This window comes from Amblyomma maculatum, chromosome 3, assembly GCF_055883805.1.
Source record: "Amblyomma maculatum isolate TAMU_Amacu chromosome 3, ASM5588380v1, whole genome shotgun sequence".
Classification (NCBI taxonomy): Eukaryota; Metazoa; Arthropoda; class Arachnida; order Ixodida; family Ixodidae; genus Amblyomma; species Amblyomma maculatum.
Window position 1 is genome coordinate 71,842,289 of NC_139346.1, and position 144,179 is coordinate 71,986,467.

General features: G+C 46.9%; 1 long non-coding RNA gene across 2 annotated transcripts; it reads left to right on the forward strand.

Annotated features, from left to right (window-relative positions):
* Positions 1-46,691: 46,691 nt before the first annotated feature.
* LOC146194965 (uncharacterized) lies at positions 46,692-109,013 on the forward strand. 2 transcript variants are annotated; one of them, XR_014705510.1, is made up of 6 exons: positions 46,692-46,752; positions 46,881-46,943; positions 69,799-69,866; positions 86,015-86,197; positions 95,063-95,199; positions 108,812-109,013. It is a non-coding gene; the product is annotated as an uncharacterized LOC146194965 (long non-coding RNA). The 2 variants fall into 2 exon arrangements; XR_014705511.1 differs by having other exon boundaries at positions 95,063-95,187.
* The last annotated feature ends 35,166 nt before the right edge of the window (positions 109,014-144,179 follow it).

The window sequence follows — 144,179 nt, forward strand, 5'->3', positions numbered from 1 at the left end:
AGGGGACTCATGTTTCAGAATGATGTGCAAACATCCACCTGATATAACGAATGAAAGAATGTGGAATGCTTTCTTTCCTATTTCAACGTTCAAGTACAAATATAATCCTTTTTTGTCCAAAAACCATTGATCCATAACACAAAGCCCGCATACACCATCTCCGCCTGCGGATGGAAAGCTCGTTTTTTTGGCCATCGTCGTATGTTCAGGCAACCACCAGCATGCCCTATCTTGCGCACGTGTCAGCACACTGTCGACGGAATGCGAGACAAAGCAATTACGCTCGAGTGGCTTCCGGTAACGAGACACGATGAAGCAGATTGGTGATGGAGGGGGCAGAGGTTAAGTTTCCCCTCGCTGTCAGGCAGCGCGTTTTGTATAGACACAGTGAGTGAGTGTTCCAACATTGTCATTCGAAACAGGCGTAGTGTGGTGCAAACTATGGAAACGATGTTATTAACTAGAAAAAAAGATGCTGATGCTTCTTCTGTTTGATATGTTAGCTACTGTGTAAGTCGACATGACTTTGTGCGCACTTTTGGTGCCTTATCTTGTTTGAATCACATTGCTTACATTTAAAAGCTTAAAAAGAAATTGATTAATTAGTTTCCGCATCTATTTCTTATGCCTTTCATTTTAACATTTTATTAACCGATAGGAAGTCGAACCATTTGATAAGATGGTCTCGTTTTATTTTTTATGGGGTTTTACAATGTCATAGAGCGAATCACGGTATGAGACCGTCGTAGTGGATGGCTTCGTTAATTTCGACCACTTGGGATTCTTTCACGTGCACTGACATCGCACAGCACGTGGACACCTTACCTTCCACTTCCATCGAAAAACAGGCGCCACGGCCGGGATTAAACCGGGTGTACTCGGCAACAGCAATCTAGCTCCATAACCACTGTTCCACCACAGAGGATTTTTTGTTAAATATGTGGGCATACAACAATGAGCATGATATACCCCAGATGCCCATACTATGTGTCACAACTGTTTAAAAGGAACAACAAAATCAGTCACATGGTCAACATAGCTGTAGATATTTATATGCCTTTTACTTCAAAATTATTAGCGAACTACACAAGAATAATAGGTCCACATCGAGCCTAAAAACGCGATATTACACTAGTACTTGGACCATTTACGGTGCTTAAGCATCGTGCACTATTTGAAACCAACCACGTGCTTTAATGTTATATTACATATTGTCATGTTACCAGAAGCAAACATGGCGGTTTCGTGCGTGAGTTTCACTGCAAAATGTCCACAGTATTTATATATGCAATAAAATTGCTTTCATGGGCACGATACCTTTCTAATAAGTTTTAAATTGTTATCAAATAGTGCTGGTCGCATAGGGATAAGAATTATTTAAATAATAATATCATCCTTCATATAATTGTGCTCCTTGCAAACTTTGGAGTATCAAACCTTTACAGAAATGTTTTTGAGATCCTATGTATCGCTGTGTAATATCCAGAAATATTTTTACTTTCACAATATTGTGACTGTGATAGCATTGAATGTGTGCAAGCGTCCTTAGAAGCTTGTACAAGTACAAGCTTAAGAGCTCTCGGCGCATTAGACGGGACAAAATATAGGATTTCTGGCTGTTTTGTTTTGGTTTTCATACACCAACTGGACCTCCACATCCTAATTTATTGCCTATATAGTAAGCGTGGATTTTAAGTTCCGTCTCCTTGCACTTTTACACGATGATAATGATTATAAATATACCTAAATGTGTAAATGATCAAGGACGAGAAGGTAGGGAGGGGGATAGCGGGGCCTTGATTTTCCCGTATTTCATTAGAATGAGGCGCTTAGTTTTTTACTAACGGGGAGCATCACCTGAACCTGGTTTCCCACCTGGAAAGCATCTTTGCTTCCCTATCGGTAGTCTAGCTATCTATATTGGACGCAAGCATAATAGTAATCTGTTCACCGCGGGGACACAAAGTTAATATGCTCGACTGCAGATCCAAGGACGCTGAGTCGATCCGGCAACAGATCCGCTGTTCGATAGAGTTAAAAGTACTCAAGCTGAGATGTCCGGAGTTCTAAACTTCAGCGTCAGTCAAAAACGTGTCGCTTTGGGGCATTAACCTACAAACCAACCCAGAAACTGTAATCCCTCTCCTTTGATCATGTGAATAAATGCTGCCTGCAAGGCTCTTCTCAGAATAAAGACTACTGTTAAATCGGTAGCACCCGAGTTATGAAGCCAAACATTTCAGCCTCTACAACTGGGACCGTGTTTAACCATTTTTGTGAATAAGTGCGTTTCGTCATTGGTGTCTATCGCTATCATGTATGTAGTATGCTAACGAAAGCCACTAAGCATCATCCTCCATCATTACTTTCGCAGTTGTGCAGACGCCCTACCTTGGAGGTCCACTGGCATTAGCACGACTCCTGTGTTTGGCTGGATTTCGCGGCAATGTCCACGAGTGGCTTAGTAACTGAATGGAGTTCTGTCGTTCATTAGTTATTTCTTTTGTTCGTTCGTTCATTTATTTTTTCATTCAACCAGATCAGTCTTAAAGGTTAGTCGGGTTCTCATTTAACTCGAGCCATGCAGCGAACATTGTAATTTGATTTCTAAGTATGGCTGGCTTGGGGACTCTCGGACTTGGTTCTTCGATCACGAAGGCGCCGCCAACGTTCAGCGGAGATTGAAAAACCAGTTGCTCTTAACGTTCAGCACGCATCCAGGTCCTTCTGAGCTACACATGAATGTAGCCGAAACATCCTAGCAGCAAGCGAATAGTATATTTACTACATGTGGCACACGTGGCTCGGTGTCGACGCATGTTTTGCATTTACAACGTTATATATATTTCTATAGAAACAAACTAGTAACTTAAAAAAAATGAAAATTTAACTTCGCGGGCTTTGGTGATACTGTTTGTGTAGTACATCTACTCGGAAAGAGTTCAGCCTGTAAAATTGTTCCCACGTTTTCCAGCAAGAATTCGAAATTTTTCAGACCATATAGATATTTGTGTAACAACTTTCAAATTAGCGTCAAATTGAGAAAAATCAAAATGTATGACGGCAGTTATCGGGCTGAATATATGTTAAGTGTTAATAAAACGTGCACCGATCGTATGATAAGGGAAAAACTTTTTCGGAATGACATCGTGCTCTGTAATTCTGTTTGTCTTTTTACGCCCCACATTTTAGCGTTCCTTCTGAAGTAGTATGTATTGTTATTTAAGCGCTTTTGAGTCACGCATGATTGTACAAAGAAGAGAGTGGTTTTTCTCCAGTCTTCAATTTCTGGCATTTTTCGCCGAGTCTACCCTACAACGATTATATGAATATGTGTATCCTCTATAAGAATTCGTTAAAGCACTGGCAATGCGGTAGGGATGGCTGTTCTCCACTCTCACGGTGCTGCGATAAACGTTTGACGTATTGCCGGTTGCCGTGCATCAAGGTTAAGTAATGGGATGGAAACATCGCCCTTATCTTCGGTTTGCTTATGGCACATATTGCTAAGAAGCCTTGTCATGTGTCCTGGTGCTGAGAGGAGGGTGATTGGGGAAAATCCAACCGCAACGAAGGAACGACGTCTTGAGGTCAATACGTATCTGCTGTGCTCTGTATCGGTTTGTGGTCGGGCGTTCTTATTCAACGGCATTTTTGTGCTCGAAAGATTTATTCGCCGTAATTAAACTTCGTTAGAATAGTGCATGTTAAGGAACCACTTGTTTCCACCTTTGGGCAAGCACTTCTTCACGCCAAGTGACCCAGCAATCAATTGCCAATCGTACAAAGCAGTTTGAGTGAGTGGTTACGATGGAGAAGAAGCAGAAATATGTGCTGTGCTGGACTACCCGTCCTTCTGATGTGGAAAAATACGTCGGTTTCCTGGCAATGCGGTATCGGTGCTGTAGAGAAATGAGAAAACATGATCCTATAAGCGTATTTTCTCCTTCATTGACCATCATGAACCACGTAACGGAAGCGGACATTCAAAACCAAGTGCATTCAAAAATTCCCGAGGTGTTAATTGTATCAAGCACATGCCCTTTACACATGCATTATTGGCAGTGTTTGATGGTTCTAAACCATCGCTAGATATTTTTAAACTATGCGATAATATAGAACAGCGTTTACAACGTCGACCAGTTGGCGTGCTAGATATTCTGGCCAGTCGTTGAATTGGCGATGCGAAACCCGATGTTAAATTACAGTAAGAAAGCAATCATACTCCACAATCACCGATAGGAATCTTGTACATTTGCTTTTTCTGTCATCGCTCTGATTGCATACGCTAGTTCACGACCTCACGTGGATAATTCAAAGTTAGGAATAGCTGCTTTAGCGCTCGATCGGTGGTTCTAGTTCTTCATCCAACACAGAAAGTGGCGGAAACTATAAATGTCGAATGCCCGACCATGGCTTCTTGCGATGCTTTCACAGTAAAAAAAAAAAAATAAAGGAAAAAATAATGGCAGCGGATTCAAATCGGTCTGGTTTGAAACAGGAAATGCTTTTACCTTTGAGAAAAAGAAGTTAGATAAAGCAGACTAACGCACGTTTCCTGCCCGCCGGGGTGGCGCAGTTGTTACTGCGCTCGACTACTGTTCCCAAGGATGCGGAATCGAATCACAACCTCGACGGCCGCTTTTCGATGGAGGCGAAAAGCAAGGCGCCCGTGTGCTCGGTGATGTCAGTGCACGTTAAAGAACCCCAGGTGGTCGAAATTTCCGGAGTCCTCCACTACGGCGTCTCTTATACCCTAAGTCGCTCATAGCCTAACCCCACAAACCAACACACCAATCGTTCTGCTTGTTTTGTTTACAATGTAGTTTACGGGTTCTGCTCTGAATGTTTTCAATGCTTGCGTTCTCGGTATTCTTCGCATATCCTATAAATGAGATGCACAATAGCAATCCTGAAAAGCTATTTTAATATATATATAAGTGTGCTTCGTTTTCAACAGCACTAAAAGTAATATCGCTTATTCAAAACGCTTTACCAGCCTATCTTTGGTGTAAGCTTACTTTTTGAATTACTAAATGTCTATAGATTCTGGCTCATTACATGATCTATGTGGTGTGCCAAATAGCACGATTGCTTTATTTGTAATCGGAGACCTGGCCAGATTGATGTTTATTTTTGGACTTGTCACAAAGGTTCCTGAAAGGTAAAGATCGTGAGTGCGCATTATTGGTCAGGTCTCACTGAATAATTTTATAACACCACTGCCATGAAGCGATGATGTGTTCCAGAGTAGCTCAGTTTTGTTTTCTGTCGCCAAAAAAACGTTGCCAACTCCTGGCACCAATCTACTGCAGTGACTTGCCCTCAGCTTCTTTGTTTATGCTGCGATGTTACGACCAAGCTAAAGAACTGCTGTGACATCAGAGACCGAGACAAACTAGCCTTAGTCGAAGCAGGGGCAGCTCGCATTCATCCTCTTTGATGTCCGCTCTGCTTCTTAGAGTTTGTCATTAGATCGTTGTCCTTCTGCACAACTTTGCTTTTAGCGGTAAGCACAGTTGTAGTGACCAAATTGCAGCATGTATTACGTGCGGAAGACGCACATGCCACGTTCAGGCGCGAGCAATTGTTTTGTTTGACAGAGAATAGGCTTGATGCGCACAACGTCAACGTTTCAAGCCCCTATGTGTAAATCAGGCCCGTCGCGGTGGCCCCAGAAGCCGCTACTGTCATCTCTCAGAGTGGCTGCAGATATTCAACATCATTTTCGCTTGACAGAAATGTTATAGCGGTCGCTTTACGCCGAGCTAGTCGGCTGCTCATATCTGCGAAAACTATATGGCGGATTTAGGTCAATGATTGTGAAGAGCAGGTCCTCCTGCTGTACAGGACAGGGAGATTTCATAAAAACATTGCCAATGACCGTTACACAGAGTGCCCCAGCCCACTGCGTTGCGCTATCCAAGTTAAATACCCGAAATGTAATTAGAAGCAACCTTCGCATTTCGCAAGGAGCTGCCACCAACAGAAGACGAGAATGGGTTGCACCAGGGGCATACTCGGAAATAGCAGCTGACCAAGCTTACTTTGCATGCGCCTTTATCACTGGTTCTTATCACTTGTTGGTGCCCGCGCTTTGTAAAGCATGGAGGGCACGCCCCCGTATTCCCTCTCATATTGCTTCTAGCTGCACGTAAAACTTACGAGAGTCTCTTTGATGTCGAGGAAAGCTGGAATAGCCAACCCTTCCTCTCCTATCATTTGCCACCCATCGCGTCTGCCTCATATCAGCGTTCGCTGCGGTATAATTAGTCTACGTGAAAGAAAATGCGCAGTATATGAGATACTCTCTCTGCCAACTGTGTTTGGACTGTAAACCATCGCTCCTCTCGCGGGACGTTCCTTGGTGCGCGTTAAAATGTGGGATTGCAGATGGCAGGAAAGCTATACAAGGAGAGCCCATCTCGCGGAACCTTGAGCACAGATCCAATGCCTTGGGAGGCGTTGACAGAGCTCGCGCACAATAACCGCGCGCGAGAATTCGTTCCATGAGCCCGGAAAGGCTTTAGTTGCGAAAGTGACGCTATTGTGCACATTCGGCGCATCGCTTTTCTCGACTGCGATGGAGCGTGTGCAGGAAATTGTTTTCCTGCAGAATCACCCGCAGCGTGAATTGTTTTGAAAGCGGCAACAAATGAATAAAGTTTTGTATAATTCGGACCCAAGCTTCTTGAAGGCATACATGCGATTGTTTTGAACAAGATGGAGAAAATCTTAGCACCTAGCACCCACTTGCCCAACGTTTTAAATTTCCATAGAAATAATGTCAAAACGATGCCAATTATTGCCATAAAAAGCAGTTTTCATTTGAAAATGTGCAGTATTTCCTGCATTTTAAGGCTGTGAATAGTTCATCTTACAGTGTTTCCATCCGTTAAACATTACAATGGTCCAGGCGGCATGGCTTTATTGTTACCCTTTTCTATTCTTCATGGAGAATAAATGAAACCTTAAGACTTCAGCATTCTTGTTTGGTTGAATATTAGTGATGCTCAAGAAGGCCCTCACAAATATATTTATCTGGTAAACATGACCGTCTTTAAATTATGGGATGCGATGGTCTTCCTTAATCCTTCCCATTTTATTCCTTCTCTTATCCTCCTTATTTCCAATTTGTTGGTTTGCTGGTGGCGCCTCTTTTTTGACGAATTCATATATCCCTGCATTTAGCATTCGTATGTTGCTTTGTGTGTCTTCTGACGACTTTAAAAAGTCCGTTTTTACTTAAATTTAAGTATTTCCTAGCACTAGATAACCATGTTATGAAGGAAGGCGCTGGCGTGAAACATGCACTAGAACTGCTTCAAAGCACGCATACGGATTGCTGGGGCGATAAGGCTGCCGGAATATTTTTCTCAGACGTGGTTGCAGCGTAGAAAACTATAAGTGTGACGAAAGTATTGATGCCACAAATGTTTATTTTCTAGACAGGATTCTAAAGTTCTAGGGCTTCTCGAGATTCTTTCTCCTTTCTCTTTCTGTGATGAGGGGCATTCAGAGGCCAGCAATTGGAGAGAATTGTATTGGACTGAAACTTGTATTGGGCAGCCTTGCGCCTATAAAAGCAACACATCGGTGACGATAGCAGAAAACCGGCTCGGCAGCCGTTGAAGCACGAATGTCCGTTGCATTCGACAGTGCTAATTTAAAGCTGGTAAAAGAAGCATCCAGATAAGCACGCGGGAGATCACCAGAAAAACCTACAACATTGCGGAAAGAGACGCGAGCGGCTGGAAAAGTTCAAGATATTTATTGGCGCACCTTCGAGATAAAGCAAATAACAAAGACGCATCTCCACGACACTGACCATGAACAGTATTATACCATGTCTTGCAATCAGTGATAAGGCCGCGCACTGCAGCATTTGAACACAACAACAAATGAAGCTCTCAATGGTTTGCGACAGAATGTTTGACCATATCAGCAAAATCTATTCTTGGACACTTCGGATTACAATCCCAGTAATGAACATGCGCGAATATACAGTCTTTGTCAAAAGTGTACAGACCGGTGTTTTGCTTCAGTGCCATTTCGAATGGCTTGTAATGCATTTCCAGTGTTTCGAATTTCTTAATGGTAAGAATGCTTGCCGTGCCTCCTCTAATAGGAAGTACTTTCATTAATGCTAAGGCTCAGGAGCAGACCCTCTGGGCTCTACACCTTTGACAACGGTGGTACTCCTCCGAATTGGTAAAGGTCCAAACAACTGCGTATACCCAAAGAAGAACAATGCATTCATTTCCTGCTTCGCCAGGCCCCGCTGACAGAAGTTGAATTTGCCGGGTCCTACATTAACGCGGTTAATGGGCGAAATCTGTGAAAACATTTTCCAGTCATCGAATATAGTCTGCTGTCTCCGCTCTGGACATATATTTTTGGGACACAGCTTGTGGACTGCGCAAAAAGCAGTCTGCGGCCATCATCACCGACAAGGGGAAGTAACAGATATTTTTCATCTGATGACGCAGCAGCATGCGCGACACTTTCCTGGACATGTCAAACTTTTAGATGCACTGAACCCGTGGCAGTGTGGGGCGTCATAGACTCAGTTAAAGGGCTCTGATGGCTGAACTGTTGAAGGAACTTGTATCGACGACATTTTAAGCGATATCGTGTACAGCTCGTTCGGTGAAAAAGCCGTCGCCGTAGTAGTATAGTAGTCTGCAGCGCGTGTTGGAAATAATCAGGGGCTGGGTAGAAAAATGGCATCATGCGAATTTGTGGTTCTAATGAATAATAATTTATTGACGTGTGATATGCTCTAAAAGGGGTAATGAGAGCTCAGAATTTAGTTGTCGAATTAAAGAAATGCAAAAACAGGAAAAAGGAGTTCAGAGGTGTCCGATTGCTAACAATTAAAAGTCAAAGCCTGATGATGCTTAGACAATCGTGTGTGTAATGGACCAATTTACTGTTTAAAACAATTGGGGTTCAAAGGTGGGAAACTGGGCAGCATTAAAAGTCAATCCTTGATGAATGTAAGAAAATTCAGAGTGGCTAATTTTCAGTTAGTTGATTGAAATAATTAGGAAGATGAAAAATGATAAAAAGTGGCGACCAAACCTACCAAAATGCTCTAATTGAAAAGCTAATGAATTATAATGCAAGTAAAGAAAATATAGGGAGTCAAATTTATCAAATATATAATTAAAACAAATGAACAATGCAAAATTGAAAAACTGGGTGTCCAAAGGTGTCAAAACGGTCAGAACAAAACGCCGGTGCTTGATAATACAATGAGAACTTAGAATGTGCAACATAACAGTTAATTTATTGAGATAACTGAAGAAATGAAAAATACGTTACAAAATATTTAAAATCTGCTAATAAGAATAAGCTCATGTTTGCTGATGATAAGCGCCGGTGTATAAACAATAAAGATGAAGAAACTGAAAAACCTTCGTCCGTTAGTGTGAAATCGCTGTGCTTAAGTGTCCCGCTAATATTTTCTATTGCTATTATTATAAATTAGGAAATATTGGGCAGTAATTTTCCTTCAGACGTTTAATTGGATTCCGTGCGTGTGCACCGCAGATGCGCCGATGTACATCTTCAATACAGTGTTGGGGTTATCCGTAGCACACGTATACCAAGAAAGCCTTGCCAGCTTTTGGCTTCACGCTCACGCACGCCAAACATGACGGTGGTTCACTGCAGCCCCCTGGTGTGAACAGTAAATGTATCATTGCTGCGTAGATTCACAAAGAGAAGCAATAAAAATAGCCCAACTAAGGCAAGTAATAACTGCATGGCGTCCTTAGGTAGAACCTTTACCAAGAGTTTACAGCCCAGGAGGTCTGCTTCTGAGCGATACTATGTGGCTGGTAATGTATTCCCAGGTTTACATACTTGCTAAAGGCAAGGAGATTTTTATCCTATCCTCTCCAATGGCTAGGACGTCCACGATTATTACAGAAGTCATATTATACGGCTCAAAAGCAATCCCTCTGGGCTGTAAACTTTTGATAAAGGCTGTACATGTAACAGATGGCGTGCAGCGTCGCGTTCTGTAGGCAGCGATACATAAAGTGCCGTAGCTTCAGTCAGCTCGACAAGAGAGGCTACGTTAAATGAAACAATTTATCCGTTTTCAAGCTTTAACTCTGATGCGCCCTTTGAGCACTTAAAAACAATTTTCCTTCATAACATTTTTCACCTATTCTGATTCTGCTTCGGCTCTAAAGAAAGGCTCCGTCATTTTATTTAGGGCAGGAGTAAATCATGCTTGCGAAAAATTATTAAATACCTAAAGTGCATTCTATATACTACACCACAATAGATTGCCATTAATTCCACACCCATCAATGACACGTATGCGGCGCATTTATTGGACAGCTAATAAAGCACTTACGGGATATGCTCGCCCCGAAAGCGTCTCCACAGGTTTTGACAAAACAGCATGCATGATGCCGTACGAAATACAAAACTTTTCACTTAACCCTAACGTGCAAGACATCCATTCAACACAACGGCGGCGGACATAGCGTGGATAAAGAGGGACAAAGTCTCCTCGGGACCTCTTAAAATTAAAGGCGCATACAGAAGAAGTTTAAGTGCAGAATTGAAGTGCTGCCGACACAACGCTGGAGGGGATTTTGCGATGCAGGTGATCCACAAAAGCTTTATTAATCGCTTGGCATCATTTTGGGATTTAACACGTCTCCTCAGCTGCTCCACTCGTTTAAACCTCTACACAAAGGACGCAACGAGATCGATGTAGTTGGTTTCTGCGCAAAGATAACAGGCTCACAGAGCCCAAGCACAACGCAGGATTGCAGTGATCTTTCACTTCCGCGGGATTCACGCACTGAGTATCCTGTTCTCCATGGAGGAACTTGATGATGCGCTGGCTTGTAGAAGCTAATCACCGGCAGACCGCAAGCTGCGATGTGCTTCGCACTTGCAAAATGTGGCCGCATCTCTCGACGAGACCTTTCGGACCCTTATAACTAGTCATCGAGTGATGGCACAGTTCGTAATGAATTCACGAAGAGTTGCCTGGCTACGCTTTTAAGCTGGGGGAACCACTTCCGAATCCCTACGACATTGCCCCATTGGGAAACCCATATTGGCTCGGAAGCTCTAACTTCTTGCTTGGGACCCGATAGTTCTGCAACCGTCATCTCAATGTACAGACCCCTGCACTGCGAGCTTCTCTGCAACTTAACCTACAGCGAAGCAACAATTCTGTTTCATCTATGGCTCGGAGTCACTTTTATAAACCAAAAAGGATGTGTGAGGAGACGATCGATCTTCTCAATGTGTTTATCCTGATTTTGATAGCACAAAACATAGGGCGCGTTGCGTTCGGGAATGCCTCGATCCTCGCTCTTAACCAAAGATAAGATCCCTTGTCAGCAGCCGCAGCAGCCGACTGATGACAAAAAGGCATCGCCTTTAAGAGGCTGATGCTACAGCGTCAACTATGGCGTGTCATTACAGCCACCCATTCACTATGCTGCTTTGGATGCTTAAACCCTAGTATTTTCATTGCACGTCTATTACCCAACACGTCCTTGTTTGTATGCAGTCAAAATATATATACTCATATATTCGATGAATGGCGACGCGACATTATTATTCGCGTAATCAAGACATACGAATGTGGTTGCGTGGCCAAGGGGCAGCGTGTCTAAAACGGGATTCAATATTCCCTGAATGCTGTTGACCGATATAACCCTGCTATTTCAATTGTGAAGACCGAGACGCCAGGGAGTGCGAAAACTACCATTTTACTGGGTCTCGTGACGTCACCCATCCCGAAGACCAGTCTCTCCACGCCCTTGTCATCTGCCAACTAGCCCCTGCCAGACCCCACCCGCGGGTTTTCGCTCTCACAGCCGACAACGCCGACGTGGAATTGTCTCTAAAATGGGACCCTAATCCTTCTGGCGATAATGAAAAAGATGACTTCGGAATTAAAATATCTGAATTGCATAGGAGAGTGCTACGATAAGTCTTGAAGAGTGGGCGTATGTCATATATTCGCCTCCGACGAATATATGATTTTTTCCCGAAACAGGATTACTGGAGCATCAAAACCGCCAGAACTCGTTCCCGGTCACTTCAGAGTAACGAGGAGACCGTAGTTTAGGTGGGGCCATTTTATGAAATAATTCTTATGGACGAGCAATGAAGAAGAAGCGGGCATTGGCGCGGGCAGGAGTGCTCGCGTCAGGCCCTCTAACATGTTGGTTAAACATCATCACACGACCATCGAGCATCATCTCAATGTTCTCCTGTTGTCATCGGCTTGCCGCCACATAACATGTAGTTGGGGGTGCGGGGTACTTCATCATCACCCCCTCATCCCGGTCCGAAGCTTCGGCGCCCTGCGACTTCTTGTGCCGTCGGCGAAAGGTTAGGAGGCATCGCATGGCTGTTCCCCAGTCTGCCAGATCCCACAAGACCTTGCCGTTCTTCCGCCCCGTCCCCCCGCCCCGACCACAAGACACGACGAATGAGAGACTGACCCGAGACGCCACGCATGACCCCAAGACACAAGGAGAGACCCGAGCGACGATATGTGACCGCACTGACCTGATGTTCCGACCATTGGCCCCTCGACCCAAGACACCGCTACACTTGAAGACATCCTCCTCTGCCTTTCCCATGCGGTGCATTCCTTGGCCTCTGCCATCGAGTCGTGGCAACATGTGGCCAGAGAGTTTCCTGGGTCAAGGTTTATCGGGAATCATTGTGCCACCAAGCCGTTATATTCTTCCTTCTTTCTCTTCCTCTTCAAGCATCCAGACACACCCATCATCATGCTATGAAATTATCAGCATCGTCAAACTCCTTCGTCCATGATCAGTAAGATCGCTCGGTGGCACCGGGTCATGTTACGGACGAGCATCGACGAAGAAGCGGCAGTGCCGCGGGCAGGAGCGCGCACGCTAGGCCCACTAACATGTTCATTAAACGTCCTTTCACGACCATCGAGCGTCATCTCTCTCTTTACCTATTTTTATCGGCTTGCCGCAATATAACAATAAGCTAGGATTTGAAGTCTAAGCGGATCGCACAATTAGCTAATTCTAACGGTTAGGCTTCGACTCAGCTGCCGCCGTGGCTTCGCGGAAAAACTCTGCCGCAAATCATGACAACCCTGACAGGTTAAGACCCGAAGAGGACAGGCGGAAACGCTAGGTTTTGACAAGGTTACAGAAGCGTTCGGCTCTGGACCATCTTGACAGCTGTCCTTCCACAGAAGAGAAAATCCTCGGCCCATGGCCACAGAAGGCGTCTAACGACAAAGGCTTCAAAGCATTTATGTGTTTTATGAGAGACACAAACTTGATTGAGAAACTGTGACTGTGCTCCTCGCCGCCTTACCTTTCCTATCATTCTCTTCTATCTTTCTCCTTTAAACACCTCATTCCCCTTCCCCAGTGCAGGGTAGCAAACCGGGAGCTTTCCTGCTTAACATCTCTGCCTTCTCTCTCTTTCTCTCTCTCTCTACAGAAGCGAATATCCAGCGCAAGATCGAGGAGTCGGAACACGCATCAGCTCTTAATAACCACTCAGCATGGCGCAAAGGTCCAACGCCAGATGGCCACTTCACGTCCGCCGCTGATACGTCGCTGCAGATGCAGTAATACAAATGCACGAAGATGAAGTAATCATAATCGAGCCTAAAGGATTGTTGAATTTCAGTAAATTCCGTTGAAGCAACACGCTAGGATATCCCTTGCACATGACAGCAGGCATAAACAATGCCTCAGCAGAGCTCAGCGTTTGGCCTATTTGGAAACAAAACATCATCGTCGTGGGGGCTGAGACTCCCAAATAATCAGATATATCCTCGCAGCTCAAGAACTTGAAGTAGGGGACACAGCACACGCAGTGACTCCTATCTCCGGTCCTTTGAAGGCACGTGTAAAGGAGTAATAACGAAGACATCACGCAAGCGCTTCCCTCCACGCACTAACTAGTTGTGACCGTGAGAAAACTAGGTTCCTCCAAAATGGCGGTCATTACATTCGAAGGAACAAAGGCCCGGTTTTACGTCTGTTACTACAATGAGGCGCATCCCGTAGCATGTACAACGCCATACTGTATACTGCGCGGGAACCTTGGACACCTGGAGGATGTCTGATCTTGCAAAGCGCAGTCACGATGTCCACAGTGCAGTCAGGAAGATATTCAAGAAATCTATGACTGCCAACAAAGTGCACGGTCCGCGAAGGCCCACATCCCATGGGATCAAATGAATGCATGTCTAAGCACCAAACGTCACAATCATCCAAGCCCAATCCAGCACAAGTCAGCCACCAGTATAGGGTCATGTTTCGCGACAGGTCCAGCTGCAGAGGTCCATCAGGCAGCGCGGAATGGCTAGCCCACCAGACCCAGTCATAATGCAGCAGCTCAGACCCACCCGGCTCATAGTCATGAAGCATACGACTTGGCACTATCGACAAGGCGTCGCACCCTACCGGCAGTCATCCAGCTGAGAAGACGAGACTCCAATCTAAGGAGCAGCGCAACGACGTCAAGGTGGTTTGGGCAGATGCAACTATCTCCTCCGCGGAAGCGTTGGTTTACAAATGTAAAGCTGAACTGTAAAGTCCGAGAAATAACAAACGAAACAGGCATGTCTGATGGAGATAGACAAGGTAGGGGTACACCCATGTACCCACAGCCGTTAAATACTGCCACCATCCAAAAATCTAAACAACTTCACCAGAGACACCACAGCTGGCAGCAACACCGCAGGTACCCATGCCGAAATATACAGAGCACATCCTAAACCAGGACCGTATCACCAACTTAGAAAACACAGTCCGACAACTCATAAAAAATAAATTACAAATATGACTGAGACGACAATCTAAACCATGCTACAATCAATTATCAAGCACATAATAAAGAGTTTGAACCAATTCAAAATCAGGATGCAAGCACAGGGGATTCGATTTGACCGAATAATTCAGGAATGGTTGGATGTTTCTCAAAACAAGGGCACAAAGCTACAGGGCGAAATGGGTACTCGTCGCCTAGTCAGCACTCAACTTGATCAAGGGCCTGAAGGTACACCAGAGGATCAGACACACCTTTCTAATCCTCAACAGGGCACCATACCGAAGACCTACTCACCGTTCTACAGTAGAATTGCAGAGGACTAAAGCGTAAGAAGGAAACATTAAAATGCATAAATGTTTATGCTTATATGTGCCACAAATAATAGCCCTGCAATAAGTTAATACGGACGCTAAGATCAGAGGATACTCAACAAATCCCACACACCCCTCAACATGCATATTGGTACAAAATCATTCATGGCAACCACTGCAGACCTTGATCTACACAGCAACATTGAACAAACATTTCTAAAGTTGCTAACAGAACGCAAAAACTGAAAGGGCACCTATATACACTTCAAATATAGTCGGCCAAAGCAGCGCAGCGTAGCCTTCGACGCGATCTTTCTCGATGCACTAAGAGAAGCCCGAACTGCTCCCTAGCTATAGTGGGCGACTTTAGCGCTTCCATGTGATTATGAGGATATTCAATGCAAGACGCGAAAGGCAAGAAATTAGCATCCGCCAGCGCTGACATTGCACTTAGCTTACTCACGGACTCGCAGCACCCGGCGCGAGTCGTTACCGGCATAACGCGGGATACGTCCCACGACATAAGTTTCTTACCTTACCTAGAGGAAAAGCTGTGCTGCCGCCTATGGGAGTTTACATGGAGTTTCCAGACGGCCAGTTCAGCCACCATGGGCGCTGAAAGCATCATGGGCCGGAGAGCTACCGAGTGCAGATCTACAACTTTTGGCCAAAACTAATGCAAAGATAAACGTTGTTCTACCGTAAATAATGTCCTAAGATTGAATATTGTGACTATAAATTGAAAAACGAGAGAGAAACAGCATGTCAGTGAGATTTATTCAATATAAGCGATGGCTCTTTCTCCTATTGGCTTAGTTTTCAGCAGCACAAATGCCATTATCTCGCACCTAATACCAAAACTTTGAAATAAAAAAAACGTTATGAAAATATTTATGGTTGTACAATCACTTAAGGAAGTTTTTAGTGGCATTTCGGGAAACAGAAGCCATTTATTGACGACGTCTGCTTTTGCGCCTTCGCTACTATGGCTTTCGCGGTCTATGTACGCACCTTCAAATGATGATGATGACGAAAAAGAAACATTGCAGTAACGCCACTCCATGTACCCGAGAAAAACCAACTGTCCCGCAATAAGTATCACACCGGCCCATCATTCTTAGCGCGCCCATGGTGGCTGAAGTGCAGCGCCCTCAGCTTTCCCTCTAGTTAGTGTAAGGAACTCTATATCCCACGACTTTAATCTCGTCCTCAACGCCCGCAACTATGAATGAATTATTACGGGAGAGACATTAGACAATGATCACTACGTGCTGCTGACATCTTTGAAAGCTGCAAGCAGAGAAAACCAGGAGGGAAAGTCAGAGTTACAGACTGCTGAAAATCGGGAAGGACACCAAATTAGTTACATAGCAACAGTAACTAGCTACTAGTAATTGGCAGTCCGCCGTTCTCTGCCTATAACAAAAGCTCATAAAAACACTTGCCACCACAGAGGATCACCAAACTGTTGAAGTCCATCTCGTTTAACTTTTGGAAGTCAGACATAGTATCATAAAACGGCGGAGAAAATAGTCACAATTAAAAGCTCAGAATTCGAATAGCTAAGCTTAATACTCAAGGCGACCTACGCATGGGGTCTCGCTCGCACGAAGTGGCTGACAAGGTGTGAATCCCTCAGGGGTTCCGTAGACACGAAGGCTACGTGGAATCTTCTCGGATGTCTAATTGATTCTCCAAAATCGAAGAGTGAACAATACAGAAAATTGCATCGAGGCTTATACACTTTCAAGGTGCGGAAATCGAACTCGGGGATAAATTCATGCATTGCAATACCTGCACTTCGTGATACGCACAACCCTCAAGTCAAGAATACTGGAGGGAACCGAACGAACTCCTAGATAGAGACTTCACTTTGAAGAAAGCATAGCAGTACAATAAGATATGCGCGGTGGTGCAGCCCAGGGACAAGCCAGAATTATGGTCGGGCTTCTAACTAACATCGGCAGGGAGGCACTGCAGCAACTTACAGATTACGTAAATGAATGCTAATAAACCGGCACCATTCCTTAAGCATGAAAAATAGCCAATGTACACTTTATGCCCAAACTCAGCAAGAAAATCAGCGTGAAAATCATGCACCGCATATCCATACCGTCCTGCGCAGGCAAACTCATGGAAAATGCAGTCAACGCACCCCTCTCCAACAGTCTAGAGAATAACGAGCTACTACCACACACGATACTATAGCCAAACTGGCGAGTTGGTGGAACATATTCGATGAAAAAATAGCGCCAATGACAAACACCACTGCAAAGACACACAATACGAGCGCATATATGTTGCACCAATATTTTCCACCAACTCGCCGGTTTGGCTATAGTGTTGAACTATATTCCCACACAATGTTTGGATTCAGACCACACCTGTCCACCCATGTGTTTAACTGAAAAGCGAAATCCTTATTCCTGTGACCTAGTGCTTCTAACCCTCGACTTCTCGGCCTCAAAGGAGCACTTGAAAACGTACAGCATTCCACGATACTCAACAGCCTTCAGAGCACGAGCTATGCCCACTGAGCCTACTTGTATTTATACGATTTCCTTTAATACATAACAGTCATCCACAGCATCGGCACAAAACGAACCACGTAAGCGAAGATAAGCACGAGTGGCGCTGCGCAAGGAGAAGTATTATCCCCACTTCTATTTTCCGAAATCTCCCTCTGCTTTTAAATCATATAGAGGGCATACATTGTACCCTGTACGGTGATGATATAACTATCTGAACAATCATGGGAAGCATGGTAATGATTGAAGAACCGCTACAAACACCGGCAACAGTGCAGAGTTATTTACGCGCGTGTGGCCTAACCTGCTCTTTCGAAAATGATAACTCCTAGTCTTCCGTCAGCACCAAAATCAGGCCATCATCGACATCCACGTTGCCAACTACCCCATCAAGGACGTCCAGAACATCATGAAATTGGGACTGTATGTAAATAACATAGGCAACAACATCCTTATCATCCAGAAACTCCGCTTCGTGAGCGAGCAAGTCTGCAGGGTGATCACCAGGAAAACGACGCGAAATCAGGGAGGCGAGTAGATAATACTCACAGACTGGTGCAGGCTTCATCATAAGCCGCAACGTCTTTGCAGCACCCTACCTCCGCCTCAAGAAGCTTCACATCAAGAATCTCAATGTCGTAATCAGAACAGCCTCCAGAAACACCCCGGGCCACCCTCTTACAGCATCGACGGACCGGCTTTCAGGACTGGGCGTCCACAACATGGTAGAAGAGCTGATAGAGGCAGACATCACGGAGCACGTGGTACGGCGCTCCACGACGCGTATTGGCCGAAAGATCTTGAACGATTTGAGCATCAGTTGCCCCGACAGCTAGCGACATCCAAGACCCATGCAAAGGACAATTCAAGGCAACCCCACTTCCCGGGAATATGCACCCCGTATTCCACTAGTCAACACGACAAGCACAAGCGGAAGCTGTACGAGGGCACTGTGACTGGCGCGAGATGCGTTCTATGTCGATGTTTCGGGTCCCGAGCAGGGAATGACGACCGTCGCGGTAGTGAACCAAAATCAAACAATGGTCGGAGTTAATATTTCCTAGCCAAGACACACTGTCTCCAAAAAAAGCGGCGAAAGCCCTAGCTGCAACACACGCTACCTCAGAATACATCCTTACGGATTCACAAACACCAAATCGCACCTCAGAGGAGAATTGCACCGCTAGCAGCAAAACCCCTGGAAGATAGTTACACCCGTGGCTACGAACTCCACACAAAAACACGTAATAAGCATCCCAGGGAACGAGAGCGCACAGGCTTCATTCCGAGCATAGCTTCCAGGACACCCAGTAGAGATCTCGTGAAAAATCCTACCCCTTTACCGACTTACATAGAAATTTTTCAGCACGTAAAATTATCCCACCAGGTCTAGCCTACACCGGCTAAGCCACTAGTCACATGATACGAGCTGCACCTCTGCAAGCTACAGACCAACTCTTTTAACAATCAATTAAGACTATATACACAATAGATCGAAAATCATTTGACTCGCATTGCAAATTCTGCGTCGTGAAGACGGATCTGTACCATATGAGGTGGGCCTGTCAACGAAATCAAGCTTGCTATTAATAACCAGCCAACGCAGGAGGGGTGGAAGGCAGGTCTTACCAGCTCGGGAGCAAGGAGTCAAGAAGTGCTAATTGGAAGAGAGCAGACAGCCTATGCCAGCGGTGTTCGGAAATGGGGACTCCAAAACCCTGCTACAACTACATAAACATTTTTATTAAAATATTTTCACCACCGAAATTGCACAGGGCCGCAAACAGCATAATAATAGAAAGAGCGGCGGTGTCTAGCAAAAATAAAATAACATTTTATAAAGATAATTCTTTGGAACCAACATAACGCAAGCCTCTGGCAAGCATACACTTCACTTTAGTGCAGGCATACATTTAGCTGACACATGTCATGGTTCCATCCACTAAGGCAGACGGGCGTCTCGAGGTGGCACAGTTACTATCAGATGATTTTCAGAAATTCTTCTGTGTTTTTTTTTGCGATGTTCATGTTCGTACAGCATAAAATAATGTTATGAAGGATGAAGGGTATGATTAACTAAGTGAAAAAAAAAGGTTAGCTGAGAAGTGAACGATGATATATGAAAGTCGAGAAGACGGATTATGGGGGGAGAGCCCAGCTGCCACTAGGAGGCAGATCAGCGTCGCCTTCGGCGCTGGACATTAAAACAGCATGTGGGGAATATCGGCTTCTGTATCTCTGGACCTGCGGATGGGGCACAAAGGGTGGGGATACCCTCGAAATTGAAGCCACGTTCGAGTCACAGCAGATTTTACGGCCACCGCGACTCGAATCCTCCTGCACGGGTTAGACAGCGGGGAAGCTTACCATACACGGAGGTATGAGAGCACATGTATGATGTTGGAGGTGCTCAATCGTGTTAAAAGTAGGGTTGCATTATCCGATGTTATCCGATTTGGCGATGACGAGGTTTAGGTGGAAATGCTGGTGACAGCTTCCACATGGCTTTGACCACTTAAACGGTCACGCGGAGGCCATTCAATACGAGCTGGCTGCGGTATGCATGTTGCATGTGTATGCGGTATGCATGTGTGGTTTGGCAGATTTCTGCCATCCTGCTGACGCGTCTAAGCAACTTTGTCCCCTGCAAGGCATCTGCGCGTGTGACAATACGGGCCATGGGAAGCATGGGAATGGCGGAACTGCGGAACTGTTTGCAGAGCAAACAGTTCCGCACTAAAAGCAGGTAGAGGTTCCGGTAATTGAACCTTTCGTCTTTTATTTAGTGAATACTTGCTAGGGCAGCAAAACGCAGTTGTCACTTCACAAACTTGGATGCTTTCGTCGACGTAATTTACGATGAAACTTTGCTGCAAACGGGCGTCTTGTTCCATACATCGGTCGTGAAGTGCTGACACCGATGCCTGTGTTCTCGGTCGTCGTAAATCAGTTGTCTTGTTATCATTAGGCTGTACAAAATGCCAATGGAGACGAAGTGGCAATGGATTTGGTAGGGTTGAATGTTACGAAGCATAAGCCCCCAAAGCGCACGTTGCGTGAGAGATGGTAGCCTTAAGCCTGCAAGATTCACGTCGTTACTGCACCAGTACATGCACTCTGTTCAGCTGTCTATTTTTGTGAAGTTACACGATTGGTGTGATGCGAGCAAGGCAGGTGATGACCCTGATTGCCTCTCGATTGATGGCTTCAAGGCGATCCTATTGAGTTCTTGTTAAATGCTGAAATTGGGCTTTATACACAAGGCGGGGCTGCACAACTGACGTTGAGCATCTGAACGGGTGCCGCCCGTTTTTCGAGCAATGAATCTGCTCAGACTCAGATTGTGTAACGCCTGTATTTTAGTGCGAGACAGCCATGAAGTTCCAGTTCCTGAGTCATGATTTGATAAACACGATATTTTTTTTCTGTTGAACTTTTCCGAAGTGGGGTTCCGAATAGATGTTGACGACGAGGTGTTGCAACTAGTCTACGGTTCCCCAGCGGTTGGCGACTGATGTGAACGTAGCTTTCTGGTGGAAAGTTCAAATCCAATGAAAGAAGCATATGTGGAGGCAATATCAAACTTATTGCAGGCCGGCGGATTGAGTCAGTCGGTCGCTATGTGTGTTTCACACATATCATCAGCGTATATTAAGAAGTTAACATCAGAAATTTTATGTAACTGCCATGCAAGGAAGATACATGCAGTATTGATGCAGGCAACGACACAGATGCTTGGGGTATGCCGCGAAGAGGTAGAGATGATTCTATGGCATCGCCTCTCAGGCGTATTGTAAATTGTCTACCTTCAAGGAAAGGTATAACAAAATTGCGTACTCTTAGTGGTAAATGCAGCATGCCAATTGATAGGTATAGATGGATTTATTGAAAGAAAAAGCAGAGAGGTTGGCCGGAATAATTCAACTCTGGCCTGCTACTCTGCACTGGGAAAGGGGAGAAGAGAGCAGATGATGATGGGTGACGATGTGGGAGAAGGCATATGAAATATATAAACAGGTACACTAGCTTGCCTCACAAGCGCGAATCAAACCCGCTGGCGCCCAAAAAACGGCAAAAAGCACGCACCATCAAGACACCCTTCCCCTTGCACTGCCAATGAGACCAGCAGCAGTTCCTCCGACAAAGGCCTCTTGTCCAAACGCTTCAAGGGCACACTTCTTTCGCCCGCATATACTCGACACACTACTAATATATGGTCCACAGTCTCTGGGATGCCACAAGTTGAACATTCCGGCGAGTCCACCTGTCCAATTAAATGCAAGTACGTGCGCGTGAAAGCCGCGTTTAAACGAAGTCTATGTAGCAGGCATGCCTGATGACACGAAATATCGCGCGGAACGTAAAGTTTCAATGTTCAATCGAGCCTTTTTAGACGTATGTGTCGATATTCAGGCTGGGCCCAGTAAGCTGCTGTAGCATTCTTCATACAACTCGTAAGAAGGCATGTCGTATCCGTTCTTAAAAAAGGCACTGTTTTGAGGCCGTTGCTGAGTGCGCTTTTCGCTTCAACATCGGCCTGTTGATTCTTATGGAGCACGCAGTGAGCATGGATCTATTGAAGCATTATCCTCTGACCTTGGAGCTGGGAAGATTGAATCCAGGATGGCAGCATGACCGATATTATCATATGACTTTTCGGCATCCGTGGCGGGGGCGGTGGGTACACCTATGCGCGGACGGTACGGGTGGATGATAATACTGAGGACGACAAGACAGCCCACCCGTGATCTCGGCCTGTAATTGTCGTAAGCCAGTTTGGGCTGGCTGGTAGAAACTGTGGTGTTCATGCTACCGCGATGTTTGTGTGGCGAGCATTTTCTCAGCAAGTTCGCAAAGTTTTGGCGTTAAGGATATTAGGTCGAAGGTTGCTAAGCTCTTTTGGCATCTTCCCCAACTTTATAATAGGGACCACAATGCCGATTTCAGTTCTCTGGTACATCACCGTCTAGCCATACCTTTGTAGTGAACTACGCGAGGATATTACGAAGACGAGGATGAACTAGGCGAGCATATCACGATGACGAGGAGAAGAACGACGAAGTGCCGCTGCGGTGCTCGAGCTCGCGTGTGGAGGCCTAGACGGGCTGTGTTCTTGTGTGGTTCTCTGTGCAACTTAGAGAGGTCTATTATACCTGTTAAAAGACAGTAAACATCCCCTTTCACTTGGTGGAGGTGAGGATTTGCTGCCGTCCTGGAGCTTCGAAGCCGCACATTCCCGAGAATAGTCATGACCGACGCTAGCACCCCTTGTCCAACCGGGCCCTTGTCCCCCGTCTTCTGCGCTGGAGCTTTGCGCCAGCGGGATCCTCCTATATTCAGCGGAAACGGCGACCATGATGTGGAAGACTGGCTGGCTTCATATGAGCGGGTTAGTACTCACAACCAATGGGACGACGCCCGGAAATTCAATAATGTCATATTCTACCTAACGGACGCGGCCAACCTGTGGTTCCTCAACCATGAGGCCGACGTTCCTTTGACGTCTGCTTTCAAGACCAGTTTTGCCGATATCTTCGGCCGGCCTGCAGTGCGCAAGCTGCGTGCTGAGCAACGCCTGCGCGGCCGAGCACAGCTTCCTGGCGAGAATTTTACCAGTTATATTGAAGATGTTGTAGACCTTTGCAAGCGCATGGACGCTTCAATGCCAGATAGTACCAATATTGGTCACATTATGCAAGGAATTGATGATGACGCGTTCCAGATGCTTCTGGCTAGACATCCAGCAACCGTCGTCGATGTTACTAATGCCTGCCAAAACTTTGATGAATTACGCAAGCGCCGCAACATCACTCGCTCTTCGCCCTCACACCAGGAGCCTCTTGCAGCTTTAACACCTGACGCAGACCAGTCGTCCTTGCTGCCGCAAATAAAACAGTTTGTTCGAGACGAAGTTGCCCGTCAAATATCACTCATTCACCGACGTCCTGACGCTCCATCTCCTTTGTTGCGAACAAGTTGCAGAAGCACTTCCCCGCTTCCTGAAGCTCCCTCTGTTGCTCCTTTGACATACGTCGGAGCACCACTCCAGTAAAGTCAACGTGCTGTTCCAGCCACTTTTACCTACGCGACTGTGGCTGAGCGGCCACCGCCTCAGCCGTCACCACCCATGCAGCCTGTCCTACGCCCTGCACCGATTCCTCAAACGGCTCCGCTTCATCCTTCCACTTCGCGCTATTACAACCCTTGGCGTACTTTGAACAATCGCCCAATTTTCTGCTACTGTGGTTTCGCTGGACATGTGGCCGTCGATGTCGTCGTAGCATGGCCGCGCCTCCCGAGCCGGCGTCTTCTGATTACTCCCCACCGCTGCTTCGTTCTGCCCACTCTCCTCCTGAGTACGCCACAGAACCGCGTTCGTATACAACCCGTCGCTCTCCTTCTCCGCGGCGCCGGTCACTGTCACCAATGCGCCGGCGACCACCACCTGCTGACGAGGGAAACTAAAGTGCGCGGTTCCTGAAGAAAGAACTGCGTGCTCTGCGAAAAGCTCAAGGCCTCATATTTTGCCCACGAACGTTATAGTTATCTCTATCGATGGTCTGTTCGTATATGCGCTGGTCGATACGGCTGCTGCAGTGTCAGTGATTCATGAGCGACTCTGCCGACGATTAAGAAAAGTCACGACGTCATTTGATGGTTTGTCGCTCCGCACTGCCAGTGAAGAGAGGATTGCACCTTTAGCAGCATGTACAGCATGTGTTGCCATTGAAGGGGTTTTGTACAGTGTTAAGTTCGTTGTTTCGTTGTCTTGCTCCCACGACGTGATCCTCGGATGGGACTTGTGTAAAAATAACGCCGTGATCGATTGCGCCAGAGCTGAAGTAGAATTTTCTGCACTATGCGACGCACTGCCCGACAACAGTTCTGTGTGTCCTCAAAAGCTTACCATCGCTGAAGATGTCGACGTAGCACCAGAGGCTTGTGCCTTTGTGCCTCTATCGTGTCCTGCCGTGTAAGCCGTTAGTGTTTCATTTACGCCGTCTGCATTCTTCATCCACCGCAAGCACCTGCCGCTGCCATCTGCTGTTCTTGATGTTCACGGTAGCATCATGAAGCTACTCATCTATAATTCGTCTCCGCGCTCAATTACTCTGCTACGTGGAAAATCTTCCGGTTCTATTCAAACAGCCCACCTTCTCTCTGACCTGGACGCCTCCGAGACCTACCGCAGTAACTACATTGATACTCTGCAGTCCGATCCGGCGCCTGATTCGTTGCCAGACGACTTCTTTCGAAACGCTATAGATGACGCTCTTACTTCCATATACCGCACGCAGCTTGTGACCCTTTTACAGACGTTTCGCTCCGCTTTCGACGCTGCCCACACACCTCTAGGCCGCACTTCCACAGTCGCGCATCACATTCAGACCGGCTCTAACTTGCCTTTTCGACAGCGACCCTATCGTGTGTCAGCGGCAGAGCGTCGCGTCATCAGTGAGCTAATTGAGGACATGCTACAACGTGGTGTAATCCGCCTGTCTCAAAGCCCCTGGACTTCACCAGTAGTGCTAGTATAGAAGAAAGATGGCTCAGTTCGCTTTTGTGTCGATTACCGGCGCCTGAACAAAATAACCCACAAGGACAATACCCCCTTCCGCGTATAGACGACGCTCTTGATTGCCTCCAAGGTGTCGAGTAATTTTGGTATCTTGATTTACCTTCCGGTTACTGGCAAGTACCAATGGCCACCTGTGACAGAGAGAAGACCGCATTTGTGACCCCGGATGGCCTCTACGAATTTAATGTAATGCCCTTCGGTTTGTGCAACGCGTCCGCCACATTCGAGAGGATGATAGATAACATCTTGCGAAAGTTCAAGTGGCGCATCTGCCTCTGCTACTTAGACGACATTGTTGTCTTTTCCACTGACTTTGCCACGCACTTAAAGCGCTTGCGGCAAGTTTTGGTTTGTCTTACTGATGCCGGCCTACAACTGAACCTCAAGAAGTGTCACTTCGGTGCCCCGGAGTTGACCATTTCGAGGCACATCGTCTCTAAGGAAGGTGTCCGCCCTGATGAGGCCAAGCTGCGCGCAGTGGCGGAGCTTCCTAAGCCGGTCTCTCTCGAGCAACTTCGAAGCTTCATTGGTCTATGCTCCTATTTTCGGCGCTTCGTGCGGAATTTCCCTTCTATAATTGCACCCCTTACAAAGCTGCTCGGAGGAAACAGTGACTTAACTGCGTGGTCGGTCGAGTGTGACGAAGCGTTCACCGCATTGCGCCGTCTTTTGACTTCGCCGCCAATCCTTCGCCACTACGACCCAACAGCAGCCACCGAGGTCCATACTGATGCGAACGGCGTTAGGCTCGGAGCGGTCTTGTCTCAAAGGAAAAATGGCTATCACGAATATGTCGTCGCGTACGCGAGTCGCGTCCTCTCCAAAGCTGAATGCAGCTACTCAGTTACGGAAAAAGAGTGTTTGGCCATTGTGTGGGCTCTAACGAAATTCCAGTTTGACGTCGTCGCGGACCACCACGCGTTATGTTGGCTGTCCTCTCTTAAAGACCCATCCGGCCGCCTCGCACGATGGGCTCTCCGCCTTCAGGAAGTTGACATCCGTGTTATATATCGCTGTGGCCGTAAACACATGGACTCCGACACTCTGTCTCGTTCTCCCCTATCCAGTGAACCTGCTTGCTCCGCGTCGGCTGATCCCGTCCTCTCGTCTCTAATCATCGCTGATATGCCTGCGGAGCAGCGCAAAGACCCGTGGCTCGCATCTATTATTGGCATCGTGTCCACTTCTCCAAACGCTGCGCCTTCTCGGACTTTACGCCGTCAAGCACTACACTTTGCCCTTCGAGACGTCTTCTCTATCACCGCAATTATATGCGTGATGGTCTACGGTGACTTCTCGTCATTCCCCGTCATTTACGACAAGAAATTTGCGCCTCTTTCCATGCCGACCCTCAGTGTGCCCATCCTGGTGTAGTCAAGACGTTTCAGAGAATTTCTCAACGCTAATATTGGCGCGGCATGTACGGTTATATTCGCAAATACGCCCGCTGCTGCATCGCCTGTCAGCGCCGCAAGTCATCCCCATCTCGTGCGTCTGGCCCCTTACAACCACTTCCATGCCCGGCCCGCCCTTTTGACCGCATTGGCGTTGACCTTTACGGGCCACTTAGCTGCACGGTCTCTGGGTACCGGTGGATTACAGTCGGCATCGACCACCTCACCCGGTATGCCGAGACCGCCGCTTTACCCGCGGCTACTGCCCGTGAAGTTGCCTTGTTCTTGCTACATCATTTTGTTCTTCGCCACGGCGCGCCGCGAGAGCTGCTGAGTGACCGAGGACGCGTCTTTCTTTCCAACGTCGTTGAAGCTCTACTGGCCGAATGTCGCATCATAAATCGGACTGCAACAGCCTACCACCCTCAAACTAACGGGCTGACTGAGCGCTTCAATCGTACTCTTGGAGATATGCTCATAATGTACGTTGCCGCTGATCAGACCAACTGGGACGCTGTTCTTCCTTTCGTGACGTATGCATATAATACCGCCACGCAGTCAACTACTGGATTTAGCCCTTTCTTCCTGCTTTATGGGCGTGAGGCGTCGTCCACGATGGACACTATTTTACCATATCGTCCCGACTCCTCCGAGTGGACTCTCCTTTCAGACGTTGCCAAACATGCGGAGGAATGCCGCCAGCTAGCCCGCAGTTTAACATCGGAATCTCAAGGCCGCCAAAAGTATCGTCCCGACAAAGATCAGACGCCACACGTTTTCCCTACAGAATCCCTTGTTTGGCTCTGGGTTCCTGGCACCCTACCGGGATTGTCATCAAAATTTCGAACCGAGTACAACGGCCCCTACCGCATTGTCCACCAAACCTCCCCTGTGAATTACATCGTGGAGCCACTCACTCCCTCTTCGGACATGCGTCATCGCGGCCGCGAAACTGTGCACGTGAGCCGCCTCAAAACGTACTACGATCCGCTCCTCTTGTCCTCACCATAAGTCGCCAGGATGGCTCCTCTTCTCTCCGGGGGAAATTGTAGTGAACTATGCGAGGATATTACGAAGACGAGGATGAACTAGGCGAGGATATCATGATGACGAGGAGAAGGACGACGAAGTGCCGCTGCGCTGCTCAAGCTCGCTTGTGGAGGCCTAGACTCGCTGTGTTCTTGTGTGGTTCTCTGTGAAACTTAGAGAAGGCTATTATTCCTGTTAAAAGACAATAAACACCCCTTTTCACCTTGTTTATGGTGCGAGGGATATGAGAAGTGCATCACTGTGGGAGTTCTTGTAAACCGCTTACGCAATGCATTCTGCACCGGGCGTTATGTTTCGGTTGACCTCATCTATAGCTGCAATCAATTCAACATTGAAAATGGGCTCGCTAATCCCTCGGTATTGGCGGCAGATGGCACCTTATCGACATGAACTATCATACCCCACAAGTAAGTTCTTGTAACTGGTGGTGATGGTGTGTTGTTATAATGAATGTCACTTGAGAGTAATATCAGCAAAGAAATACTTGACTGGGAATAGTAAGTTTAGTGTACCACCTCGAATACCAAGATTGCGAAGTTACAAGGTTGTTAGGGTGGTGCGAAAGATCGCCGCTAGGGGCCACCTGTTGGATGAGCAGTGCCATTTGCGGCAACCAACATTCATTGCAATTTTGTTCGAATCGCGTTAATTGAACCAGAGGCGCTGTCCAAAAATAGCCTTTTAGTCCGCTACTACTCTCCTCATTCTTAAATTACCATTTGTTTCGTTTTGCATATCCCACTCCCCCCGTTGTAGTGATGCTGCGGTTAAGATGCCCAGCTGCTGTGCCGGAGTATCCGGGTTCGATCCAGTCCGCTGGGGGCTGTGTTTCGATTGAGGCGAAACGAAGAGGCATCCTTGTGTTGTACGACGTCAGTGAACAATAACGATCCTGGGTGGTGGAAATTACTCCGTAGTCCTCCAGTACGACACATTTTTCTCTATTTCCAATTCCTCTCCCTCCTTCCTCTCTTCCCTTACGGCTCTGGTCAGGTGTGCACCCCCGGCCCCGCCGGGGTGGTGCAGTGGTAAGACGCCCGACTACTGTGCCGGAGTACCCGGGTTCGAACCCAACCTCGGCGGCTGTGTTTCGACAGAGGCGAAACGGAGAGGCGTCAGTGTGCTGTGCGATGTCAGCGCACGTTAAAGATCCCCCAGGTGGTCGAAATTACTCCGTAGCCCTCCACTACGGCTCCTCTTTCTCTCTTACCTTTACTCCCACCTTCCTCCCTTTCCTTTCGGCGCGGTTGAGGGCGCGCGTCTTTCTCTCCCTCTTCCTTTTCTTTCTTCTCTATTTTGTCTTCTGTCTGCACGAGGCAGCGGAGGTGGCTCAGCTACAGAGCCAGTAGCAGGCCCGTGCATTTTCTTTTCCTTCTTCCTACAGCCACAACAACAACAATCCACAGAAAACAAGTGAGACGGTTACCACGCCTTTCCCTTCCTATAAAAAAATCAATCGTGTCATGGTTGCCAGTAAAGCAGCAATGACGCCACGTGAACAAGCTCTGCAGAAGCTTTGCTTGATTGTCTACAGAAGCAGGCGTAGTACAGCGGGCATCAGCGTCATTTAGGAATTTTTACATGCATACGGGCACTGAAGAAGGCGTTGTAAATTGTAGTCATGACAAAGCATGGCCGAAGAGCTTTCCGACAGTTTCCACCCCAATACGAAATACTGCGTGTCGCACAATTACATGCCATAGATATGTACACAGAAGTAGACTGGGCTAATGTCACCTTCGCCGCATGCCGGCTTCTCGGCCTACTCGGCGCCATGCCGATGTCTCTGGAGCATTCCTGGAGGTCTTGAAGGGTGCCAGTTCCTGGCCCTGCGTGGCTGGGACGGTGGGTAGGCACCGCTTGCAGTGGGGGCTGGCTAGCCACTGATTTTTGTCTGTTGTGGGCCGTCATTGCACCTGCCACCGCTTCGGTGGTGGTGGACGACGGCTGTTGTTGGGGCGCGCGTCTTTCTTTCCCTCTTCTTTTTGTCTTAACTATTTTTCTCTTCTGTCCAACAACAGCCGCCGTCCACCCGTCGTCTTGACTATTTTTCTCTTCTGTCCCACGTTAAAGATCCCCAAGTGGTCGAAATTACTTCGTAGCCCTCCACTACGGCTTCTCTTTCTCTCTTTCCACTTTCATTCCTCTCTTCCTCCCTTCCCTTACGGCGCGGTAGCGGTGTCCACAGAAAACAAGTGAGACAGTTACCTCGCCTTTCCCTTCCTATAAATAAATCAGATCAGATCTCTTCTGTCCGCACGAGGCAGTAGCAGGCCCGTGCAGTTTCGTTTCTGTCTTCCTACAGCCCCAACAACAACAACAACCCGGTAGCAAGCAACAGGAACTATGTTGTATCCTTATGGTACGCAGCAACTGGCACGCAGCCTATATAAACAATGGCTTCAGAGTCCAGCAAATCTAGCATAGCCGCGCTACCTCTCGGCAGAGGTAGCGGCTGCGTGCATTCATGGGGCTTGAATTGGGAAAACCACGTTGTAGAAGTATCCTAAAGAACCAAAATTTCAACCAATTGAAAGCACAAAACTAATATTCTACGTAGTCAATCGCTACCTTACCTTCGAGCATTCAGAATTACCGGGATATATTAAGAGTAGCTACCGAGCAATATAGTTCTGGATAAAGAAAGTAATGAAATCCCCATAAAAACAGGTATCATGGCAGGAGACGCGACTTCGCACGCATCATTTACAGCTTGCTTAGAGGAAGTAATCTGACTTGGAATGCAAGCAGTTACAGATAAAATACTGATGGAGAATACCTAAGTAATGTGCGATTCGCTGATGACATTGCATTGCTAAGTAAATGAGCGGGTGAACTACAGAGAATGATTACCTAGACGAGAAAGGAGACAGGGCTAAAACTGATATGCACAGGAACAAGGTATTTATAAGCAGTTCTAGACGAGAATTTCAGTTTACAATAGGTCAAAAGGTTGGCAGTCGAACACGTATGTGTGCTTAGGACAGGTAGTAACTGCAGGTACGGACCATGAAAAGGGAAAAAAAGCTCGAAATAAATCAGGACGGAACACATTTTTAAGTACTTGTAGACTTGGCCTAGCAGGTTGCCGTTATTGCTGAATAGGAAAGTATATAATAATTACTTTTTACCTTTACTCAGCTCCACAGCACAAACACGGATGGTAATGAAAGAGTTCTACTTAAGCTGAGAACAATGCAGAGAGCTATAGAACTGCAAACAGTACATGAAGCCTTGAGTGGTCGGCAGCGTGCAGAGTGGCACAGAGAAATAACTCGAGTTGATGACATTCTAATGAAAATCAATAGATAAAAATGGGCATGGGCCGGACATATAGTGCGAAAATAGAAAAACTGATGGCCGCTAAGGACGTAAAAATGGATTCCAATGGAATGGTAGCGCTGCCAGAGGTGGAAGATATGTGGAGGGATATGGATCAGAAGTTCGTAACAGTCAAGTGGATGTAGCTAGCGCAGGACCGGGTTAATTGGTGGAGAACGGGAGTGGCCTTCGCCTTGCAATAGGTATATTACGGCTGATGATGATGATGAAGGTAACGGGCATTATTTTAGAACAAGCAATCAATCTCCCGAATAATAACATCTCTGTTGTGCTCGTAATTAATGAATGAAAAAGTTAACATCTCATACGATGTAGGAAAATACAGACTGATGCAGAACTGAAATAGGTAATAAAGGTAGCTCAGAAAAGTAAAAGTAAAATCTCAATCAGCCCTAAAGATAAGACCTGTAGAAAAGCTTGACCAGCAGAGCATCACAAGATGTATGCTTCTGATTTTAGGCAATGGCTTAGGTTGTCTGTCGGCAATTTCAATACATGGCTTTACTGTCTGAAAAAGAGATTTTTAACAGCTGTAACCTAATTGGCTTTCTAATCAAGCCTTAAAGACGATAACAATTTTGCCGCCCTCAATCACCTTGTGCGAGGAAGCTACTAGTCAAACAACAAAGCAACAAAAAAAACGAGCAATGAAGAATTTACATTGGAGCAATGCGAAAGCACGGATACTGTTGTTGGTTGCTTCTGGTTGATTCTAGTAGCTTAATTTCCTTCTTGTTGGCTCATTTTAGGCTTTGCTACTTTCTAATTGCGCGCCAATTCCTTTCCTACGCCCTCTATCGCTTCAACTTCCACCTGCCGCTTGGCCACCTCCTATAGTACCCAACCTTGCACCCCGGCGGTAGCTGCGGCTGCAGCCCCATAATTCTTCTTAGCTTTAGGAGCATGTGACACAAAGGCAGCTCTGCCCTGGCCGTAGATCAACGTTGGGCTTAACTCTCGGTGTGTAAGGGCGTACCCGAACCGGCGCCCGAAACGTCATTCTAAACGATCTCACAACAGTCTCAGGGATGACGTCAATCCGGCTGTAGCGCTCCCTCATGAAGGGAGCGGGAGTTAGGCCGCGGCTGGTAGCTACCGCCTCGTGAGCCGACGGAGCGTGTTGGGTCATAACACCTGTGGTGTTCCTGACGGAGGGAGTGGGAGTTAGGCCGCCGTTCATGCGCACCGCCGTCTCTCATGGACGGCGCGAGCTGGTCGCCCAGCTTTGAGGCGTGACGTCAGACAGAGGTCGTGCGAAAGGTCATTTCATGTGCACCGCCGTCGCACCGCAAAGGCTTGAAAGTGAAAGTAGTATTGCTTTCGCAATAAAAGCGCGGGAATGCTGCCTACTCCTTTACGCGGAGCGCATAGAGCTTGTTCAGCGAAGAAGGAACTGCTGTCTCCTTCGCGATACTCTAATTTTGAGAAAAATGCATCGGTAAAAATAAGCTTGTGATTTCGTATCGTGAGTGTGACCCAGCCGTTACGCGTGCAGCGTACAGCATCACACGATGTCATTTCGTTTTCCGTATAACATCCATCTGCTAGTGAATTTGGAGGCAAATGCGTGATAACGATTCGACCCGACGGCATATCTACCTGCACTGTTGGCCATTTATGTGCATACCGAAAGTAGAGACAGATGCCGTGGCTTTCTTTCCCTGAAAATCAAACCAATACAGAAAACATTATTGAAAGGTTGGTTGAAGGAAAAGGCAGTGCCAAAAGATATATGGCTTCTATTAAATGCAACTGTTTTCAACGCGCTGAAGGACCAAAGTAACACGTCTTATTCCCTGCAATGCATAGGTATGTTAGCCACGAACGACTCACGCCACACTGGTGACAAAACGAGAGGAAAATACAACCAGAAAAACAAGATTACTGACAATTGTTTGCTATTGACCGATCCCCGCTGATTATCTTTGTCAAATGGGAGCACGACAATCTGGAACGTGTAAATTCTTTTCTAAGAGCGCTGTACATCTCCGCAATTGCAAGAAAAACACAAGTTCAATAAAATGTAAATATTCAGTGGAAAGGAATTACACTTCCTCGTTTTCGTGAATACAGGAAATTAAAAACAAGAAGTGATTTATTATCGCTAGACCGAAGAAACCTGAATAGTACCCTGTGCTGTTTTAGAAGGAGTTTATCATATAGTACAATATCCATGATTGAGAGGCTTTCTGCACAAGACCAAATGGTGACGCATATAGTCTTCTATCTACTCTTCCGAGTCGTGACAACCTTACACTGCTCAACCGTAACCTTAGTATGCCCCGCATGCAAGACAACTATACAACTATTAGATGTCCCTGTGCTGTGAACAAACCGGGGTTGGCGTTTTCTTTTACGTCAATTTTCGTTTCTTTCCATCCGTCCATTATAAGCGCGTTTTTGAAGGATGCTCCCGTGGTTTCGAAAGCGTCTTTCTATTTCACCGCTTTCATCCTGTTTGTCGTCATTCGAGGTTGGCGAGTCATAAGCTCCAAAAAAGCACGTGTGAAATGTCACGCTCCCTGGCATCTATTTAACTCTTCAGCTTTGTTTCATCTTGAACGCTTTGTTCAAGAACGATGCTGTCTATTGCTCCTCACGAGCGCACGCACATTCAGAGCTTTCGTAAAGGCTACTTTTGAGAAACGAGTATTGCTTTCTTTGTCTGTACAGTTCCATTTTAACTATCCCTAACTCTGCTCTGACCTATGCTCTTAATCTATCACTTACCCTTCAGGGTAGTTGTATCTATTGATGACAATGGGCTCAACATGGAATACTTGTGTAGATACCTGTTAGTATTTGCGATGGATGTTAATCTGTTCTATAAGGAACGAGGAATTTGCAGTTATTATCTGTCACTGATAGCTTCCAAAAATTGATCATAAATTTCTAAGCCTGAATCTAGAGCATAGAAAATTCGCTTCCCAATGCTTCCTGAATTATTCTTCTGGCATTCAGCACTAATTGGCATTAACAACAAAGGCTAATGATAAAGTTCGTAATGTCTGAAGCAGTTTACGTAAAAGAAGAAGACATCTCGAGCTAGTTGGTTCATCACAGAGCAAAAACAGCGCAAACTTCACAATGGACAGAGAAGGGCAGACGAGACACAGGCGCCTGTGTCTCGTCTGCTCTTCTCTGTCCATTGTGAAGTTTGCGCTGTTTTTGCTCTACGTAAAAGAAAACACTCCCCTTTGTTCATTCTTTGCACTGGCTGTAAAAATGTTGTGTGTGGTCGAGAACTTACGGGGACATTGAACTGTGAATACTATTCGTAGTATAAGTAAAGTATTTGTCAATGTACCATATAATATCATTCATTGCCACAAAGCGAGAACCTAGGCATTGTTTGAGCCGGATGTAAATTACAATATTACGGTACTGTCGCCCTTCCGAGCATTTTTAACTCACACGATTAATTTTTAAAGCGACATTCTTAAACGTGTCATGCAGCGCAGAACATGTAGGAGGTAATGATGGTTACAAAAGAATCATGTGACTAGAAGTGACGTCAGGATTCAAACCTGGACTGTGTAATTAGGTAGAAAGCGGGTAAGAGTGTAGCATGTCGTAAGGCGAATCAACAAAGCCCGAATATATCGTTGGGGCTCGCTCGCATCCGAACGGTCATACCATTTTCGACGCCAGCTGCGTCGAGCTACTAAAGTTGCGACAAGGACAACGATTGTAAGAACGTTTTGTTGGGCTAGTTGGGGGCAGTTCATCGTGACATTAAGGTACGAAAACGCCCACGAACACAAGAAAGGTAACGAAACGGAGCGCCTTCGTACCGCCTCCGTCCTGTCACCTTTCTTGTAGCCATGCGTGCTTTCGCGCCTTGATCTTACAATGAAGGATAACGCCATGCGGGCACTGCTGAGAGAAGACCCTTCGCCCCTTATCACCTCAGGCGCGCCGTTTGCTATAATGCAACATGAAATGAGATTCATACGGTGCAATATGTAGGCTCTTTAGTATAAAATTTGTGAAGAAACTGTTTTTGCAGCAGCGTAGCGGAGGATATCATACCGTTTGGGAGCCTATTTGACATGCAACTGTTTGTAAGTCCGCGAAAAAAATTGTAGCGACACATCATCTTGTATAGCTAATTTCTTCAAAACTCAGCATGGCCTAGTGCGTTGAGCGTTGTGCCAGGAGGAGGAAGAGCGTTGAGGCATTCAGAGGAAGGGAACAATAGCGGAAGGCCCTTTCAAAGGAGCCGGAAGATTACAGAGGGCATCACGCTTCATACTTTGCGGTGGCGTGCAACACATAAGGTAGCCTCACCCGATTTCCTCTTTGCTTCTGCTCGGCGCTGCTGTACCGGGTGGTCGGCACTCGCGCACTACTTTTAAAAAATTGGCAGGGTCTCCTTTATTGATTTATGTGTTGAACGACTAAAATTGCTACTGATGTACCTAAAGTAATTGCGACGCACAAATTTGCATGCAAAAAAGTGAGGAGTGGTTAGGCTCAACCAGGCAACGCAGAATGTATAGAAAGCACATTAGCAAGCCAGGGGACACTGCAGCACTTTTTGCAGAAACCGAGATTTTAATGTCTTGTAACAGTTTTTCACGAAACGAACTCAACTATCTAATTACATTTAGGCAGAAACAAGCCTCAATTGTCTCTTTTTAAGTTGACATATGCAACTGGCACTGCCGGCACCTCGAGACGCGCCGCGGTCCGCGCCGCCGCCTGCGATTGGTCGAGCTCTCGTGACGCCGTCGTGAGGAACCGAGACGCTGCCGATGTGCTGCGAGGCATGTAGATCGCAGCTGTCACGGCTCTCTCCGACGTTGTAAAAGCTGTTGCGGCACGCTAAACTCACTATCTGGGTCTCGTCGTATGTCCCCGCACCAGATACGGCCGCAGACGACGCAGCATCGACGAAGCGAAGGCCAGCCATCAGCGTCTACTGGCATCGAAATGTGGCTCTGGCATGTAGAACGGCATTTTGCAAAGCTGCATATGTTTTTATTAGCCGAAATTAGATATATGCGTGGAAGCGTTCAACGACAAAGCACTTCTAACATTACGTTCCGACTCGGAAGCAGATTCTGGCGTCCCTAATGCTCTGCCTAGTAGAGAAGAATTCCGTTGCGGTGATTGCTTGTTGCCTGGATAGCTGCGTGCGAACCGAGTACTCGGCGTATTCCTGATGGTGGCGTAGAGTGTTTTCGATTCTCTCGAGACATGGTGAGAGCGATGATTTGGAACTGCATGTTCTAGCCACATATTTTGAACCTCATATCGCTTCCCCCGAAATGCTTACATACAAATAAGATTCAGTTACCAGCAAAATAGTGTCGTCGCTGCTGCGCTTGCCTTTATTGAAGCTTGGTCGCGCTTTTTTTCTTGAAGGTTTGTGCTACAGCCCCGTGTTGAGCGAGAATTACGCTCAAAGTAGCATAGAACCACGGAACAGCCGGCGTTGGTAAATTTACCAGCGATGCCAAGCTCGACATGTTAAAATGATTCCAGTGCACAAAATAGTGCGCGGAAGCATGCAGAACATTAGGTGCAAGTCGGGGGGGGGGGGGGGGGGGGGGCAGGAAGCAAGCTTCAATGTCCAAGAATTTGTAATTGTTAGAACGGCAGCAATGGCCAATACACTTCAAAACATCAAGTCAATTCTTGTGAATGCTATCAAGGCATAACACGCATAAATATTTCGTAGCTTGCCTGTTTTCGGCGTGGCCGAGTGGTAAGCGTAGAAAGCTTTGGAGCACTAGGTACCGAGTACGAAGCCCACAAGTGCTGCTTTAACTTTTTTGATGTAGTTGATGTGCTTCGTTACACTTCAGTGTTACTTTTTATCTGAGGCATTTTTTTTTCTCCGGGCGACCAGTGCTACCAGCACCAGCGCGGCGCGTGCCATTATGCCGCGCCCCAGTACGCACTGTCTCCAGCACGGTGGAAGAATAGACTGGTCTTCAGCGTCATACTGGGCCCATAATCAGGTGTGACACTGGGGCGCTTTTACCCACCGACATTGGCCTTTGCAATAGTGATGCGGCAGTGGAATATGCTATTTTAGCTTTGACTTGTGCGTTGATTCACAGCAGTATATTCGCAGTATTGCCTTGTTTGGTTATGCTCGAATGGTAACAATTTGGGAAGCTTGACGCAACAGATAGTCGAGACTCGCAGCCGCTGGTGGAAATCCTCCTTCCGAAAGGGAACTGCCCAAATTCGCCCGTGGTCAATAAAAAAAATCGCGTACATGCCCGCTGCTCGTCTGCGATGTTTCTCGCGCGAATAATCGTATTTTCGCCTAGGGCATTACATTCTTTCACAATAGGTGTTTATATATTGGTAGAAAATAGCTCTGCCAAGTGCATGGCAACTGCGCTCAGAATACAACATACTGAATTCAGCAGCTATTGCAATTTCCATTGCCCGGTAATATGGTCGGCGTAAACTTATCGCTTTTCACAGAAACCACCCACTGCGCTCGGAGCTTTTTGTCTGGCGGGAACTTGTGAAACCTGACATCGTCGCGGCCGAAGATCGTACACCAGAAGGCACAGCCGTACCGCATGTTGGGACGGGTGTTCAACTCAAGCAACACGTTCAACCTCCGCAACCTCGAAACACGAGCAACAACACAGGCTAAAAACGCACTCTGGCCTATCCCCACGGTGACGTCACGCACACCGGCGCCCGGTGAGGGTCCTCTCTTCAATCTCCTTCGCTCTTGCGCCGTCGCGGGGTGCGGGAAGTTTGAACGAGGGGCTTTCAATCGGCGAATTCTCTGGTGTTTTCGCAATAATCGTAAAAAACACTTCCCAGACGTCACAAACAATGAGTCTGCTTCAGTACAGTGGAAGGTGAGCAAGCTTGAAAACCACTGCAGTTTCCCTTTAAGGCTGCGGTACATGAAACGCTTCCACGGCGTCAGACCGTCCCTTAAAGAGGGTAGTGTGATAACGGTTCCTCTTCTGCTGCTCCAGCGTGTCCATCACCCTCGCGCAGTGGTCTAGTATCATCAGCTGGTCACAGCTAGCCAGAAACGGTACGCCATCCTGAAGGATGCAAAAGAAGCCCAGGCCACGGAGAAGAGAGTGGAAGAAGCCAAGCAGGGACCCATTCCTCAGCAGCCTGCAATGCATCATGTCCCCATGGTTCAGCCAGGTGGGCTTTGTGCCAACTCTTTTTATGTTCTGACTGCACGAGAGATTATTTGCATGCAGCTATGAAAATGCGGTGAGAACCTCCCATCAGAAGAGCCTCTGAAAAGGCCGTATGAGCATATGAGCATAAAATGCATATTCAGAAGGGTAGTTGCTTGTTGCTTCATGATACCAAAGGAAAAACCGAAGCACAGAAAGACATGGACACAGGGAGGGGACACGCATCACTAACTTCCAACAAATTATTTCAGAAAGAAAAGGGGGCTTTATACTCGCATTTCTGGCAGTTTTGTTAGCGCATGCCTGATGGTTCACTGTGACATTATGGTACATACTTTTCCTTTCTGAAATAAACATTTGTTGGAAGTTAGCACTGTGTGTGTCCCCTCCCTGCATCGGTGCCTTTCTAAGCTACATTTTTATCTTTCTTAAATATATACTGAACAAATATACAAGAATATTGAGAAAGCAGCACAATTGCATTCTTAAGACATGATTACACTAATACAGACACATAATTCGGGTTGGTTTTGAGCGGATGGCTGTATTTTTGACGTTTTCTGAGCGGTCGCCGGGTCAGAGGCAGCGCGCTCCCGACTGTGAATGTCGGTTCCCTCGCGCAGTGTCGGTTCCCTCGCGTCGCGCTGTGCACAATGCTGCGAAGTGTAGAATGCTGCAAACGAGGGAGGTTGAGGGGAAGGGGGACACTACGGAGGACACGTATTGAGGACATTTGTTTGCGCGCTGGGAGGAACGATGAATTGTGCGCAGGAACACGAACAGAAGGAAAAAAGAAGAAAACGCACGTTCGTTCCTGCACTTTGTAAGTGCCATGGGCGAAAGGAAAAATGAACAGGTGCGACCGGCCGCGATGCGGGTAGTTGTGACGTGATATCCGGTTTTGTCAGAGCTGTCACAGGAGCCTGCTAGGTGCGGCGATTTGAAAAATATTCATTAAAATACTTACTTTCCGCTCATTTCTGTTCATAAAGTGGATTGTTTTGGTCACTCCCAATGCGATAGCTACCATCTGAGCTGGAAATCTCGGCGGTAATTTTTTTTATTCAGAGTACCTTTAAGATGCATATAAATGCATTTTATGGAAGAATATGGATCAGAATTACTTGGAGCTGTATGTCAACAGGCTTTCCTTGTAACATATAGAAAATGAAGCTGCATAGTAGGAAAACTTTGGGTGTAAAGTAATTCCGAATAATGAGCAGTGGTTTGATTTATCGAGTTTACATCCCAAAGCGACTCAAGCTATGAGAGACGCCGTAGTGGAGGGCTCCTGAAATTTTTACCACCTGGGGTTCTTTAATGTGCACTGAGATTCCACAGCACATGCGTGCCTTGCTTTTAACCTCCATAGAAAATCGGTGGTTGTGAATCAAATTATTTCCTAATTCATGAAAGGCCCTTCCCTGTCTGGTGTGTGTGCTGAAACAGGAATCCCTTGGAGGCGATTTGCAGCTTTTGTCCATCATCTTGATTCCGTCTCCACATAGGTAATACCAACTGCGGTGGCTCAGGATTGGGGTGCTCAATTGATAAACCCAAGGACACAGAATGAAATCCTGGTTGCGGCAGGCCCCTTATAATGGAGGCGAAAAGCAATGCCGTGAACTGTGCGATGTTGGCACACATTTGAAGACAAGGTTGTAGAACTTTCTGGAGGCCTTTACTAAAGCATGTATTTATGTCCCATTAATATGGAAACAGTCTGTCCGGGCAATGGAGAGGGAGAAAATCCAATGAGGTCATTGAGAGCATATTTACCACGGTAGCAGAGGTGGATCCAGGTTCCTGCTCTGTTGGGGGGGGGGGGGGGACAGCTAGTATTATTGCGACATACCTGTAGTGCTTCCTGATATATACTTTTTTACATAGTGGCCATGCAGACCAGTTGGTCCAAACCTAACTTGCTGGACATGGACATGGGAAGCCAAGGACGTGGGAACTCAATACAAAGAAGTACATGGGACAACATTGTTTGGTCTGAGACCCATTTCCAAAGCATTTCACCCCAAAAAAGCGCCAAGCATCAGGTCAGGGGCAATCCTGTACCAGTTGCAAAACTGTTTGCTACCTGGCGGAACCTGGAATCGAACCTGGTACCTTCTGAATGCACAGCAGATATTGTTCCTTATATTTCTTTTTCTTGTGTTCCTGTGTCTTTGGCTGGTCCAATATGTTAGATTTAAGTTTAATACAATACCCCAAGAAAACAAAAATGACAAAATATTTTTGGTCAGTACATAATCTAATTGCCCACTGTTCTTTTAGTTTTCATATCATTGTTTGTCTATAAAATATATATCCATGAAATTTCTTGCCGCTTAACTAAATTTGTGTAGGGCTAAACACAATATCACCGATCTAGTTTTTTTTGTGTGTGTGTGTTTGTGTGTGTGTGTGTTCAGTAAAGACTATCAGTGTTAAAGAAACATTGTTCTACATGCATATTTGACAAAGGCTAAGTTTCAGAAATAAAAAGCACAGCTATAAGGTTCCTGAAAATTTTCAGACAGCTTGTCCCAGTGTATATAATTTTTTTAAGAACATGGTGAGTACGCTGAGCACTGATGTCTTCTTGCAATGAAATTTTTTCTAGCTTGTTCAGTTCTTTCAAGACAAAACTTATTATCATTTAACCATAATCATCACGGATCTGGTGTGTGAATCGACCCTAAGCGCTCTGTAAAAAAAAGAAAGACGAAAATGTACTGCATACACCAGCGCACCTTTGACCACGGCCTTTCTGAATTCATGAACAATCATTAAGCTTTTTTTAGATATTCTAAGGCCACGTTGAACACCATTAGAGCGAGAACCCGAGCAAAGGCTACTACCCCACCAAGACATGATGGCCTCGTGACAGAATCTGCCTCGCATTCAGGAGGTACCAGTTTCGATCCTGGTGCCGGTGGGTACAAGATTGCTCCTGGTCTGATTCTAAACTCTTCTGGGATAAGATGCTTGGGAAAGGTATTCTAGTTCACTCCAGGAAAAGGGCCATGAACCAAAATTCACAATTCGTTCCACCATTAGACAACCCTAAGTCCGCTTCGTGCAGCAGAAGCCCATATGCAGTCCCTTTTTCCTCCTTTCCTAAGCCATGAGCCCTGGTAAGCCAAGCACCAGGCTGGGCCATAGCTGGTACACATTTGAGAAAATTGGGAGTGGAAGTTGAACCCACCACATTGCTGTAATGTGGAATGATGCTGAGATAAGGAAATAGTGAGCCAGCCCAATTACTAACCATTCAAGAAAGACTACTGATTGCTCACACTGTGGTTCATTAAAGGGATGCACTCAGGGGTGCAAGAGCTCAAATAAGATTTGTAGCGATTTTTGGTGCAGCAAAATCTTCGTTTTAGAGCAGTAAAATTCATATTTGGATCAGCTCACAAGGAAAAAGCCTGCAGCGATGGCGTAGCGGTAGAACATCCGCCTCGCATGCAAGAGGACCGGGGCTCAAATCCCGGTGCCGCGCAATTCTCCACCGGATGACAAAAAAAAAATCCGCGTGTCGATGGAATTGCATATACAGGTTTGGGGTGCGACCTGATGCCGGTGAACACCTCCGGCAACGCACTCCCACTTGGCCACCCTGGTGCAGTAATTGGCCACAAACTCCTATGATAAGCTCCATAAAACCCCGGCCCTCATTCACCAGCGGCTGCGGAACAACTGACCACGGCGGCGGTCAGACCTGTGACGCAGCAGGGGGTGCTAAGAAAGCCTGGCTCCGCTGGACAGGCCGCCATTGGAAACTGACCCTGGCAACGTTTAATGTTAGAACCCTAGCTAGTGAAGCTAGTTTAGCAGTGCTGGTAGAGAAACTAGAGGGCATGAAATGGGATGTCATAGGGCTTAGTGAGGTTAGGAGGCCGAATGAGGCATATACTGTACTGAAGGATGGGCATGTACTGTGTTATCGAGGTTTACCAGAGAGGCGACAACTATGAGTAGGTTTCCTTGTCAATAAGTATATAGCGGGTAATATAGATGAACTCTATAGCATTAATGAGAGGGTTGCAGGCATCGTAATTAGGCTTAATAAGCGGTATAAACTGAAGGTTGTACAGGCTAATGCACCTACATGTAGTTATGATGACCAGGCAGTTGAAAGCTTCTATGAAGATGTAGAATCGGCAATGCGAAAAGTAAAGACGCAGTATACTGTACTAATGGCCGACTTCAATGCCAAGGTAGGGAAAAAAGAGGCAGGAGACAAGGCAGTAGATGACTATGGCATTGGTTCTAGGAATAGCAGGGGGAGTTACTAGTTGAGTTTGCAGAGCGCAATAACTTACGAATCATGAATACCTTCTTCAGCAAACGGAAGAACCGAAAATGGACATGGAAAAGTCCTAACGGAGAGACTAAAAATGAAATCGACTTCATAATGTGTTCAACCCCCGCCATTGTGCAGGATGTAGAGGTAATCGGGAAAGTTCGATGTAGTGACCACAGGATGGTGAGGTCCCGAATTAGCCTAAATCTGAAGAAGGAACGGAATAGATTAGTAAGAAAGAAACCCATCAACGAATTAGCGGTGAGGGGGAGGGCAGAAGAGTTCAGGATCTCGCTACGGAATAAGTATTCAGCTCTAACTGAGGATGGCGACATTACCCTAGAGGCAAGGAACAATAATTTCAGAGATATCATTACTGAGTGCGCGGTAGAAGTAGGCGGTAGGATAGTTAGAGAGGATACCGGTAAGCTGTCTAAGGAGACGAAAAATTTGATTAAGAAACGGCAGAGTATGAAAGCTTCCAATCCAACAGACCAGATCGAATTGGCCGAGATATCAAAGGTAATCAATAAGCGCAAGGTGGCCGATATAAGGAAGTATAACATGGAGAAAATTGAGCATCCTGTAAAGAACGGGGGAAGCCTTAAAGCGGTAAAGAAGAAATTGGGCATAGGCAAAAACCAGATGTATGCGATAAGGGACAAGGCCGGCAACGTCATCACTAATATGGACAAGATAGTCAAAGTAGCCGAGGAGTTCTATACAGATCTCAACAGTAGCCAAAGTAGTCAGGACCGTAATGAGATTGGCGGTAGGGAAAAACAGTCAGACGTTCCACCAGTGACGAAGGACGAGGTCAAGAAAGCACTAGAAACTATGAAAAGGGGGAAATCAGCTGGAGAGGATCAGATAACTACAGATTTGCTGAAGGACGGGGGGAATATCGTGCTAGAAAAACTGGCCACCCTGTATACGCAGTGCCTGGTGTCATCGACGGTACCGGAAACATGGAAGAATGCAAACATTATCCTCATTCACAAGAAAGGGGACTCTAAGGACCTTAAAAATTACAGACCAATCAGCTTACTGTCTGTTACGTATAAGGTATTTACTAAGGTAATCGCTAATAGAATCAGGACAACCTTAGACTTCAATCAATCAAAGGATCAAGCAGGGTTTCGAAAACGGTACTCTGCTATCGATCATATCCATACCATCAATCAGGTGATAGAAAAATGCTCGGAATATAACCAGCCCTTATACATAGCATTCATTGATTACGAAAAAGCATTTGACTCAGTTGAAACCTCGGCGGTGATTCAGGCATTGCGAAATAGGGGGTAGACGAGCCGTACGTGAAAGTGTTGGAAGATATATATAGTGGCTGCACAGCAACCATAGTTCTGCATAAGGAAAGTAACAAAATTCCCATAAAGAAAGGTGTTCGGCAAGGAGACACAATCTCCCCAGTACTATTCACAGCTTGTTTAGAGGAAGTATTCAGAGACTTGGAATGGGAGCAGTTAGGGATAAGGGTAGATGGAGAATACCTCAGTAATCTGCGATTTGCTGATGACATTGCCTTGCTAAGCAACTCGGGAGATGAACTGCAAATAATGATTGATGACCTAGACAGGAAAAGTAGAAAGGTAGGCTTGAAAATCAATATGCAGAAGACTAAGGTAATGTTCAACAGCCTCGGGAAGGAACAGGAGTTTACATTAGGTAGCGGAATACTGGAAGTAGTAGGCGAATATGTCTACTTGGGACAGGTGGTGACCGCAGATCCGGATCATGAAAGAGAAATAACAAGAAGAATAAGATTGGGATGGAGCGCATTTGGCAGGCGCTCGCAGATTATGACTAGCAGCTTGCCGGTGTCGCTCAAGAGGAAAGTGTACAACAGTTGCATCTTGCCTGTACTCACCTATGGGGCTGAAACGTGGAGGCTAACCAAGAGAGTTCTACTTAAGTTGAGGACAACTCAGAGGGCTATGGAACGAAAAATGGTAGGGGTAACATTAAGAGATAGAAAGCGTGCAGAGTGGGTCAGAGAAATAACTAAAGTTAACGACATTCTAGTGGAAATTAAGAAGAAGAAATGGACATGGGCAGGACATGTAGTGCGAAGATAGGATAACCGATGGTCGCTGAGGGTAACAAACTGGATTCCAAGGGAAGGAAAGCGTAGCAGGGGGCGGCAGAAAGTTAGGTGGGCGGATGAGATTAACAAGTTCGCAGGGGTCAAGTGGATGCAGCTAGCACAGAACCGGGTTAAGTGGAGAGATATGGGAGAGGCCTTCGCCCTGCAGTGGGTATAATCAGACTGATGATGATGATGATGATAACGGTGTGCTCTGCATCCACCGTGCGCGAACAGATGTCCACGAAAACTACGGCATTTGCAGTACACAGCTATCTAACGCAGCGCCCCTCAATGCAGAAATGCCCGCAGCGCCAAACAGCATAGTCGGATGATTAGTGCCCACATACAGAGGCATATTATTAGTTTCGAATCCCACTCGCTTAAACTAGAAATACTGCATAAGCATGACATTTAGCTTGGTGAATGGTAATACACCACTGTGAACGTTGCACGAGAAACGGTTGCGTCACAATGTTGAAAAGATGGCAAATAAGATACGTATTGAGTTCGGTTAGTGAAGTCTTGAGATAAAATGGCACACCAGAGGCGGCAAGTAGGGGAAGAACCCTTCTGTAAGAGGATGCAGCTGTCCTACTTGCCTCTGAACTAGCCGGATAAGAACTTGCGTCACAGTTGCCATGAGAGTAAATAGCAAGCTAGCCCTAGTCACTACCGATGTGGAGAGAGGTGCGACTCTATATCTACGGAGCTTATTAGTTTATTACCGTGTAAAATGATCATATCCACAAATACTTGCCGTAACGTGTGTAGTTCAACCTCAAGGAAGGAAAGGATATCATTTAGGATATTTGCGCTGAATCATTCGCAATGAATAAAAGCTTCTGTGTTGTGTTTCTCTACGCGTTGGGCTTTGTTGCGCCGCCGCTAGGGGTGTGATTGGCAGGGGTTTTTCATTAATTTCTATTCTTTAGTTTGCTTATGCGCAAGAGTGAGAAGTATGAGCCATATTGAAGGAGAAAAATAAATTTCTTAGTAATAGATTTTTAGGCTAACATTCTGCTGTCCATAATGTGTATAAAGCACGTATGAATGGTGCGACGTTCTAAAGAATCTTTTTAAAAGTGCGATATTCCAAGTTAAACCTAATATTTCTGTGAGCGCCTTTCACGATATTCAACTGTATATTTATCTATTTATTACATCTCAATATGTCGATAACAAGAGTGCCCCTAATAGAACTTTAATCGAATTCATTTTGATAATAAATCCAGCATGAAAGAAAGCTTTGCATCTAACTTGAGAAACATGCAAGCTACTTCGATTGGATTGGGTTATATTGGACAATGTGCAAAATCTCATAACCCATCTTTTGTCATATTTATTCCCAGGTGATGACAAAATGAGACAAGTGTCTCTGATTTTTATTCTGCGGGGGTGCAGTGGTAAGACGCCTGACTTCTGCGCCGGAGTACCCGGGTTCGAACTCGACCTCTGCGGCTGCATTTCGATGGAGACGAAATGAAAAGGTGTCCGTGTGCTGTGCGATGTCAGCGCACGTTAAAGATCCCCAGGTGGTCGAAAATACTCCGTAGCCCTCCACTATGGCTCCTCTTTCTCTCTTTCTAATTTAACTCCCACCTTCCTCCCTTCCCTTGAGGCGCGGCTGAGGTGTCCACAGAAGCAAGTGTAACAGATACTGCGCCTTGCCTCTCCTGTGAACCAATTATTGGTATCATTTATTAATATTACTTGAATTCCACAACACTTTAGGAAGAAAACTGCGAGCTACACAAAATATTGACGTGTTTAGTTCATTTCTAAACAAGAAGGAAGGAGCATAAAGGCTACGCACATCGCGATCGCAATAATTCTTGTTGGGGCGATTAGGCGAATAATTTTTGAATAAAAATGTCAGGAATAAAGTTTTCAGGCAATTTCTGACAACTGCTACAAAGTACAGTCAACAGAGCAGCTGTACGTGTCATCACTCTAATATAATCTTCCAAGTTTGATTTTGTTGGCTGCTTTCATCGACGCGTGGTCTTTGAGTGTGAGTTTAGGTTTACTAGACTGAAAGCACAAACAAAACGATGACATGACGTCCGAGAGTAGAGTATAAAACCGAGGAACGAAATCTGCTAAGCTGGCCGCACTTGCTAGAAACGCTGCAGCTCACAATATCGCAAGCTGTGCTTAACAAAGCACTTTACAGGTAAGACTTTTTGTGTCTATGCAAAAGCGGGTACGGGTTCCTAGATTAGCTTTTAGCAAAAAATAATATATGCGAACATATTCCACCTACATATAAGCCGCACATTCACCGTGTTCTCTTTATACTAGGAATCCAAGGCAACTACGCCGTTGTATTCTTGTTCTCGTTCTACTTCAAGCCTGTGACACAAGGTATGATACGACATTTGCCTATGATATATAAACCTGGACAGTTATCGCGACTAAATGGTATTTTCTTAACAGAAAAGAAGAGAACAGTGCTCGCGCTTGTAAAACCAAGTATCGTTCTTGTTTTTTTGTTGCTTAATTTTAGACGATGCTATTCCTTTGCAAGTTGACGGCAATATGAAGATGTAGTTACCCTCAACATAAAGGACACCAAGTATTTCATAGAACAAACCATGTATTAATATAAATTATATTGTAATAATGCTCCTTATTAGATAAGAGGGCCCCAGAAACACATCGTAAACCTACAGTTCTAGCTTTCAGTGAACAAGTCGATCTCGCGCTGCGCGCACGCGGTGCGGCTGCTGTTGTTGTGTACCTTCCGGGTAACAATGTAAACATCTACTTGAAATATTAATGTAACAAAACGTGCAATCTTAGAAAGCAACGCACATTGAGTCTATTTTGATAATTTTCTCATTAGATTTATTTTTTGCGCAGCACTAGAGAAGAAAATCTTGTGAGACATTCGCCGTTTTTTTAGGCCCGTTTAAAGTCATTGTTGTTTTCTTCATATTATATTTAACAGAAATAGTGAATTGAGATAGGCTGAAATTATCCCCATTAAATATTAGTGGATGCGAGCTTACATATTTGAACAGCCCTTGCACAGAGAAGGGCAGGCGGTGCCTCATCTCCTTGTTTTCTTCTAAAATACTTCCATAACCTATACAGCGTCTTCATATAAAATATCGCAGACATTTAATCTTTTTTACTTGCTCCAATGCGAAACTATTTCCCTCCGTAGCACGAAGTAGAGTGTGTGTGTGTGTGTGAAAAACTTTATTAGGTATATTTAAGGGAGGGGAATGTGTAGGTGGGGTCCCTAGTCCGGGACTCCAGCGGCTGCCGCTGCTACCCGCGCACATGTCACGAGGGCCCGCTGGGCCTGTAGTCCAGAGCTGGATAGGGCAGTCTCCCAGCCCTCAATTGTTGGCACTGCATTCGGATCATCTGGAGGATTGTGTGGGCAGGTCCACACCATGTGGTGCAGAGCCGCCGCCCTTCTAAAAGCGACGCCTGGCGTGTTCAGACATGTGTGGGCATGCAGTGATGCCATCTATATTGAGCTGTATACGTCACTGTTATAATGAATATGACTTGACTAACCAAAGTTAACTATGGCTAACGATAGTATTGATATGCATACCCATATTGCGTTAAGTCATAGTCATATTTATAGATAGTGATAGTTCGTCATCGCCATATTCATGTTTATTTAATTCCTCCGTAACAATACTTACCGCGCCGGCTCCCTTCGCCAGCGGGACCAGGTTATCCAGCGGGACTAACGAGCAAGGGGTCAATGATTAGCTCACTTCTTACACTGTTATAGCATATACATGTTGAGTCATTGCCAAGGTCAGCTATGGTCGTTGTTATTCTTTGTCAAGGGTATTTATATTTTTGTAAATGGTGTAAAGCTGAAGACGTACGTGAAATGGTGAAGACGATTCAGTGCACTTTCTCCAGTGGCATCGCCATCGGTCTGTGCGCCGGACCTGCTTGCACTCGAACTCTTCTTGCCATGTTTCTAGATCTAGTCTCAGTACCTCTATAAACCCCCATCCTACATTTGGTGGAGTCGCGGATTAAAAACATCAGTTCCAGAGCTCCGTAGCCGCACTCTTACTACGCCTGCAATGCCAGACGACGTCCAACATGAAGGCATGCAGGCAGGTTCAACTGTCATCTGCGCCGGCTCCCTTCGCCAGCGGGACCAGGTTATCCAGCGGGACTAACGAGCAAGGGGTCAATGATTAGCTCACTTCTTACGAGTGGGTGAGCCTCTACAATAAATGGAACGACTAAACGAAATTGAACCACCTAACTTTATATCTCATCGGCGTGGCAAACCTGTGCTACCGTAACCATGAAAGCGACATCCGTACGTAGCCTGCATTTAAAACGACGCTCGCTAAAGCCTTTGGTCGCCCAGCTAGCGGGAAATTGCGCGCCGAGCAGCGCTTGCGCAAACGGTCACAGCAGGTAGGCGAAAGCTTTACAAGCTACATCAAAGAAGTCGTCCAGCTGTGCAAACATGTGGACACCAACATGTTAGAGGCTGCAAAGATCAAGCAAGTCTTGAAGGTATTGACGATGACGTGTTCCAGATGTTGTCACCCAGCGACTTGCGTATCGTAATGAAGTCTTCACGCTTTGCCAGAGTTTGTTGACGAGTCAGCCCCTAGCAAAGGTTGAATCGCTTGCCGGACTGACGCCTGCAGCCAAACCCCATCGTTGCTAGAGCAAATTAAAGCATTTATTCATGAATAAGCGGCACGTCAGCTTTCACTGCTTCCTAGCCTTGAGGAGCGACCACGCTACTTACCCCGGCATTGCGGCAGGCTATTCAGGAGCAGGTTGCTGATGCGCTTCCATCTGTCCATTCGCCATCAATTGTCACTGTTGCTCCTCTGACTTACGCCAAAACCGTTTCAAAACCTGTGGCCGCTCCTTTGACATATGACGGTGACATCTTATGCCCTGTCGCTGGTCCTTTGACTCACGCTGGCATCGTTCGACGACCTCGGCCGCCAACTTACACTCTACCGTCACGGCCTGTACAAGCGCCAGCACCCTATTTTCGACCGGCTCCAAGACTACGCAATTTCTGGCGCACGACAGACAACCGGCCAATTTTCTATTCTTGGGAACTGGATGGGCATATTTGCTGTTATTGCTGAAACCGCCTCCAAGTGTCACCGCCACCTACCAAAGATTCTGTGATAGTGGTCTTTGACGCCTCGGTATTCCGCGCCTACTGAGCCTCCAACAAGCCGTCATTTCTCACGATACCACTCAGCTGTCTCCGACCGCCGTTCACTGTAGCCGCGACGCCGCTCTATCTCACCGATGTGGCGCCGACCGAACGCTTCACGTGAAGAAAACCGGAGGCCGCAGTTCCTGAGGCGATAACTGCCACCCCGTCGAACTTCCAAGTCCTAATCAATCACCAGCTGACCATATTAATGCTTTGGTCGAGGGTGTTTCTGTCACGGCCTTATTTGACACTGGTGCGGCGATTTTAGTAACGGACGCAAAACTTTGTAGCTCTTTAAACAAAGTGAAAACGCATATTGCAAGACTCCTTGCGAACGGCCAGTGGCGAGCAAATGAAGCATTTATCAGCGTGCACCGCTCTTTGCCTTCATACAATTGATTTCGTCGTGCTGCCAAGTTTCTTACACGCTGTTATTTTAGGCTGGGGTTTTCTGTCCTGTCATGCACCTATAATCTATTGGGCTCGCACTGAAGTCAGATTTTCTGCGCTCCCGAGCCCGTGTCAAACAACACTCCTCCTAGCACATAGGCTAAAGCCCTCGTCGCCGAAGACATCGACATTCCCCCCTCTTTTTGTTCCTGCTTGTAAATATCGATTGTCACTGTGTGTACTATCAAACTGTCCTCTTCACGCCATCACATATATTTTATGTGCCGAAAGTGCCTTCTGTTGCCCTATGCTCTATTCACTATTTCCGCTGGCTCCTCTGTGCTGTGGGTCTCTAACCCGTTTAAGTACGCCACTGCTTCGCGCGACGGGGAATGTCTCGGGAGCCCATCACGTCTCTACACCGTGGAGACAGACGGCGTGCCATGCCTCGCTATGACTGCGCTGGGCCCCACAATTTCTGTACCAGCTCCCTCGTCCACACACCTGTTCCGCTACTCCATCCGTGCCCGTATTTCTGCGCTTCAGCTAGCGCAAGGTTTTCCCTCCATCAACACTTCAGCTCCTCCTTCGACTCCTATCAAAATTCCCTGGGCCAAAGTTCAACTGTCATTAATCAGATCGACACTGGAGCCCACGCACTACGACGACAGAGGCCCTACCGTGTCTCGGCAAAAGAAGGTCAGATTAATGAATAGCAAGCAGACCAGATGCTACAGAACGACATCATTCCGCCGTGAAACAGCCCTTTGGCTTCGCTTGTCATGCTCGCTAAAAAAGGATGGGTCTTTGCGCTTCTGTGTAGATTACCGCCAACTTAATAAGATTATCAAACAAATTTATATTCTCTTCCATGCATAGATGACGCACTGAACTGTTTGCAAGGGGCTGACTTTGTTTCCTCCTTAGAATTGCGTTCCAGATACTGATAGGTCCCAATTGAAGCGGCCGACCGCTCTAAAACCTCTTTTATTACTCCTGATGGCCTGCACGACTTCATTCCTCCTTTGCAAACCTCCTGCGACCTTTGAAAGTATTGGACACCAGTTTACGTAGGCTGAATTGTAAGACCTGCCTCTGCTATCTTGACGACAGCGTCGTCTTTCGTCCTGACTTCGGCAGTCCTCTCTACCGCCTCCGCCTGACGCACGTCTTGACCTTCTCTTCTGATGCCGGCTCGTAGCTCAACTTAAATAAACGTCGTTTTTGCCACCCGTCAAGTGACCATTTTAGGGCACGTTGTCTCCAAAGGTGGAATTTCTCAGACCCTCATAAACATCGTGCTGTCGCTGCCTTTCGCAAGCCGAGATCGACCAAAGACCAGCGCAGCTTCCTAGGCTTGTGGTCCTACTTTATTTGGTTCATTCGAAACTTCGCCTCCAGTTTTGCCCCTTTGAGACAGCTTCCGTTGGGCTGTTCTCACTTTTCGCTCTGTCCACCGTCATGCAACGCTGCCTTTGATACGTTGAGCCGCATCTTCACGAAACCACCCGTCCTGCGTCACCTTCGACCAGATGAGCCCTAATGAACTACACACTGACGCCAGGGGTGTCGCTCCCGGCACTCTGCACACTCAGCAAAAATCTAGCTTGCTGCGTACGTCGTCGCATGTGCAAGCCGAACGCTCATGAAGAAGGAGTCAAATTACTCGCTCACTGAAAAAGAGTGTTTGATAATAGTTTGGGCTCTGACCAAATTCCGCCCTTATCACTAAGGCCGCAATTTTGAAGTTGTGATGAACCACCATGCGCTGTGCTGGCTTTCGTCCTCTAAAAACCCGGTTGGACTTGCCAGTTGGGCTTTTGGTTTACAGGAATTTTATGTCAACGAAGACTAACCGCCGCCGATTGGTCTGACCGCAGTTGTGGTTAGATGCTTCGTGGTGGTGGTGAAAATGTTTATTTTATAATTGGAGGTTTGACGCGGAGCCTTAAGGTCCTCGGCCTTACAATACTGGGTGGAGACCCTAGTCAGGGACACCATTGGCGGTTGCCGCCACCCGCGCACGCCGCGTTAAGGCCCTTTGGACATGTAGGTCGCAGCCGCCGAGCAGGGTCACCTCTCAGTCCTCCCGGGAAGGGTTAGGGATGGGGGAAGGGAGGGGGGAGGAGATGGGTTTCGTTGGCAGGTTCATACCATGTGGTAGGTGTCAGCCACCTCCGCACGGTACTGGCGCTGGCCATGAATTGTTGGCAGGTTCATACCATGTGGTAGGTGTCAGCCACCTCCGCACGGTACTGGCGCTGGCCATGAATTGTGAGTCCAAATGTTTGAGTACGGCCGGGCACAGCATCGTGTTAGTGAAGAGACGCAGGAGCAGCCTCTAGTTTGCTTTTCGTAACCCTTTGCAGGGGTTAGAGTATTTGTGATGAGAGTATTGACAAAAAATACAGTATCTTTGAATATGTAGGCCGGATTGGAATCGATGTCCTCAGCTGATTCGAGTCCGGAGGAAACTGCCCGGAGAGAAAGCGCAGGGTGGCTGCGTCAGCTGCCTCGCTCCCTGCAAGACCCTGGTGGCTAGGAGCCCAGGCGAGATATCGGCATGCGGGGTCCGTGTCCCGACTGCAATTTTGAAATATTCTGTAGGCTGAGGAGGTGGTCCATCTTTGGGCGACGTTCCGACAAGCCCCTCGTGAGTCGGTAATGATATGTTTAGAAGTGTGGTCTGAGGCGGCGAGTGCAATGGCTACCTCTTCAGCATGTGTTATAGATTTGGCCTTGAATATAAGGCCATCGACTGTGTTCCCGTTGTGAACGACTATGTGAACGAATACCAGCCCCCAGGATGGGGGCCAGAGGTATCCACATAGAACATTCCTGATTTGTTGCCATAATGGCGGGCCAAGGCTTCCGCCCGCGCCAGGCACCGCCCATTTTGGTCTTCTCGTGACATGTTGGCAGGGAGAGGCCGCAGTCTAAGGGGGCGTCTGAAGAGTTCTGGGATGCGGAGCCTCTCCTCTGTGAACTGTTTATGTTGAATGTTCAGCCGGGCAAGAAGTCGGCGATCCGACACTGTCTGCGTGAGGCGAGTATATTGGTTCATCAGATGAGCTTCCCGAAGCTCCCAAAACTGTTCACCATCCCTAGGGCCATGGGCCGACTGTTAAAGGTGGAAATTGGGAGGTGGAGGGCACGTTTCATCATTTTTCGGAGGATCACCTCGAGGGTATCCTCCTCGTGTTTCCGCAAGTGGAGGTAAGGAGTCGAATGCAGGATTCAACTGGTTACGGAGGCGTTTGCCAGCCGCAAGGCATCCTTACTTCGCAACCCCCGCGTTTGTTAGACACCCGGCGGACCATACGGCCCACCTTGTCCCCCACCTGGCGGAGCATGGCTAGTGGTGTGTCAGGGCATCTTTGGTGATGCATGAAGAGACCGAGAACTCTGATCTCTTTTGATTCATGAACTGGACCGCTCGCAAGCGAGAGCGAGATCTGAGTACTGCATCTGAGAAAGGGGCGGAGATGCACAAACTGTGATTTCTAGGGGGAGCATTGAAGACCATAGCCGCTAGTGACTGAGGTCCGGGGTTTCATAGGGCTAATCACAGGAGGTTGTGGCCAATTACTGCAAAATTACTCAAATCGTGTTCTGGTGAGGGAGTGCGTTGCCGGAGGCGATAGGCGGCACCAGGTTGCACCCAACCCTTTTTATACAATTCCATCGACACGCGACTTTTTTTAACCTAGTGGAGAATTGCCTGGCACCGGGATTCGAACCACGGTGCTTTTGCATTGACCGCGGCGGTTCTACCTCAAAGCCACCACTGCACCTTAGATATGGCTGCCTTAATTCAATACCAAATCTCTGTGGCGAGGATCTCCCATTTGGCGTAATTGTTTTCATGCATTGCACAGTTTCATGCAGGCGCTTGCTCTGAGCGCTTATTTACACCTTGTGAAGTTGCTGGAAATGGGAAAGTTCCCCAAGCACCGGTTAGTTGGTTGTACAACTTTTAATTTCATTGGAAATGGGCGTCCTCTTTCCCGCCCCGGCACGCGTGCCGGGGAAGACGGGGAGTCGTGCGCTCGCGGATTAGAGGCTGACAGGTAGCCCTTGGCTTGTTGCGGCCTCTTCTGCCAGATGGACTGGGCGGTGCTGGATCGCAGGGTCCGCGCTTCGCAACAGGATATCCCAGGCTTCTCTAATTGTAATATAATGTTAAGGTTTATTTACAGAGTGGTTCTGCACCTTAGCCAGATGTGCTAACCAACAGATGGTGAGCTTCCACTTCTTAAACTTCTATTCCAGAGAGCCTCTTTTCGCACTTTCTTGTTCTCTTCTGTTCACATGCCTGACATTTTCCCCTTCGCAGACGAAGCCCCTGGGCTGTCATTCACAGTCCCGAGCGGTGGCAGCGCTTCATTCTTGCGACATGAACCACCTATGTTTTCCGAGAGGGGCGACCTTGGGAACATTGGCGAGACACGATGAAATTCAACTCATTGATGCGTTTGAGCACAATAAATGGGCCTGTGTAGTGCGACAACAGCTTCTGGGACAAACCGCGCTTGCGGAGAGGTGTCCAGAGCAACACTAAGTCGCCGGGAAGGTAGGAGACATCCTGATGCCGACGATCGTAGCGCTGCTTAGAGCTGTCCTGCGAGGCCAGAGTGCGTAATCGGGCGACCAATCGAGCCTCTGCAGCGCGGCAGACGGCGCTCGAAACAGAAGGCTCGATGTCGAGAGAGAACGGCAAAATGGTGTCGAGAGAACGTCGAGGCGGACGGGCGTAGAGGAGGAGAAATGGACTATAAGAATTTGTCTCATGCTTCGAGGTGTTATAGGCGTAAGTAATGAAAGGCAGCATGTCATCCCAGTTCTTATGCCATGAGTCAACATACATCGCAAGCATGTTCGTCAGTGTCCGGTTTGTACGTTCAATGAGGCCATTTGTCTGGGGATGGTACGGTGTAGAGTGACGCAACTGGCAAGTACAATAGCGCAGACGCTGTTCCACAACATCTGCCGTAAACTGACGGCCTCGGTCACTGATAATTACACGAGGAGGTCCATGACGGAGGACGACAGCGTGAAGAAGAAAGGACGAGACATCAGCGGCGGGGGGAGGAAGGGATGGCGGCAGTTTCGCAGTAGCGCGTAAAATGACCAACGCACACGATGATCCAGCGATGGCCTTTGGACGAGCGGGGAAACGGGCCTATGAGGTCAGCACCCACTTGCTCATATGGTGTGGTCGGTGGTCTCACCGGATGTAAGTGGCACGACAGAGAAGTCGTGGGGAGCTTGAACCGCTGGCACTGCACGCAGGAGTTCACGTAACGCTGAGTTTTTCGACGCATATTTGGCCAGTAAAAACATTCCTTAATGCGGGTAAGAGTCCTGGCAAACCCCAAGTGCCCAGCTCTAACGTCATCGTGCATAAAGAGTAGAACAGAGGAGTAGAGGCTAGCCGGAACTACTAGCAGAAAGCATGCACCACCAGACGAGTAATTTTTTCGATACAGCAAAACCATCGCGAATGCAGAAAGGATTCGCAGATGCCGGATTACGAACTTTTTCAAAAAGTGATACCAAGTCTTGACCTTTTCGTTGTTCTCGCTGTAAAGTGGCAAGATCCGGAAATTGTACGGAAACGGCGGCAAGATAGTCGTCAAAGTTGTCATCGCAGAAGGTAGTTGCGAGAGGCAGCCGCGAGAGGCCGTCAGCGTCAGCGTGTTGGCGGCCACTTTTGTACGACACTGTAAAGTTGAACTCCTGAAGGCGTCATGCCCAACGGGCCAGCCGACCGCGGGGGTCACGTAGATTCACCAGCCAGCAAAGCGAATGATGATCGGTGATGTCTGTAAAGGAACGTCCATAAAGATACGAGCGAAAGCGCTGTACGCCAAAAACGACGGCAAGGCACTCTTGCTCCGTCACGGTATAGCTGCGTTCAGACTTGCTAAGGGTGCGACGTGCGCAAGCGACAACGTGTTGGTTTCCGTCATACCGCTGTATGAGCACAGCACCCACGCCTATGCCACTTGCGTCAGTGTGGAGTTCAGTGGCAGCTGTCGGGCTGAAATGACGCCGTATGGGCCGCGAGGTAAGAAGAAACTTGAGCTGGCGAAACGCAGAATCACATTCAGGATTCCATTTGAAAGGAATATCCTTCTGCAAGACGCACGTGAGGGGGTAGGCTACGTCGGCAAACTTAGGAATGAAGCGTCGAAAGTGAGAGCAAAGTCCCAGGGAGCTCCTGAGTTCTTTCACAGACTTGAGCTCTTTGACGCAGCCGACAGCTTCAATCTTCTGTGGGTCAGGCCTAAAACCGTCTTTGTCAACCAAATGCCCAAGCACAACGATCTTGCGGTTACCGAAGCGGCACTTCTTAGAGTTCAGCACGAGACCCACTTTCTCCATGCAGTCAAGGACCACAGCTAAACGGCTGTCATGCTCGGTGAAGGTCCTCCCGAAAATCACTACGTCATCTAGGTAACACATGCAAATTTGCCACTTCAGTCCACGCAAAAGAGTGTCCATAAATCTTTCAAATGTAGCCGGAGCGTTGCATAGTCCGAAAGGCATCACGTTAAATTCGTATAACCCATCGGGAGTCACGAATGCAGTCTTCTTCTTGTCTTTCGGATGCATCGGTATCTGCCAATATCCGGACCGTAAATCAACAGATGAAAAATAGGAAGCTGAATGTAGGCAGTCAATGGTATCATCAACACGCGGGAGCTGGTAAACATCCTTCTTGTTGACAGTATTGAGGCAGCGATAGTCGACGCAAAATCACCAGGTGCCATCTTTCCTTTTTGCGAGAATCACAGGGGCGGCCCATGGGCTGTTCGTCAATTATCTTACGTTCTGAAGGTGAAACACGGTATGGTGTCGGTCTAATCGGGTGTGCAGATCCAGTGTCGATCATGTGATCGGTGCGGGAAGGCGGAATCGGTGGTGGCTGATCTCGAGCAAAGTCGAACACGTCCGCATGTTTCATAAGAACCTCCATCAATATTCGGCGGTAGTTAGTGGGTAGCGATTCATTTATCATGGACTGAAACTGCCAATCAGCATGATCGGGACGTCTAGTTGAACGCGCAACGCCGTCACTGAACGCGGCAATGTGCATCGAAAGTTGTTCTTCAAAGTCGGCGAGTTTCAAACCACGCGGCAATAGACAGGTTCGGTGGAATGGTTGACAGTCCAAAGCGTGTCACGACCCTCGTTCAGTCGAACATCGCTGCGGGGCACCAGCACACTCTTTTTGGCACCGGAAAGGGAAGCGGGTTCTACCAGAGTGTCGAAGGCATTGGGAACCGCGCCCGAAGACACAACTGGGGCGAAGATGGCGGACATCGCCGGAACGACGGTATCCTCGAAGACAGAAAACACTTGGACCGCCCGCGGCGATTCTTCTATGAGGGCCGATCGAAGGCTAGGGCTTATTGATATCTCGCCACTGTTGAAGTCGAGAGTTGCGCCACACTGCTGTAAAAAGTCAACTCCTAGAATAACGTCGTGCGTAGAGCGAGGGAGCACCGTAAATTCAGTTCTAAACTCGTGTCCAGCCATCGCTAAATTTACATACCAAATACCAAGCGGAACTAACGATTCTCCCCCTACACCTCTAAAAATGACAATTCTATCCCAACCAAACATAATTTTGCGGCCGAGACGGTTCTTAAAATCTAAGCTCACCACGTAAACTGTAGCACCCGTATCCACTAAGGCAAACACACACAACACCATCCACTAACACTTCCAAGCGGTTCTTCAGCATAACGAGCGGTAGGGGAATTGACAATATCGATGACCTAGCGACCGCACCTCCATCGGCCGCACACGCTAGTTTCCCTGTGGCGAAGGAGAACGGCGGGGAGAAGGCGATTGTTGGGAGCGGCGGGCAGGAGGAGTCAAGCTGCGATCAGAAACTGGTGAGTCGTTGCGTGGTGGTACATAGCGGTAGGAGCCCGAAGGAGGGGAATAAGTCGGGTCACGGACTTCTGGACTCACGGTGGAATGGCGATTTGACCATAGGGAGCCCAACCTTAAGTTTCGCCGCGCGACGGCAGCGCCGCATTCCTGGCGTGGTGGCGAAATGTGAAACGATGGGGCTTCGCTGGAGCAGACGCTTCGCTAACTTCCTGTGCACGCGTGGCGATCGCGTTGCACCTGGCGGTTATTTGGCGATACAAAAACGCTTCCACTGATGCGAAACGGATGTACTAAGTAGCATTGTGTCATAGGAAGCCACAACAGTAGGCGAAGCGTCAGAAGACGTGGCTCACGAGTGAAACTTTGCAGATTCCTTTGGAAGCGTGTCCGCAAGACCTGTTTTCCAACCGCATGACAGTGTTTTGGGAAGTCTCGCGTTCTTTGTGGAAACGAAAAACCCAATTTCCCCTTTCTTCCTAAACTCAGAAGTGTTGACAGTTGACAAAGACGTCTTGGAGAGGCATCAAAAAAGTACAATGGTTTAACACCATGCAGAAAAAAATGAAGAGTATGGAAGATTATCCTGCTGTTCGCTCCCCGCGTATCTAGTTTTGCCGATTTTCTGTGCTCTCTCCTTGCTTTGTTAGTGCTCTGAAAGCAATCAAATCAACAAATGCGGCGTCCACGATCGACACTGATGTATGAATGTGCCCTAAGTGTCCACAGCTGCCTTTTCATTTTTATATTGGCCAAGAAAATATATAGGAACAATTCCTTTTTTTTTCCGGGGTGGGTGCGGAGTTGGAAAACATGCCTTGCTGAGACGCTTTTACAGATTTTCGCAAATTAGAGAATAAGTGAATCAATTATTATTATTATTATTATTATTATTATTATTATTATTATTATTATTATTATTATTATTATTATTATTATTATTATTATTATTATTATTATTATTGTTGTTGTTGTTAATAATAACGAAGATATGTCGGAAGAGCAGTACAAATGTTATCCTAGCTACGGCTCGACTGACACTCCTCGTACGGAGCACCCCATTTGCGTCACAGAGTTCGTGAGCGCAAACCAAATATTATCATAATTGAAGCACAACCATTTTATAAGAACCGAAATAAAACACAATGTAGTACAAGCTTAGATTTCACCTGCCTTCCGAGCTAGCGAGCCAGTTATGTCGCGTGCAGCGCACGGAGCAAGCATGTGCTTATGAGACTGCTAGCGTTCTTCTCTTTGAAGAAACACCTCCTTCGGACTATATACTTATTCTTCTACTGCAAGATTTCCTTTGGTAACGTCGTAATAATAAAAAACAGATCAGTGTATAGATCGCATGCTACAAGAAAAAACGATGGTCAGCGAGCGGACCACTTTATTTCGCAGTACTGATGATACTTTACTAGTTTTTACACATATTATATAAGACAGTGTAATCACATAGTCTAATTATCTCTAGATGCACTTCCTACGTTTTTGCTAACGTGGGATGCATTCACAATCAATATTTACTCGTCCCCGTCTGTTGTCTGCTCTACAGTGCAGACGTGAATAAAATGTTTGCCGCCTATAATTAGGTGTCCTTCATGGAAATACGCCTCAGGTTGCCCAATAAAAACGAATGCAGGTGGCCTGTCGCGGTGCGCCTAAGAGGGCGCGTCAAGGCGCGTGCTCGTGCGAGAGAAAGCGGACGGCGCACGCCGTGAAGGCAGCGAGCTGATCCGGCGGCGTCCAGTGTGTGCTTTTCTGTCCGCGCGACAAAGGAGAGCGAGACGTCTGCACGCGCGCGGAAGCGAGAGAGCGAAAGGAGGTAACTTGCACGGGATGCCAAGGTGGTGCCGCCGCGTGTATCCCCAGTTTCTATTTTTCTGTCAGAGATGGCGCTCCCTGTCAGGAGCAGCAGCGCCGCTCGAAGGTGCTTTGGAAGCCTATTGGCGCTGGTAACTTGGTACCGGGCTCCGGCGGCGGCAGAATCCGGATATGTGGCCGAGCATACCACAGCGTAACAGACGGGTGGTTCTAGAGCACGATCCAAATAATAGTCCTCGGTAACAGGATCGAAGCGATCAGCAAAGTCCAGCCGCTGGGGTTTTTGCGGAGGAGGTGGCGCCCTATAGTGGGTACGAGCTAGGGGAACAGCGCCGTATGAGTCGTTTTCGTGGTCACGGACGGGAGGAAGAGCGGTAGAACCCCAAGAAAAGAGCTGGATGGGAGCTACCCGCAGGGAGCAGCTGTCACAAGGGATTACACTGCGCTTCACATCTTGATGGCGGGAGAGCTCATCACGGACAATTTGTCGAATCATGTCGGCCAAATGCGGAGGCTCATGTGAGTGCTCGTGAGAATCAACGCTTGTAAGAGTGGTCACGTTAGGCAGACGGCCGAATTTCGGGGTTATGCGACGCAGCTAAGTTTCGAACGTACGACAGTGCTTGATCATGGCCGTGGGAGAATCTAAGTTTTCTTTTGTAATTAAAAAGTTATATACGTCCACCGCGATGCCCTTTAAGAGGTGGACAACTCAGTCTTCGTCAGACATGCTCGGATTCACCGCTTTGCAGAGTTTTAAGACCTCTTCTATGTACATTGTGCATGTTTCACCAGGCCCTTGGGTTCGCTGGAATAAAGTCTGCTCAGCGAATTTCCGTTTTGCCGTGGTATCCCCGAAACAATTTGGAATCTCCTCTTCAAAACGATCCCAGCTCGTTAGGGGCGTTTCATGGTTCTCAAACCATGTCAGGGCTGAGGAGTCTAAGAAAAAAAACATTTGCCAGCATTACAGTGGCATCCCAGCGATTGTACTTTCTCATCCGCTGGCAACTGGTGAGCCAGTCGTCCACGACTTCGCCAGCCTTGGCAGAAAAGGTCCGCGGCTCACGGTAATGATGCGATGCGGGTGCCGCTCGACCTGGCTGCCGTGCGTCGCCGTCTTGGATCATTGTGGCGGTCAAAGGGGGAAGCCCAGTGAATCGTCGGCTCGAACGAGGTAGAGAGGAATCCATGGTGATCGTTGCAGCACCTTCCACCACACTGTAAAGTTTATTTACAGAGTGGTTCTGCACCTTAGCCTGATGTGCTAACCAACAGATGGTGAGCTTCCTCTTCTTCAACTTCTATTTCGGAGAGCCTCTTTTTGCACTTCCTTGTTCTCTTCTGTTCGTATTCCTGACAATATTATCCGATCCCTGGAGATTGTGGGCATTCCCAAATTATGTGGTCGAGGGTCCCTCTCGCCCCACAGTGTTTGCACAGACCATTGTCCCTAAGGTCTGGTAGCGCGTGAAACGCCCATTTGTAGCCGCCTCCACGCGACAACTTCACTGTTATTTAGTCTAACATCTGGCGGGGGTACCAGTCTACGCCCCAGTTTATAATGGTCTTTGATTTCCCGGTAATTTTGCAGACGCTCGTCGTATGTCCAGTGTTGATCTCGATGGCTATCCGGAAGTAGAGAGCTCCGGCTAGCTCTTAAGCCGCCTCGTTAACAGGGGCAGCAGCGTGAGCGGCTGTCCAAATTAACTGAATTTTCCTATTGAGCGTTCTTTGGGTGAGGCTTTTGGCCGCCTCCAGCTATATCCTCCCCTTCCCAAAATTTTCAATGGCAGTCCAAATTAACTGAATTTTCCTATTGAGTGTTGTTTGGGTGAGGCTTTTGGCCGCCTCCAGCTATATCCTCCTTTTCCCAAAATTTTCAATGGCAGTTTTGCTGCCGCTAATTATGAACTTGGATTCCGTTCCTACGCAAGCTATCGCTATCGTAACTTCCTCCGCAGCCTCGGTGTGGTGGCCTCTGATGGCTGCCGCGGATACAGGTGCCCCGCGGCCATCGACTACCGAAGCTACCGCCGCACCTGTTCTGCCACTTGCCGCATCAACATAGACTACTTACTTTGCTCCCATGTTCCTGAACAGTCGCTCTAGAGCTTCGGCTCGTTTGGCCCTTCTTTTGACATTATGTTCTGGATGCATATTTCTAGGGAAGGGGGGACTACCAAGGCATTCCTGATTTCACTTATTATTGTGACTTTTTTGAACTCCTCTGTCTGGGTTGAGTTATACTTTTGCAAGGATTACCCTGCCCTTCTCGGTCGTGCTTATAGTCTCTCTAATTGGGAGGCTCGCACTGCCTTTGGCAATTCTGCCCATGTGTTATGCACCCCGAGTTCGAACAGTCGTTAGTTCGAGGTACCCATGGGCAGTCCTAGCGCCTTCTTAAAGCATCTTCGAATCAGGCAGTCTAACTTCTCTTTTTCGCCGGCCTTGATGTCTAGGTAGGGCGTGGCGTAACGGATTCTGCTTATTACGTACGCCTGGATTAGATGACGCGCCGATGCGGTTCCGGTGCCTGGATTGGCTTTACTAAATTTCTCTCCTAGAGTAATTTACAACTAATTCAAGCACCGAAACCGCATCGCCGCGTCATTTGTGTTATTTTTGAAACCAAAAATGAATAGATGTATAAACTCTTTAACTGTGAAGCGGTGGCGCATGCCTCCTAGCCCTTACTGCTAATATATTATCAATTTATTCCTACCTTCAATTCAGCAACCAAATGACCTCTATTAAGGTGTTAGCCTTTAATGTTTCATACTGTCGTGGACAAAGAGTGTCCTGCTTTTGGGGCGTTCTGATTGGACGAGGCAGGATGCGTCCACCTGCAATGCCACATTAAAACGCGCACCAAGGAACGCCACGTGACAGGCACGATGTTGTACCATTGTCGTTGTTGTGGCTGTAGGAAGAAGGAAAAGAAAATGCGCGGGCCTGCTACTGGCTCTGTGGCTGAGCCACCTCCGCTGTCTCGCGCAGACAGAAGAGAAAATAGAAAAGAAAGAAAAGGAAGAGGGAGAGAAAGTTGCGCGCCGCAACAACAGCCGTCGTCCACCACCGAAGAGGTGGCGGGTGCAATGACGGCCTACAACAGGTACAAACTCGGACAGGCTAGCCCCCGCCGCAAGCGGCAGTGACCTACCTGTCCCAGCCCAATCAGGGGAGATGTACCGTCCAAACACACTTGTAGCTGTTGTTGTTGTGCATGTATGAAGAAGGAAAAGAAAATGCACGGGCCTGCTACTGGCTCTGTAGCCGAGCCACCTCCGCTTCCTAATGAGGACAGAATAAAAAAAATAAAGAAGAAAGAAAAGGAAGAGGGAAAGAAAGACGCACGCCGCAACAATAGTCATCGTCCACCACCTAAGTGGTGGCGGGTGCAATGACAGCCTAACCAGATAAAAAATCGGTGACAGGGTAGACCCCGCCTCAAGCGGCGGTGACCTACCTTACCAAGATACTTTGGTGGGCGAGTTGGTACTTATTCATTATTAATATAAACAGCGCGAACACGAAGACAAAGGACAAGATAAAGAAAGCCACAGTACAAGCGCTGACTCACAACTATGACTAAGCCCTTTACTCCAAGGCCCAGAAAAAACAAACATGAAGAAAACGAAACAGTCACGTGAAACAACCCCTGGGTTCACCTGCTGCACAAAAAATCACTTAAAAAAAGACACCTCTGCTTGAAAGAGCAAGAGAAGTCTTGCTGACGCACTTATTGTCCGTTGAAATAAAATATGATTCCACTATATTTCTCATCATCTTCTCTTTGTGGCGATACAAAATCCTAACCTTGTCAAACTTAGGAGTGCACTTCTTCTCCTTCATTATTTCACATGAATGGCAATGTGATACCAGAAACGTTTTGTCCTTTCCACTTTCCAAGTTGTTCCGGTGTTCCTTTAGTCTCTTATTAACACATCGTCCTGTTTGTCCTATATAACTGGCTCCACAAGAGAGTGGAAGAAGGTACACAACACCTGTCTTGCGTCCAACATATGGGTTTCTATGTTTCACCTCACATTCTTGCTTGTTCGCTTCTCTTTCCCTTTGAATAGCGGGGCAGATCCTCTTCATCTTGAGCGGGGCGGTCATTGCGACTTCAACACTATACCTCTTGCCTACATTTTTGAGGCCATGCGAAATTCTGTGCACATACGGTACCACTGCAACCTTCCTCTTCCTCTCACCCATGCTGGGCAGGGATTTCAGTCTGTGCGTTCTTTTAAGGCTCTTCAGTACACGGTAACTGGCCTCAATAATAACCGACTCCCGATAACCGGCCTTTGCAATTCTTGTCACTTGTCTTTCAAAACTCTTGCCAATGCCGTGGTAACAAGATTTCTTCAACGCATTTAATAAGCATGTGTTGATTATCCCATTCTTCACTAATTTGGAATGCCCTGAATTGGAGCTTAGCAACGGCGTCATCGATCTCGAGTTGTATTCGAAGCAAACATGATCATCACCGAATTGAATCAATAGATCTAAATACTGTAACCGTTCGTCCACTGGTTCTTTAACAGTAAATTCCAGCCCGGATCCACACTCAATAAAAGAATCCATAATGTCCTTCATTCGTTAATTGAATCCTTCACGGTCTGTGAATAATAAAAAGTCGTCCACATACCTGAAGGTGGAATAATGTAAGCCCTCCAAGTTATCCTTCAGGTGTCTGCCCACGTACATTAAGAAGATGTCACTCAAGACTGGTGCAACACTCGACCCAATGCATACTGCAGCCTTCTGCGTATACAGCTTGTTCTTCCAGCCTATGAAGGTGGACTCCAGGTAGAACCTCAAAAGTTCAAGAAAACTTCCAGCACTTACACCTGCGGCGTCAATGAAGTCACATTCATTATTGTCTTCAGTAATGCACATTTGAACACGCTTAAGGATGCAGTCATGGGGGAGGCTATAATACAAATCCTTGACATCCATGCTGAAGCCAACACATTTTCTCGGGTTGTGTTCTTTGAGGAATACAACAAGGGCTTCAGAGTTTGGTAGCCTTAGGGGGTCTGATAAAGTCAACGAGGAAAGGTGTTTCTGCAAATATTTGGACACCAGGTGCTGCCACGTGCTCTTCTCTGATACAATGGCTCTGAATGGAACATCTCGTTTATGGGTTTTTGCCGAAAAGAATACTTTCAAATGTAATTGCTTGCATTGTTTCACCTGTTCACGTATCCGTTCAAGCACAACATCATCTAGTAGAGCCATAGCCCTCTCTTTTATCATGGTCGCTTTCATAGGAAATCTTTTGAAATTCTTCTCAACAGCAGCCTCGGCTTTTTCTTGAAACTGATTCTCAGAAAAAATAGTAAAATACCCTTCTTTATCTGATAGTATAACTCTGAGGTCTCTTGAGGCCATCCATTTTGCAATATAGTTAATAGGGCACTGTTTCCCCTTTAATCCTTCTTTTGTGTGCTCTAACACGTCCAAGCACTCATGGATGCACCGCGACCTATCAGAATCTTCAACTCTATTTGCAATACAGCGTGACATGGTCACCTGTTGAGCCTCATCAACTCTAGGCTCAAAAGCATGCTTAGGACCCAGCTTCAGCATCTTATCAATATCTAGAGGTATCTCTTTATCTGCGAAATTCAATACCTTGCCTTGCTGATCTTTGTTCATCTTCTTTTTTCGTGGAAGCCGAGGTATAACCACCTTCCAAAGAAAATCTGTCAATCTTTCACTCAGGGCACTCCACTCTGTGTACTTCCGACATGCATGCTGCTTGCTATACATGCACTCACACACGAGTCGTAGACAATCCTTGAGGTGGCGAGCTTGCCTCCACATCTCAGACACCATTATACGGCAGAGTCTTCTGCATTGACCAGTAGACGGCCTCAGGAACCCAAGGGTCTTCAGGAATTCCGGAGGCACTGTGCCGAGCTTGAGGTACCAAGAGGCCTTTCTTGCTTGGCAGACACAAACGGCGATGGCAGGCTCTAACACCTCAGGGTCATTAAACGAAAGGTTCTGTAGGACCCACAAAGTTCCCGTTGCACAAGAAATATGGCTTACCAAAATACTTTGTTGGGCGAGTTGGTACTAATTCATTATTTATATAAACAGCGCGAACACGAAGACAAAGGACAAGATAAGGAAAGCCACAGTACAAGCACTGACTCACAACTATGCCTAAGCCATTTACTCCAAGGCCCAGAAAAAACAAACATGAAGAAAACGAAACAGTCACGTGAAACAACCCCTGGGTTCACCTGCTGCACAAAAAATCACTTAAAAAAGACACCTCATTGCTTGAAAGAGCAAGAGAAGTCTTGCTGGCACACGTATTGTCCGTTAAAATAAAATATGATTCCACTATCTCTCTCGTCGTCTTCTCTTTGTGGCGATACAAAATCCTAACCTTGTCAAACTTAGGAGTGCACTTCTTCTCCTTCTTCATTATTTCACATGAATGGCAATGTGATACCAGAAACGTTTTGTCCTTTCCACTTTCCAAGTTGTTCCGGTGTTCCTGTAGTCTCTTATTAATACATCGTCCTGCTTGTGCTATATAACTGGCTCCACAAGAGAGTGGAAACCTGTACACAACACCTGTCTTGCGTCCAACATATGAGTCTCTATGTTTCACCCCACATTCTTGCTTCTTCGCTTCTCTTTCCCTTTGAATAGCCGGGCAGATCCTCTTCATCTTGAGCGGGGCGGTCATTGCGACATCAACACTATACCTCTTGCCTACATTTTTGAGGCCGTGGGAAATTCTGTGCACATACGGTACCACTGCAACCTTCCTCTTCCTCTCACCCATGCTGAGCAGGGATTTCAGTCTGTGCGTTCTTTTAAGGCTCTTCAGTACCCGGCAAGTGGCCTCAATAATAACCGACTCCCGATAACCGGCCTTTGCAATTCTTGGCACTTGTCTTTCAAAACTCTTGCCCATGCCGTGGTAACAAGATTTCTTCAACGCATTTAATAAGCATGTGTTGATCATCTCATTCTTGTCTAATTTGAAATGCCCCGAATTGGATCTTAGCAACGGCTTCATAGATCTCGGGTTGTATTCCCAACAAATATGATCATCACCGAATTGAATAAATGGATATAAATACTGTAACCGATCGTCCACTGGTTCTTCAACAGTAAATTCCAGATCCGGGCTGGAATTTACTGTTGAAGAACCAGTGGGCGATCGGCCACTGGCCACGATCGGCCACCGTATGTGCACAAAAATTCGCATGGCCTCAAAAATGTAGGCAAGAGGTATAGTGTTGACGTCGCAATGACCGCCCCGCTCAAGGTGAAGAGGATCTGCCCGGCTATTCAAAGGGAAAGAGAAGCGAAGAAGCGAGAATATGGGGTGAAACATAGAAACCCATATGTTGGATGCAAGACAGGTGTTGTGTACAGAATTCCAGTCTCTTGTGGAGTCAGTTATATAGGACAAACTGGACGATGTATTAGTAAGAGGCTGCAGGAACATCGGAACAACTTGGAAAGTGGAAGGGCAAAACGTTTCTGGTATCACATTGCCATTCATGTGAAATAATGAAGAAGCAGAAGAGAAAGTGCACTCCTAAGTTTGACAAGGGTAGGTTGGTTCACAGGAAGGGAAAGGCGCAGTATCTGTCACACTTGCTCTGTGGACACCTGAACCGCACCGTAAGGGAAGGGAGGAATGTGAGAGTGAAAGTGGAATGAGAGAAAGTGGAGCCGTAGTGGAGGGCTACGGAGTAATTTCGACCACCTGGGGATCTTTAACGTGCGCTGACATCGCACAGCACACGGACACCACTTCGCTTCGCCTCCATCGAAGCGCCGCCGCCGAGGTCGGGTTGAAACCCGGGAACTCCGGCACAGTAGTCGGGCGTCTTACCACTGCGCCACCCCGGCGGGGTGACAAGGTTAGGATTTTGTATCGCCACAAAGAGAAGATGAGAGAGATAGTGGAATCATGTTATTTCAACGGACAATAAGTGTGTCAGCAAGACTTCTCTTGCTCTTTCAAGCAAAGAGGTGTCTTTTTTAAGTGATTTTTGTGCAGCAGGTGAACCCAGGGGTTGTTTCACGTGACTGTTTTGTTTTCTTCATGTTTGTTTTTTCTGGGTCTTGGAGTAAAGGGCTTTGGCATAGTTGTGAGTCAGCGCTTGTACTGTGGCTTTCTTTATCTTGTCCTTTGTCTTCGTGTTCGCGCTGTTTATATTAATAATGAATAGGTGGCCTAGCTGTCTCAGCCCCACCAGGGGACGGAAAAAGTGATAAATACTTCGCTTTCCCTTTCCAATAGACCAATTATTATTATGGTGAAAATCTTCAATGGCTCATACTGTCTTGGACAAAGTGTGTCCCGCTTTTGCGGCGGCTGTCGCTTGGCGTTCCTTGGTGTGCTTTCAAGTGTCGGATTGCAGATGGCAGGAAAGCTCGACAAGATGAGACTTCTGGAGGCAAGGCGCAGTAATTGTCACATTTTCTCCGATAAATGTGCGTTTGGATGGAGCACCATCGCGCCTGTCGCGTAGCGTTCCTTGGCGCGCGATCAATTGTGGGATTGCTGACGACAGGAATGCTAGACAAGATGATACTTCTCAGGATTTCGCCGTTTACTACTTTAGTCGCTAATGTTCCTCGTAATTGTTTGGTTATATACACCGGTCGATAGCCTAAACTTTCACTGTTGATCTTAAGTCAAAGCAAATTTTAAATGTACTAGGCATGGGCCGTCTAACACTGCCGTTAAAGTTGCCCGAGTGTACCCTGTAGTATCTGTGCTTCAGGTGATGCAGAGTGCGCCTGGTAGCAGCGTTCGGCACGTTCTTGTCACGCCGACAGGAGTAAGAGGTTTTTGTTGGCGGCGAAAGCATAAAGTGCGCCTTTGAACTCTTACTTCTTCCTCTCACAGATTGATTGATTGATTTATAGGAATGGAAAAACGCGGTAACTGCCTCACTTCTTTTCTGTACACTTCAACCGCTCCGTAAGAGAAGGGAGGAATGTGGGAGTGAAAGCAGAAAAAGAGAAACAGGAGTCGTAGTGGAGGGCTACAAAGTAATTTCGACGACCTTGGGTCCTTAACGTGCGCTGACATCGCACAACACACGGACGCCTCTTCGTTTCGCCTCCATCGAAACGCAGCGGCTGAGGTCGGGTTCGAGCACGGGTACTCCGGCGTCTTACCACTGCACCACCCCGGCGGGGCCCTCTCACATAGCGCGTGCGTGAGTGGCATACTTGAGTGAAAGAATAGGAAGGGTCTCCGGATATCAACATGTAAACTGAGACGTAAACTATTTCGTGGCACTGTCATATATTCCGCTAAACAATATTTGTTTTGCTAAGTTATGTGCGCATGTTGGAAATATAGTTTTTACCCATTAGGAAGGCGGGCAGGTAGAAAAGGCAGGCTTTTTGTGTTTCCTGCAGAAATTGTTTCTTTGTTAAACATCAGATGGTTTGCTGTCGCAGTAACTCGAAGTGGTCAGTACTGAGCACAACAAAGGTTAATCTATGCTTTAACTTTTGAATAGTTTCTATCGCGGCAGCTTATCGTGGTTGTAGAGAGCTCTATGCAATCACGATAGATTTTCTCCTCGGTGATCATGTTGTAAATACTTCCATTCACAATTCTTCTCACAAATGTTTATCATATTTGCTATATATGCTTTCAGGCATAGGCTGTAAAAGGGACTGGTTTTGGAGGGACAAGGGAATGCAAAAGGAAGTTTTTTCAAATGCATCTTGAAAAGGAAGAAGTCCGAACTTAGTGGCCCCTGAACAGCAAGAAATGAGCAACTGCGCTACGTGTCGTTGTTTTGGATGCATTTACTGACGTTTTTCAAAAATGATACCATAAGGGCGCTTACAATCAATGCTCGACTGAAAAAATGATTCAATCTTTACACCACACAGGATGGTTACCTCCGTGCACTGTGCTACCTTTCTCGTTCTTGTCAACTTCCTGTGGCCTGTCGTTGAACGTAAGTACGTTTTTGTAACGCATAAGCTACACCACAATGACAAGTTCAGAGTGCTACATTTCTTGATTTGAACTTAAGTTGAATGCTGCTGCAGGCTTTGAAAATCTCAAAAAGGCGAAGGAAATGCACAGCGGAGCGAGACTATTTTTTTTGCGAAGGTTATTGCCTCAGGGCATAAAAGGAATGTTATGATGGATGAAGGGTGTGGTTAAATAAATGAAAAAAGGTTGGCTGATGCAATGAAATCGAGGAGTGAACGATGATGCGATCCCACTGTCCAAACAGCATATGACTCCGGATTATGGGGAGAGAGGCCAGCTGCCACCAGGTGCCGGATACGCGTTGGCTTCCACGCTGGGCAATCCCACAGTAGGTGATGGATGTCAGCTTCTATATTTTTAGACTCGCAGATGGGGCACCCAGGGCGTGGATATAAATACCGAAATTGTGGCCACTTTCGGATCACTGCTGGTGTAGGGGCACCCCAACTCTAATCCTCGGAAGCGCCACCTCCTCTGCACGGGTTAGACCGCGGGGGAGGCTTACCGTACACTGAGGTATAAGAGCACGTGTACGGCGCCGGAGGTGCTCCTTTCTTGTTAAAAGCAGGGTGGCATTGTCCAATTTTATGAGGTTTGGCGATGTCGATGTTGAGGTTGAAAGGCGGGTCGCAGAATCCACTTGGCTTTGAGCACTTAAAAGGTCACGCGGGGTCCATTCAATACGAATTGGTTTTGGTATGCGAGCCGCTAGACTGTGTATGTTCTGGCAGGTTTCCGGGCTACTACTAACTCGTTTAAGTAGCTTTGTCACCTGGAGGGCATCTGTACGTATGATAATACGGGCCGTGGGAAGCATGGGAACGGCGGTCACAGAGCGAAGCGCCTCTTGCACTGCAAGCAGTTCCGCACAAAATAGGATGGAGGTTCCGGTAATTGAAATGTTGACGTCTTGTTCAATGAAGATTTGCTGGGACAGTAAACTGCTGTTATCACTTTACAGGCTTTGATGCTTGCGTCGACGTAAATTATAATGGAACCATGTGGCAAGCGGGCGTCTTGTTCCATAATTCGGTCGCGAAGTAACGACGCCGTTTCCTGTGTTCTTGGTCGGCGTAAATCAGTCGGCTTGTTATCGCTCAGCTGTACAAAATGCCAAGGAGGAAGAACTGGCAGTGGCGGTGGTAGTAGTGAATGTTTCGAAGCATAAGCCTTCAGAGCGCACGTTGCGTGAGAGAGTGTGGCCTTAAGCTTGCGTGCATCACGTCGTTGCTGCACCAGTTCATCTACTGTGTTTAGTTGTGCTTTTTCTTGGAGTGCCACGATTGGTGTAATGTGAGGGATGCAGGTGATGACCCTCATTGCCTCTCGATTTATAACCTCAAGTCGATCCCATTGTGCCCTTGTCAAATGCTTAAATTGGGCTTGATAAACAAGGCGCGGTTGCACAACTACCTGCACCAACTGTCTCGCAACATCTGAGCGAGCGCCGCCCATTTTTGGAGCAATGCGTCTAATCAAACCCAGTGTCTGTAACGCCTGTTTTTTAGCGCCAGACAGCCATGCAGTTCCAGTTCCCGACTCATAATTGTTAAGCCCAATATTTTTACTGTTGGAATTTCCTGAAGTGGTGTTCCGGATAGATGTAGACGAATAGGAGTTGCCGATAGTTTACGGCGGCCCCAGCGGTTGGCGACTGATATGAACGTAGTTTTACTGGCGGAAAGTTCAAGGCCAATGGAAGATGCATATCTGCACGTAATATCTAAAGCTGATTGCAGGGCCGATGATTGAGTCAGTATGTCGTTGTGTGTGCTCCACACCGTGATGTCATCAGCGTATATTAAGAATTTAACATCAGAAATTTCATGTAACCGCCACGCAAGTGAGATAAACGCAATATTAAATAATGTTGGTGACAACACCGATCTATGGGGTACGCCGCGAAGAGGGACAAATGATCCTATGGCCTCGTTATTGAGGCGTATTCCAAATTGCCTACTTTCAAGGAAAGATTCTACAAAATTGCGTACTCTAAGAGGTAAATGAAGCATGTCAATTGAATCCCGAATGGCAGCATGACTGATATTATCGTAAGCCTTTTCTACATCCATGGCGAGGACGGTGCGTACATTGTGGCTGCGTGTTGACGATAATACATAGGACGCCAAGGCAGTCAATCCGTCTTCTGTGCCTATAGATGGTCGAAAGCCAATCTGGGCCGGGTGGTAGAAACCGTGATGTTCAAGCCACCACGAGATTCGTGTGGCGAGCATTTTCTCAGCAATCTTGCAAATTGTTGCCGTTAAGGAAATAGGCCGAAAGTTGCTTAGGTCTGTTGGTGCTTTCCCCGGCTTTGGAATAGGGATCACAATAGCCGATTTCCAGCTGTCTGGTACATCGCCGTCTAGCCATACCTTGTTAATGGTGTCAAGGAGTTGAGGAAGTGCATCACCACTGAGGTTCTTGTAAACCTCGTACGTAATGGAGTCCGGACCGGGCGCTGTCTTTCGGTTGGCTTCATCTATAGCTGCAAGCAATTCGGGCATGGAGAATGGGCTCGCGATTCCCTCGGTGTCGGCAGCAGATGGCAGCTTGTCGACATGGGCTGGCATGCCCCACAAGTAAGTTCTTGTAACTGGTGCAGGAAACACGTCGTACTTGGGGAAAAACTTGCGTGCTGCTTGTCTTGCGAAATCATTCGGAGACAAGTTTGCTGCAAAGCATGCTGTGGCCGCTGCATCAGGACCACGACAACAGTGCTCCATGGCATGGAAAGTTCGCCAAAGATGAGCATTCGATGACTGTGTGGAGAACTGCTCGCACCACAGGTACCATTGTCGCCGTGAGAGATCACGCTCATACGTTCTAGCCTTAGCAGTAATGTAATTTAGTCTTTTACGTGCATGCGCAGAAGTTGGGTCTCTGGTTGCAGTCAATTCCGCTTGTCGACGAGCAGCCCACAAGTTGAGCAGAGGCACCTCCGGTGTTGGTCGACCAACCTCCACCCAGGTAATGGTTGTAGCCTCATTTAGTGCTCTTTTTATGCGGTCTAGAAGCGATGGTGCCGACTCCACAGAGTGATTTTGAAGAATGGCGCGGAAATTGTCCCAATGAACAACTGTACACTTGCGGCGTAATCGTCGGGCCTGTGATGGATAGAGACCGATGACAATAGGATGATGGTCACTGTCCCAGGAGTCCGGCTCTAAGTGCCACGAGGGGGTGCCGTTTCCTGACCACCACGTAAGATCTGGAGGGTATGTTCCACTCCTTGTATGAAGCACAGTCCTTGTTGGTGTATCTGGATGGTTCAGGAGAATAAACAGCGCATCCGTAAAGGCGTCCCGCACTCGTCTGCCGCGAGGACTTAAGGTAGGGTATCCCCTGTCCGGGTGAGGCGCATTGAAGTCACCAACTAAAACTGGACATCCCGGGTATTGTTGCCTAACATTCAGTAACCATCCCAGGTTTATGCGGGAGGGAGAGCCACCACCAGGTCTTAAATAGACTGACACAACTACAACAGTTGCCTTACCAAATTTGACTGCCACTGCAACAACCTCCTGATATGAAGTACACCAATTTTCCAGAGCAAGGCGCACCTGAGGAAACCGTGTGTCAACATGCACAGCCACCTTTCCCGGAGGAGTATCCGTGTGCACACGTCGATCGTCCATGGAAGGAGACACGTATCCACTGAAACCGGGAATGAGTGGCAACGCGCTGGTCTCCTGCAGTAGCATGGCCCACACATGAAGCTTGTTCATGCGAAGACGGGATTTGAGCTCTCCAACCTTTGTGGAGAGCGCTCTACAGTTCCACTGAAGCACACCGCGATATCTTGTAGTCGCCATCTTGATTATGAGTCCAGATGTCGCAAAAGCACAGATGTCAGGTTAGATAACTGAGTGACCATAAACCTCAGTAACAATTTCGAAGAGTTATCAGGCAGGGCAGCAGAAGACTTTTGGGAATCAGTGAACGGCATGGGAGTATGGGACATAATCGTTGGCGAGGCAGCTTTGATATTCGCGGTCTGAGATTCCGTTGCTCGCCTACGACGAGCAAGCAGTTCACGATGTTTGCGGAGCTTATACACCTCCGCTAAAAGCCTTTCAATTTGGTCGTCAACTGCTGTCACATCGTCCTGCGGAGGTTCCGGCATGTCCTTCACGTTTGTACTCTGTTTGTGACGACGTTGTGCACTCAAATTAGCGCTGTAAGCATGTGGTGTACAGATTGCCGGTGGCTCTGTCTCAGATAGCTGTGGCCATTCATCGTCGTCCAACTGGAGAGCCTCGAATCTGTTGAATGTCTGAATCGGTGGTGAAGTAACATGTTGAGACCATTGCCTTTGTATTCCACGACGGACCTTTTGAGTTGCTTTCTGCTTTGTTGGGCAAGTTGGAGAGGTGATGTCATGGTCATTAGCTTTGCAAAGTCCGCATCGGTAAGATACTGTTTCTTCTGGCATAGCGTCATCTGGTGTTGTAAAAGGACAGGACCTATGCATATGTCCTGGTCGGAAACAGGTATAACAGTAGACGACACTTGGTTTATATGCGAGGGCGTAGAATGCAGCCATAATAGTATAGGCGAGTTGGGGGAGTCACGGGGCCTTGCAAGGTGACGATGCAAGAGCGCCCCTTTCCCATGCGACGAGCTTGAATCACACGATGAGTAGGGCAGTAGAGCTCACGCTGAAGTGTCGCCTGGTCCTCGTCAACGTCTACGTTGTAGACAATGCAGCGTTGTAGGTCGGAACCATCAACAAGATAAGCCTGGACTGGAACCGAGACTTCGCTTGTTACTGAAATACACTTAAGTGTTTGAAGACACTCAACAGCAGCCAAACTCGGGAGCCACACAGCAATTGTATTCGACTTCTTCCTGGCCGTGAAACCACGGAAACCCTTGGTTCCAAGACATGCGTCCAGATTCGCCTGAATAACTCTGTTCGGTATCTCAGTAAGGCACTTGGTTGTCAGAGCCTTAATGGTCACTTTATAGGCACGACCTTGAGATGAAACTGGCCGTCGGAGATGAGAAAAGCAGTTTTCTCACGGTGTCCAAGATGACAGGCGCATGCCACTAAGCGGAATGCAGATAGATGGAGGAAACGCAAGTGTCCCCATGCGGGCAGTCTGGAGGGAGTTGAGGGTAACCTTTCAGTCGCTAAAATAAAGCTCTTGTTCTGTCTCTACTACCATATTCCTTTTTTGCGCTAACTTCACTATGAGGCAGCTGTGCCTAAAATTATTTGGCGATGGTAACGTTTATTTCCTCGTGATCCTATTGAGTTGGCGGTAACCGGCATAGACCCCGCAGCTTTGATCGCTCTTGTCATTCGTGCTCATTCTTGCTCCTTCTTGGTTATTCTTGTTGACTAGGACAATATGGAGCGGCAAGCGGAAGCTCAAAGGCGTATCATGTTGTCCGCCCGCACCTTATTTATCTCTTCTGTATTGCGTGGCTGTGAAATACTTAGGGTAAATATATCTCGCCGTCAGCCTGAAAATCCAATCGCAGAGGCCTCGAGATCGGAAGTAGTAGTAACTTCAAAAGTTACGGCAGAAAACCTGTAGACAGACAGCAAGGTAAGTTCGTGCAGTGAGAACATGGCTGAAGTTGTGGGCTAGGATGTGTGTGCGCTATTCCGATACTATAAAAACGATGTGGGGTAGGACGACAGTCGCTGCAGTGTAGAAAGTATAATAGGGCAAAGTAGCTATCTCCGTGCAGAACCGGCAAAATGCGAAATAATGACGTAGAAAGTGTGTTTGATGGCACGCGAGCACATTCGGTCGAGCAGTGTCGAATTGTGCTGCTGGCGTCTTCAGAGGATCCGGTGTAGATGCAAGATGCGAAGGCCAGAAAGCTGGATATGAGCAGATTTGTCAGTCAAATATCAAGCAGAAGGAGTATGTTTTAGTGCAAAGGTGTAGGACGGTACAAAACCCATAATGTGGCGGTCGACATTGTTTACTAGCGCAGAGAGCACGGAAGTTACAGCGGAAGGGTTGTCACTGGCAAAACGAACTGCGCATGTGGAAGGTCCAGTGAATATTTTCTGCAGGTGGGGCCGAAAAACGGAGCGAAAGACAGTCTACTGAGCTCAACTATAATGAGGGCAGTGACCGACACACAATACACATGCATGTTGAACAACTTGTGTAATCAGCAACTGTCTAGAAAGACTCTATAGAGAGGATGCCATATTGCATCTAGAGGTTGCATAAGCTATTTTCAACAGAAATCTGCGGACCGTGGCGTAGGTGAGGCGGGGGGGGGGAAAAGGTGGATAGGGCATGGAAACGACGAAGAGAGGTGACTTCTTTGCGGAAGTGAGCTGCTGTGTATGAAATGAGGAAGAGGGCTTGCGCGAGCCGGATTTCAGGGCGAGGCGAGCAACGGCGCGGTTAGTAGTCTTCCCTATGGTCGTAGGCGTAGCTTCCAGTGGAGAGGCTCAGACGCACAGTAGTGACGGGAGAAGTGTCTGGTCCTATAAAAGAGTTGCAGCCAGGCAGCCAGGTTTGCAAAACATTAGCGAGATAGAAAACGCCCTTGGGGTAAGCGCAGTAGCCACGGTAGCGAGAGAGTGTAAGATCGGACACCGGGACGTGATTACCACGTTCGCGAACTCCTGCTCTGCTCCTATTTGACTAATGGCAATTATAACGCCACTAAGCGGAGAGCCACACGTTAATACATTAGATGTCAGAATTTGCATTTCACATGAGATGATCAGAGTAAATTTTGCTGGACCAGTGGGCAGACGCATTATTGGCAGGTGAAAGGATTATGAAAGCAACCGCATTCAGAAGGCGGTCTAAGCGATGCGCCACGCAGTGTTCGCCGCCAATCTCGATCTGTGGCGCAACCGCACAGAGCAGCAGAATATTTTTCTTGAACGAGCCGGGCATTAAAAAGTGCAGAGACACAAAAAATATCAATAGTAATTATTCCAAGTGCATATCAAATTATGGCATTAAACTATACACCAGAAATTACTTATATCAGCTAAACCAGAAGAGGATCGTGTGACAAGGACTGCGCGGACGAATACATATTGTACAAGACAATCAGAAAAGGCAGGAACAAATTCTTAACCACTTAAGAGCACAAGTGCTGCGTTATAAGTGGTTTAGTTTCAATAAGCGTGCTAAAAGTATTTAATGATGAACTATGAATAAGTGATATGTTAAAGGTCCTCATTTCGCGCAGGATAAAAGCAATATTTGAAAACGTCAATACGGAACGAAGACTCGTTAGTGTGTGTACGTAGTTATTACGGGTTTTTCGCGTTTCTGATTCTGATGTCTATATTGATGTATCGACCTTTATTTAGGTTTGTAAAATTAGTGCATGGTCTTAAGGTGCTCCCTTTTTTTTGTCTTGAAGGGCTAGTAGTCATCCGTGCTTGAGACTTCGTCGACAGTGTCTTTCGGGATGTAGTCCGAGAAAAACGGCTAAAGCATTCGTCAGTTATTAGTAACCGGTTGGTATAGGAAATTAACTAAACGTACCAGTAAATTTTACTTTTCGCTTTGGAAATCTTTCCGGTCAAGTTAAAAGACAGCCATTCCAACCCCGCCATATAAGTCCCAGATATGATAACCTAAACTTTTGAATTAGTGTGTCGGTACAGATAGTTGGCACTTCTGAAAAGTATTATTATGTCATTTGAAGGTCTATGAACTCCTTTTAATAGTGTACCCCTACCACAATCAGCTATTTCCCACTCCACACTTCCTGTTCATCTATTTCCTCTGGAACAAATATTGCATGTTTTTTCACAGACATATACATCTCGCAATATCCATTTTTTACATAGGTGTTTATTTGAGGAACGCATGAAATCGCAAACAAGTACCAAACACATCAGCGTGTTTCCATTGAGATACGATAGGAATAGGATGGGCCATATTGGGTTTATTATGGCCTAATTTGTTTCTAATCTTTCCTGCATTAGTAGATTTCTTGCTTTTCGTTGGTCAGTTGCTTGCGCTGTTCGGGCTGACCGATGAGTTTGATACAAGCTGGATGTGTGTTGTATTTCCAGCTGTTGCTTTTTAAAACGTGTTTTATTTTATTCTAAAGTAATGTGCGAAAGCCTGATATAATATTTAAATTGTAACAGAAGCTGCACGTTCCTCACTCGCACGCTTATGTACCCCTGAGTGCCTGAGCACTTTTTCAGCCGACCCATTTCGTTTTTTTTTTTTTGTTTTCAACTAATTTCGTTCTGAACTTGACAAAATCGAAGTATCTTTTGTTACAATTCTATATCTGGCCAGCTGTTTCAATGTTCGCGTTGTTTTTCTTTTTTTCCTTTTTAAACCTTCTGTAGTAGTTAATTGGCAAGATTAAAGTGAGTGCGTCTGTTCTGGGCATCACACTGAGATCCCAACACCGCCTATCAGCAGGCAAAACATATTAGCTCCAAAACAATCACAGATAATGTAAGTAGAAATTGCGGACCTTCCCGCATTTAGTTACATCATCATAATTTCAAACTTAATGCAGATTATTTTCAATATACATGTTGGACATGGAAGAAATAAGAGATATGCCTTCAATCTGTGCCGCCAAGCCTAGATTTTACTCCCAGGGCACGACTGAGATATACAAGACACAATCAAATGTACCACATGAAATCATTCCAATCTTACACTACAGTAACGATGGATCGCTACGCGTCCGTCCTTTCTTCTGCAAACATGTAAAGTAAAACCTCTATTTACCATGAGGACAAGCACGAAGGTCCCTTAAACACTGGAACAGAGAACTAGCTCCCCTTGCCACAGTTCATCATATTGCCATTTTAGGGTGGCAAAAAATTCTCACATGCACTGTGAAGCTATCATGGGCTGGGAAGGGAGAGATGTGCGTCCCTTTTTATTTAGTCGGCTACTATCCATCCCCAGGTGAAATGTTACGCCAACGCGAGATGGGGTACATAGTTAATGATAGGTTTCACATCGTGAAAAAGTTGTACGAATTAGAATTTCTTTTAGCAGAAAATTTTAGCAAAGAGATCTGAAGGTGCACTTACCATATAAATTTGCCTTGCAATTCGGCCTCGCAAGGAAGATGTGGCCGTGTAATTAATATTTTCATGCAGACAGGCATCGACAAATCTTCTGCCCTCCAGCCACGGTGAGAAAGGCTGAACGAAGGAGGAAGTGAAAACAACTAACGTGTCAAAGAAAGAGCGCTATAGCAGACGACAGACCAGGAAGACCAGGTACTAACGTGGTCGCTTAGGACTTTTTCTTATTGCGAAGAAGTTGTATGTTTCACGACGAGTAGAACGTATAGAATTCACGCTCCCCAACATTAAACTGTCTCAATCTGCACTTCAGTTATCAAAATATGTATCTTCCGCATGCTCTTTGGACAGCGGTTACGGCTAGCGACATATCGAGCTTCTCTAGCGTCTTGCGCTGGGGCGTATTGTCTCGGGCTTCGCAACTTCTGACTAGGGCCTCGTGTGTCGTCACTCATATCAATTGGAACTCAGTCGAGTCTACTAAAGAGGCGACAGCGTTATCAGCATACGGCCGCCGTTTCCGAGATGTTCTACCATTTCCAGACGTAACCGTTCACATTTCCTCCGAGCGCTGGCGCCCACCGGCGCCGCCCCTGGCAATTGCCTCTTCCTCCTCAGCGCTGTGGTAATGCTTTCCCTTAAGCTCCCTGGTCCGCCTCGGTTAACCCCAACTTGCCTATTGCGCTCCGTCCCTTTGCTAAAAATCCTTCTCCAGCGCGTAAATTTTACCTTTCCCGGCGGGCTCCGTTTTTCTCTGTCTCACAACGCGACCATGAACCATAACCTAAACCTTTAGCCTAAATGCAGTACTGGACGCAGTGCACTCAAATTAGATGAGAATTGCTAACTCGTTATCAGGATGTCGGCGTAGCCTAGTGCTTTATTTAACTATAGAGATAGTAGTGCGTAAATTAATGGCTATTGTGCTCTGTTGGGAAACTGAACAATGGCGATTGGAATCCTGGGATGAAGGTGTTCATTTTTCTTTGTGCACCTCGCAACGCGACCTTGAAACCTAGACATTTAAGACATCAGATGATTTGGATATTTAAATTGTAGCATATAAAACCTGCTTCATGTAGGGCTTAGGATAAATATCTGTTATCTGGCTACATGTGACGCTCCAAAAAAAGTACCATCCTGCGTACCGCGTTTCCTAGGAAATCAAAAGACTCTTAGGAGGTTCGAGCATTTCTCGCGCTTTTTGTTGCGTTTACATCTCCCTCCTTTTATTCGCTTCCGGAATTTTTCCATCAGGATGTGATGTTGGTTGACACAAATACAGAAGCTCCTACTGTGACCATTGTTGGCTAGAAATTTTCTTCAAACGCTTTGACGGTTCAGATAATTATGATTAGGGATTCAGGGGGAAAACATTGGCCGGTTATAACCACTTCAAGCAACTCCTACACAAAGCGCCTCACCGTACCTAATGATTTTTCACGCCATGGGACTGCAGAATCCAGTTTGAATTCTAGTATCGAGGATGGTCGATGCTGCCAGCTGCTACTCTACAAGCCTGGGTAATCCCACAAGATGTGCCTTAACGCAGGGGCAGCTTATGCCTGGAGTACTAAAATTTAAGGGTCTCTTAGCTGTCATTTAGCGAAAGCCTACCCTTTCTCTCCTATTTATTTGCTTATCCTCTTTTGCATCTTATCGACGGTCGTTGCAGTGCTACATATAATTATAATTGGTTTTCAGGAAAGAAAAAGCTCAGTATCAATCATACTTTCTCCGGAAAGTCTGAGTTTGGACGGTACACCATCGCTGCTGTTGCGTGATGCTCTTGGCGCGCGTTCAAGTGTGGGATTGCTGATGGAAGAAACGCTAGACAAGAACACATCTCGCCGAACCTCGCGGGATATGACAGATCGCGTGAACAAATATCGGGCACAACTGCCATGCACAGACTTTTGTTCCATGAGCCTAGAAAATATTTCACCTTAATAATCACAATTGTGGGTATGCTTCTTACCCGCGTCTACGGCAGCGCATAGATGAAGACGCTCGGCTACCGATCCTGATTTCCCGGCTTAAAAACCGACTGAGGCCGCTTCTTTTGGGCAGAAATGAAGTGTTATGACTCCATGGGCTGTGCGACGTCAATGCACGTTACAGATCCACAGTCCGTCAAAATTATTCAGGACGTCTTCAGTAGGGCTCCCCTGTCTCTTCTTTCTTTGAATCCAACCTTAAACATTCACTTGGGAATGTTTTCATTATTAAGATCGGCAAATAGTGCACCTTTTCTTTTCAATAAATGGCATTTATACATTTATGCTTAACAGGGACCGTTGATGTAGTGCTTTGCAAATTGGTCTTTATGCACTCACAGTGGTTCCAGCAGGTGACTCTCCCGAAACCCATCGCCTGTGTGTGTTCGGTAATGTGGGGCGTTGCAGCGAGAAGAAGGGCATAACAGAAGAGATTGTTTTAGCTATTTTGAATAATATAATAATGAGACTTCGGATATCGGGCTAATTTCCGTCCAGCGCTGTGTGGAAGAGATCAATAGCAGATGAAAATATTCACGCCGGCGGACATACTGTCGAGGAGTGGAACTCGGGCTGCAATGACCTCAAACACAGAACTACACTCATCCTCAAGCTTATAACGAACCTCTCTATGGCTATGCGGGCAGTAAAGCTGCATGCCTAAACATACGACATGATCGCACATATTGGGCAGACAAAACACGCTACCACGACTAAACATCAGGAGAACCATAGAAGCCATCACAACATATGGACCTTCTTTGCACGCTCGATAAGCATCAGCGTATACCTTGGGCAAAGCCGTAATCACGGAATTGGATGTTTTTCACAAGAATTTATGCATCTAATCCTGCAGCTTTAATGTGATGCACTGACCAAGCTAGTAAAAAAATAGGAACTGACGGAGTGCTGTTTGGAATATAAAACACGTCCTGATAGCAATAGAAGCTCACTCTCCGTGATTAAGCTCTTCGTGACAAGGTTTGACACCGTCGGGGATATATCTACAACGCCACGCCGTCACTTCAGTCGAAGCGGCGGGACAGTGCGAGAAGGCGTGAGAGCAGCTCCATATTGCTCTCCTTAACGCGCACTCATCATTTTGGTGTACCAACAATGATAACGGAAATATTCTTTATTGAAATAAAACTTAGTTGTCGGTCGCCTTGAATCTTCGCCTTTAAAAAATGTACACAATGGTGAAGAACCTCGAGCTTGTTTCATGGGTTTCCTTGGGAAGGCCCTCGTGGTTTTCTAAGCAAGCGATTGAAAGTGTAGACTGATGGGCGAGTTGGTACGACATTCCAGGAAAAAAGCAGCGCACGTGCACGAGCACGAGGGAGGAAGAGACGAGACACACCCAGGTAGCACAGAATGTGGGGCCCCAGTAGTTCCGATGTAGGCAAGGGGGCTGGGGAAACCATCATAAAACCTGCATCGGTTCCCGAATGGGCAAAAGTGGGCGAGCCCCATTTGGGCTTGCCCCTGCTCCTCCTGCATGGGTCCCATAGCGGAGTTTCTAGGCTAATGCAGAGCACATTCCTGCATCCAGACCCGCAAGGGTCCCTTGCCGGATATTTGAGGGCAATCCAACCTAAATGTGGGCTTTTTATGGGAAAGCCCTCATAGATCCGAAATGAGGCCGCCAACATTGGCCGTAGTGGGGCAAGAAAACGGATGTACCCACATGTTGCCCCAATCGGCCCCTTGTAGGTTACTTGAGGGCATGTGAAATATAAATAAGGGCTCAATTTGGGCAAACCCTCGTCAAGGCCAAATGAGGCAGCCTTAGTTAAACCGCTTTAGGTCCCACGTAGGCTGTAATGGGGCTGGAAGGCGGGCGTGCCCGCATGGTACCAAAATCGGTCCTTTGTGGGGACTTTGAAGGCCCGTGCAACAGCAGGGGGGATCTAGGTTAAAACCAACGCCCAGCCCACATAAAACTGTTTTATATCCCACATGGGGCGTAATGGGGCTGGAAGGCGGGAGGGCCCGCATGATACCAAAATTGGTCCCTTGTGGGGAATTTGAAGGCACGTTCAATAGCAAGTGGGCTTTAGGTTTCAAACCAACACCCAGCCCAATTGGGGCTGCCCACACAAAACCGCTGTAGGTCCAACATCGGCCGTAATGGGGCTAGAAGGCGTGCATGCAATTGCGTAATCATTGTTTCCAACCTTTATTTGCATTAGATGTTGCCCTAAATTACTATTATAGATGATTTGTATAGCAGTTGTTGCTATGTTTAGTCGATTAGAAATTTGCATGGCTTTAGTTCTCGCGCTCATTCAAATTGCGCTACAAATACTAAAACAAACTGATTGCTAACTGTTACCTCTTATGTGGTTGCTTTGGACAGCCTGCAACTCTCAGCACAATATTGCTGTTCAGAACACACATCTCCATAGCCTGAACAAGACGTACAAAAGTAATTTCGGCGAGATGAATGTTATGAATTATTGTAAAATTTAATATTGTGGCTGTTTTTAGAAAGTGCAGACATGTATAAAATGATTAATTATGTGCATAAATATTGATTGGTAAAACTTGAACTAGGGCTTTCCATCAATTTCCTGCGTCGGACCCGTATGAGAATAATGTGAGCAAGCCCAAGTGCGGCTAGCGCTATAGAACCCGCAATGATCCCATGTCATTATCTGAGGGGCTAACTGAAATTAAAAAAAAAATGTTCCTCCAAAGCGGCTGCCCAAATCGGTCCAAAGTAGGCCCATCGCGGGGAGTTGGCGGGATGTGCCCTTTTAACAATGCCTGTAAAATGTGGGCAGCCCCGCAAGGGCTGCCTGCATCGGCCCCTAGTGGGGCCCATTGGGGCTTTGTCGACAGCCCGCTTCGGGCCTACGTCCGCCCCTCTTGCAGCACCGACATTGAGCCCACCGAGGCTGTCCTGCATTGCCTACATCGGGCCCACCGGGGCCCACCCTGCATAGCCTACTTTGTGCTACCTAGCTGGGCAGCGCTAACAACTCAGATATTAGTCAGCGCTGTCTCTCTTCGCTTCCTCTATCGCGTTTGTGCAGGTGCGCTGTTTTCTCCCTAGAATAAGCAAGAGATGACCCTCAGAAATGAAGTCGTGGTATATTTGCTCCGAAACGTTATGCGGCGTCCTTTATTTGGCATGGCGAAGTGCTCCATCTCATCTATTAAAACATGCGACTGTATTTTTGCTTCTCCCAGTCGAAAAAATCTACAGAAACTTGTCAAAAATACGAAAAAAAATTCTGTAGTTGTGTCGTAAACGTTAAATTTTTCTGTAGTTCTGTAGTTTTTATGTAGTATATTTCTATTGTCTGTAGTTCTGTAACACTTTCCTGTTGTAACTGCAGAAAGTTCTCATGTTACTGCAGAACGTTCTGTTGTCACAACAGATTTGCCGTCAAACACCGCAGATAAATTCTGTCGTAACTACATAACCTTTTTCCGACTGGGTGTTTTCACTAAGTATTTTAAACATTTCATTATCATAATCTGGGCGCCCTTTCAAGGCACCGCTGTAGTTGATATCACTGGCAATACGTTTTGTTACGCGTTCGGTAACGAGTACCACGCCATGGGACCAATGTGCCTTTTGCGCCTAAACGTTTAAAAAAAGCAAGCATGTGGCCACTGGATAACCAAATTATGGATCCCGGATGAAGGTGAGAAGAAGAGGGTGAAGAAATGCACAACTAAATGCCACTCTCGCGCTCCGGGAGTAGCTCTCTGGAGCTGCTACCGTAGGATTCCCTTCCTACATACCTGCATTTTTAAGTCACACAATAATGGAAATCGCTTAGCTACGAAATTCATACCTACCGCTTTGGCAAAACGTTTCATACGTTCAGGAGGTTTACAAAACCAAGAGCCCACGCTTGCTGCGATGTGAAATCACGCAAAGCATGCCATAAAGAATACGTACTTGATTTCATATGGAACTGGTGACGCAAGGGTTCTATATGCAGCTTTCCGATTCATATCATATATTTTTCTTTCGATTTATCATTCTTCTCCTACTCATAGGGGAGGCTAGCTTATGGTAAGTATTGAAACCGATTACATATGTAACTCCAACAGTATGCCTGCCGTTACTTGCAATTGTAGGTGTCTGTAGGTGTCTTTCCATTCCGTACGACCGAACCAACTAAAGGATTTTAACAGAGCCAAATTATTACTATTAGAGATATTTATTAGAGATCTTTAGTTTAGCGCTACCTCTTATCGCTACCACCCACATCTACCGCGCTGACGTCAGTACGCATGTGCTTATCACCCTCAGGGTGACAGACGGCGCTACGTTCCCGTCATATGCGGCGGATTCCGCACGTGGATTCCAGTCAGCGGCTGTGCCGCTGAAGACGTGCCGTACTGGTAGGTGGTAGCGAAGAGCAATAGCGCTGAACGAAATGTATCTCTACATGCCAAACTACCAAGTAAAACAATATTAAGCGATATCAAACAGGGCTTTCCCACCTATTAGTCGTCAAAATTTTTATTAATATCAGGGCATGTTTATCTATGCTGTATATATATAGCTGGAGCAGGTTCCACCAAGTGCGCCGTTGCCGAGGTCTGGCATCGTGTCAACAGAGTAAAATTTGTCGAAAAAACATGCAGGCTTCCCCATTAACTCCTATGCATTGCCTATGTGCCTCCGTATGTTTTTATTTCATCTTTTTGCCCGGAAACCCTCTAGGAGCAAGTGTCCCGACCTCTCGCCCGCACCACTCTATTTTCTTCATCATTCTTCCCCCGGACTGCCAACGACTGGAACGGCCTTCCCCGAGTACTTGCTTCTATCACATGTCCATCTTTATTTCTTGGACGAATCACACGTGTACTTGCGCAGTGAAAATCTTGTATTTGTATAACCTACTTACACATATATGTTACCTATTCTGTTTTTCATTTCTGTGCGCCCCACCCCTTATGTGATACCCTCTAATGAGGGTCTTTAAGGTATTAAAGTGAAGTGAAGTGAAAGAGTGCTGTTAGTCCAAACACCAGTGATGAAATGAGGTAAATACCACTGAAATTCACAGAGGAAAGCACTTATTGCTCCGATACGCATGTTTATGTCACATTCAAATCTTTTTCCCTTAGCATGCTGTAGAGGGGAACACGAAGTAAGTACATTCTGCTCGCAAGACGGATATACTAATGAGCATACCTGTGGAGATGCACCACACAGGATGTGCGCATATTTGAGTCTGCAATGTACTTGCAAAAAAGGCACGCGTCGAAATCGTCTCGGGAAGTGTGTGCTTCCGCGAAATTGCGGCACTGGTAAGTAATCCATTGCGAAAGACACACCTCTTCATTGAAAAACGTAGGGGGTGATGGCGTACATGCTGAAACTACTGATTTTGAGCGCACCATGATAAGTATGCACAAGGCAAAACTAATTTTTGGGCGACGAGCAAATAACAGCGCGCACAATATTAGCCCATATATAATCAGATCACCTCGGCGAAACGTTCTTTAGGGGATACATTTTCTAGAATTAAACTTTTTAGCGCCTGCTTTCAGCACAGCGCCGGAGAACACGGTGCCGAACAGGAGGAGACCATACGTGCACCGAAGGATTACCTAGAAATTTGTGCAAACATATACGGCCAATATTACAGACGGTAAGCCGTCCATTGCATGGAGGATGCGGGCCCCCTTGCAAAGCATATGTGCAAAGGTGAGATATTAGGTGGCTATTGAAGAAAGTGCTAGGATATAGTGCTCTTGCGCTGGTCCTGATTGGAGGTGCTGGTGAGTAGGTGACCTGGGGCCACCTCTTGCACCTGAGAATGTGGGAATGAGAGGAAGGGAAGCAGTGTGTGTAGAAAGTCGCCAGGTTTGCCACAGAGCTGGCAGGCGGGCAGAAAGTTATCAAGAAAGCGGACATGGAGAAGAATGAGGTATGGGGCTCTGCTCCTTTGTAGTCAGTGCCAGTGGGTGGCTTCTACGAATGGGACGTGGTAGTGGTTGTGGAAAAAAAATATTCGTGACGATTTACAAGAGACTTGCAGATCCGGACCATGAAAAGGAAATAACAAGAAGAATAAGATTGGGATGGAGCGCATCTGGCAAGCACTCGCAGATTATGACTAACAGCTTACCGGCATCGCTCAAGAGGAAAGCATACAACAGTTGCATCTTACCTGTACTCACCTATGGGGCTGAAACGTGGAGGCTAACCAAGAGAGTTCTTCTTAAGTTGAGGACAATGCAGAGGGCTATGGAACGGAAAATGCCAAGGGTAACATTAAGACATAGGAAGCGTGCAGAGTGGGTCGGAGAAATAACTCAAGTTACTAACATTCTTCTGGAAATTAAGAAGAAGAAATGGCCATGGGCAGGACACGCAGTGCGAAGAGAGGATAACCGATGGTCGCTTAGGGTAACAAACTGGATTCCAAGGGAAGGAAAGCGTAGCAGGGGGCGGCAGAAGTGTGTGTGGGCGGATGAGGTTAAGAAGTTCGCAGGGCTGAAGGGGATGCAGCTAGCACAGACCCGGGATAAATGGAGAAATATGGGAGAGGCCTTCGCCCTGCAGTGGGTATAGTCAGGCTGATGATGATAATAATGATGATGATGATCTAGAGGAGGGATTGTGAAAATCGTGCCAGGGTGGGAGGGGAGGACGAAGGGTATGTTTCCCTGTTTTTGCGGCTGTAAGTAAGGAACCACGTGTCACGAAACGAGCGCAGGAATGGCCAGCTTACGAGCAAGGTCTTTCCTCCCTAGGCAGGAGAGAGAGACCTCGGCCGAGGAAGCGAGCCTCCTCTTTACCGATAACGTGTGTATGTGCGTAAGTCCAATTAAGGCTAAATGATTGTCGTGGATGAGAAAAAAAACGAAAAGAAGGGTTAGTAGTGGAGGACACTATGCCGTTAGGAAACTTACGGCAGCAGTTCTAGAGCCCGAAATAACTTTGGCAGTGGGCGTGGAGATAGGGGCTAGTGAAGTGGCTGGTGCCTCAGTTGCGGTTGTAGAATCGAAGGGAACTGAGCAAGCAAAGAGAAGTTTTGGGGGATTGTTTGTGACAACTGGTGTTTTTCGACGGCCGGTTGCATAAGGACCGCATCGACATAAGATAGAGTGGGGTCTTGACCATATTATCTGTGTAAGGCTTGCGCCCTGGCGTTTCTGCGGTTCCCATCCCGTTATGGGTTCAGAATTGTAGGGAGGGAAACTAGAAATTTGCAGAGAATAGCTTGAGGCTGCGGTGTGCCCCATAGAAGTCTTATCGGCGATGCTGTTACAGAACAGATTAGTATGCGGCCGGCCTGTATACACGAAAGGCGAGCTATCTGTTCAGTCCGCCTGGCCTCAAAAAGTTCTGAGGTATTTTGGGCTCGAAACTTGAGCAGTGGAGTTTAAAGGTGGTGGGAGGAAGGCAGAGGGTTGTTTTCCAGCAACCGTGGAGTAAAGCACATACTCGAACGCGATGTAATACTCGCCGGATAAGTCCACTAGTTTCTTGAGCGTGAGTCTGGAGGTCATTGAGTTAATAAGGGTAATGGACTTGGAAAATGGAAATGATAGGTTAACTATAAAAGCTAGATCAAAACAATTTTGAAGTGGAGCATTATAGGACTCGATTCCTAGCATGTATATCACTAACGTTGAGGGCTGTTCGGAGATTGGTCTCTAGGATGCGACTTGGACAGGGAGGTTTTAGAGTATCGGGGAAATTGGGGAGACGACCACTCCGTGAGGAGTTCCCCGAGCACCAAGCTGTATGTACGAGGAGCGTATTGATATCTAGTGTTATGGTTGCCGTTCGATAACTGAGTTAGGGCACTCATATGGGTACCTACATATAAAGGTTCAAGAATAGCAGAGGGAGGCAACATTATTTACGGCATCATTATTTCTTCGCCCTGTAACCTCCTCTCCCTTTTCGTGGATGGTGTTCCCGTCTCTGCCCTCACTGACACTGGTGCCCAAGTCTCGATCATGAGCTCATCGTTTTGCCGCCGCCTCAAGAAAGTACAGACCCCCGCCGCATCGCCCACCGTTCGTGTTGCCGATGGCAGTACTGCTGCCATCACTGGGCTGTGCACTGACCGAGTCACCCTTGTCGGTCATCACATCCCTGTTTGGTTCACCGTCCTCAACCAGTGCCCTCACAATGTGATCCTCGGCCTTGACTTTTTAACGGCCCCCTCTGCCCTTATCGACTGCTCCAGGCCTTCTTCGTTTGGACCTACCTGTCTGCTCAGAACATCCTCCATCTACACCCTGCCTTCGCTCCACCGAGTTCGCTCGCCTGCCCCCTGACTCTGCTGTTTACCTACCTCTGTGTCCTTTCCCGCCTGTGCCCGACGGTGACTATGTTGCTTGCCCTATCACCGAGGTCTTCTTGACCGCAACGTCGTTCTTCATCATCTCATCGTACATGTTACACAGAACAGCACCTACCTTCCTATCCTGAACTTCAGTCTGCCACCCCAAGTCCTCCCCGAAGGAATATCCCTTGCTACCTTGCCCCTCTCACAGACTGCACCATTTGTGCACTCACTCCTGGCCCACATTCAAGCGTCCTTCCAATACCCGTACTCCCCACCACAATTACCGACCCTATTTCCGCAATGATTGCCTCTGACCTCAGCCCCGAACACGCTCAGGACCTGCACAACCTTTTGTTATCCTTCTCCAACATTTTTGACTTTGCTGCCGGTTCTCTGGGCCAAACATCAGTTGTGACTCACCGCATTGACACCGGCGATGCAAAACCTGCACATCGGAGGCCTTATTGTGTGTCCATTTCTGAGCGCCAAGTCATCCAGCAGGAGGTCGACAAGATGTTGGGCAACGATATCATCGAACCTTCGAACAGCCCCTGGGCATCTCCTGTCGTGCTCGTTAGAAAGAAAGACAACAGTTCGCGCTTTTGCGTCGACTATCGACATCTGAACACGATTACAGGGAAAGAAGTTTACCCGCTGCCGCGAATAGACGATGCCTTCAATCTTCTACTCTTTCGGGACTGTTCCACGGTTGACTCCATTCTGCAGGTTTGTCCATCATTTCGAGCAGGCCAAACACAAACGCATTGCACATCGTTTCAATCGGCTCCCCGACACTGCCCCTAGCTCCACGTGCGAGGATCTGCCGACCCTAAGGCAACCTTCCAACACTGAAAATGTGACCCGCAACGTGCGTCGTGAACTGGAAGCGCTCGCTCCTGCTGCATCCAACCCGCCCTCCTCGGGCAGCAACCTAGCGACAATATCCCTCATTCAAGCCGTTGTTCGTCAAGAGGTTGCCAAATTGGGCGCCCCCTATAGCCACACCGTGGAACACCACAGTTCGAGCCGCGTCCCTCCCATGGTCGCCACCGCTACGCCCCCCAACACCTACGCTCTACCGTTCTCGAACAAATGCATGACGCCCCTACAGCTGGTCATGTTGGCCTCTCACGCACATAAGACCGCGTGTGCCGGCGTTTCTTCTGGCCTGGACTTTACTGCTCTGCCCAACGTTATGTAGCCGCTTGCGATCTCCGTCAACGCGGGAAGAAACCCCCTGTGCTACCACCTGGACACCTGCAGCCGATTGCTATCCCGACTGAGCCATTTTCTCGTGTTGGCCTTGACCTCCTAGCGCCCTTCCCCGAGTCCTTGTCAGGAAACAATTGGACCGCTGTGGCAACCGATTATGAAACGCGGTACGTGATCACTCGCGCCATTCCAACCAGCTGCGCCACAGACGTTGCTGACTTCCTTTTGCACGACGTCATACTTCACCATGGTGCTCCCCGTCAACTACTTACCGACGGTAGCCGCTTTTTCCTTTCCCGAGTTGTTGAGGAAATACTTCGTTCTTGCTCCGTTCGGCACAAGTTCACCAGTGCTTATCACCCTGAGACGAACGGCCTTGCGGCGCGTATTATCCGCACACTCACCGAAATGCTCGCAATGTACGTATCCGGCAGTCATCGCGACTGGGATATTAGTCTGTCATTTGTCACATTTGCATATAACTCTTCGCGTCATGACACTGCTGGGGACTCTCCATTATATCTTCTCTTTGGATGAGACCCCTTACTGCCCTTTGCTTCCCGTCGCTGGCTCCGTCACAACCTATGCCCGCGATATCATCGCCGACGCTGCTCGCCAGATTGCTCGTCACAATCTCACCATCTCTCAAGAAGCTCAAAAACGCCGCTACGACGCTCACCACCGCGATGTGCACTATCCTCCCGGATCTCTAGTGTCGCTCTGGCTTCCGTGCCGTCGTGTGGGGTTGTGTCAAAAACTTCTGCCCCACTACACAGGTCCTTACCGTGTACTACGCCCAGTGACCGACGTGACCTATGAGATTGCACCGCTCCACCCAAAGTCACCGACTGCTACACCCACTTCCGACATCGTACATGTCGCCCGCCTCAAGCCATACTACTCCCTCTCCACACAGCACGCCTAATACGCACCGAGACGTTGCCTTTTGCCGAGGGGGGTAGTGTTACCGGGAAACGCGGGACCAAAGTGATGTGCTCACTGACAAAGACGACGACCGAGGAACGCGGGCACGACGAATCGTTGAGAAAGAGGACGACGCTGACAGAGCGAATACTGCACGGCTACTGAAGTCGTAGCGTCGAGTTCAGCCCGTCGCAGTGCCGTTACATTAAGTACATCCCCGTAACAATATTCAGGACCAAGCAGAAGACCCAGATTGTTTTCGGCCCAGTGAATTAAAACGTGTTTATCTGATTGATAAATGCAAGAAAAAACTTGTTTTATCGCACAGCATGTTGTTCTGAAGGCTTAGGTGAAAGCGCACGTCCACAGATGACGTCTTGGAGTGTCTACAGCGCACAGTTCTGAACTGCCCTTTGTATTAAGAGATAAGAAAAAATATGACTAAATGCATAGTATTTCATTCCCACTATGCACAGCTAACGAATTCGAGGGACATTGTTCTATTGAGCTGGTTGTTTATAATCGTCGTTGTAAACAGAGTGCGCAAGGCGCTCTTGAAGCAAGGATGTAATAAACATTTAGCAAAACTGCAGTTTGGCCGGGTCGGCAAATTTCTCGTGATTTTGCAGAATCAAAAAACTGACGGCCTAATCCTATTGTTATGGTCTCCATCACCTTTGCCCTCTGACGCTGTCGGCTCTCGAGGGCGTCCCTCCTTGTTCCTTCAATGCCCGTTGTGAATTCTATCAATACGACACACACGGACGCTTGCTCCAAGAGCCCAACGTCAAGGTTCGATAGCCCTGGTCACCCGCCTCGCTACGACTCGCGCCAGACTAACTTCTTGTCTACTAACTTCTTGTAACCTGGGATCTGCACGGACGCTCTATTGCATCCAAGAACGTTTCTACTGGCCCCGGATGCGTGAAACCACTGAGAAGTATGTGGCTAGCTGTGCTCAGTGTGCTAGTCACAAGCGCCCGCCGGCACTCTTCCTGGTCTCCTTCATCCGGTGACGCCTCCAAGATCCCCTTTTGAGAAAGTCGGGGTAGACCTCTTGGGGCCCTTTCCCAAGTCTCATTCTTGCAACCGCTGGATCGTCATCTGCACTGATTACCACACTCGTTACAGTGAGACGGCAGCCCTTGCTGCACAAAGTGCTGCACACGAAGTCTCCCTCTTCATGCTGCACTTTGTTATACTGAGCCATGGGCCTTCCCGAGTGTTGATCAGCGACCGAGGGCGTCAGTTCACCTCTGATGTTGTCGAAGAACTTCGTTTGTGCGAAACGCGTTTCCAACATTCTACTCTGTATCATCCGCAAACAAATGGGTTGACCAAGCGAACCAACCGGACACTCACCAACATGCTTTCAATGTACGTCGCCGCCGACCACAAGGACTGGGACTGTGTGCTACCATTTATAACATACGCATACAATACCGACCAACAGGAAACAACAAGTTACAGTCCATTCTTTCTCCTCTATTCCCGGTCTCCTCGAGGCATTTTCGACACCATCCTCCCGTTCTCCACAGACGACGGTCCTGGGATTGCTGAGATCCTCTGCCGGGCTGCGGAAGCCCGCCGGATAGCCCGCCTGAGAACTCTCGCCTCACAAAAGCGCTCGAAATCCCGCTACGACGACCATCATCGCCACGTTATCTACCTCCCTGGCAATATGGTCTGGCTTTGGCGTCCACAAGGAAGCGTGGCTTAAGTCAGAAACTGCTCCCGTACTATATCGATCCCTATGATATCCTCGAGGCAATTAGCGACCTCACCTATCGGATTGCGCGCTTTACCAAAAGTGGCCGACGTTCTTCACAAACTGAGCTTGCCCACGTCGCGCGTCTGAAACCCTGTCATCCTCGTGTTGACGATTGACTCGCCCGGAGGGCTTCGCCTGCGATGGGAAGTGTTACGGAGTTGTTCTCAAACAGAGCACGGAGAAAGAAAGAAGGAAGAGGAAGAAGTGTGCGCACCCGTTCGACCTTTATCTTTTGGCACCTGTCTCGTTTCCGCTGGCCGTGTGTACCTAGCGTACTGAACCGACTAGAACATCTCGGTCGCGACGCTAAGGGCGTAGCAATATTTATCGCTGAGCCCTGCCCGAAAAATCCAGTTAGGTATTGCTGGAAAGAGGAAAACGAAGTCGTTATCGTTAGCGCCGTTTGTGTTGGTCGAACGGCAATGACTCCGTTTACGACGTTAGAATGCCACGAATCAGTGTTACGGAAGGCGGCACGAATTTACAAATTGATTGAACGTTTTGAACACTTGTATCTGAAAAATAAGAATTTCAAACTTATAAAAAAGACTTGAAATATCTGGCGCATGAAAATCTAACATATGTAATTTTGGCCTAAAAAAAAGACGATTTTCCCTCCAAGTGAAGAGTTCGTTTTTCCTTCTTAAGAATCGCCCACCAAGATACGAAAGCTATGCAAAAAAAGGCAACTTCATGATGTAGGTAATTACAGGACGAGCAAATGCAGTAGAAATTTCAGAATTTCTTAGGCTGCTTGGAAACCTATGTGAACGTGATAGAATGTGTTCAGCTCAGACCCATTTTATTCCTGATATTCTAAATACATTTTCGTTGCGTTAAGAGCGCAGCAAACACCGAAAAGTGAACATAAAGGTACGGGCATTTTTCTGTCAAATTGGGAATTGTAAAACATGGATTCTAGTTTCGTGCAGCCTCTTTAACACGATAGACAAATCGGCGTTGTTGGCACTGTGTTCAAGCCCGTGTGGCATCACGATACGGCATGGAATAACAGGTTTCTCCTTTAATTTCATAAGGTGGCATGTAAAGCCGGTCGCTAATCGGTTAATGAACAATTTCATTGTTTCTGCTGCATAGTCTCAAAGCTACTCATTAACACGCAATAGCAAGCGGCCCAAATATATGAAATGCAGCCCGAGATGGATAAAGAGCTTTTATTCAATCAAACTTTGTACAGCCGCGCAATGTGTCTTCGAGAACAATATTAAAAATGATCATATGGCTATTGCTAAGACACCCCACTTCTAGTCACCCGTGATTGTGTGTATACAGCTTTATTGATGCGGGGCTTTTTATTTATCTAGGGCTGCATTTCATATATCTGGGTAGGTTTCTGCTGTGTGCCATTGAGTACCTGTGAGGAATACAGCCACAAATATCAGATTAGCCATTACTAGAATAGCACCCTGTTCCTACTGTAACCTCTGGACGCTCCGCATGCGGAAGCCAATAAAGCTATCAGGGCATATTCTGATAGCGGGTGAAAACGCTGTTAAAATGTACTTTGAGCTGGTGTTTTATTCACATCTGCTTTGTTTGCTATAACGCGGTAGCATTAAAGGTCCATTTACCGGCGTAGCTGTTCTTGCGTGGTAACATAACAAGATTGTCTTTGGAAGGTGGTAACTGACAGCTGACAGAGCCGCGCCATGTTTGGAAGTGCAGTTGCCTCACTTTCAGTTTGCCGACTCGGGCTCTTCTTCTGTAACGGAGAGTTATATCAGAATCAAGCTGCCACGACACTTGCATTCAAATTACTGATAGGGCACGCAGGACCGTTTATACGGCTTTTTTATATTGGTGTTTTATATGCCGGGTGGTAACCTACGCTATCCGGTCACAGTCTTAAAGGCGGATCTTAAATGTCCCCCATAATTTGTGTTGCAAAGCGCCCATCAACTGATAAACTTTTATTCATGATTTCTTTTGTAACAGCCGATGACGACAGCCCGACAAAAAAACCCGACTTTCGGAGCTATTCGACGAGACGAAAACCATCGCTTCGCCGCCGCCGAGGATGAGGACGAAGGCGGCTCGTATTATTGACTTTTCCTTATATTGTATGTACTCAGGTAATAAATCTCTAGTAGAGCATGTGGAAGCAAGGGCATTTTCATGTTTATTATTTTATTTACGCAGTGTACGCTAAGAAAAAAATACCTGTTGTAACAAGAAAGTTTTAGGAAGCAGAGGCACTCGCTTTTTTGAAAGCACAGCACAAAGCACACAGAATTATAGTGCAACCCCGTCATATTCAAAAAATATATTGGTTCCCGCCGCTGCAAAGCTGACAAAATTTTGTGAAGTATTAGATATAAGTAGGCATGACTCAAAAGAGACCAATTAAAATCTTAAGGTCGTAAGTAAATTAGCGCGGGCCGTTCAATAGAATCACTCAGCAAATTTTCGTGTATTTATTTATTGGTAGCCAAGACTCTTGTACGTCAAATCAAGGCTGTTGCACCGCCGCTATTATGAAAAGATCTGAGACTGTGCCAAAACGTTCTGGCATGCACTTCGTGGTAATTATTTTACATATTTGCGCCATGTAAAATTTACATCGTACTACCGTTTTACTCCTACTAAGACTCTGCTTTCTGAAAACCGCGCAGCACTTCCTGCATAAATGTGTTCTCATGCAAGAAGATTTGTGTATGAGGGTGAATTAAATATTATCCTCGACACGGATGTATCTTATAGTGCTACACAAAAAGGAAAGTGATCTTAAAGTCATTTCTCAATACTATACCCTTGTTTTTCGACACACTCAATCCAACGCTGCCTAAGCTTCCTGAGGATGTCAGGAAAGAAGTATGGTGGAGGCGTTTTCGATCCCCTTGCTACAGCTCCTCGTATTTCCTCGCCAGAAACCTGGGTTTGCGCAGTGGACGCTATCTCGCCGAGCTCATCCCAGTGACTGCCACAGTAAGCATGGCATCCAAGGACGCACCACCCGCTACGCATACTCCGCCTGCCTCCATGCTGGTCATTCCTGCGCTCGTTTAGTGACGCGTAGTTCCTTACCTACCGCCTCAAAAACAGGAAAACATACCCTTCGTCCTCCCCTTCCACCCTTGCCCGATTTTCACAATCCCTCCTCTAGATCATCATCATCATTATTATCCTTATCGTTATTATTATCGTTGAAGTCAGAGTTGAGCGATATGCATTCGGCAACAAATGAGTGCGTGGCCCAGGTATCTGCCCTGTCCGCCCGCTTTGTAGATGCTGAAAAAAGGTCCTGCCGCAACAATCTAGTATTTTACGGTTTGACGGGTAGCCCAAATGAATCTCGGTCAGAAAGCGAGAAGCTAATCATTGACCACTGTCATCAGTTTCTTGACGTTGACTTGCAGTCACGTGATATTGAACGTGCTCACAGATTAGGTACTTACTCAAATGGCAAACGCAGGCCGATCATTGTCAAGTTTGTCCATTACAAGGACAAAGATCAGGTGTTTTCTTTGTGCAAAAATTTGAAGGGAACGAATTACAGTGTCAGTGAAGACTTCACGCCTGAAACACGTCTTGCACGGAAAAAGCTGTATCAGTTTGCAAAGGAACACGACTATAAAATTTAACCACGACAAGACAAACTGATCGCGAACAGCATGACATTCATTTATGATCATATCGCACAAAAACTGGTTGAAAAATCATAGCGCGAAGTGCAAGTACAACGCAAATTTCCCAATGTTAGTCATTTCCCTATAAATTTTTTGTACACTAATATCCGCAGTATTATACCAAAACGTGATGAAATTTGCAGCCTGATATCTTCTTCTTGTGATTTGCTGCTTCTTGCAGAGACATGGCTTAATTCGATCATTCGATCATCATAACTGACCTCGAGGTTTTGCCTTCATTCCCTCATTTAGACATATTACGCATAGATACACGTGACGGCGGTGTTCTTATCGCAACTAACCCATCATTGCGTTGCACACCGGTCAGTGTTCCTACCCCCCCCCCCCCCCCCCCCCCCAGAAATGGTTTGGATTTGTTGTAATGCTACCTTTGCGCGCCTGCTAATTGGTGTTTGTTACCGTCCTCCATCTAATGACGACTCCTTTATATCTTTATTTCATGACTCACTGCAAGCGCTAACGACTATGTATCATAATACCTCCGTCGTTATTTTCGGTGATTTTAATTATCTTTCCATAAACTGGATCAAGCCCGCTTCTACCACGTCAAAGTGCAGCAGTGAAAGTGAATTCGTGAACACGTGAACACGTGCATGGCTTTCGGTCTAACGCAGCTTCTCAAAGAGCCCACTCGTATTACACAGCACTCGTCTAATATTCTTGACCTAATTTTAACAACACATGCCGATATCTGTTCTTCCCTTACTTTTCTTCCCTCCCCTTGCGATCACGCTGTAATCAATGGCTCGCTCCACTGCAGCTTGGTCAGGACTAAAAAAACTAAGAATTACCTAACACTCTATGATAAAGGTGAATACACAAGTATGAATTCTGAGCTAGAATCTTTTTGCGACACTTTTGCAGCCACTTATCAAGAGAGGCCTGTTGACGTTAACTGGCAACTTTTTAAAAACAAAATACTCCGTCTAATCGCAAAGTACATCCCCACTATCACAATAGCAGAGAGTGCGCAGTCGCCGTTGTTCAACTCGGCACTAAAACGTTTAAACAATAAGAAAAAAAAAAGACTTTTCCGATCTGCTAAGCGCTCAAGCAATGCCTCTGCATGGGATAAGTATTTCTGCTCCGCTAAACAGTATAAAAGACAATTACACTCCCCTAAACAATTTTTTTTCAATAACACTCTGTCATCTATGTTACGTAATGACCCCAAAAGGTTTTGAAAGGCAATCAGTCCTTCCGTCTCAACCAATATTTCTTTGCTTCGTAGTGACGGCAGCAATGCACAAGATCACGAAGTCGCTGGCATGCTGAATAATACTTTTTGTGCTGTTTTCACTAAAGAGACTTCTGTCGACCTCCCTTCGCCACCAGAACATGCTCATCCACAAATGTATCCTCTAACTATTGACCCGAACGGAATTTCTAATATCATTGATAAACTAAAGAATTCATCCTCGGCGGGAACCGACGGCATTAATGCTAAGGTGCTTAAGAACACTAAACATGTCAGTAGCCTTGTTTTATCGCTCATTTTTCAAGCAGTCGCTAAGAACTGGTACCAATCCCATGGACTGGAGGATCGGGAAGGTCGTTCCTCTCTTCAAGAAAGGTAATCGCTCGTCACCCAGCAACTACAGACCAAGATCCCTCACCAGTGTTTGTTCAAAAATTATGGAGCATGTTATTTATTCCCAGGTTGCAACACCCCTTTCATCCATTGGCTATTTCCATCCTAATCAACACGGCTTCCGTCAAGGCTATTCTTGTGAATCTCAGCTTGCTCTTTTCCTTCACGATATTCACACGGACCTCGACCTTAACATACCCACAGACTCCTTTTTTTTTTAGATTTCGAAAAAGCCTTCGATAAAGTCCCACATCGCCATTTGCTGCTTAAGTTATCTACCTTTAATTTAGACTCTTGTGTATTGAATTGGATCCATAATTTTCTAACAAATCGTCTCCAGTTTGTTGTCGCCAACTCCCATTCATCTACCCTTTCCCAAGTCCGGTCAGGAGTTTCTCAAGGTACTATACTTGGCCCCTTACGTTTTCTAATTTATATTAATGACCTGCCAAATTGCATAACATCTAACATACGGCTGTTTGCTGATGACTGTGTAATATACCGCACCATAAATAACCAATCTGACATCGCCATCCTACAGAATGATCTGCTTAATGTGCAAGAATGGTGCGACACCTGGCTTGTGAAATTAAATGTTAATAAAACGTTTCATGTCTCTTTACACCGTCGGCGTAACTACTTACCTTCTACCTATCATCTTTACGATTTTCCTATAACTCAAACTGACACTATCAAATATCTAGGTATTCATATCTCCAGTGACCTATCCTGGTCGAGTCATATTTCTCATATAACCAACTCCGTTTGTCGCGTTCTTGGCTACTTACGCCGCAACATTTCATTAGCTCCCTCTTCTGTCAAACTAATTGCTTACACTTCGCTTGTCAGACCCAAACTTGAGTACGCACAACCTATATTCGATCCTCACCAAACTAATCTGATCAATTTACTGGAATCTACTCAAAATCGAGCTTCACGTTTCATTTTTCAGATTACTCCTATCGCACCAGTGTTACCGTACTAAAATTCAAACTTGAACTTCACAATCTAGCTTTACGCCGGAAACTAGCTCGCCTTTCTCTTTATCATAAGTTTTATCACAGCTTGCCACCTAACAACGTGTTCATCCGTCCAGCCCATTGGTCATCTCGCCGTCTCCAATCCAATGCCGTCTACCCCCAGCGCGCCCATACGATAACATTCCAAAAGTCATTTTTTCTCCGCACTGCCCTGGACTTGAACGACCTTCCCGACCACATCGCCTCACAAACCGACATTCATCATTTCAAGACTGCCATTGAAAGACATTTTTTATTGTAACCGCCGTACTCCAAGCCCACCCCTCATGTAATACCCCTTAAATGGGGCCTTTGAGGATTCAATAAATAAATAAATAAATAAAAAAACCAAAATCAGCCATCCGCCGATTTTTAACGGCGAAGACAAGACGGATATTGAAGATTGGCTCGATGAATACGAGAGGTTCAGCAAGAACAACAGGTGGGATGCTAGCATAATTCTTGCCAACATCATCTTCTATCTAGCGGGAACGGCGAAGACTAGGTTTACCAACGACGAAGAGGAGATGCCTACTTGGGACATCCGCAAACAAAAACTTCAGGACTTGTTCAGCAAGCCGATTGGGCGAGCTGTAGTAGCCAAAAAAGACCTAGCTACTGGTGCAAAATCGTCAACAGAATCACACCTCGCCATCATACAGGACGTTCTCGTCCTGTGTCGAAAGGCGAACACCTCCATAATCGATGATGATGAAGTGAATCATATACTTAAGGGTATCGCTGATGACGCATTCAACATACTTCTCTGCAAAGACTGCTGTACGGTGGACTCAGTCCTGCAAGTCTGTGCCGTTTCGAACAGGCGAAGCAACGCCGCATCGTCCATCGGTTTGAGCGCCTTCCCAATATGGCGACTACATCCTCATGTGACGATCTGCCCACTTTGCAGCAGCCTTCAAGTCAGAGTAACCTCACTACCATCGTCCGCAGAAAAATCGAGGCCTTGACGCCTGTTACACTTACATCACCTCCTACAGAGGCAACAATTGCTATGACACAGGCTGTCGTCCGCCAAGAATTCGCGAATGTGGGATTCGTCTCCAATCCTACCACGCCACCCCCTGCACCACAACCAATACCAGTGGTTGCTGCTGCTGCCACAAGCCGCCCTAAACACCATGCCACCCTACTTGCAATCCTGCGGAGTGGCGCACTTCTGACGATAGGCCTATTTGCTTCGTCTGCTGACGGGCTGGCCATACGTCCCACTATATCCGCAGCCACCCGGCTTTCCCCTCTCACCCCTATTACAACTCTGTCCGCCGTGACTACTATGTACCACGGCGCGTTTCTGTCACCCCAGCACAGCTTCGTACCAAGACATTGAGCAAGCGCGTCGTCCTAGCCGTTCGCCATCGCCTCAAGGCCACCATTCCCGATCACCTACTCCTCGCTGCAGCTTGTCCCCAACGCATCAAGCCACCTACTCGGCAAACCAGGCAACGCAGCGGCCGGACGTGACGCTGCGTTACCAACCCGGACCGCCAACTGTGTTTCGACCATATGCCACCACGCCGCAACCGGACAAATGTCCTCGTAGATAGAGTCCCTGTGGCCGCTCTCATTGGCACTGGAGCCCATACTTCTATCCTTAGTTCGTCGTGGCGCCAGCGCCTCAAAGACGTTCTTACGCCCACTAACACCTCTACAGCTCGTGCTACTGATGGAAACACTGCTACCCTCATCGGAATGTGCACTGTGCGCGTTAACATCGCCAGCCACCACGTCCCTCTGCTCTTCGCCGTCCTTACTAAAGTCCTCAACAGCCTATTTTTAACAGCCTATACCGCTCTCACTGACTGTTCCTCCGGACTTCTGTGCCTTGCCCTACCCTATTGTGTTCATGAGCCTAGTGCTGACCGTTAGCAGCCGCGCCTCTTTTCCAGTACATTTACTCGCCTACCTCCCGAGGCGGCAGTATACGTGCCCATATCACCTTTTCCTTTTCTTCCTGACGGTGACTAACGTTGTCAACCCCATCACCGACGTCACTCTACAGCGCAACATCGTCCTACCTCATAACATTGTGCATATGCCAGTGCCTTTGGCGGCCTTTTGCGGTCATACAACAACAGTTTTGATTTCGGTCACGGATACCTGGGCCAAACATCCTTCTTCACGCATCGCATCGATGCTTGAGATGCCCGCCCTATTCACCAACGGCCTTACAGAGTTGCTCCTTCCGAACACCAGATCATTCAGAAAGAAATGGAGAAAATGTTGGCCAGCAACATTATCGAGCTGTCGAGTAGCCCCTGGGCGTCTCCGCTTATACTCGTCAAAAAGAAAGACAATATCTAGAGGTTTTGCGTAGATTATCGACACCTAAACAAGATAAAAAAAAGACGTGTACCCGCTTCCTAGGATCGATAACGCCCTCGACTGCCTGCATGGTGTCAAATACTTCTCCTCCATCGACCGCGGTTCTGTCCCAGGTAGCACAAAGTGGGCTATGAAGGGTGGGCCCCGGTGGGCCCGATGTAGGCAATGCAGGACAGCCCCGGTGGGCTCAATGTGGGTGCTGCAAGAGGGGCCGACGTAGGCCCGAAGCGGGCTGTCGACAAAGCCCCAATTGGCCCCACTAGGGGCCGATGCAGGCAGCCCTTGCGGGGCTGCCCACATTTTTCCGGCATTGTTAAAAGGGCACATCCCGCCAACTCCCCGCGATGGTCCTACTTTGGACCGATTTGGGCAGCCACTTTGGAGGAACATTTTTTTTTATTTCAGTTAGCCCCTCAGAAAATGACATAGGACCAATGCGGGTTCTATAGCGCTAGCCACACTTGGGGTTGCCCACATTATTCTCATAAGGGTTCGACGTAGGAAATTGATGGAAAGCCCTAGTCCAAGTTTTCCCAATCAATATTTGGGCCCATAATTAAGTAATTACTTTATACATGTCTGCACTTTCTAAACAGCCACAAAATTAAATTTTACAATAACTCATAACATTCATCTAGCCGAAATGACTTCATGTACATCTTCAGGCTGTGGAGATGTGTGTTCTGAACAGTAATATTGTACTGCGAGTTGCAGGCTGTCCATAGCAACCACATAAGAGGTAACAGTTAGCAATCAGTTTGTTTTAGTATATGTAGCGCAATTTCCACGAGCGCGAGAACTAAAGCCATGTAAATTTCTAATCGACTAAACATGGCCACAACTGTTATACAAATCATCTATAACAGTAATTTAGGGCAACATCTAATGGAAATAAAAGATGGAAACAATGATTACGCAATTGCACGCACGCCTTCTAGCCCCATTACGGCCGATGTGGGACCTACAGCGGTATTGTGTGGGCAGCCCCAATTGGGCTGGGTGTTGGTTTTGAACCTAAAGCCCACTTGCTATTGCACGCGCCTTCAAAGCCCGCACAAAGGACCGATTTTGGTACCATGCGGGCACGCCCGCCTTCCAGCCCCATTACAGCCTATGTGGGACCTAAAGCGGTTTAGCTAAGGCTGCCTCATTTGGGCTTCACGAGGGCTTGCCCAAATTGAGCCCTTATTCATATTTCACCTGCCCTCAAGTAACCTACAAGGGGCCGATTTGGGCAGCATGTGGGTATGTCCGTTTTCCTGCCCCACTACGGCCGATGTTGGTCCCACAAAGATTTAATGGGGGCGGCCTCACTTCGGATCTATGAGGGCTTTCCCATAAAAAGCCCACATTTAGGTTGGATTGCCCTCAAATATCCGGCAAGGGACCCTTGTGGTCTGGATGCAGGAATGTGCTCTGCATTAGCCCAGGAAACGCCGCTATGGGACCCATGCAGGAGGAGCAGGGGCAAGCCCAAATGGGGCTTGCCCACATTTGCCCCATCGGGGACCGATGCAGGTTTTATGATGGTTGCCCCAGCCCCACTTGCCTACATCGGACCTACTGGGGCCCCACATTCTGTGCTACCTGGGGTATATTGGCGGATCTCTGCTGGCGAAAGAGGTCGTGAAAAGACGCTTTTGTCACCCCGGATGGCCTCTACCAATTCACGAGGATGCCTATCAGCTTATGTAATGCCCCTGGGACCTTCGAGCTCATGATGGACTCATTACTACGCGCGTTCAAATGGTCCACATGTCTGTAGTATCTCACTGACGTCATCGTATTTTCATCAACCTCTGGGGCCACCTCCGTCGTGTTTCCGCTATTCTTGGCGTCTTCTGGCGGGCTTGCCTTCCCTCAAACTCCAAGAAGTGTAGCTTTGGTCGCCGGGAACTCAAGGTCTTAGGAGATTTGGTCAAAGATCAAGCCATTCAGCCGGACCTCGACAAAATTCGCGCTGTGAGTAGTTTTTCTACACCGAAATGTCGCAGCGACGTGCGTAGCTTCCTCGTACTTTGGTCATATTTTCGGCGATTTTTACCAAGTTTCGCAGAAATCGTCCGTCGACTGACGCAGCTTCTGAAATAAGAGGTCTCCTTTTCCCGGGGCCACGAACAATCGGCTGCCTTCGCCGCTCTTATTGGCCACCCCACCGGTCCGCCATTGTTGCCTCACATAAGAACGCACAACGCAAGTGGTCATGGAATTGGTGCCGTTATCGCACAACATTAGCTCCGTTTCCCTCGCGTCATCGCCTGTGCCAGCTGACTTCTCTGTGTGGCCGAACAGAATTATTCCATAACTGAACGTGAGTGCTTGCCCTAGTTCGGGTCATTAAAAATTTCCGCCCTTACTTGTATTGGCGGCCGTTCACAGTAGTCACTGACCACCACGCATTTTGCTGGCTTTCTACACTCAAACACCCTGCTGGCCGCCTTGGACGTTGGCCGTTGCGCCTTCAAGAGTACAATTTTTCAGTTGTTTATTAGTCTGGCCAGTTGCATCGAGACGCCGATTGCCGGTCCCGTGATCCAGCCGACCCGTCAAGCCAACCTGAATCTGAAAATGACGCTTGAGTGCTCTATATTTCTCGCATTTCCAACATTCGCCGTGAGCAACGCCAGGGCCCTCAGCTTCGCGTAATCATCAATCGCCTCAGCTTCGATCGCCATGACCCTTCCCGTCGTTTGTTAGTGCTCCACGACGGCACGTTATACCGGCACAATATGCGACCTGATGGCTCCAACCTTCTACTAGTAGTCCCTCAGCACCTACGCGCAGCCGTCATTGAACAGCTTCACGACGTTCCCACAGCGGGTCATCTAGGCATCTCTCGCACATACGACAGTTAGCCGTCGATTCTTTTCGCCAGGCCTATACCGCGCAGTCCGCCGTTACGTGGCTGCTTTGACCGCTGTCAACGCCGGAAAAAGGCCTGTTTTGCCAGCTGTACTTCTGCAGCCGATCGACATCCCCATAGACCCATTTTCTTGAGTGGCTCTGGATCTTTTAGGGCCTTTTCCACTGTCCGCATCGGGGAATAAATGAATTGGGGTGACCACTAATTACACCACACGCTACGCGGTCAAAGGAACAATGCCAAACAGCTGTGCATCTCATGTCGCAGCTTTCCTCCTCAACGACGTTAAACTCGTCCATGGAACTCCCCGCCAACTGCTCAATGACCGTGGCCGTTGCTTTCTTGCGTGTATACTCGACGAGATCCTACGGTTGTGCAATGTTCGTCATTCTTTCATAGCTGCCTACCATCCACAGACGAACGGACTTACCGAACGCCCTAACCGGACACTGACTGACATGCTGTCTATGTATATTTGTGATGACCACCGCAACTGGGTCATAATGCTCCCGTTTGTGACATTTGCATACAATTCGTCGCGTCACGACACTACCGGCTACTCTCCCTTCTATCTTCTATACGGCCCTGAAACTCTGCTTCCTTTTGACAGCCTGCTTCCTTCGGCCGCCACTTCCAGCTCATATGCTCGTGACACCATTGCCGGAGCTGATGCTGCCAGCGTTATTGCTCACAACCGAATCCCATTCTCCCAGCACTCCAAGAAACGTCGCTATGATTTCTGTCAACGCAACACCCAGTATTTTGGGGGGTCTCTCGTGCTGCTTGAACCCTAGCTCGCCGCGTTGGCCTATCGGAAAACCTTTTGCCCCGTTATACAGGACACTATCGCATTTTACAAGTGACGCCAGTGACATACGAAATTGCGCCCTTGCATCCCGCACGCCATACCTCTACACAACGCACTGAGACTGTCCATGTTGCACACCTACAGCCGTACTACACGGATCCTGGTTTGGACGCTAGTACGCACCGGGACGGTGCTTTTCAGCCGGAGTGGTAGTGTTACATTAGGCGACGGTGCACTGATATGCGCATAAGAAGGAAAAAGAAGAATCTCGGGAGTTTTGGCAAAGACGACGACGACGTTCGAGCTGTGTCGGCTGGTGCCTGCAGGAAAGGCCTGTTGCGTGAAAGCCTTGTCTCCCGTCTCCGCTCTCTGCGACCTCAAGCTCAACTACACCCGTAACAATATATATATATATATATATATATATATATATATATATATATATATATATATATATATATTATAAACTTGTTTTCGCATGCATGTACGCTTCATGGAGGAGACCGACTCATTAAGAACGCAATGGCCTCTGAGCTTGCACCATTGCTTTGCTCAGTCCTCGTTGTTAGTTATAAATAGAAATTTGTCACAGTTTGCGTTCTATACAAAGAGATATATAACTGCATAAACATCATTCTGTCTAGGTAGGCTCCTTTTAAAAACAGTTTAGAAAAATATCAACATGCACTTTGTTCTGTAAAATCAAGACAAAATGTGTATTGCAGACAAGTGTCTTTTGGCTGTTGTTCTGCTTTTATAGAACTTCGCTTCAGTATAAAATGCAGACTTCTTGTAAGAACACCGTCAAAAGTATCTTATTTCTTATTCTGACAGAAGAACACTGTTGTGGCTCTTTGTGGGTGTGCTGATGTTCACAAAAGAACAGCAGTGGTACTTATTGCTAAGAAATTTGTATTGAGTGCTTCTTCTTCATATGTGTACACATTTAACTCTGCAGTGAAAAGTAATCATTGATAGTCACCTATATGTATATGGCAATGTAGAGTTTTCTCCGAGAGCGTTTCCCCTTTAGCCGTGTTGAAGCACCATGCCCCATTAAAGAAATTGAGTGCTGTGGGCTTTAGGAGCAAATCACTAGCTTGCCCTCTTGGTCTAGATGCCCGTAGGCAATGAAAAATAGCATATAGAACGTCGAGACGCCGTATTGTACTTGACAGTCTACTAGTTATACTTAGCTTCTATGTAACTCATTTGCGTATTGTAACTCATTTGCTATGTACAGAAGCAAAAACGTTTCCTACCGCATTTGATTTATACTTTTTATCGCGCAATCTTTGGCAGTGCTAGATGATTGAAATACTTCAGATTTGTAAAAACGTTCCTCAATGCCACATATAGAGGATGGATCCAAGAGTTTTTTTCATAGACCAAAGGACAAGAGAAACAGATCATTCTGACTGGTAGAACGAGACATTCGGAATGTTATTTCTTGCCTCTGAACTTTTGAACTGTTTCAAGGACATTAAAAAAGTACTGATCTTTTTTGACGTGGCGTAAAAATAGATTATCATTAATTGGGAGAGTTTGGTTTGGTTTGTGTTCATGACGCCGGAAAGCGACTGAGGCTATGATAGACGCCGTTGTGGAGGGCTCCGTCAATTTGGACAACCTGGGGTTCCTCAACGTGCACTTGCATAACACAGCATACGGGAGCCTAGCTGTTCACCTCAATGGAAAAGCGGCCGCCGAGGGAGGGATTCGATCCTGCATCCTTGGGCACAGTAGTCATGTGCCCTACCACTGCACCACACCGGCGGGGCAATTGGAAGTGCATACAACTATATAGATAAAAGCGTTCATTTCTTACTAAAGAGGCACTGAAAGCAAGGTATACCGGAAAAGAATTAAGTTGGCGGTGTGATGAATTTATTTGGTGAAGAAATCATTCTTTATTTAAGAGAATTCAGGTGGGGCGGTATTGCACAATTACAATGGTAGACCATTGTAATTGTGCAATACCGCCCCACCTGAATTCTCTTAAATAAAGAATGATTTCGTTCCCGGAATTGCCCGGGTGAGCCGAAACCCATACTCGTTCTACCATCCTACGAGGGACGGGACGGTAATTTTTAAGGATATACTTGGCGGCAGCCGATAGACGGCCCCTCCCGACATTTTGTATGGCTGTTTAGGAGTCACTGACTATAATATCTGCTTCGGTAGATTGTCACCCGTTAATAATTAGAGGGATTATTAACGATGCGCCCTTAATGGTGCTCACACTCCCAGACACCCTTAGAGTGAGGGGGGGGGGGGGTAGCTGTTCCGGTGGCAAAGGAGATGCCCTCGACCTGTGTGGCAAGCTCAGCCAGAATTCTACTACCTTGTAGCGACGGAAGGGGTGGCCGTTTGGTGCCCAGCTGTCGCGGGTTTAAGCCAGAGTAAGGGTTGGAGTCAGAAGAAACAAACAAAACAAACTTTATACACAGCAAGAGGCGATACAGAGGAATACACAAACTAAAATTGCACTTACGAGAAGTTCACTCAAAACAAACGCTAAGCATAGAACTACAGAGGTATTCAATAACACAGAGGCTTTACAACACCGATCAAACACGAGAGAGACACATACACAAACACCAAATTGTTGACCGGGCACTGTTGCAGTCTGACGCCTTGAGAGTCACGATGTGGCCGCCAAACAAGACGAGCTCCGCTCCCTCGCAGGTCCGTGGGCTTGCCAGCAGCGGGTGATTCCCGGGAGTCCAGTTGTCGCACTTGCGAACACGCCGGAATCACTGACTGACTGACTGACTGACGTACTACACAAGCGGCGCGACCTCAATAAATAGGGCGTGCCGCGTCTGTCTGTTAAGGCGCGCTAAGGCCAGCGCGCACACATACTTAGCTTCGCTGGTTAAAACGCTCCCTTCTCCTCCCGTCCAGCCACGCGTCTTCATTGGCTAGGACCCGTATAAAATTCTGAAGAGCTCTGGCATATTCCAGACTGATGAATCACCGTCATCGCCGGGTGATGAGAAAGAGGGTGACGGCGACGCGTACAAAGCTATGCGCTCTCTCGCGCGGGGAAGGAGGCTTTTCTCGAACTTTGTGAAAACTTACATGCGGTGCAGCGGCTGCCTCGCGCCGCGCCGGCTTGATAACAATGTGCGCCGATTTCGTGACAACCATGTGGTGCGGTCGTAACATTTGTACTAAAAAAGTTTCGCGAGTAATCCAAGCAATCTTTCCTGATTCTAAAGAGAGATCCTTCTATTCAATGGATTCATACATTACTTTGTGCTCTGAGCTTCTGAAGCAAGAATCTCGAATTTTCAGAACAGTGAGTTAGATAAACTGACGAAGCAACTCGCTTACTGTCAAAATATTTCCACTGTGCTCTCATGCATCGCACACTATCTGAAATAATTTTTTTCTCTTTGCCCCTACAGGATACAATAAGGTTTAGCAATCTCCCAGGCCTTTGTTGACTAACCAGGGAATGAAGAAGTGCCTTGGTGAAATGAAACGTTCAATGGAATGCTCAATATTTAACTTATGAAACACCGCTAGCGGACAAACGCATGTGGCAAGTGCCACGAGAGCACTAAAATTATTAAATAAATGGTTGGTTCTAAATTTCACATTCGAGTTCCTGCCCTACCTCTTTTCTTGCCGTATAACTCCGCTTCATCAGGCATACGACCCCTAGTCCTACATCAAAAGATTTCTTCAACAGTTTCACCACCATTTCACAACGGCGAGCTGGAGCGTGTTGTTTGCGCTCAACTTCAGGCAGCCACCCGTTGACCAAACGCCATTAGCAGTCACCACGAGGATACAAACACGGCCTTCATCTAAACCGATATCAGAACTTCTACTTTGTGCTGAAAGGGAGCTACCGGAAAAAGGCTCCGTAATGCAGCCTCCCGCATTTTCAATGAGAAAATCAATAAAATTGCATTCATACTATTTTTGAACCCGCCTAGAAAGCCTAAAAACATAAAAGCAGCATTTACAGGTTGATTCAGTCTTTATTTTGTGAAAATATGCGAATAAAGTACTGCACATTATTGTTCGTATGTCGTGAAAGATTAGGAAAGATCTCATTGTAGGGAAGGTATGCTAAAGAAAATCGCTAGACGGAAGTGTATTAATTTGTAGTTTTGAATTTTATTTGTTGTAATGAGCAATATTGACAATAAAAGCGTATTTATTTCGATATCAACTTACTCAATGTCAAAATCCAATGCAATCACTCCCCTCTGACTGATGCCAGCCACTGATGCAGGGCTTTCTGCTGCAACTGTGGACACAAAATTAATTTTGTTTTTCAATGCTATGCAGCTGATGTGTCTGCCTTTTGCATTAAAGAGACTATGAAATGACTAAAACGATCCCTGACAAACATTTCGAATGTGTAGAACGAAGGTTATCGAGCTCTCCTCCAAAGTGTAATTCGTTTAAAGACATGATTTATTATTATTCTAAAAACTGCGTGTTTTAAAATTAGGGGGTTGCTCGGTACTCGCGTTGCAGTGAGGTTTGGAACTATTCTGCCGTGAGTACCTACGTCACAAATACCCAGAGTGACAGGCCACGACAGGCTGCCTTTTGTTGCAGCCGCGACAGCCACTACGTCATGGGCACACTTCCGGCAGCTATAAAAGTCGGCTGTTTGTGTGCTGCATGCTTTGCATACGTGAACCCCTGAACTTGGCGCTTCGGTTCCCGATGTTAACCAGGAAGGTTGTGGCGTCTGACTGACAGTGCGCGTCGGCGCCAGAGTGTAAAAAGAGAACGGGCTGGTCCTATTCAACACCGTACCTAATGTACACTTCGACTGTATAGGATATTTTAGGAGCAGCACGCAAAATAGCCAGTGTCAACCTTCGTGTACCGGCCGATAGCGCAGCAACAGGGTACTGTAGTCCCGTCTCGTGTTTGCAGTACACACCATTTGTGCGGCGTGTTGGTATACAAATAGAGCGTGCGTCAAAAGCGGGCTGTCCTCAGCTGCATCGAGAAGGTACACAAATTCGCACCTGTAAAGTTCAGAGCCGGATGCCGCCTGCTTACTGCCGAGATGTTGCCTGCGAGCGCTACCACGGACGGCACTCCGGTCGTGCGTTGCTCCCTGGTCGTCTCTTGGCCTTGTTTGTTTGGCATCGAAGACACGGCACACGGCGTTTTGAAAACGGCCGATTCACTGCTTCTCTATCGTAGCCGCTCGCGTGCTCCTGTGTGCGAGTCTAGCATGTAGGTGAGGAAATAGGTGAACACCTGTGCTGCCGAACTCTACGTGCCGAGCTGCTTTGCTGATGTTTTGCGCCGTCGATTCTGGCTAAGGCGATGTGTGCACACGAGATAAAACACGCGTTCGCGTTACTCATTGGCACTTCCTAAATGATATGCGAAAGTAGAAAGAGAGATAGAGGGAGAGAGGGAAATAGAGAAAGAAACATTTACTCAAGTAATCGTAAAATATTCGCCCTAGGTGGGCAGCCTCCCCAGTCCAGGAAGCCGTGGATCCACGCCACCTCCGAAGTGCGGTCGACCAGATATGCTAACCGGGCACCACTTCCATAGGTATTGCGGGGAACGCAGGATGTACCCAAGAAATATGTGAAACGACTAGAAAAAAAAAAACACTACTCTACTCGTTGTGTTAATTTCAATTCTCAAGATTCGCGGACGAATAATTCGTGCTCACCTGTATTCCGATATCCAAGGTTTGTAGCTATCATTTGTCCGGCTCTCGCCGATGATACGAGTACATTCTATTCATTATGCACCACAAGAGATGTCTCTTGCTGACTATCATGTAAGCGCTGCTGGATAAAACCGACATGTTTGCACGCGTGCAACTCGCATGCTTCTCTGCCAGAATCCATGCAGAGTCGTTGCTACCACGTCAACGCAGCCAGAAGACCGGCCGCAGTTGGTCAAACCGCTGAAAACGGTACCAAAGCTATTGACACCAGAGACTGACTGACGGGCAGTGTGAGAGTAAAAACGGTCTTGTAAAAAAACCGTACTCGGTAGGAGTGCACGCTAATTTGCGCTGAGTGGGACAGGAATATGGAGGCAAGGGCTCCTCCGCGGTGGCCGCCGGTGTGCGTGGACAACAGCCTGCCCACCTGCAGGCATGCGAACCAACCGGGTCGTTCGGGCTGCTGCTGCAAACAATTGCGAGAGGTCAAGAGACCGCAGAAAGCGGCGGCCGAGGAAAGTTATGCAAACGCAGACGGAAAGAAAAGGCAGAGACCGATGAATACGTGGGCAACGCTCGTGTAAAAAGGCGCGCCAACCGGAAGTCTGCGAACCGAGCGTCACCCGGTGACGTTTCATTTGCGGGGAGGAGTTTCTGAACTGTTTTCTTTCTTTGTTTTTTCTTGTATCTCAGAGTGTTCAATTGAGGGGAAAGAGGAGAAGCGCCATTTTTAACCTTCAATATCTCCGATGTGGAATGGAGCTAGCTGAAAAATTATGTCAATGAATTAACTTGTGGGCGTGTATACCTATCTCTCGACCGCTGTTGCTTTGCCTCATTTTAGGCAATTTATAGTCTCGTTAACTACGAATTAGACCCCTCTATTTAAAATACAATGCCAGTGTCTCAAAGCATTTTAAGTTTAGTTCTTCTGCCATTCACATTTAGGCTATAAAGGACTCAAAGATGGGACACTAACGTCATTCTGTAATGCTGCGCGCAAGTTTTGTTCTAGCACAACAATACTTCGATCAGGTAACACAGTATTTGGCACAAGAATGAAATCGTTTGGGATCACAACACTCACTTACTAACCCAGTGGTGAGATAGCTCACACGGATTTTGCGAATTAAAAACGAAACATTGGCAGTGGTTTAGCTCTACTATGCCTAGATATACGTATCGTAAAGTTGCGGTCATGCTTGGTGCTGAGTTTGCACTTTCACTGAGTTTTATCGTGTGTTCAGTGCACCGACAAGCCTTGGAATCACTTTCTTCTGCCTTCTTGTTCTATTCCTGACTTTCCTCCGGCCGCTGTTGCTGTTGTTTAGCGGCGGCCAATAGCACGTCGTTGAGATTCCTGGCGACGTCTTTTCACTCGGCGTTCTTCTCGTTCTTGGCAGTTCAGTGCCGCTCTGGGAAAGCGTTTTGTCGTGACGGTACATCGCGCACCCTTTGTCGGACAGAACTAGCCTTTCATTGAACGCTTTTAAATTCACCGGCGTTCTATAATTCTTCTACAGGAAAGCAAAGGCGCCGTATCTGTCACTCGTGTAATCCCTCTATCATTCTCACTAGAGAAGGGCAATTATGAATAGCGTTATATAGTGTACCAAAGCCAGGCAATAAATGAAAAAATCCGTGGCGTGGCGCTGAGGTAAAACGCTGTACTGGGTGGGGATCCAAGGGATGGAGGTTCGATTCCCCGGTAGAAGACAAGGTTTATTAATATTTTTTATGTATGGATTCAACGGTGATGAAGCATGAGACTTCTGGGTGGCCGCTTCATATTTGGCGGCTCTCGCGCATGCGCATAACGAGCGGCCCAGACTCGTGCGAAACAATGCTCTGATTCGCGTAGGGTAGCTTTACGCTACAAAAGCATTACTTGGTTCAAAGCTGCGGAACCGAATGGGGAGCGAAAGGTCTGACTACGGCCGACCGAGCGCTGCATCGAATACGCAAATTTCACCAGCTTTTTATGGGGTGGTAGTAAAGCATTTATTGCATCTAAATATACGGGACATATAAGGTCCGTCTTTAAGGGGATGACGCGATAACGTAGGCTACCAGCCCACATGTAGAACCCCGTATTAATCAAGCCTTATGAGCGTGTCTTAGTGGACTATAAGGGTAACGTGAATGCAAAAGTCCTGGCAGGCTCATTCTGGCAACCGCTCGATCTGTTTTCGAAAAGTTAATATTTATTGCAATTAATAAAAACACTCTGTGATGAAACATATTCGCAGCTAACCCCTGCTGCGAGCGAGAGATTGCCAACCTTCTCACGTTGAGAAGTTCGGCTGACTCGTGACTCCCAGTGTCAACAAATGTATATGTCATTGCTGTCACGGTAACATGTGGCTAGGTTAAAATTATTGTAAAATGCAGCAGAGGCAAACAATAGGCCTCATGTCACTTTCAGTTTTTTGCTCTCCACCGTGATGCGTAGGTGACTCGACGAGCGGGACGTCAGCAATTTTACTTTCCATGTTAACTTTCCTCTTTACCTTCAGCCTTCAGTGTCCAAAAACCTACAGCGGCGTTTTATTGCATTGAAATGAAGCCGTGAGAGTTTACGTGTTCTTATCGCCATAACAAGTCGTTATAAAAAAAATTAATACAGTTTTCTTCGCTTTTCTCTATATTTACTGTAACATCACTTTCTGAATGTCTTTCTCTCTTTTGACCTACTAATCGCACTCTTCTTCTGTGATCAGTCGTACGCTGAAGGCGTGCATGCAGTGCTGGTTGTTTTGTCAACGAAAATGGTGCCACGTATCTAACGGCATATGTTCTGCCTATCATTTGTAGTGAATTTTTTATAGCGAGATTTCGAGACACATCCGTTGCCCTTCCGCCCCTAGCCTATACTCGAGGACTGCTTTTTAAATGTTTGTCCAATTTGTATTTTTCTAGCAAGCATTGTTGTCCCATTAACGCCAGCGTTCTCCGTCGGGGTTACACTGACAAAAATTATCGTCTCATGCTCAGAAAATCACCCTAGAGTAGTGGTCTGAGCACTCGACTGGGGAATGAGGGTGGTAAAACAATTTTGTTTCATACTAACAATTGACAGTTCGAGAGGACGCGAGCTGCCGTAATTGAGTGAAGACAGGCTCCGCCGACACACTCTGTGTATGCTACTCGATAGATAAGAAATATTCTTGCAAGGAATATGATGTCTATTATAATGATTTTAGTGCCACATGCAAAACGGTAGCCAGTCTACTTCGCTGTTTTGAAAATATTTCAATGGCCTTATGCACGTGAGGCCTATTTATTTTCTGCTTTGAGGTTACAAGAAAACCGTGTGTTAAGCACACACCTTGAAAGGTTAGCCGGTACTTCTGTACCAGCAGGGATATTCACCTCAATCTATAATGACTGTTTTTTATATGCGCTGCCCTACAATATATTCCTTTAATTTTTTTATCAATAAAACTGAACCCCTTTTGTGTGACTTCTATTAGGCTACCCCTTATATATAACAATACTGAAGGTTATACCTAAGCCTAACGTTGCACTTCATACAAAGATAAGGCTAGTTCAGGAACATGTATTGGTATGGCATGCAGGCACACATAAATGAATACCTCGGCAATGGGCGTGCAAGAAGCGCGCTGAGCGTCCATCGAATAAACTATATAAATGAATTCCCATTGTTCAGGATACGCCGAATTTAAAGCTTTCAAAAGAACATTCTAGATTAAACATTAAATTATTACGACAACCTGGAAAAGCCTATAACCAGACTCAATTTTTTGCTATAATTTCAGGGAAATCCGCTCAAATATTAAATGCAAAAAAAAAGAGATAAATCTGCGTGCTTGAGCAACAGATCATGAAGAAACAAACATTAGAAATAGCTGTCACATTCGCTGGTCCTGAAGACGAAGTGCGGCGTGATACATTAAAACCAATATGAAAGGTGTTCATAAAAAGCTATCCCCTTTGTACAGCTATCTGAAAATAAGCACAAATCGTCCATTAAGTCGCATATAACAGGCATTTGCAGACAACGCATCAAAACATGGCGAAATGTGTCATCCCTTATGTGAGTAAATTGCCATAAAATGACTTCATAGATTAGTTCAGCTAACGTACGAAGTACTGCTAGCAGGCAAGTATACAGGCCGAAATGCTTTTCTCTCAAACTGCGGTGGTGAATCAGTGCCAAATGTAAACTCAGTTACCTGGTATGCATACTATTTATCGTCTTTATTAATTAAAATGCGTGGTGCGCTGCACTTCTGGTAGTTGCTATCGATTCTATGCTTAGCGGCATCTTGCGGCTGTCACTCTTTCCGCGCCCTTACTATCTGGAATACGATTGACCTGAATGTCTCCTGGACGTTGGTTTTGTCCCAGAAGATTACGTGGAGCAAGGTGGGGTTGCATATCTTTTGTTCAGCGTCGACGTGGAAAGAACGTCGACGATGGCTTTGTTTTCATGCTCCCCGCTCTGCGGATGGCAATGTGGTCATTCGCCGGTTGCTTGCGTGACTGTAGTTGGGTATGACTGGGGCTCCCCTGAAGATGCTATTCTCATATCCGCAACACAATAACTATGTATAGCGGGAACAGAGAAATTGGTCAGACAAAATATAATGCAAATTCCGCAGAAGTATTGCTCAGCCGGGCATTCTCGGCGCTGAGGATCAAACAGTCGGTAGCCGCGATGATTCACTTGTTTGATCTTGGCGTCTCAAAGGAGCTGAAGCGATAAGCACTAGACGGCGGTAGGTGCTCGGTAATAAAGCACGGCGGTGGAGCATTATTTTTGTCGTTAATGCCGATGCCGCGTTTTGACGTAGCACGCGATATCAGCCTCTAAGTGCGGCAGTAAAACTAGTACGTATGAAGTTTCAATATCCTCCTGCCAGTTCTTCATGAGAAGCGTGCACAATGATGCATAAATGTATTGAGGCACAACAAATATGTTTCCTGCTTCTCAGAGGATAAGTCCTTCTCAAGGTCTTTTTTTTATAGAAGAAAGGCAAAAAATGACGCTTAATTGTCAAAGGATGAAGAAAGCATTCTTGCCTTGCATGTACCTACTCGAGAAGGCAATGATTTTTGAAGCTCAATGGTTTCATTCGTGCAAGGAAGACAAAACCGAGAAGATGATGCTATGAAAAAAGATTTTTAAACATCCCATTTCATATTACTGTAAATAAATAGAGAACTCAGTTTGTCCAAAATTTCGGAGCACTATGTTCTGGTCTAATATGTATCAACAAACGCTATTACATAGAGTAAGGCCAGTTAAACTTAACCTCTGCCATCATACCTGTCTCTACCACGCACTGAATCGAGAGCTTCAAAAACCTGGGCTGCTTGCCATGGCTGCGAAATGTGCTGTAAGAGAACCTCAAACACACGAGGGGCTGCTTGAAATTGTTTCCAGATATGCGCAGCACACAGTAATAATTTTTCGTGCAAATAGCTTGGTTGCTATAGCTTCAAATCTAGTTTTCATTTTCAAGTCGTGCAATGGAAGAGCACATATATCTATCCACATATCTAGAAACCATGATCGCATGTTCTTAGTCGTCTAGGAAGACTTTCTTTGAAGGGCATTTGCAGCTATAAACGAAAATTGGATGCTGGCTTCCCATTTGTGGGAATATATGCTCCAGAACGGCTCAGGCTTTGACGACTACTGCAGTGGTAAGCCCCGAATATTATCTGCCAGATGTGGTTTTTTGATGTGCACTTCCCTTACGCCGTACACGGGTGTCTTGCGGTTCGCAATTCATTGAAGCGGGGCCGCGATGCTTGGGAATAAAGGTATACCTTGGCCGCCTGTGTAGTTGCTTGCCATAGCTGGGAATCGCGAATTTCCTAGCCGTGGAGGAAACAAACATTTAGTTTGTTTGTGAGAATCTTGGCGATCTACCTCCTAGACAGTTGGAAGGTTTTATCAGGTTATTGATGTAGCAAATTTTTTTTATTAGCATTGTGGTATTTTAATAAATGATTCAACCGGGGTTGCTTACTACAAATCAGTGCCGAGTCATGCGCAAGGAAGTTACGAATATTATTTACAATAGGGAATCGTGAAGACCCTTGTGGACATCTCAAGGAAATAGAGCAGTAAGCAATGCTCACACAACTGCTTGCGGTGTCGGCACCATGGTTTTGATTGGTTGCATGCTCTGTGCCGAACGAAACGCTTCATACGGGAAACGTGAGTAAATTCTGTCACAGTATATCGTCGGTGAGTCGCGGGGTTCGTAGCATTAAGACGGACATTATAGGCGGAAGTTGGAAAATGTGCAATGAAAGGCCTTCGAATCATGTCGCAAACTTTGTAGCATGTAAAGGTGCCCCGAGCAGCCCTGTCACAATGCCGGCACGAGGCAGCCCATTTCACCTCGCAGTGATGTTCGCTTTCTTCGTTATTTGGGGCGAACAATGTGGCGGCACCGGGTCACTGATGAGAGGAAATGATCAGAAACGGACAATCAAGCTACGGGCATAGAGGAAAAAAAACGCCGTGATGAGTTGTAGAGAAACGGACGTACACGAGTAAGAGTAATCGATAGTTCATTGCAGTGATCTACGTGAACGTGACGGAAGGATGAAACGTGTCCCATTTTCCGCGGTCGCTTTCAACATAAACATAGATCACACAAGATTGTGCGTGGCATAAAGAATTATTCAGAACATTGGTCTGCTTATGTTAAAATGGGGTCACTGTGGGAATTCTGGACAAAGCATCAAGAACGTGTGCTAAAACTTTTAAAACAAACATCTGATCATGGTCACTGTGAAGCGTCTAAGGTTCACTGTGGCGCCGACATTTAACTCTCTCAAGATAGTTACACCTTTGGGTGCCTCTAAATTAGCAAACCCTTCTTTCTCTGCGTGGCGGATCAGATTGTAAATGGCCCTAGCAAACGCACACCATGCCTATAAATTGAAGGTGGACGGTTCCTTCGGTACCGAGGACTGCAAACGACCCGTGGTACAGGGAAGATTCTGCAGGTATGCCTGCGGGAAAAACATTTATCAGCTTTCGGATCTGGAATAGTGACCAAGACGCGACTTGCTGAGCCATTCTTGAGGAAACACCGTACCGGAAGATGCAGCTTTCAACGCTTATTATAGGTTTTAGAGAATCCTATGTGGGGAGGCATAGCGTCATCGTCGAAGTTATGGAAGATATGGCTGAGAGGATTTCGTGGCACCAATAGGAGGCATCGGGTGCTGCCAAATCAATAAACGTGGTGGCATGCAAACTATTGTCATGTAAGAATGGTGCACCTGCCCCCGCTTCCAGACATTAGGACAGCCGCGTATACCGGTAATGTGTTCAGTTAAGAAAATACCCTATTCATCGTTACAGCGGCAAAATGTTTCGTTAATGTTTCGTTAAAAATACCAAGGGAGGACAGCGCTGTAGCTTTGAGAGCCAGGAGCGCGGATGCTCTCGGAACGCCATTAACCCACGTGCTGAATATGATGGAATTGCTTATATGACGCTGACACGGGGTGATTGAGCTGTTCAAGACTGGAGCACAAAACATGAATGTGGTTCGCGGTATTACTGTCATCATATAAAGACCATAACATCATTTTGAAGTAGGAAATGGTGAAAAACAAGCATGCATCTGAGGGGTTTAACTTAAATCATTTGAATACGCGACACGACAACTAAATACACTAGGGGAGCGCATTCTCACTCACACAGTAATTACAGTACAAAGGCTGAGTGGAGTACACTGTCTTGATTCACTGAAGAGGAGCAGCAGGCTATTCTTTCGTTTGAACCCAGGGAGCAAATAGATTTAAATTGTAATTTAGCTGGAAACGGCATTACTCCGTGCCAGTAGCAGAAAATGTGTACCAGTATTCACAGCGTGCAAAAAACACGGCTGATCTCTATTGAATTAAGCTTATGTTATTATTAAGAAGGGAAATAAAGCGCACATGATAGGCGTTGTATTTCACATCTGCTGTGAAGTACTGCGTCATCCGAACGAAAGATCAATCGTTCGTCGCATTGCTTGCTTTGTTTCATAAATTCTCAAGTTCTCAGAAAACTTCACTCCATAAATTCAAAGCTGTGCGTTAGCATCCCCTTTTTACATCCTTGTTCGTCTCACATGCGTCCATTTTTCAAAGTAACTTGTTTGTTTGATGAGCACTTTTTTCGGCACGCATTATCAAGAAAACCCATTAGCGGTTTTAATAGGTCCTGTGAAATAATATTCGAGCATGTAGGAGCCGAAATGGGGCATAACGGACCCATAGAGAAGCATTCAGGACTAGTAGGAGGACGCTCAGGACATGCATATAGGTCCTGTTTCTCCTTTGCAGACTCCTTTACCTCCTGTATATCACATGTGGGATATATATTAGGAGTTGTCGGAGTTGTGAATAGGTCCTGTGTACCATGATACAGGAGTTGTTGGGGATCTTTAATCAGGATTTGTTTATACAAGGTTGAAAAAGCAAAGATTGATATACGCATGCGGTGTCCAGCTAAATTGAATCAAGAATTAAAAACAAGAAAGCCTCTTTCAAATTTGAATGAAATGAACATGAACGTTTATTTTTCATTTAGATCTCTGCATGCGCTCTTGTGAGCGCATGCGGTAATTACAATCAACAATCGCTCCACGTCTTTCAGCCTTATAGCGCAGGTTCATATCTGTAACTAATGGCAAGTCTGTGCAGGGAATAAATTCGCCTTTGCAATGAACATAAGTATGCTCGAGCATAACTCAAAACACACGTCACAGCCCACCGAACTATTCATTGATAGCTGCGCATCAACAACGATGTTTATTTAAGGTTTTGCGTATGCAAAACGCGTGATGGAAAATGAAATACTGGCAGCATGTGAAGTTAAAAGGTGATTTATGACAAGCGGATCCGTACAAGTTATCTCTGAAGTAGAAATAAAAATGCGCTCTAACACGGCGAAAAAATAGCCAGTATGTAACATGTTCGCATATTCTTAAGAGTATGTGCAAAAAACTGACACGTTTGAAGGATAGATGATATCGCCTATCTGTGGTGATAGAAAAAAAAGGTTCAGCGTGTTTACATGAAAATCGTCGAAAGACGACTGCACTTGAGAAAAAATGCCAAGTGCAAAACAGCAAAGTAGCTATGGTAAATGACGTATATAAGCACATTAACCATTGGTCGCCTCGTTGTGGTGGTTACCGTGCTGGGCTGGTACGCGGTGTACTCCTTCAGAGCATGGTTCGATTCATAGTGCGGCAAGTTAGTTTTTTAATATTTTTATTTCCGTACATTTTTTATTTACCTAAATGTCTTTTTAGCATTCATCCGCATTTTTCCCACAACGACGGGCGCTGACCACATTCTACAATGCACATACCCTGCGACTCCTACTACTCCTACCACTCCCACAACTCCAATGCCCAATAACCCAATATGAATAGGTTCAATGTATATAGGTTTTTCAATAGAGTGCTGCAGTGCAGCAACAACAGTTAAAGTCGAGTTGACTAACAAGCAATTTGTAATCGTTGAATAGTAAGCTTATCAACGGTTGCTTATCAACGGTTGGGCTCATCAGGTAATGAGAGGCTCATAGCCCAGACTAACATCCACATCAGAGTGGGGAATTTCTAAACTCGCAACCTTGTTAATGCTGCATCGCAAACTAATATTGCGGACGCAATGGGCGAAACCAAAGCCACGGGCTCAGGAAGAATGCTAATCGCGCCTCCGCGTACCACGGTGATGGTCTAACAAACAGACTGCTTGATCGGTATAGCTTCCTGTAGCTTGCTGACAGGCAAATTACACTGTTAAGTGTTCTACAGGCACGTCGGTATTTATAAAAATAACATCCAGTACCTTTTGCAGTAGGGGACCATTGATTTGGCTAAGCCAACATGTTAAGAGAAATCAAACTTGAAGGTGGTTATTCACGTTTCTGAATCGACACGAATCACGAGGCCTCATGGAAGCAGACAGACCAGATTCCAAGTGAGAAGAGGGTACTCTAAAGAGTTCACGCTTCATGTTCCGATACTCTGTCCCGTATCAGTTTCATTCATATCGGGTTTGTCCGGTTTCTGTTAACCCGGTCATGATCTGCCCTGTATATGAGCTCAATACAGGACTGGTCCGCCCTGTTTCATATCCATACAGGACTGGGATGTCATGTATAAGATGCATACTGAAATGGTTTGCCCTGTATTAACTCTATACCGGACTGGATCAACGGATTGAGATTCATACCGGACATGACCTGTCCGATATAAACTCGTTTAAGCTTCATGCAGGACTGGTCACGCCGAAATGAAATTTATACGGGATAATACAGGACCGGTTCAAACCCGTTTGTCGCGATACGGGATTTTTCACTATGGTTGTAATACACGTACTGTTTCCGTCCAAACATGGAAATAAAAGCGGTGCGACGAAACTAGCACAATAGCCAAAGTGAGGCATTACGTCAAGGTAGAGCACAGACAATTGTGGCTAGCATATATTCACAAATCGCGCCATTTAAAGAAAAATGAGTGGACCAGGGGCTTCTGGGACCGCTTGGTGCACTGGAGTCGAATGGAACATGAGGCTATATGGTAGTGCACTCAGTTATTGAACTTTAACTTTGGTAATACCTCCTTTGCATCAACGTGGCATGGTTTTAGGGCTATGGTTTGTGGTCGAAAGAATTATCAGCGGTTTTTATTTAGTGGCCGCAGTTAATTCAGTTGCACATACACTGCGTACATACGTGCTTGGAATTTCGCAAAGCCTCTGTTTCCACCTGCTATGCGCATCTGGTAAACAAAATACATCTCCGGAAGAAAGGTCCCCAGAAAAAGGTCCCTATTTCAGAAATAGGATAAAGGTGTCCTACACGATTCCAAACGTACCTCAACGACCGGCTCTAGCTCTATCACGGCATATCAGGAACGAATTTAGTGTCATTAAATTTTACTAATTTTAGGCTACATTCTTTTTATTGCTTTAGCTTCGACCTAATTGTAATTTCGTTGACAGCGTATTTATTGCATATTTGATGTAGTCTTTGCGGTATATGGCATGGACTAGGCTTTCCCGTGGCGAAGTGGAAGGATGTTTATACTCTGTTTCAACCTGTCCACTTGGACAGAGCATTGAACTAATGCGACCAATGATTCATAGTAATAAGATGAATGCGTTAACAAAATGACAGCAGCTCATTTTTATTTGTTTGCTAGGGAAACATTGCGCTAATAACCTTCGGTAGGAGGATGCTTTGAACGATGATTTAAGGTGGCCATAGTCCCTGATCAGTTAATGCTTAGCCTAACTTCCCTGTAGAATTTCTATTGCCACTGGATATTTAGCAAGAATTCTACATTCTTCTCTCAGGAATCGTAGACCTTCGTCACCGGAATGTCTGGGATGCTCTTCTAGCGCACTTTGTGTATTGGGTGGGCCCAATCTACCGCGTACCCAGGCGGTTATTTCTTTCTCAGTTCTTAATATTACCAAGCCAATTAGACCTATTCAAGCGATTGCCTAAAAAGCTTCGTAGCTCAGGATCGCGGACCCAAAAGCTGCCGAGATCGCATGTTATAATGAGTTTTTTCACCCTACCTTTTCACGGTGCCTTCTGCAGTGCCTGTAAACGTGTCAGCTGTCCAGACATCTAGGACCAAAATGACGGTTGCACCTATTGTCAAAGTCAAGATGGATGCAATAAAATGTGGAATTGTTTACAATTTGAATTCCTGATGAAATCATTCTTAGAGAAAATGTTAGCTAAGGGACGTTTTCTCCTAACGGCGGCTTCCTCGGGGGCCATTTATTGCGTCGACGTTTTTTCCAGGGCCATTATTTCCGGGGACTTTGTTTCTGGGACATATTTACCTAAACCCTTTAAATATACCCCAGAATTGTAACCTGGATACATACCTTACCGTTCATTCAGGTATTCTTCGGCATAGCTGACTGAAAGAAAGCTATTTCTGGTTCCTGATAATAAATACCTGACAAGCGTGCATGTGGTCCTTGAGGTGTTTATCCCGAAGTTCATTTCATTTGCTTACCTTTATTAAAGACCGTGTTTACTGTACCATCCGGCTACCAAAATCGTAAGCTTATTCTTGTGTTAACTCGAAACATTTATGATTTTCTGGGCTACAGCGCGTTGAGCGGCTAGGCTTGGATAGCTTTAGGGAGCCTGCACTGCACACGCGCATGGCTGGCTGCGACAATGACATGTCTAATTCGCGATGCTTAGTACTCTCCTGGCTTTAATAAATAGTGGTCCTATTGTCCACTCTCATCCTTCGTCCGCTGCGTCACAGTTCCGGTTGGCGCCTCAACATCTTGGGGCCGACTGACACCATTTTGCAATAACCTCAACATTAGTTTGGTGCCGTAGATTAGCTGTAAGTTAACAATCAATTTATCAAAAAATTCATGATTAATTTACACAAGAATAAACCGTAGATCCTGTCGTTGTAATGTGCACGTCAGTTTTCCTGTTTCCTTGTTGTGTCTGTTTATAGAGTTGCACTGAAATTTTTTTTCGTAATAAACCGTCGATACTTGGTCCTTTTTTGTGTGCATAATGGAAAATTATCGAGCTCTTTTATGAGACATCTTAGGGTGTAATGCTCGTGTACGTCTAACTTAAGTGAATTATTATCTTGCTTTAAACTTTCGAAAACAATCGTAATCCATCACCGGATAATTTTCTGAAAGCGTCCCGTGTCTGTTTCAATCTTCGCATCCGCGAACATCGAAAACGGAAAGCTTGAACGCATACAGTTACATGTACGTGCTGCTCGCTTTGCATCAGATTATTATGTTTCTTGAAAATATTCTGGATACATTTAAAAACACAAAGGATAGTACCATACGTAAACATTATGGCGGCACTTTCCGGTACATTTTCATGTTTTCTATTCGTAAACAGGCATTTACAGTGAGACCTACTAACCAGTCGCAAACATGAAAAAATTCTGTAATAAATGGGGCTATTATCTCTATTTCTTCAGCATCCCTTTCAGTTATGCTATAACAGAACGGTTGGAAGATGCTACTTTGTGATAAATGATACGCATCGGTTTCTGATTGTCAATTGGTAAGTGAGGTGGGACTGTCTCCTTGGCTATAACAATATTCCAACCGTCTCGCAACAAAAAGAAATATTCTATCGCTACCATACTGGCCACGCCCTTTAAGTGAGGTAACTTAAGGGTTATTACAAAAAATAATCTGGAAAGAAAACACGGCACAATTGTAGATTTCTGATGGGATTATCAACAACGCGAAACTGTGCCTGTCATCCAAACGACGTCTACGTCCCAATCACCCCTCCGTTCATCGCTTCGATAATCAGAGAGCTGTCATTCTATTCTTGTTTTTCTTGTGAACTTCCGGCGCAGGTTGACGCGTGATTTATGACTTTGAGTGCAAATGTAGAAGGTGAGGATTAAGGTGAACTGCTAATGTTCGGCATGATAATTATAAGAAGAAGCAGACGTATATCTATATTTCACCATAGAGAAAACAGCTGACTGGGGCGCACTTGTGGAAACGTTAATGGTAAAATCGAGAGAAGCGCGCGAAAGGCACTTAGCGGGTGAGTACCGATCTACTAGCACGACGCCGATAATCGGTTCATAGGGCAAGAGTGCTCAAAAACCAAGATGGGTGTTTCTGTACACCTCGAGCTTAGCCCTAGAGTCGAGCAATCGTCTATACGCATATAATCTGCGATGCCATGCCATCATCGTCTATATTCTTGTTTAAGGAAAGCTTCTCCCATTACAGTTCCTAAAAAACTGCTACAACGACTTATCTAGCAAATTCTACTGTGTGCATAAAAAATGGCCAACGCTTGCAGTTATAAAGGTGGGTGTAGCGTATCCTTACTTTCTATGCTTTTTCTCGTCTGTAAGCCGCATTGCAGTGAAGGCAATGTTTATTACAAAAGAACATTCATGTTCCCAAAGTGCCAGAATTGGCTGGAATCGTTGTGGTTTGGAAAGTGAAGCCTTATTGGCAAAATACATAAATAAACATTGCTAGAAACATTACTTCTAAGCCCGGCGATTTCCATTAAAGAAAGCTGGCTCAAGACCCTTCGTGTTAATATCATTGAGTACTTTCGTTACCCACATACGCTTCATATCAAAAGATTTTGTGCTCATGGATATTTGTACGACGAACACAAATCGGTTTTTACAGCGCGCAGCAGGATGACGACAAAGCATGCCGGATACAATAGGCCATATGCGAAATTGATAGCGCCATCTGGTGAACCCGTTCTAAACTACATACGCCATCTTGTGTTGGGCGAGGGACCCATACTGCCCATACGCCTAGGTGTCATACGGACGGATTGAGCTGCGTGCGTGCGCATTAAAGCGGAATGTTTATTTAGTATTTTCTACCGGCAAAACGCCCGCACACTGCTGTCTTCCACTCTGCAAACAACGGGGAGTGATTGACGACTGTGGAGTCAAGGTAAGACTCGCGGGATTACTTTTTAATCGAGAATGGTTTCACGCAATACCGACCGTCTTCAAGCGCAGTGTTTTTAGCGTTTGATGCGCTGTGCTAGCGACGTTTAACAGCTGAATTTATTACGAGTTTTGACTGTAGTGTGCGAGTAATTTTAAAGCCAGAATCCAATACGCTTTAAAGCGACGTACCATTAATACTTAAGAAAGGCTTGCAAAATTTGCGCAATACCCACTGGTCGTAAACACTGCTGCTGCGATGATTGAACTGGTAGTGTGTTAGGGGAGTGTGACCCAAGCGCTTGGCAGTTATATGTACAGGTTGTCCACTCCTAGTGTGAACATGTGAGTGTAGCCATGCTCATTGAAGGACGACTGCGTCCGGCTTGGCCGCGCATCGAAGCGAAGTGGCAGATTACGCAAAGCCACGTCCAGGTCAATCCTCTGCGCCACTTTGATGCGATGACGGCTGCGCCGCACGCAGTGACCCATTATATAGAGCACGCCTATGCGGTCGTGTGTTCACACTAACAGTGCATGACCTGTACATAACCCTTTAGAGTTTACCTCTATGCACTTTCTGCAACCCCCATGCAACACCTCATTCATCGTTTACGCGTGTGTGGCGCCCAACATTGCGTGATCTGTGCCGTTCCTTCTGCTGATGTAGCCTTTTCCGCTACGACTGCCGCTTTGTGTCTGCCCACTGTAGTATCCACAAACCGCCTATTTCAGGCCATTTTAAGAAGGTCCTTGCAGTTAGTGCAGCACCATGGCAAGTTTTTTTTTTATTTAATGCCGGAATATGTGTGTGAGTTTGGTGCATTAAATGTTGAATGCCATCTTTTTTTTTAGGTGTCATTTCATGAATTCCCAACTGATCCAGCATTGTACAAGAAATGGATCATTGTAATCCGCAGAGATGACGGCGCCAACTTTACTGTTGGCATATCAACAAAAGTTTGCTCGAAGCACTTTCGTGAAACTGATTATGTGCCTGGTGTGGCAAGTGGCTACAGGCTTCTTCGGGACACTGCTGTGCCATCAGCGTTCAGCTTCGTTAAAGATAAAAAGATCCGGAAGTCACCAAAACAGCGCGCACCACGAGCAACAAACACAAATCTGAAGCAAGCACGTCACACAGTGAAGGCATCAGGGTCGACTGAGAGTACCGGCAGTAGCAGCATTACTATACCTGTGGATGCATTCATGTGCAGTGATGAACAGGACACCGAAAGCTTATGCGAGCGGCCACAGACTGATTGTTCGACACGAGATTTGGAGCCGGTCATTTCCGTTGCAGAAGAAAAGGAAAAAGAAATAAGAAGACTTCAAGATAGGTGCACACAGGTGGAATAACAGCTGACAGCCGCCAGGGAGGATGCTCGCCAGCTGCAAGCTGAGAAAGAGGACCTAGCTAATGAGCTTGCTGAAGAAAGACGTAAAGCAGCCGCCTTCTGCATCGAATCATTTAGGGACTGTGATGAAGCGGTCACGTTTTATACTTGTCTGCCCGATCACACCCGCTTCATTGGCCTTCTGCTTTTCTTGAAACCAGAAGAGAATGGCTGTGATGCTTTCTGCACCGACACTGTGGGTGATAACAAGTCCGGTAAGGGTCGCAAACGAAAACTGATGGGGAAAAATGAGCTGTTTTTAGTTCTTGTGCGGCTTCGCCTTGGCCTGTTTGAAACTGATCTGGCACACAGATTTAATGTTTCGCAGTCCATGGTCTCAAGAATATTGCCGCGAAACCTTCAAAACAGTATTTGTTGTTTTTTTGAGTTGCTTAGCTCTTTTGCGGGCGCAAGTCAGCCCCAATAAAGAGTTTCTTCAGTGAATCATCGACCCCTCATTTGTGTCGTCGACCTGGTCATCCCTACGTGACATCTGGTGGAGGTGCTGCCTTTGATCCTTCAAGCGAAGACCCAAGCCGTGTTCCTGTCGCCCTGGAAGACCAACCTACAGGTCACCGAGCCAGCCGCCGACTCCAAGGTCTACAACCCGAACACGGTCTGCTGCCTGACCCCATTCGATCTCGGAAGGCATCGACGCTGACAATGGCCCAGCTTCCAGCACCGGTTGTTTTCGTCCAGCCCCGTGAGCCCCTCTGCTTCCATGGACGACCGGATGAAGATGCGGGAGACTGGATGGACCTTTTCGATCGTGTGGCAGAATTCAACGGCTGGAACGACGCCGCGAAACTTAGGCAAGTCTACTTTGTTCTTCAAGGACATGCCCGAGTTTGGTTCGAAAATCATGAGGCAACTATGAAGGATTGGGAGACTTTCAAGGAAGCGTTTCTGACTGCCTTTTCAAACGTCGTCCGAAAGGAAAGCGCCAAGGCCCTCCTTCAGTTAAGAGTTCAACTCCCTAATGAGCCTGTTCTGGCGTACGTTGAGGAGATGAAGCGCCTCTTTCGCCGCGCCGACCCTAATATGACCGAAGGTGAGCGAGTCAAACTTTTATTGCAAGGCGTTAAAAAGTCGCTTTTTGCGGGTCTTGTGCGAAATCCGCAAAGAAATGTGGTGGAATTTGAAACGGAGGCGTCTACTATCGAGAAGACGATGGCCACCTGGATGCGCCACTACGAGCGACCACTTCAGCCGGACTGCTCAACCCACTACCCCAGCGCATCTGCAAGCGGAGAGAACCTTCGAGACCTCATCCGGGAGATCGTGCGAGAGGAGCTCTGCCGATTGATGCCATCATCGCAACAACCCCAGGTGGCGACGCTCGCGGATGTCGTCCGTGAAGAAGTCCAGCAGGCGCTGGGCGTTCCTCAAGCGACGGCTGCGACTGTTCCAGCTCAAGAGGCAACAGCGATGGACTACGCTGGTGCATTACGTCGCCCTGCGCCCCGACGTGATGACTTTCCGAGCCATCGCCGCTACCGTCCTGTTCCTGAAAACCGCCCCTTGGCCCCCGCCCGCCAAGCTTACCAACAGCCCCCAAGCCCCAGGAAGTGCGACGCCTGGAGGACAATAAACAACCGGCCATTATGTTTCCATTGTGGTCAGGCAGGATACATCCTCCGTCACTGCCCGTACAGGCGGATCGGCCTCCGCGGTTTCGCTGTCGACGCTCCACGACCCCGTCCTGGCGAGCGACCGCAAGAAATCAATAACTTCCTGCGCAGCGGAGAGCACTCGTCGCCAAGGCGTCTGTCACGCTCGCCATCACCGTACAATGCCCGATTTGCGTCGCCGGGCCGCGGTTATGTGCAAGGACGGTCTCTTAGCCCCCGTAGGGGAAACTAAAGGCAGCAACCTTTGGAGGTGAGGTTGCTCAACGGCGAAAAGACGAAGATCCTCCGCCGCCGACGACCACTAACAACGACGCAACCATTTTATCACCACTCCACACGACGACATCGACGACAACACGACCAGAGTGCAAGCAGACACCGCCGCCCAGTGAAGTAGCAACAGTATGCCCCGGCCATACCTGAACAAACGACTGAGCCGAGATCGGACACTAAGGCCCACGTGCAATGCGAGGACGCGAGCAAGTGACCTTGAAGTTGATATCGACGGTCGCAGAGTCACTGCCCTAGTAGACACCGGAGCTGACTATTCAGTCATTAGTGGACCGTTAGCCTCTCAGCTCAGAAAAGTTACCACCGCATGGGATGGCCTGCTGATTTTCACCGCAGGTGGCAACCTGATTACTCCATCGGGACGATGCACTGCAAGAATAACCGTAAATGGGCGTACTTACCCCACCAGCTTTGTGGTCTTGCAGCAGTGCTCCCGCGACGTGATTTTAGGCATGGACTTCCTAAATGAACATAGGGAGCTCCTATGTTCCTAAATGAACATCGACCTGCGATCCAAGCTCATCAAGCTCTCTGCAGACAAAGCCATTCCTGCTACGACGACATCGATGCAACACATCGCTCTAAACGTCCTTGATGAAGAATTGACCGTACCGCCCCGATCAAGCATCGCAGTCTGCGTAGGTAACGCAAACATCGAAACCGCTGAAGGAATCGTCGAAGGAAATATCCAATTGCTCTTAGAACGAGGTGTCGGTATCGCAAGAGGCATCACGAAATTCCGGAGAGGTCAAGCTCAGGTTCTGGTAACAAACTTCACCGAAGAATACCGGCATCTCATCAAGGGTACGACGATCGCTGTTTTCGATGAATTAGCGGACGTCAAAGATGTATTCGCCCTCCCCGACCAAACGCTGGAAGACGCATCGGACCAATTCCGTCAGCCCACATTAGACATCAATCCAGCATTGACCCGCAGCAGGAAAAAACAGATTCGCAGTCTTCTTTGAAGCTACAGGGCGTGCTTCTCGTCATCATCGAAAGTACGACAAACACCACTGGTCAAGCACCGCATTATAACGGACGAACACGCCCGACCACTACGCCAAAGCCCTCATAGTGTATCGCCGCGAGAACGGCAGTTGAGGAAATGCTGCGTGATGACGTAATCCAGCCATCGAACAGCCCCTGGGCGGCACCAGTCGTTTTGGTCAAGAAGAAAGACAGCACACTTCGCTTCTGCGTTGATTACCGCCGCTTGAATACCATAACGAAGAAGGATGTCTACCCGCTTCCCCGCATCGACGACACTCTCGACCGGCTCTGCAATGCAAGGTACTTCTCATCGATGGACCTGAAGAGCGGATATTGGCAAATTGAGATCGACGAAAGAGATCGCGAGAAGACCGCATTCATCACACCGGACGGCCTTTATGAATTTAAGGTGATGCCATTTGGCCTCTGTTCCGCACCAGCCCCGTTTCAATGAGTAATGGACATAGTACTGGCAGGCTTGAAGTGGCAAATTTGTTTGGTATATTTGGACGACGTTGTTGTCTTCTCGTGAAACTTTGAAGGCCACCTAAAACGACTACAGACAGTGCTGGAAGCCATCAAGTCATCGGGGCTAATGCTAAAAGCAGAGAAGTGTCATTTCGCCTACGAAGAACTCCGATTCCTAGGTCACATCGTTAGGAAGGACGGTATTCGCCCAGACCCGGAGAAAACAGCTGCAATCGCACAATTCCCACCGCCTGCCGACAAGAAAGCTGTGCGCTGATTCCTTGGGCTGTGCGCTGTCGCGACGCCGGACGCACAGGACCGGAGCCGAGGGTAGCGTTGACCGGTGAGGCGTCGAGGAACCTCGGAGACGTGGAGCTTTCATTAGAGCTGAGTACAAGTAGTTTATTTACATGTTTACACGCTGGAGATTTCAGAAGGAAGCCCTCTCCAGATGTCGGACGCCAGGTTTTCTTCTCTTGGGTCTCCCTAGATCCCTAGGCAGGGAAAAAGTTCATCTTTGGCACGGGCCAATCGCAAAGCGCGAGGTGACAGTTTGCGCACTGCATCACTGAGCCCCGCCCCGCACATTCTTGCACGTGTGCCACTACACTTTAACAAACACATCGCCAGTTCACAAGCGACCCCCCATCGTTCTATTCTCACGGCTGGCCTCTGTTTTTCTCCGTTCGGTCCGGTGCCCTGTGGGTCTCCCCCTCAGCAGCAAACACTTCAGCCAGCAGGCCAGACCTCGCGCGAAGCCGACGATGGCTTTGTCCGACGTCGAGTACCGTAACCCGACACCGCGCGGTTCCGACGACGGTCGCTTGCTCCGCCGCCGCCCCTCTGTAGGTCATTAATCGGCCAGGCTCTTCTTGGGAAGTCAGGCCGTTTCTTCACAAAGCGACCAAATCGGCGCTTCGAAATGGCCATGGGTGAGGACAGCGGCTGTTGAGGCGTGCGTGCAGACCGGGTGGGCATCTGCAGACGAAGCTTGCTGAGATGCCCGTGGAGCGCACGCAGACACACCGACGCCTTCTGAGCAATAAATTAGCTCGGACACAACAGCTCCTCCGCCGACGGGAAGATCTCGGACGGCGAGGAGTTTCCGCTGCTCGACGTTAGAGATCAGCTTCTTCGTACGGTGGTTGGACCACTCCTAAATCGCAAAGACTGGCGCCACAAACCAAGCAAGCGCCAGCAAAAGCTCTCAAGCTCCCAGGCTGTTGCATGATAAACAAAAATCTCTGCCCAGTATCATATTTGCGGACCCTGTCACACTACTGCCACCTGTTTTCTGCCTCACTCCCTCTCTTCTGTTCATAAAAAGAGCTACAAATTCACTCACTTATGAAAACTGCTAAGAAACATTCAGTGCAACAATGCCTAAATTAAACACTTAGAACAGTAAAGGATATATTTGTATCTTCCTCGTTCACTGAAGCGGTAAAAAGAGCATTATGCACGGCTCAAGCCATCGACTTTAGCATTTGTCTTTCCCTTTTTGTACCGCACACTGAAGCTCAAATCTTGGAGCGCAAGGCTCCCTCTCAATAGTCGAGGATTTTTCCCTGACATTTGCGAAAGCCACGTTAGTGGACAGTGGTCTGTCACAAAGACGAACGGGGTTCCGTAGAGGTAGCAAGCCAGTTTTTGGGATGCCCAAACCAGGCAAACTTTCTTTTTCGCGTGCGCTATAGGCCTCTTCTCTTGCTGCTAGCTTTCTGCTGGCGAGGTTGTTCACCTCCGTTTTCATCTACCTGACAGAGAATCTCTCCCTCACATCGTTTCATTAGGTGGTGGTGATAGATCATGAAATCTCGGCGCCCTCGCTTCCGCTCGATGACGTAGTTCGTCTCTGAAAGCTTTTTCGCCACTCGGAACGGCCCTTCCCATTGACCTTTGAGCTTTTTCGCTCGCGATGAGCACAGGACAAGGACTTCATCGCCCTCTCGATACGACTGCAACTTTGCGTTTCGGTCGTAGTAACTTTTCGCCCTAGTCTGTGCCTCAATGTTGGCTGGGTCCCACACATCTTTGAGATTTCCATCTTCTGTCTGCTCCTTAATGAGCGTTTCTCTGGTCACCTTTCCGACATTTCGATCTGTCGACACTGACAACGGAAGCACTGACAACCCCTCACTATCTCTTTCCTCACTTTCCGATTGCCCTGCATCATCTGGACTGACTCCTGTTTCTCTCTCATTGGAGTGCGATGGGGCATGTTTGTTTTCCATTTCATTGAACTGCCCGTTTGACACCTCCTCACTGCTCCCTTGTTCCTCGCTCCTCTGCGATGTCGGAGCCTGTGCACCCTCAATATCTCTCTCCTCCTGCCCTGAGTCAGCCTCATTCCTCTCTAGCTTGGCAGCAAGGGAACGCGCCTCAGCTCTTGTGAGCGCCTGAACGACTTCCTCTGTCAAGCTTTTCCCTTGAGCTCTCAGAAGCTGGTCCGTTCGGTTAGAAAACAAGTAGGGGTACTGCGGTGGCAGCTTGTTTGAAACTGCAGCCTCAGTACGAACTTCACCGAAAGGTCCAGTGATTACAACTTCCGCTACTGGAAGGCAAACACTAGATTCCTCCAGAATCGGCTTTATCCACGCACATTTCCCGCTGAACTGCTTTTCTTCCACGTAATCAGGATGTACAAGGTCAATTGTTGCCCCACTATCACTGAGCACTCGGCATGTTTTTCCGTTGACAGTCAAATCAAACAAATAAGGATTGAGTAGTTCCTCATTCTTCATCAAATCGCAAGTGTATGCGAACGTAACTTTTTGTTTTCGACATCCCGCGGCAATGTGCCCAGATTCTTGGCAGTTATAGCAAACTGGCGGTTTTCGCGCTTCAAAAATCTTCCTCTGTAACCGATTGTGCGCCCCCTCTTTTTCAGGCTCACTTTCTGACTTTTCAACACTAAGCGTTTTCGTAGTGTCCGTTGTCACATTTCCCAGCTTAGATCCTGAACTCCACTGGCGCTTTTTCAGTCCTGACCCTGTCACGCTATTTCCCTTATCAGTCGGCATAGCGGAAGAAAGCTCCTCTCGCACCCCTCGGCGGGAGACGTATTCGTCCGCAAGTTCTGCCGCTGCCTGCACCGAGCTGACAGTCGCCTTGTCCTGAATCCAAATTCTCATCGCCTCTGGAACTTTAGAAAGAAATTGCTCGATAGCAATTATTTCCAAGGCCTTGAGGTACTCATTATTGGCTTTGGCGCCAACCATCCATTCCGTCCTTTAACTCATAGGCAAACTCTCCATAGCTAGCACCTTGCCTTTTTGTAACGCTCCGAAATCTCTGTCTGAAAGCCTCTGACGACAGACGAAATCTCTTGAGAAGGCTCTCCTTAACTTTATCGTAGTCGTCAGAGTCCTCTGCAGAGAGTCGAGCAATTACATCCGCTGCCTCGCAAGGCAACAAACTTAACAAACGCCGCGGCCAAGAGCTGCAACCAAACTGTGCCTTTTCGCACGTTCTCTCGAAGTTCACAAGATAGAGGCCTATGTCCTGCCCAACCTTGAATGGTTGCAATAACTTTGATAGATCATAAAGATCTTGTCGGACCGCTACCTCTACTCCTTGAACAACGCTCGTCTTTCCGAGTTCAACTTGCAGGCGGAGTTTCTCTACTTCAAGCTCTAATTGCTTTTTCTTTTCCGCCTGGGCTCTCTGAATCTCCAACCATGTCTCTTCTACTTGCTCACTCTCGGCATCCGAACTTTCTATTGCCACCATGACCTCATGCTTTGTCATTTCAGGGCCAACCTTGATGCCTAGCTCCTCCCCCAGACTCACGAGTTGAGACTTGAGCAGTTTTTTCAAATCCATGACAGCAGTGTGACAATGCCCTGGCCTCCACCCAGAAGTACTTTAATTTACGCTTCTGCGGCTGGCCTCCCCAGAAATAAGATTACACATCTATCTTATTAGCCTGGGAACACAAAAGCAATGCCAACACTCACCAGTCCGCAACTGCCAGTCTCCGTGATCTCGGTGTGCTCTTCTCCATCAGTCAGCCAGGTTCGATCCCACCACGCTGCCAATCAGTTGTCGCGACGCCGGACGCACAGGACCGGAGCCGAGGGTAGCGTTGACCGGCGAGGCGTCGAGGAACCTCGGAGACGTGGAGCTTTCATTAGAGCTGAGTACAAGTAGTTTATTTACATGTTTACACGCTGGAGATTTCAGAAGGAAGCCCTCTCCAGATGTCGGACGCCAGGTTTTCTTCTCTTGGGTCTCCCTAGATCCCTAGGCAGGGAAAAAGTTCATCTTTGGCACGGGCCAATCGCAAAGCGCGAGGTGACAGTTTGCGCACTGCATCACTGAGCCCCGCCCCGCACATTCTTGCACGTGTGCCACTACACTTTAACAAACACATCGCCAGTTCACAAGCGACCCCCCATCGTTCTATTCTCACGGCTGGCCTCTGTTTTTCTCCGTTCGGTCCGGTGCCCTGTGGGTCTCCCCCTCAGCAGCAAACACTTCAGCCAGCAGGCCAGACCTCGCGCGAAGCCGACGATGGCTTTGTCCGACGTCGAGTACCGTAACCCGACACCGCGCGGTTCCGACGACGGTCGCTTGCTCCGCCGCCGCCCCTCTGTAGGTCATTAACAGGCCAGGCTCTTCTTGGGAAGTCAGGCCGTTTCTTCACAAAGCGACCAAATCGGCGCTTCGAAATGGCCATGGGTGAGGACAGCGGCTGTTGAGGCGTGCGTGCAGACCGGGTGGGCATCTGCAGACGAAGCTTGCTGAGATGCCCGTGGAGCGCACGCAGACACACCGACGCCTTCTGAGCAATAAATTAGCTCGGACACAACAGCGCTTATTATCGACCATTTGTCCAGGCGGGAACGCGAGCCTCACAAACTACAAAACGTTCCAGCTCGACCCCCTAACATGCATCTTCGTGCACAAAAATTTCACAGCAAATTTGATAGATCTGCAATTACAAGCCAGCTTTTCATACGTGATGGTGACTCTCCTGCCCATAAAAAAGGATGATCCGCCGCTTCACATCCTGAACGTGTACTGCCCACCTAAAGCAAAAAATGTAACCTTCTCCACATTCCTGAGTAGGGCTGTCAGGGAAGCGGGACGAGATCCGTTACTACTGTTAGGAGATTTCAATGCGCAGAGCCTCTCATTGGGCTAGAACCGAGAGGACATACGAGGACGGAAGCTAGCGGAGGCAGCGTCCACATTAGGCCTAACCCTACACGCCGACCCGGCGTACCCCACGCGAATTGGGAACTCGGCGCAGAGGGACACTTGTCCGGACTTAACTTTTTCAAAAAACGCGAGGCGAGTGGAGTGGACGAATACGGAGGAAACATTCGGTAGTGACCACTGTCTGATCAACATAACGATTCGCACTAAACCCCTTACCAGACCGACGGGCCAGACTAGGATGCCGGACTGGGCAAAATTTAGAAAAGAGTATAATGTTAGTTCTATCCAGGAGCAGGGATACCAAGCCTGGACCAAACAGCTGCTGACCAGTCTCCGTTCGACGGAAACGCGGATAAAGCTCTCTGAGGCGGTGACGGATGTGGACACCCACCTCCTCCACCTCTGGGAAGCCAGACGCAGCATGGTTAAGAGATGGCGCAGGCAGAAACATAACCGCAAGCTAAAAACTCGGATCGCGGCGATAACAAAAGAGGCGGCAGAATACGCGGCGCAACTCGCGGACGCAAACTGGGTAGAGAGGTGCAACGCTGCAGCTAGGCAGATGTCTGGCAAAAACACATGGCGTCTCTTCCGAGCTCTCATAGATCCAAACCAGACGCGCATCGAGTCGCAGAAACACCTGCAGAGAGCAATACACGCGTTTCAAGGAAATACGGCCCAGTTAGCGCTGAAGCTCCGAGATCAGTACTTGAGCACGACCCAAGACCCAAGGGGAGAAGCTTATAGGTACAGTGGAGACGAAAATGTTGAGCTAGATGAACCTTTCAAACTATACGAGATCAAGGCAGCCCTAGCGAGAATGAAACGCGGGACTGCTCCAGGAAGGGATGGGATCACGGTAAAACTCCTAGCAAACCTACCAGACCACGCGTACCAATCCCTGCTAGAACACTTCAATTCGATCTGGACGGGCGAAGTTCCTCTTCCCACCGAATGGAAGACGGCACTCATAACTTTCATCCCAAAGGCAGGCAAAGCCATAGATACGGACAACCTCAGGCCCATTTCTCTCACGTCGTGCGCAGGCAAATTGATGGAAACAATGGTCAGAGACAGACTTTCCGAGTACCTTGAAAATAAGCGAGTCTTCGCCGACTCGATGTATGGCTTCAGGCCAAATATATCAGCTCAGGACGTCCTGCTACAGCTTAGCAGAGAAATATTGAATCCAATAGAACATCCGAACGGGGATAAGATAGTGCTGGCCCTAGATCTGAAGGGAGCCTTCGATAATGTGACGCACGAGGCCATCCTGACACACCTTTCGGAGACGGGGTGTGGAAAGAACGCGTTCGAGTATATAAAAAACTTCCTCTCAGACAGGCAGGCCTACGTGACGATCCAGAACGCAGACCACGGTCCCTTTCTATTAGGCACGAGAGGTACACCACAGGGAGCGGTGCTATCCGCGCTTCTTTTCAACATGGCAATGAAAAATCTCCCAGTCCACCTGGAGAAAGTCTCGGGTGTGCAGTACGCACTGTACGCGGACGACATCTCCATATGGGCCACGCAGGGCTCTCTCGGAGAAGTGGAGGCCAGCTTGCAGGAGGCAGCCACCGCTGTAAATGAGTACGCGAAAAAATGCGGCCTTCAGTGCTCACCAAAAAAATCCGAATTCGTCCATATTCGTCCCTCCAAAAAATGCACAGACAAGATAGAATTGCGACTTGGATCAGAACCGATACCCGAGAGAGAGGAAATTAGAGTACTGGGCCTTTTCATTCACCAGCGTAAGCTAGCGACGACCACACTCGACAAGCTAAAAAAGGTGGGAGAGCAGGTGGGCCGAATGGTCCGCAGAGTCTCAAACAAAAAAGGGGCACTGAGAAGCAAAGATGCTCTACGGCTGGCCAATGCCTTTGTAACAAGCAGAATCCTGTACTCGACCCCCTCTCTCCACCTCAAGAAACACGACGAGAACATCCTCGAGGTGATCACGCGCAAAATGGCGAAGGCCCTCGACCTCCCTATAACCACGTCGAACCTGAGACTCCAAGGTCTGGGTATGACGAACTCGTTCGAGGAGCTGAGAGAAGCCCACCTAACGAGTCAATACATGCGACTATCGCAGACACCGTCGGGGCGTCGCCTATTAACCCGTCTACACATACAACACACGACTGTAACCGAGGAAAGAGTAAGGCTTCCCCAGGAGTGGCGATACGCCCTGCACGTAAAACCACTCCCCACTAATATGTCCAAGGACGACCACGAGGGTAGGCGCATGGCCAGGGCAGAGGCCTTAACTCATCACTACGAAGTGAAACCCGGAGTGTACTATGTGGACGCGTCCGGCCCGCACCAAGGCGGGTGGTACACGGCGGCAGTGATCCACAAGTCCAAAACGTTAAACGGGCTCACATTTAAAGCCCGAAGCGTAACACAGGCAGAGGAGGTCGCCATCGCGTTAGCAGTAACACATTCTGATTCCAAAACAGTCATAACGGACTCGCGAGGGGCGTGTAGGAACTTTCAACAGGGCTGGGTCCCGTACCTAGCCTACCGGCTACTAAAAAACAGCTCGGACCTGACCTACCGACTACTGCAAAACAGCTCGTACGTGGTAAGTCCATCCCGCCGCTTCATAGTCTGGGCTCCGGCCCATTCTGGGCTAGAAGGAAACGAGGCAGCAGATGCCGCCGCCCGCGCGCTTTCTAACCGGGCAACCTCGTCTCCTTCCTCCTCAGAAGAATTTACACCAGCCTACACTTTCAGAGAAATTACGCAGCTGTACCAAAACAGGCACAATATTTACCCCCACCCGTGTAAAGGGTTAACAAGAGGGGAGGAACGCGTGTTTCTTCGCCTCCTTACGAAAACTATGATGTGCCCGGCGTCACTTAAACACTTTGACAGTGCCTTCTCCGGGGAGTGCCCACACTGCGGGGAAATGTCCTCGGACCTTTTCCACATGGTGTGGGCGTGCCCCTCCAACCCTGCCGTTGCACCTAACCAAAATACCACCCGGGAGGACTGGGAGGCGACCCTACTCGCCTGCTCAAAGCCCAAAAGGCCTTGGTCAAAAGAGGAATGGCGGCAGCGGAAGCCACTGGGGTCCCGCACTAGGGACTCCACCTAGTGTTTGTGAGGGGAAGGGCACTAAGCCTGACCCCACAGCAACCTTCATGTAACCCCATATTTTATTAAACGTTTTCGCCACCACCACCTCCATTGAAACGGAGCCACCGACGGTCGGAATCAGACATAAGCTGTGATTTGCTTTATACCTTTTATCCTTATACTTTATAGCATCTGCCCTGAAGGTTTTTTGAAAAAGGCGACCAGAGAAATAGCGCCAGAATTATGATTAATAGATTTATCACGATTCGTTGAATGAAAATATACAAAATCAAATAAAACAAAACCTTTTTTAAACAATGTTGACCACCAGATGAAAACTTGCAAAAGAGCAAAGAGTAGCTCGACAAGGTTGACTGATTATGAAGAAATGAGAACAGTTATTTACACAAGCAGTTTTGTAGTGAGTGCTGCAAAGAGAACTGCAGATGTTTTGTGGAAGCTCCGTGGGTTCTTGAATATTGTGCACATGCCATTGCTATTGGCCTAAATCTGGAAGGCAATCATGTAAATGGTATAAGGGTTTGATAAAAGTTGAAGTCGTTGCGACGTTGCAGGCATGAACAGTACGCTTGGCTTATGACGAGCGGAATGGAAAGAAATATTCACGTTGTATATTGAGTGCCAATACAAGAACCTAAAACCCGAAATATATACATGTATATATATATATATATATATATATATATATATATATATATATATATATATATATATATGTATATATATATATATATATATATATATATGTGTATATATATATATATATATATATATATAAATATATATATATATATATACACACATATACATATACATATATATACGTATATATATATATATATATATATATATATATATATATATATATATATATATATACATACATATATATATGCCCCGCCGGGGTGGTGCAGTGGTAAGACGCCCGACTACTGTGCCGGGGTTCCCGGGATCGAATCACGACCACGGCGGCTGCGTTTCGATGGAGGCGAAACGAAGTGGCGTCCGTGTGCTGTGCGATGTCAGCGCACGTTAAAGAACCCCAGGTGGTCGAAATTTCCGGAGTCCTCCACTACGGCGTCTCTCATAGCCTGTGTTGCTTTGGGACGTTAAACCCCACAAACCAAACAAACCAAACCATACATATATATATATATATAGTGGCGCTGGTGAACACTCTCAAGGTTCGTATACAGACAACATAAATACCCAAACAAGTAGTAGGGGGGGCAGCGGCCGATGTAGCTCAGTTGGAAGAGCACCGGACGCGATATTCGGAGGTCGTGGGTTCGGTTCCCACCATCGGCACGTTGTTTTTTCTTCTACTTTGTGTTTAATTATCTTTCCCCTAAACAAGATTACATTACTAATTTCTGTGGTTATCCAAGTAAACATTAAAAAAAAGACAAAGTAAAACCCCCAACGCTTTCCTTGGCCTCGCCGACTGTTGGCTTTCTTTCCTTCACATATATATATATATATTGTAGTCTGGTAATTTTCGTCTTCATAGCCACTGCCATGCATCGCGTGCTGGCGCGCTCGAGGACGAAGAAGTTGGTCGCTGCCTTGCTGATTCGCCACGCCTGAGCATAGCATTCTATTGCAAAAATTAAAATCTCTTCAGTTTCCACATAATTTAGTAGCCTGGATATCTGAATTCCTCCAAAACCGAGAGTTTTACTGTGCATTAAATGGCGTTCATTCTGGCAGATATAAGCAAGCCAGGGTAGTGCCGCAAGGAGCAGTCCTTTCACCAGTCCTTTTCAACATACTACTCAGCTCAATACCAGTTAATTATGATGTTCGCACGTTCGTATATTGGATGATATTGCGTTTTTTGCATCTGCATCTGATATTCAATCCCTTTATCTCTCCTTGCAAACGTACCTAAACTCTATTGAGAATTGGTTGTGTGGCTTGCGTCTCACAATAAATGTGAACAAAAGCGCAGTCCTCGTATTCAATATAAAAGATTCTGTAAGTCTGTCTGTAATGTATCAGCAGCAAATAATACCACAGGTTAAATCATTAAAGTATTTAGGGGTCACTTATGATGATAATCTTTCATGGCAGCCCCACATTAACCATATTGCTACGAAAGGGGCTCGGGCCATGGGCATGTTGCGCCGAATTAGTCGTCCCAGGTCTGGAATGCGGAGAGAAGTACTTTTAATGATTTATGTTATGTATGTGCGTACAATTTTAGAGTTCGGTTCAGTCTTGTTTTCTGGATCAGCAGCTTATAAAATTCGACCGCTTGTTCTCTTGGAGCGAGAAGCGCTTCGGTTGTGTCTTGAACTTCCAAAATTTGTTGCCAACAATGTACTCCACCTTGAAGCCCGGATTCCACCCTTGATATATTGATTACAAATTCTAACCGTTCAGATGTACTTAAGGATATATGAATCAGTTTCACCGATCTGTGTCTATTTTTTGCTGTCAACCGACCTCCTTTTACGGTGTCCATTGGCCTAAATTTCACACCCCGCAGGTTGTTATGGTAAAAAATTTGCCAGATCCTTTAAATGTTTCGCTTCCTAGTATTCTACCCATACAAACCATCGGTTCATCTATTGAAATTGTCTTTGACGACATATTCCCGAATAATGCTAAAAACTTATCATCTGTTATTCTAAACAGATTATTAGATCATTTAAGAAGCCTTTCTGCTAGTTAGTTGTAGCTACTGACACATCTCAAAGTAATGAAAAGGCGGGTGTGGGTATATATTGTCCACATTTAGACTAGTCTTTTTCTGTCCGGCTTCCGGACTTCATCTCAATTTTTGAAGCGGAGTTTCTGGCGGTGGTATTCGCTTTACGGAAATTAGACTCCTCATTTTCTAAAGGGGCTGCAATTTCCGACTCTCTATCCTTGTGTTCATCTCTCTCTTCGTCGGTGGATTGTGCAATAGTAAAAACCTTTGTCTCCCTGATCCCTAGACATTTGAAGATTGTACATATGGTATGGGTACCAGGATACAGCAATGTGACTTTAAATGAATATGCTGACAATTTGGCAAAAGAGTCCCTTAATGGCCCCATATTATCTATCCTTCCGGCGACCACGTACATCACCGCAGCGAGGTTTCGAAGAAACGTTCTATTAAATATGAAAAATGGACATCTTTTCAGATCTGATTACTACCTGCATCTAAATTATTCTTGGAATAGAAAATTATGTCATTCACGCAAGTTGAGATTTCACTAACAAGGCTGCGATGCCGTATCCCACCTTTAAATTTTTTATCTTTACAGGTCTGGTTTGGCACTGTCTCCCGTCTGCGCATTTTTCGGTGAACAAGAAATATTAGATCACTTTTTATTTTTTTGCCGCCGCTTTACTACGTTGAGAAAACATTTGATGGAAAGGCCATTGCAACAGTTTGGCCTTAGTTTAAGCAGCCCGACATTGTTATTATTTGGCGCCACCATCCTTGGGCGCAGTCACAGGTCTGTTCTTACCGCCATGCAAACTTTTTTACTGGACTCAAATCGTTTGCCTTGCTAAATATTTAAACATCACTTGTTCTACAATAGTAGTGTCAATCTCCCGTGAGTGTTACCACTTTTCATTTTATATTTCACTTATTTCCCGTTTTGTTTCCTTTCCTCTACCCCTCAAATCATTTTTTATGCAAGTATATTAAAAAAATATATATATTCTTTGCTACCCAATTCTGGCCGATCCCCCTCTGTGGGTATGTGCCATAAGTTATTTGGACAACAACAGCAACAACAACGCTCCGCTGCGAGTTCCTCCTGAGCGGCTATATCCATCTGCATAAACACACCCCTACAACTGGTGCAGATGCTGCTGGGTACGTTCCCAACCACCCTGGAACTTAGAAGCCGCACATTGACCTCTGCTTCCACCATGCTGGACGAGACCGCCTCGACATCGGCGCCCGTACCAACCATGGTACTGTGTTCTGGCGTTCTACGGCAGCATGATCCATAGCTCTTCAGTGGCACGGCTGAACAAGACGTCGACGACTGGTTGTCGACATATGATTGTGTCAGCAGTTATAAGAGAGGGGACCCTATTGCAAAAACCAATGCCACTGGGAGCCAGCGCCCCAGCGCCATACCTGATTATGGTCCCAGTATGACGCTGGACACGGGGCGCACTGGGACGCGGCATACTGGGACGCTCCGCGCTGGCGGCACTGTTCGCCCGAAAAAAAAGGCGTGGGATAAAAATTAAAAAGTAAAAGGTAACGAAACAAGTTAGGTACATAAAAAAAACTAAAAAAAAATGGTGCACCAAGCGTGCCTCGAACTACGTCCCTAGGTAGTACATACCAATCACTAGCTCAGCACGCTAACCACTCGGCCACGCCGATTTATTTTTTCTTTATTTCCTGACCGAGGACGTACACAAAAAAGACACATGTGACATCAATAACATGACAAAATAAAAGATCAAGCATTGACTTAAAGCTTCGGCCTTCCTTAGCTGAAGTTGTCGGATTAAAAATCCCTCATATGTGACAACCCTTCAAAACTAACCAACCATTCTGACTCTAGTTTTAACGCTTTCTGTTCATCCACATATGCCCGTATGCTCTCTCTAAAGAGCTGTCTCGCTGAACGTGCATCGACGTCACCATGCTCTACAGCCATTCTGCTTTTCCATATGCTGTGGAGAGCCAGTAGCATCAAAAGATCCAACGGTGTATCATTGTTCGCTTCTACTGGCAAGAATCGAATACCATGTGGGCTTATGGGTAGTTCCTTTTTAAGCGTCCTCTGGAGCCCGTCCCATAAAAATACGGCGTCCCAGCATTCGAGAAACACGTGTTCAATCGTCTCCTCTTTCCTGCATATTATGCAGTGTACACCCCAGGGTACAAAAAGCCCTTTCTGTTCCTTCCATTTCTTTACCTCCAATGTTCCAGTGTGCAGCTTAAAAAAGAACGTTTTCATCCCTGCCGGCACCATCATCCTCTTCACTTTTTTAAGAACATTTTTGCCCCCGGTAGACGAGTACACAGCTCTGTACAACGGTTCTGGAAGCACCACATCGCACAAGTCTTTATACAGTTTTTTCCGGTTTACACTCCACAGTCTAAAGTAAACCGCACCATTAAGAACCTGTACGCCAAGACCACTTCCCTTAGATACCCGTGGACACCTCCTGACATGCGGTCAGAAGAAACGACAATTCCCGGGAGAGCTTGACCCAGGCGTAACTGACAGACCGTACGAAGAAATGGATTTTTCACATTCCTCAAAAACATGAAACGATTGACTAACTGGCGCAGAAACAGATGTGCCAAACCAAGCCCGCCGTCCTTCACCCGGCGGAAGAGATTTGTCCGACTTGTCCGTTCCCACGAAGACCCCCACACAAAGACGGCAAAGATACGATGCATCTTTTGGACTTTAGCTCTTGAACAATATAACACTTGAAGCACGTACCAAACTTTTGTCACTAAAAACAAATTACAAATCGTGGCCTTCGCAAACACCGACCACTGCCATCCATTCCATTTGTCCACACTATCTTTCAATTTACCGACTTGGTTTTTCCACTATGGGTCACTGTCCCGATACGATTCAAGAGGGGCACCAAGGTAGCTGACAGGG